Genomic DNA, 144,179 nt, shown 5'->3' with positions numbered 1-144,179 from the left:
ACTTGGAAGTCACCTATACAACATGGCAACCAGCACAATGTCCCCCATGCAATATGGCTGACTTGGACGTCACATATGCAATACAACCAGCACAATGTCCCCCATGCAATATGGCTGACTTGGAAGTCACCTATACAACACAACCAGCACAATGTCCCCCATGCAATATGGCTGACTTGGAAGTCACCTATACAACACAACCAGCACAATGTCCCCCATGCAATATGGCTGACTTGGAAGTCACCTATAGAACATGGCAACCAGCACAATGTCCCCCAAGCAATATGGCTGACTTGGAAATCACCTATACAACATGGCCAAAAGCACAATGTCCCCCAAGCAATATGGTTCACTTGGAAGTCACCTATACAATACAACCAGCACAATGTCCCCCATGCAATATGGCTGACTTGGAAGTCACCTATACAATACAACCAGCACAATGTCCCCCATGCAATATGGCTGACTTGGAAGTCACCTATACAACACAACCAGCACAATGTCCCCCATGCAATATGGCTGACTTGGAAGTCACCTATACAACATGGCAACACATGCAATATGGCTGACTTGGAAGTCACCTATACAATACAACCAGCACAATGTCCCAAATGCAATATGGCTGACTTGGAAGTCACCTATAGAACATGGCCACCAGCACAATGTCCCCCATGCAATATGGCTGACTTGGAAGTCACCTATACAACATGGCAACCAGCACAATGCCCCCCATGCAATATGGCTGACTTGGAAGTCACCTATACAATACAACCAGCACAATGTCCCCTAAGCAATATGGCTGACTTGGAAGTCACCTATACAAGACAACCAGCACAATGTCCCCCATGCAATATGGCTGACTTGGAAGTCACCTATACGACATGGCCACCAGCACAATGTCCCCCATGCAATATGGCTGACTTGGAAGTCACCTATACAATACAACCAGCACAATGTCCCCCATGCAATATGGCTGACTTGGAAGTCACCTATACAATACAACCAGCACAATGTCCCCCATGCAATATGGCTGATTTGGAAGTCACCTATACAACACAACCAGCACAATGTCCCCCATGCAATATGGCTGACTTGGAAGTCACCTATACAAGACAACCAGCACAATGTCCCCCATGCAATATGGCTGACTTGGAAGTCACCTATAGAACATGGCCACCAGCACAATGTCCCCCATGCAATATGGCAGACTTGGAAGTCACCTATACAACATGGCAACCAGCACAATGTCCCCCAAGCAATATGGCTGACTTGGAAGTCACCTATACAACATGGCAACCAGCACAATGTCCCCCAAGCAATATGGCTGACTTGGAAGTCACCTATAGAACATGGCAACCAGCACAATGTCCCCCAAGCAATATGGCTGACTTAAAAGTCACCTATACAAGACAACCAGCACAATTTCCCCCATGCAATATGGCTGAATTGTAAGTTACCTATACAACATGGCAACCAGCACAATGTCCCCCATGCAATATGGCTGACTTGGAAGTCACCTATACAACATGGCAACCAGCACTATGTCCCCCATGCAATATGGCTGACTTGGAAGTCACCTTTACAACATGGCAACCAGCACAATGTCCCCCATGCAATATGGCTGACTTGGAAGTCACCTATACAATACAACCAGCACAATGTCCCCCATGCAACACGGCTGACTTGGAAGTCACCTATACAAGACAACCAGCACAATGTCCCCCATGCAATATGGCTGACTTGGAAGTCACCTATACAAAACAACCAGCACAATGTCCCCCAAGCAATATGGCTCACTTGGAAGTCACCTATACAACATGGCAACCAGCACAATGTCCCCCATGCAATATGGCTGACTTGGAAGTCACCTATAGGACATGGCAACCAGCACAATGTCCCCCATGCAATATGGCTGACTTGGAAGTCACCTATAGAACATGGCCACCAGCACAATGTCCCCCAAGCAATATGGCTCACTTGGAAGTCACCTATACAATACAACCAGCACAATGTCCCCCATGCAATATGGCTGACTTGGAAGTCACCTATACAATACAACCAGCACAATGTCCCCATGCAATATGGCTGACTTGGAAGTCACCTATACAACACAACCAGCACAATGTCCCCCATGCAATATGGCTGACTTGGAAGTCACCTATACAACACAACCAGCACAATGTCCCCCAAGCAATATGGCTCACTTGGAAGTCACCCATAGAACGTGGCAACCGGCACAATGTCCCCCAAGCAATATGGCTGACTTGGAAGTCACCTATACAACATGGCAACCAGCACAATGTCCCCCATGCAATATGGCTGACTTGGAAGTCACCTATAGAACATGGCCACCAGCACAATGTCCCCCATGCAACACGGCTGACTTGGAAGTCACCTATACAAGACAACCAGCACAATGTCCCCCATGCCATATGGCTGACTTGGAAGTCACCTATACAACACAACCAGCACAATGTCCCCCAAGCAATATGGCTCACTTGGAAGTCACCTATACAACATGGCTACCAGCACAATGTCCCCCATGCAATATGGCTGACTTGGAAGTCACCTATACAACATGGCAACCAGCACAATGTCCCCAATGCAATATGGCTGACTTGGAAGTCACCTATACAAGACAACCAGCACAATGTCCCCCATGCAATATGGCTGACTTGGAAGTCACCTATAGGACATGACAACCAGCACAATGTCCCCCATGCAATATGGCTGACTTGGAAGTCACCTATAGGACATGGCAACCAGCACAATGTCCCCCAAGCAATATGGCTGACTTGGAAGTCACCTATACAAGACAACCAGCACAATGTCCCAAATGCAATATGGCTGACTTGGAAGTCACCTATAGAACATGGCCACCAGCACAATGTCCCCCATGCAATATGGCTGATTGGAAGTCACCTATACAACATGGCAACCAGCACAATGTCCCCCATGCAATATGGCTGATTTGGAAGTCACCTATACAATACAACCAGCACAATGTCCCCCAAGCAATATGGCTGACTTGGAAGTCACCTATACAAGACAACCAGCACAATGTCCCCCATGCAATATGGCTGACTTGGAAGTCACCTATACAATACAACCAGCTCAATGTCCCCCATGCAATATGGCTGATTTGGAAGTCACCTATACAACACAACCAGCACAATGTCCCCCATGCAATATGGATGACTTGGAAGTCACCTATACAAGACAACCAGCACAATGTCCCAAATGCAATATGGCTGACTTGGAAGTCACCTATAGAACATGGCCACCAGCACAATGTCCCCCATGCAATATGGCTGACTTGGAAGTCACCTATACAACATGGCAACCAGCAAAATGTCCCCCAAGCAATATGGCTGACTTGGAATCACCTATACAACATGGCCACCAGCACAATGTCCCTCAAGCAATATGGTTCACTTGGAAGTCACCTATACAATACAACCAGCACAATGTCCCCCATGCAATATGGCTGACTTGGAAGTCACCTATACAACATGGCAACCAGCACAATGTCCCCCATGCAATATGGCTGACTTGGACGTCACATATGCAATACAACCAGCACAATGTCCCCCATGCAATATGGCTGACTTGGAAGTCACCTATACAACACAACCAGCACAATGTCCCCCATGCAATATGGCTGACTTGGAAGTCACCTATACAACACAACCAGCACAATGTCCCCCATGCAATATGGCTGACTTGGAAGTCACCTATAGAACATGGCAACCAGCACAATGTCCCCCAAGCAATATGGCTGACTTGGAAATCAACTATACAACATGGCCACCAGCACAATGTCCCCCAAGCAATATGGTTCACTTGGAAGTCACCTATACAATACAACCAGCACAATGTCCCCCATGCAATATGGCTGACTTGGAAGTCACCTATACAATACAACCAGCACAATGTCCCCCATGCAATATGGCTGACTTGGAAGTCACCTATACAACACAACCAGCACAATGTCCCCCATGCAATATGGCTGACTTGGAAGTCACCTATACAACATGGCAACACATGCAATATGGCTGACTTGGAAGTCACCTATACAATACAACCAGCACAATGTCCCAAATGCAATATGGCTGACTTGGAAGTCACCTATAGAACATGGCCACCAGCACAATGTCCCCCATGCAATATGGCTGACTTGGAAGTCACCTATACAACATGGCAACCAGCACAATGCCCCCCATGCAATATGGCTGACTTGGAAGTCACCTATACAATACAACCAGCACAATGTCCCCTAAGCAATATGGCTGACTTGGAAGTCACCTATACAAGACAACCAGCACAATGTCCCCCATGCAATATGGCTGACTTGGAAGTCACCTATACGACATGGCCACCAGCACAATGTCCCCCATGCAATATGGCTGACTTGGAAGTCACCTATACAATACAACCAGCACAATGTCCCCCATGCAATATGGCTGACTTGGAAGTCACCTATACAATACAACCAGCACAATGTCCCCCATGCAATATGGCTGATTTGGAAGTCACCTATACAACACAACCAGCACAATGTCCCCCATGCAATATGGCTGACTTGGAAGTCACCTATACAAGACAACCAGCACAATGTCCCCCATGCAATATGGCTGACTTGGAAGTCACCTATAGAACATGGCCACCAGCACAATGTCCCCCATGCAATATGGCAGACTTGGAAGTCACCTATACAACATGGCAACCAGCACAATGTCCCCCAAGCAATATGGCTGACTTGGAAGTCACCTATACAACATGGCAACCAGCACAATGTCCCCCAAGCAATATGGCTGACTTGGAAGTCACCTATAGAACATGGCAACCAGCACAATGTCCCCCAAGCAATATGGCTGACTTAAAAGTCACCTATACAAGACAACCAGCACAATTTCCCCCATGCAATATGGCTGAATTGTAAGTCACCTATACAACATGGCAACCAGCACAATGTCCCCCATGCAATATGGCTGACTTGGAAGTCACCTATACAACATGGCAACCAGCACTATGTCCCCCATGCAATATGGCTGACTTGGAAGTCACCTTTACAACATGGCAACCAGCACAATGTCCCCCATGCAATATGGCTGACTTGGAAGTCACCTATACAATACAACCAGCACAATGTCCCCCATGCAACACGGCTGACTTGGAAGTCACCTATACAAGACAACCAGCACAATGTCCCCCATGCAATATGGCTGACTTGGAAGTCACCTATACAAAACAACCAGCACAATGTCCCCCAAGCAATATGGCTCACTTGGAAGTCACCTATACAACATGGCAACCAGCACAATGTCCCCCATGCAATATGGCTGACTTGGAAGTCACCTATAGGACATGGCAACCAGCACAATGTCCCCCATGCAATATGGCTGACTTGGAAGTCACCTATAGAACATGGCCACCAGCACAATGTCCCCCAAGCAATATGGCTCACTTGGAAGTCACCTATACAATACAACCAGCACAATGTCCCCCATGCAATATGGCTGACTTGGAAGTCACCTATACAATACAACCAGCACAATGTCCCCATGCAATATGGCTGACTTGGAAGTCACCTATACAACATGGCAACCAGCACAATGTCCCCAATGCAATATGGCTGACTTGGAAGTCACCTATACAAGACAACCAGCACAATGTCCCCCATGCAATATGGCTGACTTGGAAGTCACCTATAGGACATGACAACCAGCACAATGTCCCCCATTCAATATGGCTGACTTGGAAGTCACCTATAGGACATGGCAACCAGCACAATGTCCCCCAAGCAATATGGCTGACTTGGAAGTCACCTATACAAGACAACCAGCACAATGTCCCAAATGCAATATGGCTGACTTGGAAGTCACCTATAGAACATGGCCACCAGCACAATGTCCCCCATGCAATATGGCTGATTGGAAGTCACCTATACAACATGGCAACCAGCACAATGTCCCCCATGCAATATGGCTGATTTGGAAGTCACCTATACAATACAACCAGCACAATGTCCCCCAAGCAATATGGCTGACTTGGAAGTCACCTATACAAGACAACCAGCACAATGTCCCCCATGCAATATGGCTGACTTGGAAGTCACCTATACAATACAACCAGCTCAATGTCCCCCATGCAATATGGCTGATTTGGAAGTCACCTATACAACACAACCAGCACAATGTCCCCCATGCAATATGGATGACTTGGAAGTCACCTATACAAGACAACCAGCACAATGTCCCAAATGCAATATGGCTGACTTGGAAGTCACCTATAGAACATGGCCACCAGCACAATGTCCCCCATGCAATATGGCTGACTTGGAAGTCACCTATACAACATGGCAACCAGCAAAATGTCCCCCAAGCAATATGGCTGACTTGGAATCACCTATACAACATGGCCACCAGCACAATGTCCCTCAAGCAATATGGTTCACTTGGAAGTCACCTATACAATACAACCAGCACAATGTCCCCCATGCAATATGGCTGACTTGGAAGTCACCTATACAACATGGCAACCAGCACAATGTCCCCCATGCAATATGGCTGACTTGGACGTCACATATGCAATACAACCAGCACAATGTCCCCCATGCAATATGGCTGACTTGGAAGTCACCTATACAACACAACCAGCACAATGTCCCCCATGCAATATGGCTGACTTGGAAGTCACCTATACAACACAACCAGCACAATGTCCCCCATGCAATATGGCTGACTTGGAAGTCACCTATAGAACATGGCAACCAGCACAATGTCCCCCAAGCAATATGGCTGACTTGGAAATCACCTATACAACATGGCCACCAGCACAATGTCCCCCAAGCAATATGGTTCACTTGGAAGTCACCTATACAATACAAACAGCACAATGTCCCCCATGCAATATGGCTGACTTGGAAGTCACCTATACAATACAACCAGCACAATGTCCCCCATGCAATATGGCTGACTTGGAAGTCACCTATACAACACAACCAGCACAATGTCCCCCATGCAATATGGCTGACTTGGAAGTCACCTATACAACATGGCAACACATGCAATATGGCTGACTTGGAAGTCACCTATACAATACAACCAGCACAATGTCCCAAATGCAATATGGCTGACTTGGAAGTCACCTATAGAACATGGCCACCAGCACAATGTCCCCCATGCAATATGGCTGACTTGGAAGTCACCTATACAACATGGCAACCAGCACAATGCCCCCCATGCAATATGGCTGACTTGGAAGTCACCTATACAATACAACCAGCACAATGTCCCCTAAGCAATATGGCTGACTTGGAAGTCACCTATACAAGACAACCAGCACAATGTCCCCCATGCAATATGGCTGACTTGGAAGTCACCTATACGACATGGCCACCAGCACAATGTCCCCCATGCAATATGGCTGACTTGGAAGTCACCTATACAATACAACCAGCACAATGTCCCCCATGCAATATGGCTGACTTGGAAGTCACCTATACAATACAACCAGCACAATGTCCCCCATGCAATATGTCTGATTTGGAAGTCACCTATACAACACAACCAGCACAATGTCCCCCATGCAATATGGCTGACTTGGAAGTCACCTATACAAGACAACCAGCACAATGTCCCCCATGCAATATGGCTGACTTGGAAGTCACCTATAGAACATGGCCACCAGCACAATGTCCCCCATGCAATATGGCAGACTTGGAAGTCACCTATACAACATGGCAACCAGCACAATGTCCCCCAAGCAATATGGCTGACTTGGAAGTCACCTATACAACATGGCAACCAGCACAATGTCCCCCAAGCAATATGGCTGACTTGGAAGTCACCTATAGAACATGGCAACCAGCACAATGTCCCCCAAGCAATATGGCTGACTTAAAAGTCACCTATACAAGACAACCAGCACAATTTCCCCCATGCAATATGGCTGAATTGTAAGTCACCTATACAACATGGCAACCAGCACAATGTCCCCCATGCAATATGGCTGACTTGGAAGTCACCTATACAACATGGCAACCAGCACTATGTCCCCCATGCAATATGGCTGACTTGGAAGTCACCTTTACAACATGGCAACCAGCACAATGTCCCCCATGCAATATGGCTGACTTGGAAGTCACCTATACAATACAACCAGCACAATGTCCCCCATGCAACACGGCTGACTTGGAAGTCACCTATACAAGACAACCAGCACAATGTCCCCCATGCAATATGGCTGACTTGGAAGTCACCTATACAAAACAACCAGCACAATGTCCCCCAAGCAATATGGCTCACTTGGAAGTCACCTATACAACATGGCAACCAGCACAATGTCCCCCATGCAATATGGCTGACTTGGAAGTCACCTATAGGACATGGCAACCAGCACAATGTCCCCCATGCAATATGGCTGACTTGGAAGTCACCTATAGAACATGGCCACCAGCACAATGTCCCCCAAGCAATATGGCTCACTTGGAAGTCACCTATACAATACAACCAGCACAATGTCCCCCATGCAATATGGCTGACTTGGAAGTCACCTATACAATACAACCAGCACAATGTCCCCATGCAATATGGCTGACTTGGAAGTCACCTATACAACACAACCAGCACAATGTCCCCCATGCAATATGGCTGACTTGGAAGTCACCTATACAACACAACCAGCACAATGTCCCCCAAGCAATATGGCTCACTTGGAAGTCACCCATAGAACGTGGCAACCGGCACAATGTCCCCCAAGCAATATGGCTGACTTGGAAGTCACCTATACAACATGGCAACCAGCACAATGTCCCCCATGCAATATGGCTGACTTGGAAGTCACCTATAGAACATGGCCACCAGCACAATGTCCCCCATGCAACACGGCTGACTTGGAAGTCACCTATACAAGACAACCAGCACAATGTCCCCCATGCAATATGGCTGACTTGGAAGTCACCTATACAACACAACCAGCACAATGTCCCCCAAGCAATATGGCTCACTTGGAAGTCACCTATACAACATGGCAACCAGCACAATGTCCCCCATGCAATATGGCTGACTTGGAAGTCACCTATACAACATGGCAACCAGCACAATGTCCCCAATGCAATATGGCTGACTTGGAAGTCACCTATACAAGACAACCAGCACAATGTCCCCCATGCAATATGGCTGACTTGGAAGTCACCTATAGGACATGACAACCAGCACAATGTCCCCCAAGCAATATGGCTGACTTGGAAGTCACCTATACAAGACAACCAGCACAATGTCCCAAATGCAATATGGCTGACTTGGAAGTCAGCTATAGAACATGGCCACCAGCACAATGTCCCCTATGCAATATGGCTGACTTGGAAGTCACCAATACAACATGGCAACCAGCACAATGTCCCCCATGCAATATGGCTGACTTGGAAGTCACCTATACAATACAACCAGCACAATGTCCCCCAAGCAATATTGCTGACTTGGAAGTCACCTATACAAGACAACCAGCACAATGTCCCCCATGCAATATGGCTGACTTGGAAGTCACCTATAGGACATGGCCACCAGCACAATGTCCCCCATGCAATATGGCTGACTTGGAAGTCACCTATACAATACAACCAGCACAATGTCCCCCATGCAATATGGCTGACTTGGAAGTCACCTATACAATACAACCAGCACAATGTCCCCCATGCAATATGGCTGATTTGGAAGTCACCTATACAACACAACCAGCACAATGTCCCCCATGCAATATGGCTGACTTGGAAGTCACCTATAGAACATGGCAACCAGCTTAATGTCCCCCAAGCAATATGGCTGACTTGGAAGTCACCTATACAACATGGCCACCAGCACAATGTCCCCCAAGCAATATGGCTCACTTGGAAGTCACCTATACAAGAAACCAGCACAATGTCCCCCATGCAATGTGGCTGACTTGGAAGTCACCTATAGAACATGGCCACCAGCACAATGTCCCCCATGCGATATGGCTGACTTGGAAGTCACCTATACAACATGGCAACCAGCACAATGTCCCCCAAGCAATATGGCTCACTTGGAAGTCACCCATAGAACGTGGCAACCGGCACAATGTTTCCCAAGCAATATGGCTGACTTGGAAGTCACCTATACAACATGGCAACCAGCACAATGTCCCCCATGCAATATGGCTGACTTGGAAGTCACCTATAGAACATGGCCACCAGCACAATGTCCCCCATGCAACACGGCTGACTTGGAAGTCACCTATACAAGACAACCAGCACAATGTCCCCCATGCAATATGGCTGACTTGGAAGTCACCTATACAACACAACCAGCACAATGTCCCCCAAGCAATATGGCTCACTTGGAAGTCACCTATACAACATGGCAACCAGCACAATGTCCCCCATGCAATATGGCTGACTTGGAAGTCACCTATACAACATGGCAACCAGCACAATGTCCCCCATGCAATATGGCTGACTTGGAAGTCACCTATACAAGACAACCAGCACAATGTCCCCCATGCAATATGGCTGACTTGGAAGTCACCTATAGGACATGGCAACCAGCACAATGTCCCCCAAGCAATATGGCTGACTTGGAAGTCACCTATACAAGACAACCAGCACAATGTCCCAAATGCAATATGGCTGACTTGGAAGTCAGCTATAGAACATGGCCACCAGCACAATGTCCCCCATGCAATATGGCTGACTTGGAAGTCACCTATACAACATGGCAACCAGCACAATGTCCCCCATGCAAAATGGCTGACTTGGAAGTCACCTATACAATACAACCAGCACAATGTCCCCCAAGCAATATGGCTGACTTGGAAGTCACCTATACAAGACAACCAGCACAATGTCCCCCATGCAATATGGCTGACTTGGAAGTCACCTATAGGACATGGCCACCAGCACAATGTCCCCCATGCAATATGGCTGACTTGGAAGTCACCTATACAATACAACCAGCACAATGTCCCCCATGCAATATGGCTGACTTGGAAGTCACCTATACAATACAACCAGCACAATGTCCCCCATGCAATATGGCTGATTTGGAAGTCACCTATACAACACAACCAGCACAATGTCCCCCATGCAATATGGCTGACTTGGAAGTCACCTATAGAACATGGCAACCAGCACAATGTCCCCCAAGCAATATGGCTGACTTGGAAGTCACCTATACAACATGGCCACCAGCACAATGTCCCCCAAGCAATATGGCTCACTTCGAAGTCACATATACAGTACAACCAGCACAATGTCCCCCATGCAATATGGCTGACTTGGAAGTCACCTATACAATACAACCAGAACAATGTTCCCCATGAAATATGGCTGACTTGGAAGTCACCTATACAACACAACCAGCACAATGTCCCCCATGCAATATGGCTGACTTGGAAGTCACCTATACAACATGGCAACCAGCACAATGTCCCCCATGCAATATGGCTGACTTGGAAGTCACCTATACAACATGGCAACCAGCACAATGTCCCCCATGCAATATGGCTGACTTGGAAGTCACCTATACAAGACAACCAGCACAATGTCCCCATGCAATATGGCTGACTTGGAAGTCACCTATAGAACATGGCCACCAGCACAATGTCCCCCATGCAATATGGCTGACTTGAAAGTCACCTATACAACATGGCAACCAGCACAATGTCCCCCAAGCAATATGGCTCACTTGGAAGTCACCTATACAACATGGCAACCAGCACAATGTCCCCCATGCAATATGGCTGACTTGGAAGTCACCTATAGAACATGGCAACCAGCACAATGTCCCCCATGCAACACGGCTGACTTGGAAGTCACCTATACAAGACAACCAGCACAATGTCCCCCATGCAATATGGCTGACTTGGAAGTCACCTATACAACACAACCAGCACAATGTCCCCCAAGCAAAATGGCTCACTTGGAAGTCACCTATACAACATGGCAACCAGCACAATGTCCCCCATGCAATATGGCTGACTTGGAAGTCACCTATACAACATGGCAACCAGCACAATGTCCCCCATGCAATATGGCTGACTTGGAAGTCACCTATACAACATGGCAACCAGCACAATGTCCCCCATGCAATATGGCTGATTTGGAAGTCACCTATACAATACAACCAGCACAATGTCCCCCAGGCAATATGGCTGACTTGGAAGTCACCTATACAACATGGCAACCAGCACAATGTCCCCCAAGCAATATGGCTGACTTGAAAGTCACCTATACAACATGGCAACCAGCACAATGTCCCCCATGCAATATGGCTGACTTGGAAGTCACCTATAAAACATGGCAACCAGCACAATGTCCCCCATGCAATATGGCTCACTTGGAAGTCACCTATACAACATAGCAACCAGCACAATGTCCCCCATGCAATATGGCTGACTTGGAAGTCACCTATACAACATGGCCACCAGCACAATGTCCCCCATGCAATATGGCTGACTTGGAAGTCACCTATACAAGACAACCAGCACAATGTCCCCCATGCAATATGGCTGACTTGGAAGTCACCTATACAATACAACCAGCACAATGTCCCCCAGGCAATATGGCTGACTTGGAAGTCACCTATACAACATGGCAACCAGCACAATGTCCCCCAAGCAATATGGCTGACTTGGAAGTCACCTATACAACATGGCAACCAGCACAATGTCCCCCATGCAATATGGCTGACTTGGAAGTCACCTATAAAACATGGCAACCAGCACAATGTCCCCCATGCAATATGGCTCACTTGGAAGTCACCTATACAACATGGCAACCAGCACAATGTCCCCTATGCAATATGGCTGACTTGGAAGTCACCTATACAACATGGCCACCAGCACAATGTCCCCCATGCAATATGGCTGACTTGGAAGTCACCTATACAAGACAACCAGCACAATGTCCCCCATGCAATATGGCTGACTTGGAAGTCACCTATAGGACATGGCAACCAGCACAATGTCCCCCATGCAATATGGCTGACTTGGAAGTCACCTATACAAGACAACCAGCACAATGTCCCCCATGCAATATGGCTGACTTGGAAGTCACCTATAGGACATGGCAACCAGCACAATGTCCCCCAAGCAATATGGCTGACTTGGAAGTCACCTATACAAGACAACCAGCACAATGTCCCAAATGCAATATGGCTGACTTGGAAGTCACCTATAGAACATGGCCACCAGCACAATGTCCCCCATGCAATATGGCTGACTTGGAAGTCACCTATACAACATGGCAACCAGCACAATGTCCCCCAAGCAATATGGCTGACTTGGAAGTCACCTATAGAACATGGCCACCAGCACAATGTCCCCCAAGCAATATGGCTGACTTGGAAGTCACCTACCGAACATGGCAACCAGCACAATGTCCCCCAAGGAATATGGCTGACTTGGAAGTCACCTATACAAGACAACCAGCAAAATGTCCCCCATGCAACACGGCTGATTCGGAAGTCACCTATACAAGACAACCAGCACAATGTCCCCCATGCAATATGGCTGACTTGGAAGTCACCTATACAACACAACCAGCACAATGTCCCCCAAGCAATATGGCTCACTTGAAAGTCACCTATACAACATGGCAACCAGCACAATGTCCCCCATGCAATATGGCTGACTTGGAAGTCACCTATACAATACAACCAGCACAATGTCCCCCAAGCAATATGGCTGACTTGGAAGTCACCTATAGAACATGGCCACCAGCACAATGTCCCCCATGCAATATGGCTGACTTGGAAGTCACCTATACAAGACAACCAGCACAATGTCCCCCATGAAATATGGCTGACTTGGAAGTCACCTATAGAACATGGCCACCAGCACAATGTCCCCCATGCAATATGGCTGACTTGGAAGTCACCTATAGAACATGGCAACCAGCACAATGTCCCCCAAGCAATATGGCTGACTTGGAAGTCACCTATACAAGACAACCAGCACAATTTCCCCCATGCAATATGGCTGACTTGGAAGTCACCTATAGGACATGGCAACCAGCACAATGTCCCCCATGCAATATGGCTGACTTGGAAGTCACCTATACAATACAACCAGCACAATGTCCCCCATGCAATATGGCTGACTTGGAAGTCACCTATACAACATGGCAACCAGCACAATGTCCCCCATGCAATATGGCTGACTTGGAAGTCACCTATAGAACATGGCCACCAGCACAATGTCCCCCATGCAATATGGCTGACTTGGAAGTCACCTATACAACATGGCAACCAGCACAATGTCCCCCAAGCAACATGGCTGACTTGGAAGTCACCTATAGAACATGGCCACCAGCACAATGTCCCCCATGCAATATGGCTGACTTGGAAGTCACCTATAGAACATGGCAACCAGCACAATGTCCCCCAAGCAATATGGCTGACTTGGAAGTCACCTATACAAGACAACCAGCACAATGTCCCCCATGCAATATGGCTGACTTGGAAGTCACCTATAGGACATGGCAACCAGCACAATGTCCCCCATGCAATATGGCTGACTTGGAAATCACCTATAGAACATGGCCACCAGCACAATGTCGCCCAAGCAATATGGCTGACTTGGAAGTCACCTATACAACATGGCAACCAGCACAATGTCCCCCATGCAATATGGCTGACTTGGAAGTCACTTATACAATACAACCAGCACAATGTCCCCCAAGCAATATGGCTGACTTGGAAGTCACCTATACAAGACAACCAGCACAATGTCCCCCATGCAATATGGCTGACTTGGAAGTCACCTATACAATACAACCAGCACAATGTCCCCCATGCAATATGGCTGATTTGGAAGTCACCTATACAACACAACCAGCACAATGTCCCCCATGCAATATGGCTGACTTGGAAGTCACCTATACAAGACAACCAGCACAATGTCCCAAATGCAATATGGCTAGCTTGGAAGTCACCTATAGAACATGGCCACCAGCACAATTTCCCCCATGCAATATGGCTGACTTGGAAGTCACCTATACAACATGGCAACCAGCACAATTTCCCCCGAGCAATATGGCTGACTTGGAAGTCACCTATACAATACAACCAGCACAATGTCCCGCAAGCAATATGGCTGACTTGGAAGTCACCTATACAAGACAACCAGCACAATGTCCCCCATGCAATATGGCTGATTTGGAAGTCACCTATAGGACATGGCCACCAGCACAATGTCCCCCATGCAATATGGCTGACTTGGAAGTCACCTATACAATACAACCAGCACAATGTCCCCCATGCAATATGGCTGACTTGGAAGTCACCTATACAATACAACCAGCACAATGTCCCCCAAGCAATATGGCTGACTTGGAAGTCACCTATAGAACATGGCCACCAGCACAATGTCCCCCAAGCAATATGGCTGACTTGGAAGTCACCTATAGAACATGGCAACCAGCACAATGTCCCCCAAGCAATATGGCTGACTTGGAAGTCACCTATACAAGACAACCAGCACAATGTCCCCCATGCAATATGGCTGACTTGGAAGTCACCTATAGGACATGGCAACCAGCACAATGTCCCCCATGCAATATGGCTGACTTGGAAGTCACCTATAGAACATGGCCACCAGCACAATGTCCCCCAAGCAATATGGCTCACTTGGAAGTCACCTATACAATACAACCAGCACAATTACCGTTATCTGATCTCTTCTAGAAATCAGTATTTGGATATAAGAAAAAAAGCTGCTTTTAGCTCTGCACCACTTATTCCACATTTTTTTCATTAAAATTGTTTTTGATAATGTTAATATTTTCATTTATGACATTTTGCAGTGTTACACTTTTTTTCGGTAAAGTCTCGTCGAAAGAAATTACTACACGACTTTACCCGAAAGAACCAAAGAGTCATTCCTGCAGTCACGAAAGCTTTGAATCTATTTTGCAGTGTATTTAAAAGTTGAATAAACATGAATGTACCTGGAAATATGTCCAGTTTAAGTTGTCATGTTCTTTACTCTGGGAATGTTACAGATATGTGGATATGTCAAATTTCAATTGACACCCAACAACATTTTAACAAGTTGTATTTTGGAGCCTTGCCACTTTTAAAGGCATGTTTACCATGTGTTGATAAACAGTTCACTGGAGAATTGTAATGTGTTCACTGTTCATCATTTACAGCGTTTTGTCAACCCACTGCTTAAACGAAGGCCTCACCACACCATGTCGGTCATTCTTCACCCACTGATGTTAACTGTGGCTGGGAATTTAACTGGTTGTTTCGTCAGTTTCCTAGTGCCACCACTCTATTCAATTACATCCTGTTTAATGTGTATAATTATAAGTGGCATTCTTACTCTTTGGTTCTATTCGGTAAAGTCACGTAGGTAGAAAAATTAAAACAACAAAAATCACGACGTTTCGGCCACAACACAAGCAGCCTTCATCAGGTGAAGGGACCAACCTGTCCAGGGGGCAGCGTTGGAGTGAAGAAAGCCAAGCGCTGGTCGCCTCCCTTTAAGCTGTGAGGGGGCAAACAGCAAACGCTCTGACAAAGGAAATTAGCATGAAACGCACCACTGACAAAGCTTGGAATTAGCACAAGATGATAATACACCACCCTGGGAGTTTGGAATACCACTATGCATGTTGTTGTTGCGTTGCATGTTGTTGTTGCGTTGCAACAACAACATGCATAAATACAAACTGACAATTTCATCCTTGCAGTCACGAAAGCTTCAAATCTAGAAGTCGCATTCTATTTTTGGTGGTCATACGTTCAGTATTTTCTGCTGAACTGAGTGTTGGATTTATTCATTTTAAATGTACTTTTTGCTTGGTTACATTTTGCTCAGGTAACAGCTCGCATTTACGGTAATTGGTGCCATAAATCAATGTCTTGTCTGGCATTAGACACGTCTGTACGAACAGTGTTTTCATTAGCCTCCATTTATCAGTTAGGGAAACAACTAAGCTCGAAGGGGCAGTACGTGTCGTTCTGGTCACTCAACACGACGTGTACTGTTCACGGACCACTGAGAAAACGCGTTGCAACAACAACATGCATAAATACAAACTGACAATTTCAGCCAGTGCAGCAGCTTTATATAGCATGACCACATCGATTCAAGTTTCACAAACCTCTTATTCGTATGTGCAGACGTGTAGCAACTACAATAATGTTTATTTGAGGTGGTAGAGCCGGATGACTGCGTCAGCTGTAGCAGATTGTATCACTGTAATGCCTCCATTATGTTTGTGAATCGGGCATTGAATTGTTATATGTTCCATGGTTCTGGGTGAGCCCAGTCGCACACTGGAGAGTTTTTTCTGTTTTCCTTTTTTGTGCATCGACCGGATGTTGTTTAGGGTAGCCCGTAAGCTTTACGGAAGATCGAAGCCAGGTACCTTTTACATCGGGTCTTTCATGAGGTGTTTGTGTCTTGTGGACTTCATTCGGATTTCCAAGAATCACGTTTGAATGTTGACTTAAAGCTTTCGTGACTGCAGGAATTCACATTCTTGGGTCTTTCGGTAAAGTCACGTAGATAGGTTCAAAGAAAATAACAAAAAAACTACGACGTTTCGATCACAGCACAAGCAATCGTCATCAGGAGAGCAATCTTATTATCCCTGAGATCAGGGCTAGGCCAGCCCTGAACAAGATCCGTTTACCATTGGGAGAAGTGACAACAGCAGATGTCAGTGTGAAGGCGATCGGTATTACCTTAGTGTCGCGGCATCTCTTCAGAAATGTGAGTGACTTGATCGAGTCGACGGATTTTGTTCAGGGCTGGCCTAGCCCTGATCTCAGAGATAATAAGATTGCTCTCCTGATGACGATTGCTTGTGTTGTGATCGAAACGTTGCAGTTTTTTTTGTTATTTTTGTTATTTTCTTTGAACCTATCTACGTGACCTTACCGAAAGACCCAAGAATATCACGTTTGAAGTTACATTGTTGAAGGTTAAGCGCGTGGGTCCAAAAAGGCTTGCGCGACTCGAGTGCTGGCGAGGGACTGTATTGAGATCCGAATGGATGGGGAGACGTTCGTTTTTCCACGATTTGCTGTGCTTCCCGGACAGTTGCAGTATTGAGGCAAATGGATGGGGAAGTGATGCGTGGCAACTCGAGAAGCCAGGATTTTGGATCCTGCTTTAAGGTTCCAGTGCCACCGCATTGCATCGTTCAATTGGACATCAACAAGCCGGGTGTGTGCCGTGCTATTTATGGTCCATGCCGTTGCACAGAATACACAAGCACCATGGCTTATACCATAGCACCGGTGATAAATAAGAATTATCAAACAAGAACATGGAACAAAAGCTGAAAAGTATTTAGGAAAAAAGCGTGGAGCGGTGCATGCTGAGAGTTACTCTGGGATGGAAAGAGGAATGCAGATGTACTGACGTCGCAGACGTCGCTGTGTAATGCCGGCACTAGAGGGGCACGGTGTGCGATGTACTCACATCGTGGACACCACTTGTATGCGGGTGTCGTGCTGGCCCTAGAGGGGCTCTGTGAGCGCTGAGTCATAGCGCTGAGTGACACCACGCTCAGGTGTGCATTGCCGACCCCTACAGGATGGGGTGTGAGAGTGTCAGCCATGGAATCGGGTTACTTTAGGCCATGGCACTCGGATTGACCCCGGAGAACACGTGACTGGTAAAGTCTACACAGGGTCCCCAAGTGGGGGGGCTAGGGGTGGTCACGTGTCGGGGCGAGATCCTGCTCGTGGATTCTAGAAGGTGGTCGTGGCCAAGGGTGGGGCCAGCCACGGCCACGGAGGATATAAGCTGGGTTCCCCAGAGTTGCTGTTGTCATCCTGAAGATCTACATTCGACGTCCGTGAAGAGTCACCAACACGTGGACTTGGACCCAAGCTGGGGTCCTGTCCGTTGTAGCTACTCCCAGTGTAGTTAGTGTAGTTAGCCTGGTGGTCACGTAGCTAGTTACAGTGTAATTAGTGTAGTTAGCCTGGTGGTTACGTAGCTAGTTACGGTGTAATTAATGTAGTTAGCCTGGTGGTTACGCAGCTAGTTACGGTGTAATTAGTGTAGTTATCCTGGTGGTGACATAGCTAGTTATGGTGTAATTAGTGTAGTTAGCCTGGGGGTTACGTAGCTGGTTACGGTGTAATTAGTGTAGTTAGCCTGGTGGTTACGTAGCTAGTTACGGTGTAATTCGTGTAGTTAGCCTGGTGGTTACGGAGCTAGTTACGGTGTAATTAGTGTAGTTAGCCTGGTGGTGACGTAGCTAGTTACGGTGTAATTAGTGTAGTTAGCCTGGTGGTGACGTAGCCAGTTAGGGTGTAATTAGTGTAGTTAGCCTGGTGGTTACGTAGCTAGTTACGGTGTAATTTGTGTAGTTAGCCTGTTGGTTACGGAGCTAGTTACGGTGTAATTAGTGTAGTTAGCCTGGTGGTGACGTAGCTAGTTACGGTGTAATTAGTGTAGTTAACCTGGTGGTGACATAGCTAGTTATGGTGTAATTAGTGTAGTTAGTCTGGTGGTTACGTAGCTAGTTACGGTGTAATTGGTGTAGTTAGCCTGGTGGTTACGGAGCTAGTTATGGTGTAATTAGTGTAGTTAGCCTGGTGGTGACGTAGCTAGTTACGGTGTAATTAGTGTAGTTAGCCTGGTGGTGACGTAGCTAGTTAGGGTGTAATTAGTGTAGTTAGCCTGGTGGTTACGTAGCTAGTTACGGTGTAATTTGTGTAGTTAGCCTGTTGGTTACGGAGCTAGTTACGGTGTAATTAGTGTAGTTAGCCTGGTGGTGACGTAGCTAGTTACGGTGTAATTAGTGTAGTTAGCCTGGTGGTCACGTAGCTAGTTACGGTGTAATTAGTGTAGTTAGCCTGGCGGTCACGTAGCTAGTTACGGTGTAATTAGCGTAGTTAGCCTGGTGGTTACGTAGCTAGTTACGGTGTAGTTAGTGTAGTTAGCCTGGTGGTCACGTAGCTAGTTACGGTGTAATTAGTGTAGTTAGCCTGGTGGTTATGTAGCTAGTTATGGTGTAATTAGTGTCATTAGCCTGGTGGTCACGTAGCTAGTTACGGTGTAATTAGTGTAGTTAGCCTGGTGGTTACGTAGCTAGTTACGGTGTAATTAGTGTAGTTAGCCTGGTGGTCACGTAGCTAGTTACGGTGTAATTACTGTAGTTAGCCTGGTGGTTCCGTAGCTAGGTACGGTGTAATTAGTGTAGTTAGCCTGGTGGTTATGTAGCTAATTACGGTGTAATTAGTGTAGTTAGCCTGGTGGACACGTAGCTAGTTATGGTGTAATTAGTGTCGTGATTCATAATAAAGGTTTTTGGGTTAGATCGCGTTATTTATAAATGTGTCGTAACCCTCCACCACCCGACACGGCCAATCAGCAAAAAAAGTGTCACGTTGACAAAAGACAAAAGAGTTCACTACATCAGCCCACCGCTGTGTTGAAGGGTGAATCAACAACATTTACAGTTTGAATACGACGTTTCGCTGGTAATTACATACAGCATCATCGGGCAATTCGCCAGAATGGTAAAGCCCTCACTTGCTCCCGGTCTTAAATAGAGCAGCAGCAGGGTGACGTCTTCATTTAACTCATTCAGGTGCAGTAATTATATAATCGATTGGTGATCAGTGACAGCGACGTGACTACACGGGATGTCGCGCTTGGCCTGAGCAAAAGGCAGATGGCACAAAGAATGAAGACGCACAATGTGACACTGTGAACTTGCGAGACGATTTCGTTTTGCGCGTGCGATAATCACCGCCATTCTGCTGGGTAAAATGTGTAGTACTCTTTGGTTCTATTGGGTAAAGTCACATAGGTGAAAATAACATAACAAAAAATCACTACGTTTCGGCCACAACACAAGCGGTTTAATCAGGTGAAGGGACAAGACTGTCTGGAGGACAGCGCTGACTTTACCCAATAGAACCAAAGAGTATGGATCCTAGCAGTCACGAAAGCTTTAAATCTAGAATTATAATGTGTAGTCCAATCGCTTGGCACTAAACATTTTATTTAAATGTGAAGACCTTTGTCGATCCACTGCTGGATAAATTCCTCCACCACGATGTTTCTGCCATGGGGGTTGTTTGACCATCATTCACCACATTGGTCAGTGTGGATTGGTGAAGGACAGGTAGGTGCCCAGAATTAGTTCAGATATCACTCGCTACTGATGTCATCCGTGATCAGTAACTTGAGTCGCTGCTGGGTTCATAGTGCATTGCGCTAACAATTGCACCGCTACTACACCTTAAACATTGAATGTCATCATTGACCACGATCAATCCACAGCTGGATGAAGACCTCCCGGTGCTATCCGTGTACCTGCTTGAGTCCCGAGTGGTTGGGGTCATCTGAGTGCAAGTGGTGTGTGGTTATCCACGTCGGGTGAGTTTCCTCACCAACCTGCATTGACCAGGGTATAATGACTAACGGTCACATATCTTCCCCACAATTTTAACGCATCTTGATACATTAACCTGAATCTGAAAATTTGAAATATTCATCATTACGAGGAAATAAAACAGGAAGGAGACAGACTTCTAAACATGGATTTCTCTGTTAGATGCAGTCATTTGATGCCACTATTTGTGATATCTCAGGGAACACGATGTGACAAATCAAGCATACCAGCTTATATGGAAGAATGTCTCGATTCCAGCTCTCAAATCAACAGATAGACACGATGCTTATATAAATAACCACATTGTACAGCTTACCGACCTACCAAGGAGTTGACCCGTTCTTTCGATGTCCTCTAGTACACAGGTAACTATAGGCTACAACAGGTGTTTCGTAAAGCCAGTAGATACACCTTTCTGCGGCCCACTTTTCACTTCCCACAAAATCAGCAGCCTGCAATACAATGCAGCGATACGGTCCAATTTACACTTCAATGGCGACTAATGGGAGATGCGAATGGACCGTGGAAGACTGGCCCACAAACTTCAGTTTGAGAATGCAGAGGACTGGATGGAAAAATGCCAAGGAAATCCCGATCGGATACCCCCCCCCCCCCCCCCAATCTCTCTCTACGAAGAGTTGACGGCGGGGATTTGAGAGGCGGCAGCAGCAGCAGCAGATGGTGGCCGTACGCTTGTGGCAACGAAGCCCCGAGTAGCCGTCCCTGCAGGTGCACACGCCAGGGAGCCGCGCAGCGCCCGCCGTTGACGCAGCCATCTCGGCACAGCGCTGTTCGGGGGGCATCGCCAGAGGCGCACGGGAGGAGGAGCCTTTAGCCGTCGGCAGAATCCTTGCATCGGGTAGAGCGGCCCCAGACATCGTCGTCGTCGTCGTTGTCGTCGGCCGCTAAGTGATCGGAGTGGCGATGATGACGCATTGGCGAATGTTCGTGCGTGTGTATGTGGTCACAACGGTGACTTCCTGGGCCTCAATTATGTCGGCTCAGACTTAAATGAGTACCTGGTGTGCTGTGGATTACGTCAGCATTGGGGCGACAAAAGCGGCTTTGGGGCCGTCCATAAATGACGTCACGCGATTTTGGACGATTTTTGACCCCCCCCTCGTCATTGTCACAAATGTCTGACCCCCCCCAAAAAAAAAGATAAAACATGCTTCAAATCGCTTTAAACTATTGTCATTGTAGTGCGTATTTATTGTGCCGCTGCACTCTGATGTTGTAGGAGAAAACATTTATTAACAAGTCTATTTAATTAAGTGGAGCGTGTTGTCTATATTTATTTAAAGTTGCGCATTTTGATGTGACGTCACATTTCTCACCCCCCCCCCCTCGTCACGCATCGTCACAAATGTCTGACCCCCCCCCCCCCAGGTGCGTGACGTCATTTATGGACGACCCCTTTGGCGTGGTGTTGGCCACACCACCTACTCGATACAAGACGTACACAAGCTGAAGAATCAGACTGGCGAACGAGAGGCACAATTGAAATAAATACATCGTGACACGGTTGGCATAGATGAGGTGAGAAGGAAAGGAGAGCACCCCATACCTCTGAAGAGTGGCATAACCTTTCCTATCATAGGGGCACAGCTGACAGTAATTCTAGAGGAATGGGATTATATTATTGCTGTCTCTGAGAATCGCACATTGTGTTTGATCGCTCTCATCGGATAGGGCGACCTGAAAAACTGGCGGTGTACTTTCTCACTCTCGCTTGTGTACAATTACGGGTTACCAGAGCACAGAATGCAAGCTCACATTCACTCGGGTAAGATGGGCTGCAAGCACAGTGGCCAGATGTTAACTACCTCGCCTGGTATACAGGAGGTCATTGGTTCGATCTCGACTGATGCCTGCTGCTGTATATTTGGATGTTCTCCCCTTGATCGTGTGGCTTTTTCTCCGAGTCCTCCGGTTTTTCCCTCCCAATTCAGAAGCATGTGTTTGGAGTATTTAGCTGCTAGAAATTTTCACACGATAAGCCACTTCGTTGAGCTATCATTTGTGGCCAGGTCGCTTCTAAAAAAAAGAGCTTTACAGCTCAGTGGGCCCTGGTAAAATAAAAAAGTTTTAATTTAGTATGAGAGGGCAACATTCTCGTCGGTAATGGCATAAGACAGGAGGCGGCAGTGTATACGTGGTGCATCTGCGTTTGAGGCTTAGCCAATTTTCACAGCCTCAGATCAATCCACTGCTGGATGATGCCTTTCCCCATATTATATGGGTTACTTGACCATACTGCACCACACTGGTCAATGCGGTTTGTTTGAAGGGGTCCAGATATCACTTTCAATTCATGTTATAGTCATTCCCTGTAATCGAACTTACAGTGAGGGAAAAAAGTATTTGATCCCCTGCTGATTTTGTACGTTTGCCCACTGACAAAGAAATGATCAGTCTATAATTTTCATGGTAGGTTTATTTGAACAGTGAGAGACAGAATAACAACAACAAAAATCCAGAAAAACGCATGTCAAAAATTTCATAAATTGATTTGCATTTTAATGAGGGAAATAAGTATTTGACCCCTCTGCAAAACATGACTTAGTACTTGGTGGCAAAACCCAGGAGTGTCCCACTTTTGTAGAGGAAACCTTTACAGCAAAATCATCAAACACCCACCACCCCCACCCCACTACCGTTCCCAAAGTCCGCCGAGTGGAAGGTCATGGCAACGCAAGAAAGTCGACTGATCTTTCACGAGGCCAGGACTCCCCACGCCCATGTCTGAGGGTTCTAAGGTCAACTGTAGTTTAGATTAAAAAAATATCTGAATGCAACTGCAACTCACAAAATAACAAAATTAACCCAGAATGCACCAAATCTCGTCAGATCTTTGAAGCTCAACCGGGGAAGAGCCTGGGTTGAGTGCTTAATTTGAAGACTGTCTGGGAAAAGCAGACGTTTTAGGCCTTGCGCTGCAAGTTGGCCAACAGATGTCGGTGTACGGTGACGCTTTTTATATTCTTGGTTCTTTCGGTAAAGTCACGTAGCAGGGAAACAATAAAATAATAAAAATATAAAACATCTATGCAGTTGTCGAGTGTTACCCCCCCCCCACCACCTTTCGTATGCACAGGTAATCTCCGAGTTACTCCGGTTTCCTCTCACGAGCCAAACAAGCTACAAAGGAATTGGTCGAACATCTGAACGCTGGAACTTCATGAATACAAAATCTCAGAAACAGTCAGGATTTCCTGAGTAAATGAACGGGAAACAAATATTCTGACAGTACTATTATTATTATTATCACCCACGGATGCGCATGTGAACGCCGTTTTGTCAACAGCGCTGGATGCAGCAACAATACGTTCCTAACCTGAAGCCACGAAAAACCTCCCCTATGCATTAAGTGCCTGGCATGAGCAATTCACATTTTTCAGATTCCGTATTCAAAGATCGCACGTGTCCAAAACCAACGGCGCCACGTTCAAGTTGAAACCGGTTCCTTGCGAAGCCTCGGGAGGTACCGGTGGGGCGAGTGGGAGGACGTGTCTCACGGTGGGCCCCCCCCCACCCCAAACTCCCCCTTCTCTCTCCTCGCCGTCCGTCTCGATCTCCACCGCGGTTCTAGTTTCTGTACCGTGCCGCAACATCGGACCACAGCCTCTGCATGTCCTCCAGGCCCCTGGTCCAGAGCTCGCGTAGCTTCACCCAGCCGGTGCGCGCCGTTATCAGCAGGTAGTCGGCGTTCTGCGGGTATCGCAGGATCGTGTAGCGGGCCATGACCAGCGACTGGCAGAACCTGCGGGGAAAAGTAGACCATGTTGTTGTTGTCGCCGTTGCTGTCGTGACGGTTAATATCGTTTGTTATTCAAGAGGGTTTTTGCTGCCGACTTGTTGATCGGCTGGGATTTTAGCGTCCAGGAATCGCAGCCATAGTTGGATCAAGTCTCGTGGTCAGCAGCAGAAGTGCCAGCAGAAGGAAAGTCGCCGTCTTCATCTTCCTCGTCTCCAGCAGCAGCAGCAGCAGCGTGATCAGCAACATGATCGTAAACAACATTGCTATGAGTGTCTTTTCTATAATCATCATCACCGTCATCAGCAGCATCCGTAGAAGTGCTGTTAGCAACATCATGGTAATCAGCATTATTATGTCTAAACTGTTACTGATCCCCCCCGTTCACCAATACACATTAACCAGCATGGTGAAGTATGGTCAACCACCGCGACGATCGACATGGCATTGGCAAGACCTTCATTCATCATTGGTCTGATGAAGAGCTTTAAATAAATAATAAAGCACGTGTTTTTTTTTTTTTTTGCCGCACAATCATCGAGTTTATCGGATTCTCGCCAGACCTGGATTAATTCTCGTTACGCAACCGCCACAGGTTTTTGAAGCCAACGTTTCCCGATGCGGCCAACGGCGATCCGGGCAGACCCGACCCGACCTGCCCCGGCCCCCCTCCCCACCTCCGCTCTCACCTGCACGCCACCAGGAAGTAAACGGCCCTCCTCTCGTCCTCGGTGAGGGCCTGCACGCTCTCGTAGCGGCCAGGACGTGACCCCCGGCCTCCATCGCCTCTCCGCTCTCCACCATCATGTACATGATGGCCATGGCCAGGTCGTACACGTGGTAGCCGAACATCATCGAGTTGAGGTCCACAATGCCGGAGACGCGGTGCCGCGGCGCTCCCTCCGCCGACTTGGGCCCCTGCTGCTGCTGCTGCTCGCTTCCCGCGGCCACCTCCTGCACCAGGATGTTGTCGTCATTGAAGTCACCGTGGATTATGCCTGCGGCGAGGGGGAAACGTCGAATTTGATTTCGTCCGTTGTCTTTTATTGTTGACCGTCCTCCCCTCGTCGCCGTCGTCATCGTTCGTGCCCGTGCCGTTTTTATTCCGGCCGCACGATTGGTGTTGCGCAAGCCGCGTGTGCGAGTCTAAGAACGGCCCCCGCAGAGTCTCAGTGAATCACCGACTTCTTCTCCTGCCTTCAAAGGCACAGAATTACAATAACCCACCAGCGTCGTACAACCCTGCACGGGGGCAAGATATGGAGCGGTGTGTAGTGGTATGCACACCGCATCACGAGCCCTTGATTCCCGGCCATGGAGAACATCACTGATATCTGAACCAGTCCTGGGATCCTACCTACCTCCTCACCGACCAGCATGGTGAAGGAGGCAAAACAACCCCCATGACCCTACACAGCCTGGGAATGCCTTCGTCCAGATAGTGCATTGACAAAGGGCTGTACATTATTATTATTATGAGGATATGTGTAACAAAAACTGTTGAACACGATTTAGCATCCATTGAAAAATGATTTGGTAGAAATTACAATTATGATTTATATACAGTAGCGTCTGAATGTAATAACCCTGTCATTTGATTTCACCTGTGATCAGTGTCTGTGCGAGTGTCCCCCATTACATGCATGCCTTGTAATGCATCTGTGTATGCTGGGTAAAAGTAATCACGTAAAGCACATTGCAAAGAAAATGCTTGCCACAAATGAATCACAATACCTTGCTGATCTCGTCAAGCAGCATAAACCATCACGCGAATTCGGGTGATCCTCGCAGCGGCTTTTGGCTAACCATCGAACAAACAAAGACGGTCACCGCATCGCGCGCTTTCAGATGCACTTCTGCGGCCGTCTGAAAAGCTCTTCTTTCCGATATTAGGAAGCACTGGAGCTATGCACTTTTAAACCTAGATTGAACACTAATTTATTTTTGAACTGATTTTTTGTGTTTAGTTTGTTGTCCTTCCCCCGCACCTCCGATTAGCACGGTTGGCTATGTACGGTGCGAAAGAAGTTCAACGTACACACGTACGCGGCACCCGTCGTGGCTTCAAGGCCTCGTCGGTGGCCTGAAGCGCCCCTCGCCCCCTGAGGCATGGAGCTACGTCCCGGGTGAAGCTGCGAGGCGAGCGTACATCTGGTAAACTTGTGCAGGTTGGGTTGGATCTCCTCGCGGAACTTGGCGATGACCTCCCTGACCAGACCCTGGTTGGGGTCGCCGTCCAGAGTGAAGAGGTAGGGCTCGAGCAGGTGGGTGTTTGACAGGTTCCAGATGAAATCGTCTAGTTGCAGGGAGTGCAGGAACGGGTGCTCAAACTATGCAGATGTTTAAAAACGAAGGCGGTAAGATGACAAAAAATGCAATACGAGATTAACATCGCATTGGCCAGTTGAGTACACATGTAAGTTAAAGGCAGCAAAACGTCAAGCTAGCAAAGGATAGTCTTCGTTTCAAAAAAGATGTTCTCCTTGACTTATTATTTTCTCTTTGTTTTTTTTTCCGGTAAAGTCACGTAGGTAAAACTATAAAATAAAAGAATAAATGAAAAAACAACTACATTTTTAAAAATTCTATCATTTTATAGTTTTACCTACGTGACTTTACCGAAAAAACCAAAGAGTATGAATCCTTGCAGTCACGAAAGCTAAAAATCTAGACTTATTATGCAGCTGAGGGTGGGGCTGCCCAAGTCCTGCGTGCGGCTGGCAAATGTTTGATTGGTATTTGTGAGTAACAGGACACTTGAATGGATCTGAGAAGTAGTTTTGTGAGATCACCTTCTGCGGGCCATTCTCTAACCAGAGGTGATGCACAGAATGAGATGTTTTTTTCCATCTCATGACATGGCACCAATTAGCACAACTCATACAGCCCTTATCAAGGCACTGCCGTATTCAGTGTTGGTCATGTAGGGTGTTTGACCATACTTCGCCAAACTGGTCAGTGTAGGTTGGTGAAGGATAGAGGACAAGGGGGGGTGGGCAGGACTGGTTCAGATATCACTTGCCACGAATGTTAGGCGTGGCCGGAAATAAAACTCAGGTGGCCGGGTTCGTAGCGCAGTGTGCGCACAACTGCGCCACCGCTCCACCCCGACGCTTGGAATAAAATTTGGGGGGGGGGGAAACAAAAATACGTTGCTTGAAAACCAGCCATTCGATCACTTGAAAGGACTCTCACATTGCTAATTATGAACAGCTGCGTACGTTCTGAGCGAGTGGGCTCGTTACGTCACATTACACTTGCTTACCGAGAGAAAAGGCTCGCCGAGACTCAAGACTTTTTTTTTAAGATTGTCGCAGTAAGGGGTTGGGGAAACTATCGCTCCGCATTTCCCAATGAAGTAATTTGCGAGTTATTTATTTTTTGCCTCTTTACTTTGTCGAATATTCTCATATTCTTGTTTCTTTCGGTAAAGTCACGTAGAAGGGAAACAATAAAATAATAAAAATATAAAACAATAGAATTTTCACGACGTTTCGACTGCAACACAAGCAATCATCATCAGGTGTGAAAACCACAACAAGAATTTTTTTTTTATTTCCTTGTTGTGGTTTTCACACCTCATGATGATTGCTTGTGTTGCAGTCGAAACGTCGTGAGAATGTTATTGTTTTATATTTTTTATTATTTTATTGTTTCCCTTCTACGTGGTGACTTTACCGAAAGCAACAAGAATATGAATCCCTGCAGTCTCACGTCACCTGTCAAGAGGCGCTCGTGCGCTCGTACCTGCTGCAGGGCTTGGTGGATGCTCGCTGCCAGCTTGCCCACCTGGTAGTACAGGCTGCCATCCGCCAGCACCCTGGACAGCGGCACGCCGGGCAGGTACGTGAGCAGCCGCACGTTGAACTCCTTCTCTCCTTCGCCGCAGTCTGAGAATTCACAGCAGGAGTCGCCACCGAGGTCAAGAGGTCACCACGGTTAGTGAAATCTCACCGTCGCTTCCTTTTGCTGGAACATAAAAAGCTGTTTGGAAGCTGATATCGGAACCTTCAAGGTCTGGCCAAAGTGTCAACTCACCACTTTGCGCCCTGTGTTCATTACCCACGTGCTATACTACACAGGGTCTCTGATGAATTGCTCAACTGATAGCCAAGGCTACTATTCTTTTTTTAGGAAATTAAGCGACAATTTGCTGCTCAGCATTAAATGGTTAATAACAATAATGAACGTGCTAAGTCCCATATATAACGCACATAAAATTCGTGTAGTCTTTAAAACGCCAATCTCTCAAGCAACTTGAATCGAGTATTTCTGTTCCCCCCCCCCCAACAATAGTAAATTGGAGTGATTTTTTCCTCATGACTTTCTTTCACGATACTATTAACGCAGAAATTAATAACAAGAACGCATTCCGAAATTCGCATTCCTATATGGCCTTGTTGTCTAAACCGCTGTAGCTAAATAAAGCATTTGAGAGGAATAATACCTCACCACACCCATGCGTAAGGCATCCGCCAAAGTTGCAACGTGGCACGCAACCCTCACGCCTTAGCGCACGCTGGCCAGAACCGGGGGCAATTCGCCCAGGTTCGGGCCAGAATGGATACGTCAGCACCACGAGTCTAGCTGAATTCCCTGGGTTCAGCTTGAGCAAATTACTTAGGAGCAGGGTGAATGGGGGCCCCATCTGCATCAGGAGGCGACTTTTATCGCTCGTTCCATCACGTAAATATAAGGGTCAGCGGCATTCCGTGATCTTCGCATTCCAAACACGGCGTTGGGCGGCGATGTCAGCTCATGCGATGAACCCCGAGCCTGGGTTTAAAAGAGCGCTGCTAGCCCAGGCATTATAATCAGAATATGTACTTTTACTGGAGGAATCCGATGAGCTATGAAGCACTTTGCTTTACAAATGTTTAGCAGCCCAGTGTTGTCCCAACTACAGCCCGTGGGCCAAGCCCGAACCACCAAAATTAATTCATTCTGGTCTACAGGACAACTATCCCGCCACGCCTTACAAGAACTAATTAAGTACATGTCTCAGTCAGCAATACTCACTTGAAATTACACACGACAACCGTCGCCCCCGCGCCCTCCCCCCAACTGAAAAGTTTGACAAGACCCTCCCGATACTCAGTGAGGCTCTGCTGTGAAAACAAGTGTAACGATGATGATTACAATAATAATATTAATAGAAGTGATGCGATGCAGGAGGCCGGAGTGGGTGTGGGGGAGAGATAAGCTCTGTATCGACATGTTTGCATTTCTCTAAATCTCTCCTCTTGCGGATAGATCTTTCTCCTATCTCTTCCATATAAATATCATATTTCTGATTAAATCTCTCTCTGAATGAGTTAAATGATGACATCACCCTGCTGCTCTATTTAAGACCGGGAGCAAGTGAGGGCTTCACCATTCTGGCGAATTGCCCGATGATGCTGGATGTAATTACCAGCGAAACGTCGTATTCAAATATTGTAAATGTTGTGGATTCACTCTTCATCACACCGGTGGGCTAAAGTAGTGAACTATTTTATGTGTTGTCAACGTGACACATTTTTTACTGTTTGGCTGTGTCGGGTGGTGGAGGGTTATGACACATTTATAAATAACGTTATCTCACCCAAAAACCTTTATCATGAATAAATCTCTCTCATATCTCTACAATATATCACTTGTGACATATCTTTCCCGTCTATGCTTGTTCATGTAATACATGGTTTTGGTTTGACGTGTTCCCCTTGTCAGCCAATCCGGAACTCGATGCAAAGAGTTTGACGTTTGCTTCTCAGGGTCTCGTGGGAAGATAAGCAGAAACAAAAATTACGATTTAGGTTTTGTAAGTATGTTGAAATTCTTTCGCACCATACGTACGTAGCCAACCGTGCTCATCGGAGGTGTGGGGAGGTGGAACACACTGTGCAGTTGGCGAATGGCGGCGTCGGTGAACTGTACAAACATTATATCTACCAACTTGCAGGTCAGTAGATGAGAAAACAGCAAGTGTGCTTCTGATCTCTCACCACAGATGTTATCGTCTCGTCCGTGTGGCTTTGCTGTGAGCAGTCATTCCAGTTTCATCCCACACACCAAACATTGTTTTTTTTTATATATATATATGAAGAATTTACAAAATATCACAATGTGGACCTTGGGCCAGTACCAACAAGCAGTGCGTTACATCCACCAACCTCACAAAAACTAAAAAGTACGATCCTTTTACATCACTTATCGTCAGTGGAGTGAGACCCAGTATTATACCACCGCCTCATGCTCGGATATTGATCGTTGTCTTTGCAAGTATAAACCAATGCTGTGTTCGTATGATTACTATCAGCCTATGACTAAATCACCTGGAATGTGCCCTATCATAAGATCTGAAAGCTAAGCAGGTTGAGCCTGGATTAGGGCTTCTATGGGTTACAATCGTGCATTAAACAGGCATCACAGGCTGCTGCGTGGTGCTATGTTGTGGGGGCCAGAGTTCAGTTGCAGCAAAATAAATTGTACTGCACTGTACATCTATTAAACTTGATTTGTCACTTTCGTGACTGCAGGAATGACTCTTTGGTTTTTTCGGTAAAGTCACGTAGAAATAAGAAATAATAATAAAATTACATAATAGCATACGACGTTTCGATTGCAACGCAAGCAATCATCATCAGGCATAGAAGAGCTAAATTTAAGAGAGAGGAAACACAGAACCGCAGATATATATACAGACACCTAAGTAGAAGGGAGTTCACACAGAGACACAAAGAGAGACACAACGTACGGAGGACAGAGAGATAGGGTCTCTGTGCCGAGGCCTTAGCATGTAGGGGGAGACAAAGGGAGATGGAGACGCACATCAAGTAGAACAAGATTTAGTATTACGTACATCTCTTCTCCAATGTCTCTGCTCCCGGGACCCACGCGGGCGCAGCTCACCGATGTTCTCGAGCGACATGATCTTCCCGCTGACGTTGTCCACCACCTCCTGCATGGGGAAGCCCCTCTCCCGCAGGAAACTCATCATGGCCATCTGCACCTCGAGCATCTGCGGCCGCTGGCTGTCCCGCGTGTTGGTGACCTTGAGCACGAACTGGCGACCGTCGCGCGCCAGCACACGGTAGTTCTGGTCGACGTAGCTCGCCAGCGGGCTCACCCCCGCCACGCTCACCCCGTAGAGGCGCTCCACCAGCTCCGCCGCGCGGGACTCGCTGAGGCACGGCTTCTCGTGCTCGCTGCCATCGTCCTGCGGCGCGGCTTGCATCGTCTTCAACGGACAAAACGAGGGCAATCAAAAAGCTTTTGGGTTTTGCAAGTGCACGTTGGCGTCCGCTCCATTCGTGCAGCGCAAGGCGCCTCCGATGAGCACGGTTGGCTACGTACGGTGCGAAACAAGCTCAGCGTACACACGAGGCTACACCCTGGAGGCGCTACGCTTCACGGACAGCCCACAGTAGTTGTCGTATTTACAGAATTGTGCCGACACACGTGGCATACTACTGATTTAAATTACATCTCCGAGATCTTTAGCATCCGACTGTGAAGCAGACATCAATAAACAAGTCTCTTTGCTCGCATCACATTTAATAGCAACACATTTCACCGAACAGAAAAGCACCACTTAAACATGTCAGATATAAGATTCGTAATAACAGAGAATTATCCTTGTGTATTTCAGTGGAAATACAGCCAGTGCCTGATAAAGTAGCATTACTGTAACTGGAATTATAACAAGAACCGTGGGTTTATGCAGCATTGGGGAGCTGCAGCTATGGCCCACCGAGTAAACACCTTGTCCCGTAAGCACGAAATCACGTGTTCAAATTCCACTGGATGTGTAATTGTGTGAATAATAATCAGGGCTTAATCTGTCACTGAATATTTTCCGGGTCGCTGGTGCGGAGTGGAGTGGGCAGCACAGCCCCGGTAGCCACGGCGATAGCGAAAGGTACACACTGGACGTGGTGTGCCGGGTGTCAGCAGATTTTTCAGAGTCGCTGACACAGAGCAGCCCTGGCCGAAATTATCTCCATACATATGTAAAAGGCAAAGTTGTGATTATGTGTGTCTATTCAAAATGTTTAGCGTACTTCCCGACATGCAACAAACTTGAAATTTGCCATGTGGGTACTTTCCAGACTGTACACCACGCAAAAAATATTAAAATACACTTTTGTGTTTTTTTCTGGGGGGAGGAGGGGGGGAGCTCAATAATGCATTTTTTTTGCACGGCAAGTGAGCTGTGACGTCAAATCTGTCACGTGACCCACGCATGTGGAAGCTTAACGCATTGTAGTGTAGTGGTTAGCGCACTGCGCTACGAACCCGGCAACCCGAGTTCAATTTCCGCTCACGGCCACCACCGGTGACGATTATTTCAACCGCTCCTGGGCCTCCCCTAGATCGACTCAGCCTCAAACGAGTAATTGCTGTGGTGTGTGAACATCGCCACTGGGGACACAAAGGCGGCCGGGCGTGGTGCTGTCACCCACCCCTTCGTCTGTATATATAAAAGCGAAATTTGTGAATATGTGTGTCTGTTCGAAATGTTTAGCATACTTCCCGACATGCAACAAACTTGAAATTTGCCATGTGGGTAGCTTCCAGACTGTAAACAATGCAAAAAGTATAAAATATACTCTTTGGTTCTATTGGGTAAAGTCACGTAGGTGAAAATAAAATAACAAAAAATCACGACGTTTCGGCCACAACACAAGCGGCCTTCATCAGGTGAAGGGACGAGACTGTCTGGAGGACAGCGCTGGAGTGTGAGAAGCCACGCTCAGATCACGACCTTTAAGCTGTGTGAGAAGAAAAACACAAAGCGCCTTGACAAAGGAATTAGCATATAATTTAGCATTGAAATGGCTCATTGAAATAGCTAAGTTAAAGTATACACATCCGCAGAGGTACCCTTTGACAAAGGAATTAGCATAGAATACAATTTTATAAAACAATAAAATTGTATTGTTTTATAAAACTACAATTGTATTGTTTTATATTTTATTATTTTACTAGCGGTAAGTACCCGGCGTTGCCCGGGCGAAAAAGATAGACTCACACATCAACTTACACACAGACATCGACCCACACACGTAGAAACACATCGACTTACACGCGCACACACATACACATATAGACTCACACAGACAGACATCGACTTACACACACACACATATGAACTTACACACACATAGACATCCACTTTAGATACACCCACATGGAGTTACACACATACAGCGACTCACACACACATCGATTCACACACAGACAAAGGTGAACTCACACACACATTGACGTAAAAACACGTCATTACACACACACACATATCGAGTAAGACACACACACACACGGACGTATATATACACACACATGGACCCACGCACACACATTGACTTACACACACACACATAGACTCGCACACACATAAATAGACTGACACACACATTGCCCCACACACATATGGACTCTAATTTAGATACACACACATGGAGTTACACACACATATCAACTCACACACATGGACTTACACACACACACATGTATGGACTTACACACACACATGTGGACTAACATAGAGACATGGACTGACACACATACACATGGACGTACACACACACATCGACTGACACACATAGACACACAAACGCACATTGACTTACACACTGACATGGAGCCATGCACACACATTGACTAACACACACACAAACACATCGACTAACACACACACAGCGACTGACACGCACACATGGACTGACACGCACCCTTGGACTGACACACACACACAAACACATCGACCTACACACACACACAGCGACTGATGCACACACATGGACTGACACGCACCCTTGGACTGACACACACACACACATCGACCTACACACACACACATCGACTGATACACACACATGGACTGACACGCACCCTTGGACTGACACACACACACACACATCGACCTACACACACACACATCGGGGGTTGTCCGTTAGAAAAAGACAGACACACGCATGGTCCTACACGCACACACGTATGGACTCAAACACACACATCAAATCACAAACAAAGATCCCCCATATAGCCTTAACAGACTGTAGGGGCAAGTGCTGTTAGCGAGCACCTATGAAGGCCGGAACGGTACACCAGGGGGTGAGTGGCCAGCACCACGCCCGACCGCCTTTGTCTCCCTAGTGCCGATGTTTACACACCGCACCAGGTACTCATTTAAAGGCTGAGTCGACCTAGGGGAGGCCCGGGACCGGTTCAGATAATCGTCACTGGTGTTGGCTGTGAGCGGGAATCGAACCCAGGTCGCCAGGTTCATAGCGCAGTGCGCTAACCGCTACACTATCGCTCCCCACATCAAATCACACACACACATCGACGTGCACAGCAATCCCCGATGATGGCACAGCTATGAGCATCGCAGTACTACGTATCAGCAAATAGTGTGACGTGAGCAATCGAAATAGTAGAAATGCATAGAAGAAATCAGCTGAAATAAGTGTACATGAATGAGCATCAGTATGCACAGGTAAGTTGAGAAGCAGGCTACAGTCTAGATTATAGAGTGGCAGTATGTCGACTCAATGACATAAGCATAGCTACAGTCGACATAAAAAGCTGGCAATATGGGCAGCAGCTGAAAAATCAGGATACAGTCGACATGAAAGGCTGGCAGTACACTGAGTGAGGTAAAGAAGCAGGCAACAGATTATAGACTGGCATACACTCATAATGGGCAAAAGCTAAATTAGCAGTGTGTATAATAGCGGCGGTGCACTGGCGTGAATTAATCAGCAGGCAACAAGCCACATCACAGACTGGCAGTGCACGGTCTCAGCGTCATAAAAACACAGCTCAAAAAGGAAACATGTAGCAACCTAAGAATTTAAAAAGTATTTTTCTGCACACAAAGAAAGTGATTGTAATATCTGCCACCTTCTTTGTTTCATAATAGTAAACAATGAACCCGAGTTATTATCTGCACACAAACATTATTATTATTGTAATATCAGACAACTTATTTGTTTGGGAATAGTAAACAATGAACCCGAGTTATTATCTGTGCACGAACATTATCATTGTAATATTTGGCAACTTATTTGTTTGATAATAGTGTAGGGAAGGGCGTGTATGGGCTATGTGTAGCGACGGTATGTGTACAACTTACCTGTAAGGACTGACATAGTCCAGTAGGGGCAGTCGCAATATCCCTTGCCCCGTAGCAGGAGGGGGCTGTTGGGTGTCCTGGGATCCGCCGGGGTCCCTCCTGGGGGGAGGCGGCTGCCGGGTGTTCTGTTAAACACGTGAAATAAAATGTCCGGTGTGAGCTCCACTGAACGCACAACACTTGGCGCGGTCCACCGCCCCCTTCCCCCCCCCAAGCAATTGGCGTGAGTTGGTACGGTCAATGTCGCGCAGTAAATAAATTCATATAGCGAAATCCCACGAAATCGCTGTGACTAATTTAAAGGTGACGGACATGAAAAAGGAAGAGCCTATTCCCACCGTGGGGCTTAGGGCGTGCTGGCTGGCACATTTTTTTCGATGTCAACCCCACGGTTCGAGAGGCAAATCCCTCGCAAGCGCACGCGCGCGGAGACGTTTATAGATAAGATATTTACATACGATAATTATGCCTTTTATTTCATAATACGAACGCCCGCTGGCAGAAGGTCAAGGGACAGACCCAGGTGCCACGGGTCGACTGACTGAGATGACTGGCTGATGCACCACCTGTGCCCCCTCCTGTGCCAACCTGTTGTGCTTTAGCCACCCGGCGTTCCGCTCGTTGTTGTGAGCGTCGCTCCTCCGCCCTCCGTTGTTGTTGGAGGGTGACTGCCTCCAACTGCCCAGTAGCAGCGTCCTTCACGAGCCTCCTCCACAGAGGCCGATCTTGACACCGCTGGTACCAGTCATCGGCAAGTCCACTCAGCTCCACGTCCTCCTGTACCACATCACTCCATCTCTTCTCTAGCCCGTGCCGCGCACAGACAAAGATACCCCGTATAGCCTTTACAGACTGTAGGGGCAAGTGCTGTTAGCGAGCGCCTTTAAAGGCCAGCACGGCACACGAGGGGGTGGGTGGCCAGCACCATGCCCGGCCGCCTTTGTCTCCCTAGCGGCGATGTTTACACATCGCTCCAGGTACTCATTTGAGGCTGAGTCGACCTACACACACACAGACACATTTCCTTGTGCGTGGTCTCACCTGGTCGTCGTCCTCACGGTCAGTGAGCAGCGTGAGGAGTGAGCGCAGCGTCCCAGCCGCCCTCACCACCCCCACCGCCCACTTCTCGGGTTACTCGCAACCACCACCAACACCACCAGCACCACCACCAACACCACGGCCACCACCCCCACCAACGCCACCACCACCACCACCGCCACCACCGCAACCACCACCACCAACACCACCACCACCAACACCACCCCCACCAACACCACCACCACCAACACCACGGCCACCACCCCCACCAACGCCACCACCACCACCACCGCCACCACCGCAACCACCACCACCAACACCACCACTACCAACACCACCCCCACCACCACCAACAACAACAACAACCGCCATTCGCCACTAAGTGGCGGTGACGTCACCACGACGCTTGTGCCAGGCTATGTGCACCCTGAGGCCACGTGAAGTGTCGAACGCCCGCTGGCAGGAGGTCACGGGGCAGACCCAGGTGCCACGGGTCGACTGACTGAGATGACTGGCTGATGCACCACCTGTGCCCCCTACTGTGCCAACCTGCTGTGCTTTAGCCACCCGGCGCTCCGCTCGCTGTTGTGAGCGTCGCTCCTCCGCCCTCCGTTGTTGTTGGAGGGCGACTGCCTCCAACTGCTCAGTAGCATCCTTCACGAGCCTCCTCCACAGAGGCCGATCTTGACACCGCTGGTACCAGTCATCGGCAAGTCCACTCAGCTCCACGTCCTCCTGTACCACATCACTCCATCTCTTCTCTAGCCCGTGCCGCGCCCGCTTAGCCCCCTCAATCCGGCCAAACAACAACACCACCACCACCAACACCACCGCCACCACCACCACCACCGCCACCACCACCAACACCACCCCCACCACCACCAACACTACGGCCACCACCCCCACCAACGCCACCACCACCAACACCACCACTACCCCCACCACCACCAACCACCACCACCAACACCACCACCTCCACCACCACCGACAACACCACCACCACCAACACCACCACCACCCCCACCAACACCACCAACACCACCCCCACCACCACCAACACCACAGCCAGCGGCGGTGGTGTTGGTGGTGCAGCAGCAGCAGCGTCTGAGAGCGCCCAGGAAGCCGAGCCACCAGCGGCACAGCGGGGAGCCAAGCGGCAGTGCGGCAGCAGCAGGAGCAGCAGCAGGGACAGCAGCAGCAGGGACAGCAGCAGCAGGGACAGCAGCAGCAGGGACAGCAGGGACAGCAGCAGCAGGGACAGCAGGGGCAGTAGGGACAGCAGCAGGGACAGCAGCAGGGACAGCAGCAGCAGGTACAGCAGCAGGGACAGCAGAGGCAGCAACAGCAGCAGGGGCAGCAGCAGCAGGGACAGCAGCAGGGGCAGCAGGGACAGCAGCAGGGACAGCAGCAGGGGCAGCATCAGGGACAGGGCGCGGAGCGTGAGACAGGAAGGCCGTGTTGGCCATGGTGGTGACAAAGTCCCTCGTCCTGGGGGGGAGGGAGGGGGAGTGGGGGAGTGGTGAGTGTACTAGTGGTGAGTAGTGGTGAGTGTACTAGTGGTGAGTGGTGAGTGTACTAGTGGTGAGTGTACTAGTGGTGAGTGTACTAGTGGTGAGTAGTGGTGAGTAGTGGTGAGTGGTGAGCAGTGGTGAGTGTACCAGTGGTGAGTGTACTAGTGGTGACTGGTGGTGAGTGGTGAGTAGTGGTGAGTGTACTAGTGGTGAGTGGTGAGTAGTGGTGAGTGTACTAGTGGTGAGTAGTGGTGAGTGTACTAGTGGTGAGTGGTGAGTGTACTAGTGGTGAGTAGTGGTGAGTGTACTAGTGGTGAGTAGTGGTGAGTGTACTAGGGGTGAGTAGTGGTGAGTGGTGAGTAGTGGTGAGTGTACTAGTGGTGAGTGTACTAGTGGTGAGTAGTGGTGAGTGTACTAGTGGTGAGTGTACTAGTGGTGAGTAGTGGTGAGTGTACTAGTGGTGAGTGTACTAGTGGTGAGTGGTGAGTGTACTAGTGGTGAGTAGTGGTGAGTGTACTAGTGGTGAGTGTACTAGTGGTGAGTGGTGAGTAGTGGTGAGTAGTGGTGAGTGTACTAGTGGTGAGTAGTGGTGAGTGTTGAGTGTAAACTCACCAGGCAATGCTGAACCCCCCGGACCCGGATCCAACTCCACACGACGAACCGGTTCCAAACACAAGTCGACAAGGAATTGATTCAGACCCTAAGTCGATTCCTCATGCAATTCAATGAGCAATCGATTTCTAACACAACTCTACAATCCGATTCCCCGTGCAAGTCAATGGGAGTCGATTCTTAATGCGATTAAAAAGGAGTCGACTCCTCACGAAACAATGTTGAGAATTTGTACGGTGGAGTCACGGAGGAAAAATAAAATAAAACAAAAGAAAACAATTAAATCACGACGTTTAGGAGGCAACACAAGTCTCCTTCTTCAGGTGGTGTCAAGTGGACAGCTCAGTGACACAGAATTAGTAAAGTTGGACTACATGTTTATTTCTCGAAAGCATTTTGGCTGTAGACCAGTGTAACAAGTCAAAAATTTAACTGGAGGCTTTATTTCTTCCAGCACAAGACGCATGATATGGTAGCTGCAGTAATCCACCCACCGCCGACACACACACACCCACGTGTATTTGTGGATGCACTAAGTCCGACACACACACCTGTACTTGTGGATGCACTAAGTCCGACACACACACCTGTACTTGTGAATGCACTAAGTCCGACACACACACACACACCTGTACTTGTGGATGCACTAAGTCCGACACACACACACCTGTACTTGTGGATGCACTAAGCCGACACACACACACCTGTACTTGTGGATGCACTAAGCCAACACACACACACCCACCTGTACTTGTGGATGCACTAAGTCCGACACACACACACACACCTGTACTTGTGGATGCGTTAAGTCCGACACACACACACCGACCCATCTGTACTGGTGGATGAACTAAGTCCGACACACACACACACCGACCCACCTGTACTTGTGGATGCACTAAGTCCGACACACACACACCTGTACTTGTGGATGCACTAAGTCCGACACACACACACCTGTACTTGTGGATGGACTAAGTCCGACACACACACCTGTACTTGTGGATGCACTAAGTCCGACACACACACACACACACCGACCCACTGTACTGGTGGATGCACTAAGTCCGACACACACACCGACCCACTGTACTGGTGGATGCACTAAGTCCGACACACACACACACCTGTACTTGTGGGTGCACTAAGTCCGACACACACACACACCTGTACTTGTGGATGCACTAAGTCCGACACACACACACACCTGTACTTGTGGATGCACTAAGTCCGACACACACACCTGTACTTGTGGATGCACTAAGTCCGACACACTCACACACCGACCCACCTGTACTTGTGGATGCACTAAGTCCGACACACATCCACCTGTACTTGTGGATGCGTTAAGTCCGACACACACACACACCGACCCACCTGTACTGGTGGATGTCCTCGAAGGACTTGGAGTTGTTGATGGCGAAGACGCAGAGGAAGCGCTGGCGGTCGGAGACTGAAATGGTGGCGGCTGAGGAGCTTGTTCACTAGCTCACTCCTTGTTTAAAAAATGTTGCTTTGAAGGTCTCGCTCTCAAAATAACGCTCCCAAATAATCAACAGATATTGGTAGTGTGCTGCTATCGACCGCCTAGTGGGAAGGATGTTGAAGCTGCGTCTGCACTGAGAGAGCTTTTTGGGCACCTCCCTAAAGGTGAAATAGTTTTAGTGGGTGATCTAAATTGGAATTGGCTAAACCCGCCGGCCGTGGCCACACATTTTGCAGATGAATTTAATCTGTTTCAATTAATAAATGTCCCCACAAGACCCAACCTAAAATATTCGGGACAGTCAACTCTGCTTGACGTCCTATTGACATATGCCCCTCACAATTTCACACTGACTGGTGTTCTGGGTAATAACCTTAGTGATCACTCCTTCATTTTTGGAGTGAGATCATCAGCCAGACCCAAAGCCCCCCTAAATTGGTTGAGAAGCACTCTATGAGACACTTCAGCACTCAGGCATTTGCTAATGATGTGCTTCACTCGGATATTGACAAGGTCTGTGATATCCCCAACCTGATTACGGCTTGGGAGACTTTCAGGTACACATTTCTCCAAATTCTTAACAAACATGCTCCGTTGGTTAGATTTAAAACTAAATGCAACCGCCCACCATGGTTTGATCATTTGATTACAAAGCTAATGAAAACTAGGGACAAGGCTTGGGCATGTGCTGAGAAAAGTAATTTGGTCAATGACTGGCTAGAATACAGGATTTTAAGGAATAGATACGTCAAAAAAATACGGCATGCAAAAAATGCCTACTTTTCCTCCACTCTCCTGGAATCACATGGAAATGCCAGGATTTTCTTGAAAACAAATATATCGAAAAGTCATCCAAAACAGACAATCTGCCCGTTGAGCTTAACCGAAATGGGGAATATTTTTCAGATCCCAAAAAAATAGTTGACAATTTTAACCTTCATTTTTCTGAAGCTGGTAATCTTTTTTTATAATGTATTGGGAGTCACCTCTGCTCATGCAAATTCCTACACCCCTGTCCAAACATTAAACGAATTTAGTTTCCAGACAATCCACGAAAGTAATGTTCTGAAACAACTGTCTTACCTCAAAGGGTCTTCCTCTTCCGGAGCAGATAGTATTCCCGTCTTTGCTCTACTAACTGTTGGTCACCTAATATACAAACATATAGCCCATATTTTCAACCTGTCCATCAAAGAAGCATCAGTTCCTCTAGAATGGAAACATTCCTATGTCCGTCCACTTCACAAAGGGGGCCCTAAAGATGATCCAAATAACTACTGACCTATCTCAATTTTGTCCCCGTTGATGAAAATTTTTGAAAAATTATTGACCTACCAAATTAGCAGTTTCCTGTCCACCAACTATCTACTACATCTGAAACAATCTGGGTTCGGAAAAAAATACAGCACCACATCTGCTGCATTAGACTCTCTGAATCACATTTACAGTAGCCTTGATAATAAGCAGTACTGTACCTGTCTTTTTCTAGACCTGTCCAAAGCTTTTGATACAGTAGACCACAACACCCTGCTTAGTAAATTAAGTTGCCTCGGTTTTTCCGAAAACACAGTAAAATGGTTACAAAATTACCTCTTTTCTCGCACCCAAACTGTATTCACAGATGGTTGGAGGTCAAACAGTGTTAAGATAACAAAAGGGGTTCCACAGGGTTCCATCCTCGGCCCCCTTTTCTTCTCTCTTTATGTCAATGACTTGGGCACTGACCTGGATCATTCCAGGGTAAATCTTTTTGCAGATGACACAATAGTGATTACTGCTGGCCGCTCTCCGGATGACGTGATTGCTAAGCTACAGGGTGATTTCAACAAACTACAACATCAGCTAGTTGCTCTTAAACTAGTCCTGAATACCTACAAAACCAAGGTGCTATGCTTCTCACCAGGACTGAAGCAGGAAGTCATGTTTCCCCAATTACATTCCTTAAATAATTATAAAATAGAGCAAGTCAAGATCTATAAGTATCTTGGGGTCATCCTGGATTCAAAACTGAATTTTGAAGATCACATTGATTATATTGGTAAAAAGACAAAAATAAAAATTGGTTTTCTGTATCGACACAAGCACTGCTTCCCCCCAATGTTCCGTTTGGAATTGATAAAAGCTACCATACTGCCTCTACTTGACTACTGTGACATCGTGTATAAATCAGCCCCAAGTACTGTACTGAAGAAGTTTGATTCCATCTATCACTCGGCCTTAAAATTTACATTGAACTGCACATATAGGACTCACCACTGTGATCTCTACATTGGGTCAAACTTAACGTCTCTTAATGTTCGACGGCTTGTGCACCAGATCTTATTTATTCACGATGTACTTACAAAAAAATCCACAGACTACCTGCTGGATCTCCACTCTATTTCAAATAACAAATTTGACCTCAGGTCTTCGCTCATTTACCAGCTTCACATTCCCTATTGCCGTAGGAAGGGCCTTTGCTATTGATGCCCCCAGCGTCTGGAATGCTATTGCCAATAAACTGCAACTTGAATCGCTACCAATGAGATCTTCTCTCAAAACTGCTCTCGAGGAGTTGTACACCCCTAGCTGCCACTGCTATTCATTGGCGTAACATAAAATAAAATGTTTCGCTCCGGATGACGCTGCAAAGTATTATCTGTATTTTGATTTAGCGTGCTGATCTTAAAGGTACATTGAGTAATTTGATACTCAGACCGATGCATCTGTTGTTGTGGAGTAACTCATGCAGCCAACTATGGCTCTAGGATTTGGTGTTACATGTTATTTATGTAGTTAATTGTAAAAATTCGGTCACAGTCCCTGTGATCACTGTTACGCTGCAATTATGGCTTTATTTTTTGGTGATTTGGAAAACGTTTTTAGGTTTGGACATGTTTGTTTTGTTGTAGTACGGAGTTAAACTGATGGCCTTAATCTAAGTTTTTGTGGTTGTTGTTTGACTTGCATCCCACTGGGATTTTTTGCACACAGCGTTGGTGTACGGCTACTTTTTTCAGGAATATTTTGCTGTTTTTTTCATGGATTTTCTGTTTGCACAGTCACATAGTCACTTTAAGATGTTTTTCTTGTTCGTGTTTTTGTTTTTTTTGTTTGTTGTGGTTGCACCCGATTCAAGAGCCGAATCGCTCACAGGGCTAAAATAAACTGAAAACTGAACTGGGCCTTCAAACCGTCACGGAGAGACGTGGGTGGAGGAGGGGCGGGGTTTGAAGGGGGCGTGGTGGAAGGAGGCGGGGCGGGGTGGAAGAGGGCGGGGCGGTGCAAGGGGGCGGGGTGTAAGGGGGCGGGGTGGGGGTGTAAGGGGCGGGGTGGACGGGGGGCAGGGTGGGTGGGGTGGGGAATTGCCCCTCGGTTTAAAAAAACGCCGCGTATTTCTATTGGTCGAGAGGCATGCACGTGACCCACTTTATATTTCATGCAGTTCACATTCCTGGTTCTTTCGGTAAAGTCACGTAGATAGAAAATAAAAATTAAATAAAAAATGACTAAAATGAAACACAAAGCAAAAAACCCACGACGTTGAGCGGAAGAGAAACAAATCCCCCTCCCCCCACAATCCCGCCCACTTGGCGCTACCCAGAGTGCATTGCAGTGCCAGTGGCGTGTCCGTGAACACGTGGGGGCCACGCGGTGGGTTGTTGCCATCATCATCATCACCACCATCATCATCAACACCATCATCATCAACACCATCATCATCAACACCATCATCATCATCAACACCACCATCATCATCAACACCATCATCATCATAAACACCACCATCATTAACACCATCAACAACACCACCATCATCATCAACACCATCAACATCACCATCAACAACACCATCATCATCATAAACACCACCATCATCAACACCACCATCATCATCACCATCATCATCAACACCACCACCATCATCAACATCACCATCATCACCATCATCAACACCACCATCATCAACACCACCATCATCAACACCATCATCAACAACACCACCAACACCACCACCATCATCAACACCACCACCATCAACACCACCAACACCACCACCATCATCATCGTCGTCGTCTCACGATCCGGGCCAAGTTCCCCCCTCCCCCCCCCTCCTCCTGCCCGGCCCCACCAAGGCGGCCCCACCAGCCCCTCTCGTCGCCCGTAGCCAGAGCCGGCGACCATGGCCACTTGGGCGGCCTGCATGGGCGTCAGGATGAGCTTGCTCTCCATGGCGGGCATCCGCTACGAGGGCATCCTCTGTGACATCAACACGGACGACTCCACCGTCGTCTTGGCGAAAGGTTACGCACTGGGGGGTGGGTGGTTCACGGGATGACTGTGGACACCCCGAAGCTGCGGGTTAAGGGTTTAATGAAGCCGCTTGAGTCGTCCTAACAGGCGACTCGCTCGGGCAGCAGCAGCAGCAGCAGGAGGAGGCCTTGGGGCTGGGGAAAGTTTGCCAGGAGGAGGTGAACGTGTCGGCGACGTTGTCGCCTTCTGGACAGATTGGTGTGGGTGTCGTGGGGTCAATGTGTGGGGGGGTATTAAGGAGGGGTTTGACCCTTTTCAGGGCAATCAAACAGGAGGTGTTAAGATGCTCAAACGACAAGATAGTCTTTGGTTTTTTTCGGTAACGTCACGTAGGTTAAAAAAAATGAAAACAACTAAATTAAATCATGATTGTATTGGATTGCTGTATGTACTTTTGTGTTTTCAATTAACCTGGATTTGTAAGAGAGTCCTTAATCTCAGTGGGAATTGCCCAGAAATGTTTAAAATGACAGCCATTGATGCGTCACGTGGGGGTCAGACATTTGTGACGATGTGTGACGAGGGGCGGTGGGGAGTTGAGAAATGTGACGTCACATGAAAATTCGCAACTTTAAATATAGAGAACACGTTCTACTTATCTTCTTGGTTCTTTCGGTAAAGTCACATAGAATGGAAATAAAATAATAAAAATAAAGCAATAACATTTTATTGTTAAGAAAATTGTATAATGTTTTATTATTTTTTTTTAATAAAATAAAATGTTATTTTATTATGTTTTATTTTTATTATTTTATTTCCATTCTACGTGACTTTACCGAAAGAGCCAATAAGATGAATCCCTGCAGTCACGAAAGCTTTAAATCGAAACGTTCTACTTAATCAAATAGACTTGTTAATAAATGTTTTCACCTTCAACATCGGAGTGCAGCGCCACATTAAATACGCACTACAATGATAATAGTTTAAAGAGATTTGAAGCGTGTTTTATATTTTTTTTTGGGGGGGGGGGGGGTGGCAAAAAATCGTCCAAAATCACGCGACGTCATTTATGGCCGGCGCCTCTAGCTGTGCTGGGGCAAAGTTCTTCAACTCGTCACCCGCTTAATCACGAATGTTCTGAGGTTGTTCTTGCTGATTCTGGGTCGCAGTGGTTTCAAGTATTTTTCAACGAAGGTTATTGGGTGCACAGCCGTTTCAATACGGGCACACATTGTTTCGTCCGTCTGTTTGCGTTTCTCCCTTGCGACGGGACCTCGTTGTCTAAACGTTGATATTTATAAGGGCAGGGGGTGACCAATAAGGGTTTGAATCGATCTGTAACAATCTAGGGGCACTGATAAGGGGTTGACAGCTATGCCAACACGAACGCGCGATTAACCCCGTTGACCTGAACAAGTTCGTGGTTTCGGTGCGTGCGCGTGTTCAAGTTTCATTTATTAGGTATAGTCCTGTGAGCCATGCGAGCATCTTAAGTCGGGGTGCAACCGCAACAAACAAAATTTGAACACAGAACATCTTAAAGCGACGACGCGTAACAGAAACATTCTGGAATAAACCAGCAAATAATTCCACACAAAAACAACGTATTAAAACGCTGCGCGCAAAAATCAAGTGTTGAAGCCGGGTCGGTAGTCACAGGGCAATGAGATGCGGCTGGTCATAGACGGCGCGTGACCCCGGCCAAAAAGCCCGGCAGGGTGCCGCTTAAGGGGCCGTCCATAAATGACGTCACGCGATTCTGAACGATTTTTTTGACCCCCCCCCCGCCCTCAAATATGACGTCACAAAGCTCTGCCCCCTCCCCCCCGCCAAAATAAAACACACTTCAAATCGCTTTAAACTATTGTTGTCATTGTAGTGCGTATTTAATGTGCCGCTGCACTCTGATCTTGTAGGAGAAAACATTAAAAAGTCTAATTAAGTGGAACGTGTTGTCTATATTTAAAGTTGTGCATTTTGATGTGACGTCACATTTATCAAACTCCCCCCCCCCCCCAGTCGTCACACGTCGTCACAAATGTCTGACCCCCCCCCCCCAGGTGCGTGACGTCATTTCTGGACGGCCCCAAAACACTCCAGCGCTGTCCTACCAGACAGTCTCGACCCCTTCACCTGATGAAGGCCACTTGTGTTGTGGCCGAAACGTCGTGAGAATATTATTGTGTTATTTTATTTTATCAATTTATTATTTTATTCTAATTCTACGTGGTGACTTTACCGAAAGAACCAAAGAAGAGGCCCCAAAACAGTTAATTTGGAAATGTTCCAGATTCATTTTTGCCTTCGTTCACAGATCTGGGCCAACGGCACCTGTCTGGATTAAATTGGCACAATGGAGAACTTCTTTGCGACGGTGATGATAGGGATTTGTGATGTTGATACCCATAAACATTCAATACCTGCAGGCATATGGCTTATGGATGACAGGCTATTGGTTGGTTTTAATACAGCTAAGACATAATAAAATAAAATACATATAAAATAAATTTCATTTATATTTTATTTAAATAAAAATAAAATAAATTTCATTTTTATTTTATGTTTTATTTTTATTATTTCCGTTCTACGTGACTTTACCGAAAGAAACAAGAATATTTAATACAGCTTCTGGCAGGAAATAAATGAATCTCAATTTTTGGCTTGCAGAGTTGAGAAATGTGTGCAGCTCGGAACCCCGCGAGCTAGATTTGATTCCTGGCTACAGACAACGTCGTCGGTGGTGGCCTTGTATCCCAACTCATTCTGGTTTTCGTGTAGGTAGACTGCCTTCAAGTGAAGTTACCTGGTGCGGTGTGTTAGTAAAAAAGATGATTAAATCAGCACTGGGGAGGATGAAGGTAGCTGAACCAGCTAGAAACTATTTTAAACAATTGTTTAGGTTGCGGGTAAGGCCCACTTACTATACTGCTCTTTCAGAAGCGACCTCCCCACAAATGGTAGGTAACGCAACGAAGTGGCTTATCGAAGGACCTGGAGGGGGGGGGGGGAAATCCACTCGACCCATGGGAAGAGAAAACCTCGCTGACTCCAAATATACAGCAGGTGTTGTCAGGGTTGGGATGAAACGCATGACCTTCGATATATACCAGGCGAGGTAGTTAACTTCTCACCACAGTGGCGCCCAAAACCCACAACCACGCACCTGCTCCGACCTGCATAGGTGCTCTCGACCGTAACAACGCTTGACCAAACGGGTACGTGGAGGTCTGTACCAGCGGCGGGCGTCTTTGTGTGCGCGCAGTGCGCTTGCGCGGGACGGAGGGGCGCCCCGCCGACCGTCCCATCGCCCCTCGTGAGGAGGTCTTCGAATACATCGTCTTTCGCGTCAGCGAGATCAAGGACTTGACCCCGTGCGAGTACATGCTGTCCGCTCTGCACCACGACGTGGCCATGGTGCAGGTGAGAGGTGCAGCCGCTCTTTACCATTAAACTATTTATTGTACCATGTGAGGCCCACCGAGCTACTTGACTCTCTTTTCAGAAGCGACCTGGCCACAAATGATTTGCTCAACGAAGCGGCTTATCGCGTGGACATTTCCAGCAGCCAAATACTCCAAATGCACGTCGGTTCTAAAACGTGGAGGTAGAAACTGGATGACCCAGAGAAATCCACGTGACCACGGGGGAGGACGTTGAAAACTCCAAAAATATGCAGGCGTCGGGGGTCTGGATCAAACCCCACGACCTATTGTACTCCAGGCGAGGTAGTTAACATCTTGCCACTGCAGCAGTGCCATGGTTTAGGGGAGCGGTGGCACAGTGGTTGATGCGCTGCACCACAAACCCGCCTACGACCCACCGGGGTTTGATTCCCACTTACGGCCAACGCCAGGTGACGATTATCTGAAACGGTCCCGGGCTTTTCCTGAGGTCTATCCAATGAGCACCTGGTGCGATGTATAAACATCGCCACTGGGGAGAAGACGGTCGGGCGTGGGTCTGGCTTCCCCACCTCCTCCGTGTGCTTTGCCGGCCTCGTAGTTGCTCGCACTGCACTTGCCCCGAACGTCCGTTAAGCCTTTAAGGGACATCTTTGGCAACATGTTGACAAAATGTGGAAAAAAAAGTCAACGCTGATCGGCCGCATTTCGGGCAAATTTTCCCTTCATGGCACTGGAATCGAGGAAGCCAGAGATGGTGGAGAATACGAGGTTGGAGACTGCACTTCACACTTGGGGGGCTTGATGAAAGTTGCATTTGAGAGTTACAATAGTTAGCTAACAGTGGTAGCTGTGGAGGGTTTTTACAGGTTGAGGAGGAGGAGATGGAAGAGGCTACCAAGATCCGAGCCCGGGTGCCAGCGTGCCAGTGGCTGAATTGCGCAACCCTTGGCACCTGATTGGCTCTCGGGTGATGACATCGCAATTATCCCTCCTAAGACCGAAACGGGAGAATCTCTCATGGTAGCCTGATGGCTTGCAGAGGTTCTCTGTAAGCCATCTGGCTACCATGAGAGATTCGTTTATGAGGCTATCCACATATACAAACACAGAGACAATTTCAACCGAGAGGAAGGAATTCTGGCTTAGCAATCATTGGAAGGATTTGATAAACCATTCCGGGTCTTAATTGATTGTTCACGCTTACGGTGGCTTTCAGACCGCATCCATCATTTTCGTCTCCCCCCTCTTTTCCGAACATAGATGGACTTGTCCATCTGAATAACTGCCAAATCGCTCTCCGTGGTGCTAACGTTAAAAAAAACCCGCCACTTTTTAAAAAAAAATGTCTTGCTGTGGTTTTTACACCTGATGATGATTGCTTGTCTTGCAGTCGAAACGTCGTGAGAATTTTAAAGTTTTATATTTTTATTATTTTATTGTTTCCCTTCTACGTGGTGGTGACTTTACCGAAAGAACCAAGAAGGTGCATAAGAAGTTTGACATGCGTACGTCGTCCGTCGTGATTTGTTCTAATCGCTGCCTAACCCACCCTCACCCCCCGTCCAGTCCTCGCCGGGCACCCCGGGGGGGGCCGCCGCTCGCTGCCACACGTGCGGTATCGGAGCGGCGGCGAGCTGCCACTCCGCGCCGGGCACGCCGACCGGACCCCCCCGCGGTGCCACGGGCGGCCACCCGGGCCACGCGCGGCACGACGCCTGGGCCACAGCGGTCGGGCACCGTCCCTTCGTGCAGCCTGCGTACGGAGGAGCTGCGGGTACGGGAGGGGGGGGGTGCGGTGTGCGGTAAACATCGGCACTGCAGGGCTGCACCTTTGCCCTCTTAATGCCACGTGGTTTCCGTTGCCCAGTGGCCTTGCCTCGGGTCGTTTTCGCCTTTTGCTCGTTTAGAGGCAACTGCGTGATTTCAATGCGATCTTAATTGAACGCAGTTGAGTTGCAGCTATCTTCATGGAATTATTTCCGTAAGCGCATGCTACTGTTGCTGCCCTCTGCTGCTGCTGCCCTCTGTACTGCTGCCCTCTGTTGCTACTGCTGCCCTCTGCTTCTGCTGCCCTCTGCTACTGCTGCTGCCCTCTGTGCTGCTGCTGCCGCCGGTGCCCGCGGGTTGCATTGAGCTTCGCGTGCGAGCCGAAGGGCGACGCGAAGTGGCGCTTCTACGGAGAGGAACAGCAGCAGCAGGAGCACAGCGCCCTCGACTGGCAGGTGCGGTGGTGGCGGCCTGGGGTCGTGTTAGTGGTGGCTATGGTGGTGGTTGTGGTGGTGGTTGTAGTGGTTGTGGTGGTGGTGTTTGTGGTTGTGGTAGTGGTGGTTGTGGTGGTGCTTGTAGTGGTGGTGGTTGTGGTGGCTATGGTGGTGGTTGTGGTAGTGGTGGTTGTAGTGGTTGTGGTGGCTATGGTGGTGGTTGTGGTGGCTGTGGTGGTGGCTGTGGTTGTGGTGGTTGTAGTGGTGGTGGTTGTGGAGGCTATGGTGGTGGTTGTGGTGGTTGTGGTGGTGGTGGCTGTGGTGGTGGTGGTTGTGGCTCTGGTGGTGGCTGTGGTGGTGGTTGTGGTGGCTGTGGTGGTGGCTGTGGTGGTGGTTGTGGTGGCTGTGGTGGTGGTGGTTGTGGCTCTGGTTGTGGTGGTGGTAGCTGTGGTGGTGGTGGCTGTGTTGGTGGCTGTGGTGGTGGCTGTGGTGGTGGTTGTGGTGGTGGCTGTGGTGGTGGTTGTGGTGGTGGCTGTGGTGGTGGCTGTGGTAGTGGTGGTTGTGGTGGCTGTGGTGGTGGCTGTGGTGGTGGTGGTTGTGGTGGTGGCTGTGGTGGTGGCTGTGGTGGTGGTGGCTCTGGTTGTGGTGGTTGTGGTGGTGGTGGCTGTGGTGGTGGTGGTTGCGGCTCTGGTTGTGGTGGTGGCTGTGTAATTGGTTGACAATATTTTGTATTTCTCTCAATTTCAATAGATTTTATCATTAGTATTGGCCAGTATTAAGACTAAAATAACACCAAAGAAATATGTTGATGTTTGTGTAAAACGAATTATTATTGACCACGACTATTTAGATCATCTGTTGAAATTGAGAGAAATAAAAAAAACTATTTCACCGTTCTGACAGCTGCAGGCTCAGTGCTGCTGGGAGCGTATTGTTTAGTAATACATTTAACGCATGCTTATATCCAGGTTATCCAGGTTAACTCGTCCGTCTTCAGGCCAAAGCCGGGGTCTGCTTCTGATAAGATCGACCGCGTGACGCTGTGCGGGCAACGGGGAGCGCTGCAGAACACGTCGATGATGCGCGTGCGCGACACCAAGATATTCTTGGTGTCGGCGTACCACGACCAGCGCGAGGCCGGTCAGAGCACACGCATCATCGGCATCGCCAACCGGTATGAGCCGGACGTGCTCTCCTGCCACTTCTGCTGCCGAGGGCACTCGGAGATCCTGACGGTCACCGCCAGCGCCTACGTCCACTCGAATCACTTTGACTTCCCGTACGGCACGGCCGACTTCCTGTGCACGGAGCCGCTGGACTGCGAGCCGGGACACGTGTCCGTCCAGCGCATGCGCACAATACCGGACGAGGAGGAGGCCGAGTGGGTCTTCATGCCCGTGCGAAATCGGCTCTACATGCCCCCCACCTTCACACAGGAATTCAGCGTCTGCATCTCCATGCTCTTCGGGAACTACGGCAACGTCCTGCAGTTCGTGCAGGCGATCGAAATGTACCGCATCTTGGGTGCGGGCCGCGTGACGGTATACAACACAAGCTGCAGCTCTGAGCTGAACAAAGTGCTCCTCTACTACATCAAGACCGGCCTCGTCGAGGTCGTTCAGTGGCCCATCACGGACTACGTGCGGGTGTCCAGAGGGTGGCACTACCCCGAGCACCCAGGCGAGCTGCACTACTATGGCCAGATAGCGGCGCTGAACGACTGCGTGTCTCGGCACATGTACAGCACGCGCTACCTGGTCCTCACGGACATCGACGAAGTGATCATCCCTTTGAAGCACACAAAATGGAAGGACCTCATGCGGTACTTGAACGACAAGTACGGCGCCGACATTTACACATTCGAAAACCACTTGTTTCCCTACACGGTATCGGAAGAGTTTCGGTCGAAGTTCCAGGCGTGGAACGCCATCCCGGGCGTCAACATCATGCGCCACATTAGACGCGAGCCAAACCTGCCGGAGGTCTTCAACCCGACCAAGATGATCCTGAACCCACGCGCGGTGCTGCAGACGTCGGTGCACAGTACGCTCAACGCGCTGGGCATCTCGCAGACGGTGCCCGGAGACATCGCGATCATGCACCACTACCGATCGCCCAAGCAGCCCGACCTGCCGCTCGACTCGCTGGTCGTGGACCTCACGCTGTGGAGATACAATGCCACTCTGATCAGAAATGTCAACAAGGTCCTCAACAGGGTCTTCTGGAATGAGTAGGCACAACGGGCGGCGGTGGCGGCGGTGGCGTTGATTGTCATCTTGCGTTTTTTGCGGTCTTGCAATTTGAGTTAAACACCGGTGTTTGTGAGTTTTCCGTTTGCGAATGTGGTCAATGTATGGGACATATTTATTTGCTAATCTTATGATTGCGTTTACAGTTAAAATTTGTTATCTTCATGTTTTTCTGCATTTGAATCCACCAGGGCACAATAGGGGTTGTATTGGTATATCTTATGGAAGCTAGGGAAGTTAACATTGGTTTATTTTAAACCAATCCTAATTATTTCTATTGCTTTTGGGAGTACCACTCGAAATGTTTCCAGGTTAAAACATTTAAAATGTGGCACAAATTGATTTAAATAAATGTTCAGTGTGCATGTTCTACCAGTCTCTAATGAGCTTATTGTTTTCATGACTCGTGTCCACGGAGGATAGTCAAATCCCAGAGGATGGTGGCAGGATTTTAAAAAGTAAATCCTGTGGTGATAAAAAAATGTACATACGATATTAAACTTTTAATTTGAGTGATAATTTGAATGACAGGTGTGTTTTGGGCCAAATGAGCTAGTAAAGACTCACATTAAACATAATAGATTCAGTAGGAATATATTTATACATCCAAATGTATATAGTTGTGTATTTGAATATGTATCAACACCAGCTGTTGATACATACAACTCATTTTAAATTATAAAGCCATGTTAATGTATTCCTAAACAATACATGGAGTTGACATTTCTGAATTGTTGCATTAGATAGTTTCGCGATGGATTATTCAGCAGAAATCATCATTATCACGTATTATCAATCTTGCAAACCAGTTTTAAACATATACAGCAAAATGCTATTACCATTCTTTATCTACATATATAATATCACAGATCTGTCCTGTCATTCTGTGACTGTGATTAACGCCCCCGGATTGGTTTAAGTGCGTCACGTGATCCCGAGCAAGCAGCCAACCAGAGGTGCGCCCCCCCCCCCCAAACATGTACGCCCCCGGATTGGTTTAAGTGTGTCACGTGACCGCGAGCAACCATCCAAGCAGAGATGAGCCCCTCCCAAACATGTACGCCCCCCGATGCTGCCCTGAGGCAGAGCCGTGCTCGGGCCGCTGCTGCCCTGAGGGAGATGGGTGAGGAGACAGGTAACAGGAGAAGGGTGAGTGAGAGTGAGGAGAAGGGTGAGAGTGAGTGAGGAGAAGGGTGATTGAGAATGGTGAGAGTGAGGAGAAGGGTGAGTGAGAGTGAGAAGGGTGAGTGAGAGTGAGAAGGGTGACAGTGAGAATGGTGAGAGTGAGGAGAAGGGTGAGTGACAGGAGAAAAGTGACAGGAGAAGGGTGAGTGAGCGTGAGAAGGGTGAGTGACAGGAGGATGGTGAGGAGAAGAGTGAGTGAGAGTGGAGAATATATGTAATTTGTACGTGTTTATCTTAGGGATGATTCTTTGGTAGAATACGTCAATACAAAACTTCCATAAATCGTTAACAAGTTTATATGCTTAACCCAGATATCATGGCACTTATGTATTTGTAATGAGAGTGCACCACCTACAGGACGACCGGGGGGTTATTGCAGACACGTGCTATGTTGTCTCACATCCAATCAGTAAGGGGGATCCCATCTGGGTGAAAGGTAAATGGGTAGAGCTAGCGGGAAGCCTCGAGAGCCCTCTAAAATGTTCCGAGAGGGGCGTGGCTAGAGGCGGAGCTTAGCACCGCCGAGAGGGATATAAGCAGAAGCAGCAGAGGACTCTGGGTCGTCGGTGTGAAGAGCCTGGGTCCGAACGTCGTCACCACCTGCGCTACCACCCATCGGCCACGTGGCGGGCTCCACCAGCTGAGCCTCCCCTCTCTCCGACACGCCGTCAGCCAGCGGCGAGGCGGAGAAGGAGTGAGTGCCACGGCGGCGGGAGGCAAAGCGTGCGCCGCCGTCCCGGGAGCAAGAGAGAAGCCAGCCGCGCAGGGAGACACGTGCTGTACTGCAACTTGAGAATAAATACAACTGAAGTTTAACCCATGTCGGAGACGCTGATTACATATTGATAAGTGGATGTTAATAAAACATGCAACTAGTCGTAGTCAAAACCTTCTGAAATGTATCCGTTCACAAAAGTTAACATTTAAAATCGTGACGTTTAACAATATTCACATGCAGCGGTTGGCAATTTTACGTTTCAACTTTCCAGGCACTCGGGTTTGTTAATTCAGAGAGTGAAACAGCAAGGGACATTCTCGTCTCTTTGTCCTGTGTTTGCCCTCGGGTGCAGTGAGTTTATGGTGTTTTGCCATGGGTCCTCCCTTGCTCTCTCAGAAATTCCCTGAGTCACTCCTTGGAAGAGTTATTCCTTTATGGCCTTTCATTAACGTTTCACCTTTTGCTACATGAGTTAGGTTTATTCCTGAGAAGCGAAATATTCGACGGCTTTAAGGCCATCCTCAGCTCTGGTTATTCTCATCATGCCCATCTGATCAATGTCTCTTGTATTATGTTTACCCGTTTCTCATAGTGCTGTTTTGGCTTCGTCATCTGGTTTTCCCAAGCTTCAGCATGCAGGGAACGTATATTTGTGTCCAAGGAGCCATGATATAAAAAATAGACAATATTACACTAACAGTTTTTTGGAAGAGGCATATATACAACAGGTGTGGGAGCATGGCGCTGAGGTTTAGCAAACTGTAAGTCCCAGGCTTCTATGGTCTGGCCTTCCCATAAACAAAACACGAGGAATGGTAATGGTGGTTGCTTACGCCTCCACCGACTATTAACACCAGTGGAGGGATGGAGGCAAGGCCGGTGAGTCAGATGCCTTCTATGACCTGTCACAAGTACTAGCTAAAGTCGCCCCTTGGGATGGAGTCATCCTGTCGGGTGACTTTAATGCCTGAGTGGGTCATGACACTGGCACCTGGGCCAGAGTGATTGGAAGGCATCGGCCAGAACAGCTCAATAACAATGGTAGGAGGCTGCTAGACTTCTATGCAGCACATTGGGCTTACCAACACGCTGTTCCGGCATCGGCGCATCCACACAGCATCATGGATGCACACTGGGTCCAAGCAGGGACATCTGCTGGACTATATAGTAACAGAACACCGAATGCAAGCCCATGTCCTTGACACCAGGACCTACCGTTGAGGTGATCTGCCCGTTGACCATATGCTTGACATCTGTAAGATTTTCCACTCCGGTGGTGGGTGTCCATCTAGGACACCATTCAAAGCCACATTGGCCTGGTCTCAGCTAGCTGATGAACGTTGCAAGTTAGAATGTCATCATCTCTTGCAGGAGAATACAAGTTAGGAAGCATTAAAGTCAGAACACAGATCAGAACATTTAATTAAATGACTGCGTGTTGTCTTGGTGTGGTCTGGGACTGTTTTGTTGGTGTTTTACTGCCTTGCCCTAGCTTGCGTTCGGTATTGATACATCGGCAGGCATGTATGTACTCATTTAATTTGTACTTAGATACTATATTTATAGTCGTACATTTTTAGTGACTTGCATTACTTTTTTCTATTTTGTACTCCTAACAAAATTGTATTGCTTGTTGTAACTTGATCCGCCCCTGCTGGACATTTGTGAAAAAGACCAGAAACCTTCACATTACAGGCATTGCAGAGTCCAATTCCAGTTGTTTCCAGACACTCACACCGCCACACGCAAGCCCGCACTTTGTTGAAGGAACTGGTTCCCAGAGAGTTGGCTGCAACAATCCAATGCAACCAATTTAACGGGGTTCAGGAGTTACATGAGGTGCATCCGAAAACGCTACATATTGACAGAAATAATTGAATCACGCTCTATTGGGGGCAGAGTGGTGCACCAGAATGTGTCTGGGATCGATTCCAGACTCGTGTGCTTTTTTGGGTGGGGTTGGCGTGTACTCCCCTTGTTCTGCATGAGGGTGAGTGAGCGTGTGAGTGAGTGGAGTTGGAATGTACTCCCCTTGTTCTGCATGAGGGTGAGTGAGCATGAGTGAGTGGAGTAGGAATGTACTCCCCTTGTTCTGCATGAGGGTGAGTGAGCATGTGAGTGGAGTTGGAATGTACTCCCCTTGTTCTGCATGAGGGTGAGTGAGCGTGTGAGTGAGTGGAGTTGGAATGTACTCCCCTTGTTCTGCATGAGGGTGAGTGAGCGTGTGAGTGGAGTTGGAATGTACTCCCCTTGTTCTGCATGAGGGTGAGTGAGCGTGTGAGTGAGTGGAGTTGGAATGTACTCCCCTTGTTCTGCATGAGGGTGAGTGAGCGTGTGAGTGGAGTTGGAATGTACTCCCCTTGTTCTGCATGAGGGTGAGTGAGCGTGTGAGTGAGTGGAGTTGGAATGTACTCCCCTTGTTCTGCATGAGGGTGAGTGAGCGTGTGAGTGGAGTTGGAATGTACTCCCCTTGTTCTACATGAGGGTGAGTGAGCATGTGAGTGAGTGGATTTGAAATGTACCGTGGCGAGGCCCTAATCCGCTGTGTACCAATGCTAATGATAACGAAAACGGGATGGCTGCGGCAGGACTCTGGGTGCACGCCTCGCCGCTAAGGCTGTTTTTACTATGCACACGCTGTGTAAGTGCGCGCGAGTGCCAGCAAGTGGGCCCCACGCTGAAACCCTGCAGCCCCGCGCACACCCTCTCATGCACACCGTCTCCCCACAAAAATCACAGACTCCACGCCGAGGCTCTACCCACACACACAGAAATGAACTAAAGTTTATTAACGGCACAAAAACCCGCTACCTGGAGGGGGAATATTTCGTGAGGAGAGCCTAGCCTAACTCTGCCTATGACCCCAGTTACACAAACGTCCTACCATGTACCTCGTAGCTGTTCTCACGGCTTCGCACAGACGCTATGAGAGTCAGAGGGAGAAGGACGAGCGAAACCCTTGCCTATCGCTGCCTCATAGCAGCACTCGCTGGCATCACATGGACGCTGCGAGCAGCTCGAGGAGGCAGGACGGCAGGCAGTGGGTCTGGATTGCCCGGAGGTTGAAGACAACTGCCCTAATCGTCCCGGGGCTCCCACCTTCATTCTCTAAACTTAAAAGGCCCAGGGTGGAATTGTACCGCGCGGCCAATCGCGCGCTTAACCTGCGCTGTCTAAATGGAGGGCCACGGGGTCTGCTGCCGCTCACCCATTGTCCTCCCGTGCTCATTAATTCTAACTCACTGGTCTGCTCTTCTGGCCAATTACTCCACACTCCGCCTATCCCAAGGTCGTGAGTAACTCATCGCGGTTGGTCCAGTGAACCTTTCTCTTCTGCGCCCATAAAATCTTCAGCCAATTTAGGGGCACCGCAGTGTAACCTGTCCTGTGGGGGGTCGGCCAATCTCCTGGCACCGGGAAACCGTGGGACTCTCCCTCTAGGCGCCCTTTAGATTAAAACCCGATGTGCCAGGAAACCCCCCGTCAGGACACTACTAGGGGGTGCGCTGTGTGCGGGTTGCGCGCTTAGTCGGGGGCCGGGAGGGGATTGTGGTGTTTGCGGAGTTGCTCCGTGGTCGTGGCACCACAACTGAGATGACTGGCCAATGCACCACCTGTGCCCCCACACAGTTTGTACACACACAGTGTGTACACACACACAGTTGTACACACACACAGTTTGTACACACACACACACAGTGTACACACACACAGTTTGTACACACACACACAGTGTACACACACAGTTTGTACACACACACACAGTGTACACACACACAGTTTGCACACACACACAGTGTGTACACACACACAGTTGTACACACACACAGAGTGTACACACACAGTTTGTACACACACACACAGTGTACACACAGTTTGTACACACACACAGTGTACACACACACAGTTTGTGTACACACATAGTGTGTACACACACAGTTTGTACACACACACAGTGTACACACACACAGTTTGTACACACACACAGAGTGTACACACAGTTTGTACACACACACAGTGTACACACACAGTTTGTACACACACACAGTGTACACACACACATACAGTTTGTACACACACACAGTGTACACACACACAGTTTGTACACACACACATACAGTGTACACACACAGTTTGTACACACACACAGTTTGTGCACACACACAGTTTGTACATACAGTGTACACACACACAGTGTACACACACACAGTTTGTACACAGTTTGAACACAGTTTGTACACATACACAGTTTGTACACACAGTGTACACACACACAGTTTGTACACAGTGTACACACACACACAGTTTGAACACACAGTGTACACACACAGTTTGTACACACACAGTGTATACACACACACAGTTTGTACACACACAGTTTGTACACACACACAGTGTACACACATACAGTTTGTACACATACAGTGTACACACACAGTTTGTACACACACACAGTGTACACACACACAGTTTGTACACACACAGTGTACACACATACAGTTTGTACACACACAGTGCACACACACACAGTTTGTACACACACACAGTTTGTACACACACACAGTTTGTACACACACAGTTTGTACACACGCACACAGTGTACACACAGTTTGTACACACACACACACAGTGTACACACAGTTTGTACACACACAGTGCACACATACACAGTTTGTACACACACAGTGTACACACACATTGTACACACACACACAGTGTACACACACACACAGTTTGTACACACAGTTTGTACACACACACAGTTTGTACACACACACAGTGTACACACACAGTGTATACACAGTTTGTACACCCATAAACAGTGTACACACACACAGTGCACACATACACAGTTTCTACACACACTGTACACACGACACACACAGTTTGTACACACACACAGTTTGTACACATACACAGTGTACACACACAGTTTGTACACACACACAGTTTGTACACACACACAGTGTACACACAATAATATCCACGTTTTTGTTGAGCTTACGCACCCAAGGGGTCTCTGTTGAAGAGAGGGAGCAATGGAAAATTAATCTAAATCAACTTAAACTCGAACTCCGCTCTGTGACGTCACCACTCAGCAATATCTCATCGGCGTGAAACGCCAGGCGGCGGTGTCCTTCGCTAGTGACTTCATGTCACCGAGGTATTCGGTGCGCTCTTGAGCGTGACGTCACCTCCGCTTGGTCACTGCAGAAATCTGTTCCGGTACAATCCTTATTTAGGTAAAGCTACGCCCAGTGACTGGCGGAACATTAACATCCTCGACAAATGGACCAAACTAATTAACATAATTTATTCATATTCTTAGTTTTTTCGGTAAAGTCACGTTGAAGAGAAACAACAAAATAACAAAATATATAAAACAATAAAAAATTCTCACGACGTTTCGACCATAACTCAAACGGTCATCATCAGGTGTGTCGGTTTGCATAAATTTATTTTTAAAACGGTACATTTATTTATTTATAAAAAAACGTTGGCGTCACGCGCAGCGATTTGGCAGTTTGCCCAGGACTAGTCCATCTATTTTTTTTTAAAAGAGGAGGGGGGAGACGAAATTTTTTATAATGTATGCTGTCTGAAAGCCACTGTAAGCGTGAACAATCAATCAAGAACTGAAATGATTTATCAAATCTTTCCAATGATTGCTAAGATAGAATCCATCTTCTCGGTTGAAATTGTCTCTGTGCTTGTATATGTGGATAGCCTCATGAACGAATCTCTCATGGAAGCCAGATGGCTTACAAAGAACCTCCGTCTTGGAAAAGTCAATGGCATGTGAGCCTACTGAATTAGAACAATGATCTGCTACGGCCGAGGTGTTAGTCCTACCGTGTTTAAGGTCTGCTTTATGTTCACGAATGCGGTCCGAGACATGGCGTTTGGTTTCTCCAATGTAACTACTACCACAGAGGCAACTTAGTTTGTAGACACCAGGGTATTGTATGTCCGGAATCACATCTTTTACAGACGGAACCAGATCACGGATTTTATGTAATGTGTTGAAACGGACCTGGATCTTGTGTTTATTCAAGATTTTGGAGATCTTTTTTGTGATCCCAGCAATGTAGGGTAAAGTGATGGTTTTGAAAGGCTCCTCAAGAGGGTTCTTCTTCATGGTTTGAGTGATAGCTTTGCGGATTGTATAGTCGGAGTAACCATTAGCCCTAAGAGCTTGGTGTACGTGCTTGAGTTCACTGCTTATGTGTTCCTGGTCGGATATGCATTGGGCTCTATGATACAGAGTCTTGATGAGAGAATTCTTCTGTGATGGATGGTGGTGGGAATCCGGTTTCAGATAAGCATCCGTATGGGTAGCTTTCCTGTAGACAGAGTGGCTCATTGAACCATCAGGTCTCTTTTTAATTAGGACATCCAAAAAAGGTATCTTGCCATCTATTTCGACTTCCATGGTAAATCTGATGGCTGGGTGTATGGAATTGATGTGGTCGAAGAATTGGTCTAGAGCAGGCCGGCCATGTGGCCAGATGACAAAAGTGTCATCCATGTACCTCTTCCATAAGGTTGGGCGCAGAGTGGCAGTCTGGATGGCGTCAGTCTCAAATTTCTCCATGAAAATGTTAGCTATAACTGGAGAAAGGGGGGAGCCCATTGGGGTGCCCTCAGTTTGTTTGTAGAAAGTTCCATTCCAAGTGAAGTATGTATTGGTTAAACAGTGTCTCACCAGGGGGGGTACCTCAGTGTTTAGTCCTTGATGAACCAAGTCTTCAATGATTGCAATGGTGTCAGGTACAGGAACCTTGGTGAATAAGGAAACTACATCAAAACTGACAAGCAGGTCGTCTGGGGACAGGGAAATACCCTTGATTGTTGATACCAGGTGAGTAGAATTTTGTACCGCAGAGGTGGTCTTTCCAGTGAAAGGACGCAGGATTTCAGACAAAAAACGAGCTAGTTTGTAGGTGGGGGAGCTGATAGTAGAGACTATGGGACGAAGAGGTGTATCAACTTTATGTATTTTTGGTAAGCCGTATAATCTTGGTGGCCTGGCAGCAGAAGGTTTCAACGAAAACTGTTTAGATTGATCAATTAATGCGGTTGAATCAGAAATTATTTTGTTGGTTTGTGTGACGAGGCTGTTGGTGGGATCTCTTTTTATTTTTGTATAACTACCATCGTCGAGTAATTCTTTAATTTTGTTGTTGTATTCTATTTTATCCATGATGACAGTAGCATTGCCTTTGTCAGCTGAGAGAACTACAATATCATTCCTCTTTTTTAATTTATATAATTCAAAACGCTCATCTTTGCTGAGGTTGCTAGCTGGCATCTTAGCGTTTTTGAGGGTTGTAGCGATTTCAGATCTTGCTACGTCTGCAGCGATGTGACCCAGAGAGCAATACGCACAGAACTAGATCAGTTAGACAAGACACTCTACAAATCACACTTATCATTGACGGCAATAATGTCCACATCGGATTGGGAACATGTAGACAATATGACTGCCTCTTCAGCTGCTACTATGTCGACCAAATGTAAGGAAAACCTGATTTCCAAATTTAACCTCCTCTTCAACAAAAGACCGGACCCACACACCAAAAAGTTAGACGTTAATAAAGTCGTAATTAATCGCAGTAACAGTTCTATTTCCGATGGTCTGAAATCCGTTTTAGCTAAAGGTCTAAACTTTGCAGTCACACCTAAACACATACCAGTTAATGATATAATTGCCCAAGTAGACGTTGCTCTCAGGGGCCTGGGTCACATCGCTGCAGACGTAGCAAGATCTGAAATCGCTGCAACCCTCAAAAACGCTAAGATGCCAGCTAGCAACCTCAGCAAAGATGAGCGTTTTGAATTATATAAATTAAAAAAGAGGAATGATATTGTAGTTCTCTCACCGTTAACACCGCGGTGCACGCACAGACACTAGTGACACTCGCTCGTGTCTCACCGTTAACACTGCGGTGCACGCACAGACACTAGTGACACTCGCTCGTGTCTCACCGTTAACACTGCGGTGCATGCACAGACACTAGTGACACTCGCTCGTGTCTCACCGTTAACACTGCGGTGCAGACACAGACACTAGTGACACTCGCTCGTGTCTCACCGTTAACACTGCGGTGCAGACACAGACACTAGTGACACTCGTGTGTCTCACCGTTAACACCGCGGTGCACACACAGACACTAGTGACACTCGCGCGTGTCTCACCATTAACACCGCGGTGCACGCACAGACACTAGTGACACTCGTGCGTGTCTCACCGTTAACACTGTGGTGCAGACACAGACACTAGTGACACTCGTGTGTGTCTCACCGTTAACACCGCGGTGCACACACAGACACTAGTGACACTCACGTGTGTCTCACCGTTAACACCGCGGTGCACACAGACACTAGTGACACTCGTGTGTGTCTCACCGTTAACACCGTTGGTGCACGCACAGACACTAGTGACACTCGTGTGTGTCTCACCGTTAACACCGTGGTGCACGCACAGACACGCGCCGGCGCGGGCCACCGTTGGTATTTTAATATGCGCGTGCGACACACCCACACTGAATTTTGATTTAAAGCTTTCGTGACTGCAGTAATTCATATTCTTAGTTCTTTCGGTAAAGTCACGTGACTTTACCGAAAGAACTAAGATTATACACCCACACTGATTTATAGTCACCCACACACCGTCGTACGCCGATCGCTGTCCCACCGCTCTTCACACGCACACATGCACCACGCGTCACAACGTCAGTCTGTGCTAAGATTTATTTCCGAATAGGGACACCCGTTTATGGCCCCCTCCAGCCAGCACCCTTCGGACAGCGCCTAACCTCCTGTCACCTGGCCGTCGCAGAGTGCGTCTATCCCCCAAGCTCGAGCTGACTGAATTGGCCCCCCTCCCCGTACCCACTCACCTCTTCGGCTGCCCCATGGGGGCTGGGGAAGATGCTCACCTTGGGGACTTTTTCTGTCCGACCGTTTCCAGCTCCACCCTGCATTGGTCGAACAGACGCTGAGGACGGCTGGTCTCCTCCGCCGCTCCAGAAGGACTCTGATTCAATCCGCCCCTCCGGCCCCCTTATGTCTCCAAAGCCCCCCTTAACCCCTGGGTCACATGACGTCATCCTGCGCATCCAATCGAATCCTCTTTACGGACGTTTTGAGCGCTCTGGCCGTTGGGAGGGTGGGGGGGTCGCGTCATTCCCCCCCTTCCCATTGTCTCTGTGCCTGCGTTCCTCGCCGTTGACTCATCGATAATCCCCTTGCTCCCTCCAACTTGAGTCAACTCTTATCTGCCTAGGGGCTTTTCCCTCCCACCCCACTGTTTACCCTGCCACTGGGTGCTGGCCTTGAGGTCCCCCCCCCCGTGTTGTGTATGCTTCATCAACACCCTTTGCTATGTCAGCTGAATTTAGCTTTTATAAATATTCCTTTTGTAGCCAGACAGCTGAAATTGTGTGCTCGGAGTTTTGGGTGAACATTCATTTTGAAGATACGAGGGCTTCCAGGCATGTTTATAACCATTTGCCCTCTCATTGAGTGCCACAACAGCCCGTGTGATGAATTTTTGAAATTTTTTCACGATATCATGAATATATGAATAATAAACACGTGTAAGTCGCGTGTGACTGTATATTTGCATTCCTCTGTGCCTCGATACTGACGTGTAGATGGTGTGGATATTCTTTTTTTCTGTCTGCAGCTGATGCTGGTCTGATGGAGCAAAGGCAGTCAGCACAGCAGCTTGGTACAACAAGCCAACAATGCAACCAGCGTGCATACAGCACGGATCGGACTGTAAATTTTACACAGCACCAGATAACTCGCACAGGAGAGAAACCCTTCAAGTGCAGTGTGTGTGGGAAGGCATTTTCATGCTCATCTGCTCTTGTAACACACCAGAGAACACACACAGGAGAGAAACCCTTCAAGTGCAGTGTGTGTGTGAAGGCATTTTCAGATTCGTCTAATCTTAAAACACACCAGAGAACACACACGGGAGAGAAACCCTTCAAGTGCAGTGTGTGTGGGAAGGCATTTTCACGGTCATCTGCTCTTAAAACACACCAGAGAACACACACGGGAGAGAAACCCCTCAAGTGCACTGTGTGTGGGAAGGCATTTTCACGGTCATCTGCTCTTAAAATACACCAGAGAACACACACGGGAGAGAAACCCTTCAAGTGCACTGTGTGTGGGAAGGCATTTTCAGATTCATCTGATCTTATAAAACACCAGCGAACACACACAGGAGAGAAGCCCTTCAAGTGCACTCTGTGTGAGAAGGCATTTGCACAGTCAGCAGTTCTTCAAAGACACCAGAGAACACATACAGGAGAGAAACCCTTCAAGTGCAGTGTGTGTGTGAAGGCATTTTCAGATTCGTCTAATCTTAAAACACACCAGAGAACACACACAGGAGAGAAACCCTTCAAGTGCAGTGTATGTGGGAAGGCATTTTCACGGTCATCTGCTCTTAAAACACACCAGAGAAGTCACACAGGCATCAGAAAATCCACAAGGAGCGGAGTCGGAGTCTGAAATCATCTTGTGAAAGTCAAAGTGCTGTAATGAGCCCATCCCTCATGAAACAAAAACCAGAATAAAATCCCAGCTTGGACACTTTTAAAGGTATCGAGGTGAAATATGAAGGGGTGAAGGTGAAATGTGGTGAAGTGATGGGGAAGAGCGAAAAAGTGACGTAAAATGTGAAGATGAAGATTCACCGCCAAAATGGGACCTTCACATCGATGGAGGCAACATAAAGCAGGAGGAGAATTCTGACCGTGAGAGCGAGGCAACTCCCAGCAGTTTGTGGAAGTGGAGGTGTGGGTGGACTTCTTCGACAATATGAAGTCAAATGGAGACCAGTTAGTCGATGTGTAAGCTTGAGACAATGAAGCTCCAATAGATTTACCTTTGTCAACCTGCAGAGTAAGAGCGGCCAGTATTTGTGGACCTGTGGGTTGGCTAGATCTCTAACCCGGAGAGAGAGTCAATAAGCTCCCAAGCATTCACGATGTTATAATATTTGCATTTATACGGTGCTTGCTTAATTGCCTCAGCAATTCGGAGTTTTGTATCATATCGCATCTCAAACACTCGAAGAGCATCCCCAAGTAGCAGCTGCCCCTGTGTGGCACAATGTGGTGGCCCTGCACCAGCCTGCATGTGGACAAGAGCCTGTCAGTAGGGGGCGATGATTGATGTGTCATCTCAGTTGTGTAGTTTGTAGGTAATGTTTTGAATTTGCAAAATTTTGACTCAGACGCCAGCATGCAATGGCCTACTCATTTTGAATGACACAATAGTATGTTTTACATACACTGTGAAGCAGATGGTGTATTTTTTTTAAAATACCTTCTTGTTAATATGATGTATCGTGATGCAGTATATTTCGCTGCAGTAATTCAATGTTAATATTCCCGTCAATAATTTAGAATGAATACTTGTCTGGTTTTGTGCATACTTGTAACATTTGATCTGTAAGGGTCAAACATTGAATAAGTGATGTTAGGACAAAGTGTGTGTGTGTTTTGGAAGTAACCTGTACAGATAACTCAGGTGAGACCCGTTGTTCTTGTGATACAGGTCAAAGGGCACTTTTGTGTTTCACGAAGTGTCTGCCTCTGGAGCAACTCATTGTCTTTGAAATAGGGAGCACGCTCGGATCATTCATCAGTTACAAGGCATACCACTTGAAAGTTACACGTATAGGAGGAGGTACATTCTCTACAACACGAATTGTAGTTTTGTCTTATGTGTTGACGTAGATTTTTTCTAACTGGGACTAGAAGTGCTCCTTGCTGATTGACGTCTGGATGTTCGTTACCTATCGGTTGAAGCAAACCCCACTGCTGTTGTTGAGACGCTGTCACAACATTTGCACACGAAGGACACATTCACGCAAGTACCCCATGCTCCGTTTTGAAGTTTTAAAATGAAACATCTTTGAATTGTGTTGTGTTTTGAATTAGATGATTTTATTTCTTCATTAAAAGTTAATTTTACATCTGGAAGACTTAGTTGAAAAGGACATTTCGTGTGAATTTTCTCTCGTCGTTAAGTAGACAATGGCCTTGCCGGGGGTTCGGTTCGATGCGGACTTTCACCTGGTAGGGGATTGCGGGATCGAGATAAGGCGACACGGAGCTGCTGGCCGTCTGCAGATCGATTCCAACGTAATGGAGCGTCTGTCCCTGTGCCTCTGTCGTTCGCATGCAGGGGGCGCGTGTAGGTTTACAGCGCCCCCTGCATGAAAACGACAAAGTGCAGCATTCATCACAAAGTTGTGCGTTTGTATTTTAAATGTTATTCTTTTATAAGGTGATGTTAATATCGAAAACTGACACATAGCTGGCATGCCATAAATAGGAAATTAACTCTGCTTATTCGTATCAATGTATTCATATATGTTGATGAACTGTTTTCAAGCAGATTTTGTGTCTCTAACAGCGACTACAGGGACCACGTGATTGTTTAAAAATGTCTTTGATTATAACTATAATTGCCTACAATTCGTCATGTGTAGCTTATTTAGACTATAATTTATTCACTACTCAAAATGTATTTACTTGAAAACATGGAGCTGATATTTATTCTTGGTTCTTTCGGTAAAGTCACGTAGAAGGGAAACAATAACAAAAATATAAAACAATTAAATTCTCACGACGTTTCGACTGCAACACAAGCAATCATCATCAGGTGTCACACAGGCACACACACAGAGACACAGGCACACACAGATACAGGCACACAGTGTGTACACACACTGTACACACACACACTGTACACACACACTGTACACAGTCTGTACACACAGTGTACACACGTACAGTGTGAACACAGAAACAGTGTGTACGTACACACACAGTGTGTACACACACACAGTCTGTACACACAGTGTACACACAGAAACAGTGTGTACACACAGAAACAGTGTATACACACAGAAAGTGTGTACACACTACAGAAAGTGTGTACACACTGTTTCTGTGTGTACACACACACACACGGTGTATACACAATAATGTCCACGTTGTTGCTGAGTTCACGCACCCAAGGGGTCTCTGTTGAAGAGATGGAGCAATGGAAAATTAATCTAAATCAACTTAAACTCCATCCCCGCTCTGTGACGTCACCACTCAGCATGACCTCGTCGGTGTGAAACGCCAGGGGGAGGTGTGCCTCGTTAGTGACGTCATGTCACCAAGGTATTCACCCCACCCCCGTCCACCGCGCCCTTGAGCGTGACGTCACCTCTGCCTGGTCACTGCCGATATCTGTTCCGGTACAATCCTTATTTGGGCAAAGCTACGCCCAGTGACTGGCGGCTCATTAACATAATTTGTCCGTTAAAGCCGTCGCGAGTTTATTGGGACGGGTTCAGCACACACAACCCCATCCCTCGACATATGGCCCGGGCTCATTAACATAATTTTATTCATAGAAATAGGTTTTACCCTTTTAACTGGCACAAAAAACTGACACCTTTATTCAAGGCATCATGTTTGCCAGTTAAAAGGGTAAAACCTATTTCTATATCTTGTTTCTGGCAAAAGAGGTCTCATAATATAATTTTATTCAGTTACGGAGCCGCTCGTGGGAGGGGAGTGTCTTGTACCCGGAAGTGACGTCATGTCACCTGCTGCTGCCGCGTGACGTCTTGAGGTAACAGGAAGCGATCGCTTCGCTCTTGCACTGAAATCCGAGGTGAGAAATTATTATCGTGTTGGTGTTCGTGGTTGTTGTGGTGGTGGTGGTTGTTGTTGTTTACCAAGGTAGAGCCTCTCTCTCGTAGGGATGTCAGTTGAGTAGCAGCGAGCATGGGAATCGATGTCCAGGTTGGAACTTTACAATGCGGGGCCTAGCCACGCGGGGCCTTGCCTCCTGCCCTCGCCTGATTGCATTTACTTTAATTATCTCTCTTAAGTTTAATTTGTCTTCACCCGGCTCGCCACTTTGTAACTTTGTTTTATTGTCAATATTCACGCAGTTTTTATTTTCTTTTGTTAGCAGGCCAAGCCCGCTTGAGCTGCTATACCGCTCTTGTTATCAGAAGCGACCTGCCCACAACAACACAAGGTGAGGCTTTGTCAACGTGTGTGAATGTTTTGACTTAAAACTTTGGTGACTGCAGGAATTAATATTCTTGGTTCTTTCGGTAAAGTCACGTACATAGAATATAAAATAACAGATAATAAATTTAATGAAAACTAAAAAAATTTTAAATGAAGCAAAAAACCCACGACGTTTCGATCGCAACACAAGTGGTCTTTATCTTATTAAATTTAATCTGTTATTTTTATTTTCTATCTACGTGACTTTACTGAAAGAACCAACAATACGTGCGTCCATGTCTATCGGTCAAAGACGCTAAGCGCGTGCCGCTGTTGACTCTGAATGTGTGGAGGGGAACACCTTCACCACGGGGAGAGAGAGACAGAGACACGGATAGCCTCGGCTATGTTGATTGATCCTTGATTCATTACTTGGTGGAGTGAGGAAGAATTAATGCTGAGCAGATGAAGGTGGCCAGGCATGGTGCTGGTCATACCGCCACCTGTTTACTCATGGCAGTGTGTGACAGTGTCAAGTTTGTTTGCAGTAAAGTCTATTAACTCTGTTGAACACGGAAGTTATATCAAGACAATAGTTTATTTTTGTTTTCCTCTGGAATGCTTTGTAAGAATGGAAACAGGAGGTGAACACAGCACACACATGCAGCTGAATTCGGAACTGTTCATCCCAGCATTCAAGGACATCTGAGCCTGGATTCACACCTCTAAGTTGCGATTGAACATTAAGTCATGCATTTCTGCAAAACACAAATAGTATTGTTTTCAACACCCTTTGCTATGTCAGCTGAATTTAGCTTTCATAAATATTCCTTTTGTAGTCAGACAGCCAAATTTGTGTGCTTAGAGTTTTGGGTTAACATTCATCTTGGAAGATATGAAGGCTTCCAGGCATATTAATGACATCTGCCCTCTCATTGTGTGCCCTAACAGCCCGTGGAGAGAAACCCTTCAGGTGCACTCTGTGCGTGAAGGCGTTTGCACGTTCATCAAATCTGATGAATTTGAGAAACTTTTCACTACATCATGAATATATTAATAAGTATAGACGTGTAAGTCACGTGTGCATTCCTCTGTGCCTGACGTGTAGATGGTGTGGATATTCTTTTTTTATGTCTGCAGCTGACGCTTCCTCTGCAGAATTGGTCTGATGGAGCAAAGGCACTCAGCGCAGCTCGGTACGACAAGTCAACAATGCGACCAGCGTGCATACAGCACGGACCGGACTGGAAATCTGACACGGCACCAGAGGAGTCACACAGGAGAGAAACCCTTCAAATGTACTGTGTGTAACAAGGCATTTGCATGGCCATCAGTTCTTCAGACCCACCAGAGAACACACACGGGAGAGAAACCCTTCAGGTGCAGTGTGTGTGGCAAGGCGTTTGCACAGTCATGTAATCTTGTAAAACACCAAAGAACACACACGGGAGAGAAACCCTTCAAGTGCAGTGTTTGTGGGAAGGCATTTGCACAGTCATCTGATCTTGTAAAACACCAGAGAACACACACAGGAGAGAAACCCTTCAAGTGTGCTCTGTGCGGGAAGCCATTTGCAGATTCATCAACTCTTCGAAGACACCAGAGAACAAAAAGGCATCACAAGGAGCGGAGTCGGAGTCTGAAATCAGCTTGTGAAAGTCAAAGTGCCGCAATGAGCCCATCCCTCATGAAACAAGAACCAGACGAAAATCCCAGCTTGGACACTTTTAAAGGTATCAAGGTCAAATATTAAGAGGTGATGGTGAAATGTGAAGAAGTGATAAGCGAAGAAGTGAAGGTAAAATGTGAAGATGAAGATTCATCTCCAGAATGGGACCTTTACATTGATGAAGGCAACGTGAAGCAGGAGGAGAATTCTGACTGATGCAGAGTGAGGCAACTCCCAGCAGTTTGTGGAAATGGAGGTGTGGGTGGACTTGCTCCTAGACAATACAAAGTCAAGTGGAGACCCGGTAGATGTGTAAGCCAGAGACGATGTCGCTACAATAGATGCACCTTTGTCACAGGCCTTTAATGACAGTAATGTGAAGGCTTATTAAATAGGCTTATTAATTAGGCTTATTAAATAGGTTTATTAAATAGACGTATTAAATAGGCTTATTAAATAGGCTCAATAAATAGGCTCATTAAATAGGCTCAATAAATAGGCTTATTAAATAGGCTCAATAAATAGGTTTATTAAATAGGCTCATTAAATACTTATTAAATAGGCTTATTAAATAGACTTATTAAATAGACTTATTAAATAGGCTTATTAAATAGGCTTATTAAATAGGCTTATTAAAAAGGCTTATTAAATAGGCTTATTAAATAGGCTCATTAAATACGTATTAAATAGGCTCAATAAATAGGCTTATTAAATAGGCTCAATAAATAGGCTTATTAAACAGGCTCATTAAATACTTATTAAATAGGCTTATTAAATAGACTTATTAAATAGACTTATTAAAAAGGCTTATTAAATAGACTTATTAAATAGGCTTATTAAAAAGGCTTATTAAATAGCCTTATTTCAGCAACTTAGACTTATTAAATAGGCTTATTTCAGCAACTTAGGCTTATTAAATAGGCTTATTCAGCAACTTAGGCTTATCAAATAGGCTTATTAAATAGGCTTATTTCAGCAACTTAGGCTTATTAAATAGGCTTATTCAGCAACTTAGGCTTATTATATAGGCTCATTCAATACTTATTAAATAGGCTTATTAAACAGGCTTATTAAATAGACTCATTAAATAGGCTCAATAAATAGGCTTATTAAATAGGCTTATTAATTAGGCTTATTAAATAGGTTTATTAAATAGACTTATTAAATAGGCTTATTAAATAGGCTCAATAAATAGGCTCATTAAATAGGCTCAATAAATAGGCTTATTAAATAGGCTCAATAAATAGGCTTATTAAATAGGCTCATTAAATACGTATTAAATAGGCTTATTAAATAGACTTATTAAATAGACTTATTAAATAGGCTTATTAAATAGGCTTATTAAATAGGCTTATTAAAAAGGCTTATTAAATAGGCTTATTAAATAGGCTCATTAAATACTTATTAAATAGGTTTATTAAATAGGCGTATTAAATAGGCTTATTAAAAAGGCTTATTAAATAGGCTTATTAAATAGACTTATTAAATTGCCTCATTAAATAGGCTTATTTTAGCAACTTAGGCTTATTAAATAGGCTTATTTCAGCAACTTAGGCTTATTAAATAGCGTTATTTCAGCAACTTAGACTTATTAAATAGGCTTATTCAGCAACTTAGGCTTATTAAATAGCCTTATTAAATAGGCTTATTTCAGCAACTTAGGCTTATTAAATAGGCTTATTTCAGCAACTTAAACTTATTAAAAAGGCTTATTTCAGCAACTTAGGCTTATTAAATAGGCTTATTCAGCAACTTAGGCGTATTAAATAGGCTTATTTCAGCAACTTAGACTTATTAAATAGGCCTATTAAATAGGCTTATTAAATAGACTTATTAAATAGGCTCATTAAATACTTATTAAGTAGGCTTATTAACTAGACTTATTAAATAGACCTATTAAATAGGCTTATTAAATAGACTTATTAAATAGGCTTATTAAAAATGCTCATTAAATACTTATTAAATGTGTTTATTAAATAGGCGTATTAAATAGGTATATTAAATAGGCTTATTAAATAGGCTTATTAAATAGGCGTATTAAATAGGCTCAATAAATAGGCTTATTAAATAGGCTCAATAAATAGGCTTATTAAATAGGCTCAATAAATAGGCTTATTAAATAGGCTCAATAAATAGGCTTATTAAATAGGCTCATTAAATACTTATTAAATAGGCTTATCAAATAGACTTATTAAATAGCCTTATTAAATAGGCTTATTAAATAGACTTATTAAATAGGCTTATTAAAAAGGCTTATTAAATAGACTTATTAAAAAGGCTCATTAAATACTTATTAAATATGTTTATTAAATAGGCGTATTAAATAGGCTTATTAAATAGGCTTATTAAATAGGCTTATTAAATAGACTTATTAAATAGCCTCATTAAATAGGCTTATTTTAGCAACTTAGGCTTATTAAATAGGTTTACTTCAGCAACTTAGACTTATTAAATAGCCTTATTAAATAGGCTTATTAAACAGGCTTATTAAATAGACTCATTAAATAGGCTCAATAAATAGGCTTATTAAATAGGCTTATTAATTAGGCTTATTAAATAGGTTTATTAAATAGACTTATTAAATAGGCTTATTAAATAGGCTCAATAAATAGGCTCATTAAATAGGCTCAATAAATAGGCTTATGAAATAGGCTCAATAAATAGGTTTATTAAATAGGCTCATTAAATACTTATTAAATAGGCTTATTAAATAGACTTATTAAATAGACTTATTAAATAGGCTTATTAAATAGGCTTATTAAATAGGCTTATTAAAAAGGCTTATTAAATAGGCTTATTAAATAGGCTCATTAAATACGTATTAAATAGGCTCAATAAATAGGCTTATTAAATAGGCTCAATAAATAGGCTTATTAAATAGGCTCATTAAATACTTATTAAATAGGCTTATTAAATAGACTTATTAAATAGACTTATTAAAAAGGCTTATTAAATAGACTTATTAAATAGGCTTATTAAAAAGGCTTATTAAATAGCCTTATTTCAGCAACTTAGACTTATTAAATAGGCTTATTTCAGCAACTTAGGCTTATTAAATAGGCTTATTCAGCAACTTAGGCTTATCAAATAGGCTTATTAAATAGGCTTATTTCAGCAACTTAGGCTTATTAAATAGGCTTATTCAGCAACTTAGGCTTATTAAATAGGCTCATTCAATACTTATTAAATAGGCTTATTAAACAGGCTTATTAAATAGACTCATTAAATAGGCTTATTAAATAGGCTTATTAATTAGGCTTATTAAATAGGTTTATTAAATAGACTTATTAAATAGGCTTATTAAATAGGCTCAATAAATAGGCTCATTAAATAGGCTCAATAAATAGGCTTATTAAATAGGCTCAATAAATAGGCTTATTAAATAGGCTCATTAAATACGTATTAAATAGGCTTATTAAATAGACTTATTAAATAGGCTTATTAAATAGGCTTATTAAAAAGGCTTATTAAATAGGCTTATTAAATAGGCTCATTAAATACTTATTAAATAGGTTTATTAAATAGGCGTATTAAATAGGCTTATTAAAAAGGCTTATTAAATAGGCTTATTAAATAGACTTATTAAATTGCCTCATTAAATAGGCTTATTTTAGCAACTTAGGCTTATTAAATAGGCTTATTTCAGCAACTTAGGCTTATTAAATAGCGTTATTTCAGCAACTTAGACTTATTAAATAGGCTTATTCAGCAACTTAGGCTTATTAAATAGCCTTATTAAATATGCTTATTTCAGCAACTTAGGCTTATTAAATAGGCTTATTTCAGCAACTTAGACTTATTAAAAAGGCTTATTTCAGCAACTTAGGCTTATTAAATAGGCTTATTCAGCAACTTAGGCTTATTAAATAGCGTTATTTCAGCAACTTAGACTTATTAAATAGGCCTATTAAATAGGCTTATTAAATAGACTTATTAAATAGGCTCATTAAATACTTATTAAGTAGGCTTATTAACTAGACTTATTAAATAGACCTATTAAATAGGCTTATTAAATAGACTTATTAAATAGGCTTATTAAAAATGCTCATTAAATACTTATTAAATGTGTTTATTAAATAGGCGTATTAAATAGGCTTACTAAATAGGCTTATTAAATAGGCTTATTAAATAGGCTCAATAAATAGGCTTATTAAATAGGCTCAATAAATAGGCTTATTAAATAGGCTCAATAAATAGGCTTATTAAATAGGCTCAATAAATAGGCTTATTAAATAGGCTCATTAAATACTTATTAAATAGGCTTATCAAATAGACTTATTAAATAGCCTTATTAAATAGGCTTATTAAATAGACTTATTAAATAGGCTTATTAAAAAGGCTTATTAAATAGACTTATTAAAAAGGCTCATTAAATACTTATTAAATATGTTTATTAAATAGGCGTATTAAATAGGCTTATTAAATAGGCTTATTAAATAGGCTTATTAAATAGGCTTATTAAATAGACTTATTAAATAGCCTCATTAAATAGGCTTATTTTAGCAACTTAGGCTTATTAAATATTTTTATTTCAGCAACTTAGACTTATTAAATAGCCTTATTAAATAGGCTTATTTCAGCAACTTAGGCTTATTAAATAAGCTTATTTCAGCAACTTATGCTTATTAAATAGCCTTATTAAACAGGTTTATTTCAGCAACTTAGGCGTATTAAATAGCATTTTTAAATCAGCAACTTAGGCTCATTATATAGCCTTATTAAATAGGCTTATTTCAGCAACTTAGGCTTATTAAATAGGCTTATTTCAGCAACTTAAACTTATTAAATAGCCTTATTTCAGCAACTTAGGCTTATTAAATAGCCTTATTTCAGCAACTTAGACTTATTAAATAGGCTTATTCAGCAACTTAGGCTTATTAAATAGCCTTATTAAATAGGCTTATTTCAGCAACTTAGACTTATTAAATAGGTTTATTCAGCAACTTAGGCTTATTAAATAGGCTTATTCAGCAACTTAGGCTTATTAAATAGGCTTATTTCAGCAACTTAGGCTTATTAAATAGGCTCATTCAGCAACTTAGGCTTATTAAATAGGCTTATTTCAGCAACTTAGACTTATTAAATAGGCCTATTATATAGGCTTATTAAATAGGCTTATTTCAGCAACTTAGACTTATTTAATAGGCCTATTAAATAGGCTTATTAAATAGGCTTATTTCAGCAACTTAGGCTTATTAAACAGGCTTATTAAATAGGCTTATTTCAGCAACTTAGGCTTATTAAATAGGCTTATTTCAGCAACTTAGGCTTATTAAATAGCGTTATTTCAGCAACTTAGACTTATTAAATAGGCTTATTCAGCAACTTAGGCTTATTAAATAGCCTTATTAAATATGCTTATTTCAGCAACTTAGGCTTATTAAATAGGCTTATTTCAGCAACTTAGACTTATTAAAAAGGCTTATTTCAGCAACTTAGGCTTATTAAATAGGCTTATTCAGCAACTTAGGCTTATTAAATAGCGTTATTTCAGCAACTTAGACTTATTAAATAGGCCTATTAAATAGGCTTATTAAATAGACTTATTAAATAGGCTCATTAAATACTTATTAAGTAGGCTTATTAACTAGACTTATTAAATAGACCTATTAAATAGGCTTATTAAATAGACTTATTAAATAGGCTTATTAAAAATGCTCATTAAATACTTATTAAATGTGTTTATTAAATAGGCGTATTAAATAGGCTTACTAAATAGGCTTATTAAATAGGCTTATTAAATAGGCTCAATAAATAGGCTTATTAAATAGGCTCAATAAATAGGCTTATTAAATAGGCTCAATAAATAGGCTTATTAAATAGGCTCAATAAATAGGCTTATTAAATAGGCTCATTAAATACTTATTAAATAGGCTTATCAAATAGACTTATTAAATAGCCTTATTAAATAGGCTTATTAAATAGACTTATTAAATAGGCTTATTAAAAAGGCTTATTAAATAGACTTATTAAAAAGGCTCATTAAATACTTATTAAATATGTTTATTAAATAGGCGTATTAAATAGGCTTATTAAATAGGCTTATTAAATAGGCTTATTAAATAGGCTTATTAAATAGACTTATTAAATAGCCTCATTAAATAGGCTTATTTTAGCAACTTAGGCTTATTAAATATTTTTATTTCAGCAACTTAGACTTATTAAATAGCCTTATTAAATAGGCTTATTTCAGCAACTTAGGCTTATTAAATAAGCTTATTTCAGCAACTTATGCTTATTAAATAGCCTTATTAAACAGGTTTATTTCAGCAACTTAGGCGTATTAAATAGCATTTTTAAATCAGCAACTTAGGCTCATTATATAGCCTTATTAAATAGGCTTATTTCAGCAACTTAGGCTTATTAAATAGGCTTATTTCAGCAACTTAAACTTATTAAATAGCCTTATTTCAGCAACTTAGGCTTATTAAATAGCCTTATTTCAGCAACTTAGACTTATTAAATAGGCTTATTCAGCAACTTAGGCTTATTAAATAGCCTTATTAAATAGGCTTATTTCAGCAACTTAGACTTATTAAATAGGTTTATTCAGCAACTTAGGCTTATTAAATAGGCTTATTCAGCAACTTAGGCTTATTAAATAGGCTTATTTCAGCAACTTAGGCTTATTAAATAGGCTCATTCAGCAACTTAGGCTTATTAAATAGGCTTATTTCAGCAACTTAGACTTATTAAATAGGCCTATTATATAGGCTTATTAAATAGGCTTATTTCAGCAACTTAGACTTATTTAATAGGCCTATTAAATAGGCTTATTAAATAGGCTTATTTCAGCAACTTAGGCTTATTAAACAGGCTTATTAAATAGGCTTATTTCAGCAACTTAGGCTTATTAAATAGGCTTATTTCAGCAACTTAGGCTTATTAAATAGGCTTATTTCAGCAACTTAGACTTATTAAATAGGCCTATTATATAGGCTTATTAAATAGGCTTATTTCAGCAACTTAGACTTATTTAATAGGCCTATTAAATAGGCTTATTAAATAGGCTTATTTCAGCAACTTAGGCTTATTAAACAGGCTTATTAAATAGGCTTATTTCAGCAACTTAGGCTTATTAAATAGGCTTATTTCAGCAACTTAGACTTATTAAATAGCCTTATTTCAGCAACTTACACTTATTAAATAGGCTTATTTCAGCAACTTAGGCTTATTAAATAGCCTAATTAAGTAGGCTTATTTCAGCAACTTGGGCTTATTAAATAGGCTTATTTCAGCAACTTACGCTGATTAAAAACGCTTATTTCAGCAACTTAGACTTATTAAATAGCCTTATTTCAGCAACTTAGACTTATTAAATAGGCTTATTTCAGCAACTTATTCTTATTAAATATACTTATTTCAGCAACTTAGGCTTATTAAATAGGCTTATTTCAGCAACTTGGACTTATTAAATAGCCTTATTTCAGCAACTTAGGCTTATTAAATAGGCTTATTTCAGCAACTTAGGCTTATTAAATAGGCTTATTCAGCAACTTAGGCTTATCAAATAGGCTTATTAAATAGGCTTATTTCAGCAACTTAGGCTTATTAAATAGGCATATTCAGCAACTTAGGCTTATTAAATAGGCTCATTCAATACTTATTAAATAGGCTTATTAAACAGGCTTATTAAATAGACTCATTAAATAGGCTCAATAAATAGGCTTATTAAATAGGCTTATTAATTCGGCTTATTAAATAGGTTTATTAAATAGACTTATTAAATAGGCTTATTAAATAGGCTCAATAAATAGGCTCATTAAATAGGCTCAATAAATAGGCTTATTAAATAGGCTCAATAAATAGGTTTATTAAATAGGCTCATTAAATACTTATTAAATAGGCTTATTAAATAGACTTATTAAATAGACTTATTAAATAGGCTTATTAAATAGGCTTATTAAATAGGCTTATTAAAAAGGCTTATTAAATAGGCTTATTAAATAGGCTCATTAAATACTTATTAAATAGGTTTATTAAATAGGCGTATTAAATAGGCTTATTAAATAGGCTTATTAAATAGGCTTATTAAATAGACTTATTAAATAGCCTCATTAAATAGGCTTATTTTAGCAACTTAGGCTTATTAAATAGGCTTATTTCAGCAACTTAGGCTTATTAAATAGCGTTATTTCAGCAACTTAGACTTATTAAATAGGCTTATTCAGCAACTTAGGCTTATTAAACAGCCTTATTAAATAGGCTTATTTCAGCAACTTAGGCTTATTAAATAGGCTTATTTCCGCAACTTAGACTTATTAAATAGGCCTATTAAATAGGCTTATTAAATAGACTTATTAAATAGGCTCATTAAATACTTATTAAGTAGGCTTATTAACTAGACTTATTAAATAGACTTATTAAATAGGCTTATTAAATAGACTTATTAAATAGGCTTATTAAAAATGCTCATTAAATACTTATTAAATGTGTTTATTAAATAGGCGTATTAAAAAGGCTTATTAAATAGGCTTATTAAATAGGCTTATTAAATAGACTTATTAAATAGGCTTATTAAATAGGCTTATTTTAGCAACTTGGGCTTATTAAATAGGTTTATTTCAGCAACTTAGACTTATTAAAGAGCCTTATAAAATAGGCTTATTTCAGCAACTTAGGCTTATTAAATAAGCTTATTTCAGCAACTTATGCTTATTAAATAGCCTTATTAAACAGGTTTATTTCAGCAACTTAGGCTTATTAAATAGCATTTTTAAATAGGTTTATTTCAGCAACTTAGACTTATTAAATATACCTTTTTAAATAGGCTTAGTTCAGAAACACAGGCTTATTAAATAGTCTTATTTCAGCAACTTAGGCTCATTAAATAGCCTTATTAAATAGGCTTATTTCAGCAACTTAGGCTTATTAAATAGGCTTATTTCAGCAACTTAGACTTATTAAATAGCCTTATTTCAGCAACTTAGGCTTATTAAATAGCCTTATTAAATAGGCTTATTTCAGCAACTTAGACTTATTAAATAGGTTTATTCAGCAACTTAGGCTTATTAAATAGGCTTATTCAGCAACTTAGGCTTATTAAATAGGCTTATTTCAGCAACTTAGGCGTATTAAATAGGCTCATTCAGAAACTTAGGCTTATTAAATAGGCTTATTTCAGCAACTTAGACTTATTAAATAGGCCTATTAAATAGACTGATTAAATAGGCTCATTAAATACTTATGAAATAGGCTTATTAAATAGACTTATTAAATAGGCTCAATAAAGAGGCTTATTAAATAGGCTTATTAAATAGGCTTATTAAATAGGCTCAATAAATAGGCTTATTAAATAGGCTTATTAAATAGGCCTATTAAATAGGCCTATTAAATAGACTTATTAAATAGGCTCAATAAATAGGCTTATTAAATAGGCTTATTAAATAGGCTTATTAAATAGGCTCAATAAATAGGCTTATTAAATAGGCTCAATAAATAGGCTTATTAAATAGGCTCATTAAATACTTATTAAATAGGCTTATTAAATAGGCTTATTAAATAGGCTTATTAAATAGGCATATTAAATAGGCTTATTAAATAGGCTTATTAAATAGACTTATTAAATAGCCTCATTAAATAGGCTTATTTTAGCAACTTAGGCTTATTAAATAGGTTTATTTCAGCAACTTAGACTTATTAAATAGCCTTATTAAATAGGCTTATTTCAGCAACTCAGGCTTATTAAATAGGCTTATTTCAGCAACTTATGCTTATTAAATAGCCTCATTAAACAGGTTTATTTCAGCAGCTTAGGCTTATTAAATAGTATTTTTAAATAGGCTTAGTTCAGAAACTTAGGCTTATTAAATAGGCTTATTCAGCAACTTAGGCTTATTAAATAGGCTTATTTCAGCAACTTAGGCTTATTAAATAGGCTCATTCAGAAACTTAGGCTTATTAAATAGGCTTATTTCAGCAACTTAGACTTATTAAATAGGCCTATTAAATAGACTGATTAAATAGGCTCATTAAATACTTATGAAATAGGCTCATTAAATAGACTTATTAAATAGGCTCAATAAAGAGGCTTATTAAATAGGCTCAATAAATAGGCTTATTAAATAGGCTCAATAAATAGGCTAATTAAATAGGCTCAATAAATAGGCTTATTAAATAGGCTCATTAAATACTTATTAAATAGGCTTATTAAATAGACTTATTAAATAGACTTATTAAATAGGCTTATTAAATAGGCATATTAAATAGACTTATTAAATAGGCTCAATAAATAGGCTTATTAAATAGACTTATTAAATAGGCTCAATAAATAGGCTTATTAAATAGGCTCAATAAATAGGCTTATTAAATAGGCTCATTAAATACTTATTAAATAGGCTTATTAAATAGACTTATTAAATAGACTTATTAAATAGGCTTATTAAATAGACTTATTAAATAGGCTTATTAAAAAGGCTTATTAAATAGACTTAATACATAGGCTCATTAAATACTTATTAAATAGGTGTATTAAATAGGCGTATTAAATAGGCTTATTAAATAGGCTTATTAAATAGACTTATTAAATAGCCTCATTAAATAGGCTTATTTCAGCAACTTATGCTTATTAAATAGCCTTATTAAACAGGTTTATTTCAGCAACTTAGGCTTATTAAATAGCATTTTTAAATAGGTTTATTTCAGCAACTTAGACTTATTAAATATACCTTTTTAAATAGGCTTAGTTCAGAAACACAGGCTTATTAAATAGTCTTATTTCAGCAACTTAGGCTCATTAAATAGCCTTATTAAATAGGCTTATTTCAGCAACTTAGGCTTATTAAATAGGCTTATTTCAGCAACTTAGACTTATTAAATAGCCTTATTTCAGCAACTTAGGCTTATTAAATAGCCTTATTAAATAGGCTTATTTCAGCAACTTAGACTTATTAAATAGGTTTATTCAGCAACTTAGGCTTATTAAATAGGCTTATTCAGCAACTTAGGCTTATTAAATAGGCTTATTTCAGCAACTTAGGCGTATTAAATAGGCTCATTCAGAAACTTAGGCTTATTACATAGGCTTATTTCAGCAACTTAGACTTATTAAATAGGCCTATTAAATAGACTGATTAAATAGGCTCATTAAATACTTATGAAATAGGCTTATTAAATAGACTTATTAAATAGGCTCAATAAAGAGGCTTATTAAATAGGCTTATTAAATAGGCTTATTAAATAGGCTCAATAAATAGGCTTATTAAATAGGCTTATTAAATAGGCCTATTAAATAGGCCTATTAAATAGACTTATTAAATAGGCTCAATAAATAGGCTCATTAAATAGGCTTATTAAATAGGCTTATTAAATAGGCTTATTAAATAGGCTCAATAAATAGGCTTATTAAATAGGCTCAATAAATAGGCTTATTAAATAGGCTCATTAAATACTTATTAAATAGGCTTATTAAATAGGCTTATTAAATAGGCTTATTAAATAGGCATATTAAATAGGCTTATTAAATAGGCTTATTAAATAGACTTATTAAATAGCCTCATTAAATAGGCTTATTTTAGCAACTTAGGCTTATTAAATAGGTTTATTTCAGCAACTTAGACTTATTAAATAGCCTTATTAAATAGGCTTATTTCAGCAACTCAGGCTTATTAAATAGGCTTATTTCAGCAACTTATGCTTATTAAATAGCCTCATTAAACATGTTTATTTCAGCAGCTTAGGCTTATTAAATAGTATTTTTAAATAGGCTTAGTTCAGAAACTTAGGCTTATTAAATAGGCTTATTCAGCAACTTAGGCTTATTAAATAGGCTTATTTCAGCAACTTAGGCTTATTAAATAGGCTCATTCAGAAACTTAGGCTTATTACATAGGCTTATTTCAGCAACTTAGACTTATTAAATAGGCCTATTAAATAGACTGATTAAATAGGCTCATTAAATACTTATTAAATAGACTTATTAAATAGGCTCAATAAAGAGGCTTATTAAATAGGCTTATTAAATAGGCTTATTAAATAGGCTCAATAAATAGGCTTATTAAATAGGCTTATTAAATAGGCCTATTAAATAGACTTATTAAATAGGCTCAATAAATAGGCTTATTAAATAGGCTTATTAAATAGGCTTATTAAATAGGCTCAATAAATAGGCTTATTAAATAGGCTCAATAAATAGGCTTATTAAATAGGCTCATTAAATACTTATTAAATAGGCTTATTAAATAGGCTTATTAAATAGGCTTATTAAATAGGCTTATTAAATAGGCATATTAAATAGGCTTATTAAATAGGCTTATTAAATAGACTTATTAAATAGACTTATTAAATAGGCTTATTAAATAGACTTATTAAATAGGCTTATTAAAAAGGCTTATTAAATAGACTTAATACATAGGCTCATTAAATACTTATTAAATAGGTGTATTAAATAGGCGTATTAAATAGGCTTATTAAATAGGCTTATTAAATAGACTTATTAAATAGCCTCATTAAATAGGCTTATTTCAGCAACTTATGCTTATTAAATAGCCTTATTAAACAGGTTTATTTCAGCAACTTAGGCTTATTAAATAGCATTTTTAAATAGGTTTATTTCAGCAACTTAGACTTATTAAATATACCTTTTTAAATAGGCTTAGTTCAGAAACACAGGCTTATTAAATAGTCTTATTTCAGCAACTTAGGCTCATTAAATAGCCTTATTAAATAGGCTTATTTCAGCAACTTAGGCTTATTAAATAGGCTTATTTCAGCAACTTAGACTTATTAAATAGCCTTATTTCAGCAACTTAGGCTTATTAAATAGCCTTATTAAATAGGCTTATTTCAGCAACTTAGACTTATTAAATAGGTTTATTCAGCAACTTAGGCTTATTAAATAGGCTTATTCAGCAACTTAGGCTTATTAAATAGGCTTATTTCAGCAACTTAGGCGTATTAAATAGGCTCATTCAGAAACTTAGGCTTATTACATAGGCTTATTTCAGCAACTTAGACTTATTAAATAGGCCTATTAAATAGACTGATTAAATAGGCTCATTAAATACTTATTAAATAGGCTTATTAAATAGGCTTATTAAATAGGCATATTAAATAGGCTTATTAAATAGGCTTATTAAATAGACTTATTAAATAGCCTCATTAAATAGGCTTATTTTAGCAACTTAGGCTTATTAAATAGGTTTATTTCAGCAACTTAGACTTATTAAATAGCCTTATTAAATAGGCTTATTTCAGCAACTCAGGCTTATTAAATAGGCTTATTTCAGCAACTTATGCTTATTAAATAGCCTCATTAAACAGGTTTATTTCAGCAGCTTAGGCTTATTAAATAGTATTTTTAAATAGGCTTAGTTCAGAAACTTAGGCTTATTAAATAGGCTTATTCAGCAACTTAGGCTTATTAAATAGGCTTATTTCAGCAACTTAGGCTTATTAAATAGGCTCATTCAGAAACTTAGGCTTATTACATAGGCTTATTTCAGCAACTTAGACTTATTAAATAGGCCTATTAAATAGACTGATTAAATAGGCTCATTAAATACTTATTAAATAGACTTATTAAATAGGCTCAATAAAGAGGCTTATTAAATAGGCTTATTAAATAGGCTTATTAAATAGGCTCAATAAATAGGCTTATTAAATAGGCTTATTAAATAGGCCTATTAAATAGACTTATTAAATAGGCTCAATAAATAGGCTTATTAAATAGGCTTATTAAATAGGCTTATTAAATAGGCTCAATAAATAGGCTTATTAAATAGGCTCAATAAATAGGCTCATTAAATACTTATTAAATAGGCTTATTAAATAGGCTTATTAAATAGGCTTATTAAATAGGCTTATTAAATAGACTTATTAAATAGACTTATTAAATAGGCTTATTAAATAGGCTTATTAAATAGACTTATTAAATAGCCTCATTAAATAGGCTTATTTCAGCAACTTATGCTTATTAAATAGCCTTATTAAACAGGTTTATTTCAGCAACTTAGGCTTATTAAATAGCATTTTTAAATAGGTTTATTTCAGCAACTTAGACTTATTAAATATACCTTTTTAAATAGGCTTAGTTCAGAAACACAGGCTTATTAAATAGTCTTATTTCAGCAACTTAGGCTCATTAAATAGCCTTATTAAATAGGCTTATTTCAGCAACTTAGGCTTATTAAATAGGCTTATTTCAGCAACTTAGACTTATTAAATAGCCTTATTTCAGCAACTTATGCTTATTAAATAGCCTTATTAAACAGGTTTATTGCAGCAACTTAGGCTTATTAAATAGCATTTTTAAATAGGTTTATTTCAGCAACTTAGACTTATTAAATATACCTTTTTAAATAGGCTTAGTTCAGAAACACAGGCTTATTAAATAGTCTTATTTCAGCAACTTAGGCTCATTAAATAGCCTTATTAAATAGGCTTATTTCAGCAACTTAGGCTTATTAAATAGGCTTATTTCAGCAACTTAGACTTATTAAATAGCCTTATTTCAGCAACTTAGGCTTATTAAATAGCCTTATTAAATAGGCTTATTTCAGCAACTTAGACTTATTAAATAGGTTTATTCAGCAACTTAGGCTTATTAAATAGGCTTATTCAGCAACTTAGGCTTATTAAATAGGCTTATTTCAGCAACTTAGGCGTATTAAATAGGCTCATTCAGAAACTTAGGCTTATTACATAGGCTTATTTCAGCAACTTAGACTTATTAAATAGGCCTATTAAATAGACTGATTAAATAGGCTCATTAAATACTTATGAAATAGGCTTATTAAATAGACTTATTAAATAGGCTCAATAAAGAGGCTTATTAAATAGGCTTATTAAATAGGCTTATTAAATAGGCTCAATAAATAGGCTTATTAAATAGGCTTATTAAATAGGCCTATTAAATAGACTTATTAAATAGGCTCAATAAATAGGCTTATTAAATAGGCTTATTAAATAGGCTTATTAAATAGGCTCAATAAATAGGCTTATTAAATAGGCTCAATAAATAGGCTTATTAAATAGGCTCATTAAATACTTATTAAATAGGCTTATTAAATAGGCTTATTAAATAGGCTTATTAAATAGGCTTATTAAATAGGCATATTAAATAGGCTTATTAAATAGGCTTATTAAATAGACTTATTAAATAGACTTATTAAATAGGCTTATTAAATAGACTTATTAAATAGGCTTATTAAAAAGGCTTATTAAATAGACTTAATACATAGGCTCATTAAATACTTATTAAATAGGTGTATTAAATAGGCGTATTAAATAGGCTTATTAAATAGGCTTATTAAATAGACTTATTAAATAGCCTCATTAAATAGGCTTATTTCAGCAACTTATGCTTATTAAATAGCCTTATTAAACAGGTTTATTTCAGCAACTTAGGCTTATTAAATAGCATTTTTAAATAGGTTTATTTCAGCAACTTAGACTTATTAAATATACCTTTTTAAATAGGCTTAGTTCAGAAACACAGGCTTATTAAATAGTCTTATTTCAGCAACTTAGGCTCATTAAATAGCCTTATTAAATAGGCTTATTTCAGCAACTTAGGCTTATTAAATAGGCTTATTTCAGCAACTTAGACTTATTAAATAGCCTTATTTCAGCAACTTAGGCTTATTAAATAGCCTTATTAAATAGGCTTATTTCAGCAACTTAGACTTATTAAATAGGTTTATTCAGCAACTTAGGCTTATTAAATAGGCTTATTCAGCAACTTAGGCTTATTAAATAGGCTTATTTCAGCAACTTAGGCGTATTAAATAGGCTCATTCAGAAACTTAGGCTTATTACATAGGCTTATTTCAGCAACTTAGACTTATTAAATAGGCCTATTAAATAGACTGATTAAATAGGCTCATTAAATACTTATTAAATAGGCTTATTAAATAGGCTTATTAAATAGGCATATTAAATAGGCTTATTAAATAGGCTTATTAAATAGACTTATTAAATAGCCTCATTAAATAGGCTTATTTTAGCAACTTAGGCTTATTAAATAGGTTTATTTCAGCAACTTAGACTTATTAAATAGCCTTATTAAATAGGCTTATTTCAGCAAATCAGGCTTATTAAATAGGCTTATTTCAGCAACTTATGCTTATTAAATAGCCTCATTAAACAGGTTTATTTCAGCAGCTTAGGCTTATTAAATAGTATTTTTAAATAGGCTTAGTTCAGAAACTTAGGCTTATTAAATAGGCTTATTCAGCAACTTAGGCTTATTAAATAGGCTTATTTCAGCAACTTAGGCTTATTAAATAGGCTCATTCAGAAACTTAGGCTTATTACATAGGCTTATTTCAGCAACTTAGACTTATTAAATAGGCCTATTAAATAGACTGATTAAATAGGCTCATTAAATACTTATTAAATAGACTTATTAAATAGGCTCAATAAAGAGGCTTATTAAATAGGCTTATTAAATAGGCTTATTAAATAGGCTCAATAAATAGGCTTATTAAATAGGCTTATTAAATAGGCCTATTAAATAGACTTATTAAATAGGCTCAATAAATAGGCTTATTAAATAGGCTTATTAAATAGGCTTATTAAATAGGCTCAATAAATAGGCTTATTAAATAGGCTCAATAAATAGGCTCATTAAATACTTATTAAATAGGCTTATTAAATAGGCTTATTAAATAGGCTTATTAAATAGGCTTATTAAATAGACTTATTAAATAGACTTATTAAATAGGCTTATTAAATAGGCTTATTAAATAGACTTATTAAATAGCCTCATTAAATAGGCTTATTTCAGCAACTTATGCTTATTAAATAGCCTTATTAAACAGGTTTATTTCAGCAACTTAGGCTTATTAAATAGCATTTTTAAATAGGTTTATTTCAGCAACTTAGACTTATTAAATATACCTTTTTAAATAGGCTTAGTTCAGAAACACAGGCTTATTAAATAGTCTTATTTCAGCAACTTAGGCTCATTAAATAGCCTTATTAAATAGGCTTATTTCAGCAACTTAGGCTTATTAAATAGGCTTATTTCAGCAACTTAGACTTATTAAATAGCCTTATTTCAGCAACTTATGCTTATTAAATAGCCTTATTAAACAGGTTTATTGCAGCAACTTAGGCTTATTAAATAGCATTTTTAAATAGGTTTATTTCAGCAACTTAGACTTATTAAATATACCTTTTTAAATAGGCTTAGTTCAGAAACACAGGCTTATTAAATAGTCTTATTTCAGCAACTTAGGCTCATTAAATAGCCTTATTAAATAGGCTTATTTCAGCAACTTAGGCTTATTAAATAGGCTTATTTCAGCAACTTAGACTTATTAAATAGCCTTATTTCAGCAACTTAGGCTTATTAAATAGCCTTATTAAATAGGCTTATTTCAGCAACTTAGACTTATTAAATAGGTTTATTCAGCAACTTAGGCTTATTAAATAGGCTTATTCAGCAACTTAGGCTTATTAAATAGGCTTATTTCAGCAACTTAGGCGTATTAAATAGGCTCATTCAGAAACTTAGGCTTATTACATAGGCTTATTTCAGCAACTTAGACTTATTAAATAGGCCTATTAAATAGACTGATTAAATAGGCTCATTAAATACTTATGAAATAGGCTTATTAAATAGACTTATTAAATAGGCTCAATAAAGAGGCTTATTAAATAGGCTTATTAAATAGGCTTATTAAATAGGCTCAATAAATAGGCTTATTAAATAGGCTTATTAAATAGGCCTATTAAATAGGCCTATTAAATAGACTTATTAAATAGGCTCAATAAATAGGCTTATTAAATAGGCTTATTAAATAGGCTTATTAAATAGGCTTATTAAATAGGCTCAATAAATAGGCTTATTAAATAGGCTCAATAAATAGGCTTATTAAATAGGCTCATTAAATACTTATTAAATAGGCTTATTAAATAGGCTTATTAAATAGGCTTATTAAATAGGCATATTAAATAGGCTTATTAAATAGGCTTATTAAATAGACTTATTAAATAGCCTCATTAAATAGGCTTATTTTAGCAACTTAGGCTTATTAAATAGGTTTATTTCAGCAACTTAGACTTATTAAATAGCCTTATTAAATAGGCTTATTTCAGCAACTCAGGCTTATTAAATAGGCTTATTTCAGCAACTTATGCGTATTAAATAGCCTCATTAAACAGGTTTATTTCAGCAGCTTAGGCTTATTAAATAGTATTTTTAAATAGGCTTAGTTCAGAAACTTAGGCTTATTAAATAGGCTTATTCAGCAACTTAGGCTTATTAAATAGGCTTATTTCAGCAACTTAGGCTTATTAAATAGGCTCATTCAGAAACTTAGGCTTATTACATAGGCTTATTTCAGCAACTTAGACTTATTAAATAGGCCTATTAAATAGACTGATTAAATAGGCTCATTAAATACTTATTAAATAGACTTATTAAATAGGCTCAATAAAGAGGCTTATTAAATAGGCTTATTAAATAGGCTTATTAAATAGGCTCAATAAATAGGCTTATTAAATAGGCTTATTAAATAGGCCTATTAAATAGACTTATTAAATAGGCTCAATAAATAGGCTTATTAAATAGGCTTATTAAATAGGCTTATTAAATAGGCTTATTAAATAGGCTCAATAAATAGGCTTATTAAATAGGCTCAATAAATAGGCTTATTAAATAGGCTCATTAAATACTTATTAAATAGGCTTATTAAATAGGCTTATTAAATAGGCTTATTAAATAGGCATATTAAATAGGCTTATTAAATAGGCTTATTAAATAGACTTATTAAATAGCCTCATTAAATAGGCTTATTTTAGCAACTTAGGCTTATTAAATAGGTTTATTTCAGCAACTTAGACTTATTAAATAGCCTTATTAAATAGGCTTATTTCAGCAACTCAGGCTTATTAAATAGGCTTATTTCAGCAACTTATGCGTATTAAATAGCCTCATTAAACAGGTTTATTTCAGCAGCTTAGGCTTATTAAATAGTATTTTTAAATAGGCTTAGTTCAGAAACTTAGGCTTATTAAATAGGCTTATTCAGCAACTTAGGCTTATTAAATAGGCTTATTTCAGCAACTTAGGCTTATTAAATAGGCTCATTCAGAAACTTAGGCTTATTACATAGGCTTATTTCAGCAACTTAGACTTATTAAATAGGCCTATTAAATAGACTGATTAAATAGGCTCATTAAATACTTATTAAATAGACTTATTAAATAGGCTCAATAAAGAGGCTTATTAAATAGGCTTATTAAATAGGCTTATTAAATAGGCTCAATAAATAGGCTTATTAAATAGGCTTATTAAATAGGCCTATTAAATAGACTTATTAAATAGGCTCAATAAATAGGCTTATTAAATAGGCTTATTAAATAGGCTTATTAAATAGGCTTATTAAATAGGCTCAATAAATAGGCTTATTAAATAGGCTCAATAAATAGGCTTATTAAATAGGCTCATTAAATACTTATTAAATAGGCTTATTAAATAGGCTTATTAAATAGGCTTATTAAATAGGCATATTAAATAGGCTTATTAAATAGGCTTATTAAATAGACTTATTAAATAGCCTCATTAAATAGGCTTATTTTAGCAACTTAGGCTTATTAAATAGGTTTATTTCAGCAACTTAGACTTATTAAATAGCCTTATTAAATAGGCTTATTTCAGCAACTCAGGCTTATTAAATAGGCTTATTTCAGCAACTTATGCTTATTAAATAGCCTCATTAAACAGGTTTATTTCAGCAGCTTAGGCTTATTAAATAGTATTTTTAAATAGGCTTAGTTCAGAAACTTAGGCTTATTAAATAGGCTTATTCAGCAACTTAGGCTTATTAAATAGGCTTATTTCAGCAACGTAGGCTTATTAAATAGGCTCATTCAGAAACTTAGGCTTATTAAATAGGCTTATTTCAGCAACTTAGACTTATTAAATAGGCCTATTAAATAGACTGATTAAATAGGCTCATTAAATACTTATGAAATAGGCTTATTAAATAGACTTATTAAATAGGCTCAATAAAGAGGCTTATTAAATACGCTTATTAAATTGGCTTATTAAATAGGCTCAATAAATAGGCTTATTAAATAGGCTTATTAAATAGGCATATTAAATAGACTTATTAAATAGGCTCAATAAATAGGCTTATTAAATAGGCTCAATAAATAGGCTTATTAAATAGGCTCATTAAATACTTATTAAATAGGCTTATTAAATAGACTTATTAAATAGACTTATTAAATAGGCTTATTAAATAGACTTATTAAATAGGCTTATTAAAAAGGCTTATTAAATAGACTTAATACATAGGCTCATTAAATACTTATTAAATAGGTGTATTAAATAGGCGTATTAAATAGGCTTATTAAATAGGCTTATTAAATAGACTTATTAAATAGCCTCATTAAATAGGCTTATTTCAGCAACTTATGCTTATTAAATAGCCTTATTAAACAGGTTTATTTCAGCAACTTAGGCTTATTAAATAGCATTTTTAAATAGGTTTATTTCAGCAACTTAGACTTATTAAATATACCTTTTTAAATAGGCTTAGTTCAGAAACACAGGCTTATTAAATAGTCTTATTTCAGCAACTTAGGCTCATTAAATAGCCTTATTAAATAGGCTTATTTCAGCAACTTAGGCTTATTAAATAGGCTTATTTCAGCAACTTAGACTTATTAAATAGCCTTATTTCAGCAACTTAGGCTTATTAAATAGCCTTATTAAATAGGCTTATTTCAGCAACTTAGACTTATTAAATAGGCTCATTCAGAAACTTAGGCTTATTACATAGGCTTATTTCAGCAACTTAGACTTATTAAATAGGCCTATTAAATAGACTGATTAAATAGGCTCATTAAATACTTATGAAATAGGCTTATTAAATAGACTTATTAAATAGGCTCAATAAAGAGGCTTATTAAATAGGCTTATTAAATAGGCTTATTAAATAGGCTCAATAAATAGGCTTATTAAATAGGCTTATTAAATAGGCCTATTAAATAGGCCTATTAAATAGACTTATTAAATAGGCTCAATAAATAGGCTTATTAAATAGGCTTATTAAATAGGCTTATTAAATAGGCTTATTAAATAGGCTCAATAAATAGGCTTATTAAATAGGCTCAATAAATAGGCTTATTAAATAGGCTCATTAAATACTTATTAAATAGGCTTATTAAATAGGCTTATTAAATAGGCGTATTAAATAGGCATATTAAATAGGCTTATTAAATAGGCTTATTAAATAGACTTATTAAATAGCCTCATTAAATAGGCTTATTTTAGCAACTTAGGCTTATTAAATAGGTTTATTTCAGCAACTTAGACTTATTAAATAGCCTTATTAAATAGGCTTATTTCAGCAACTCAGGCTTATTAAATAGGCTTATTTCAGCAACTTATGCTTATTAAATAGCCTCATTAAACAGGTTTATTTCAGCAGCTTAGGCTTATTAAATAGTATTTTTAAATAGGCTTAGTTCAGAAACTTAGGCTTATTAAATAGGCTTATTCAGCAACTTAGGCTTATTAAATAGGCTTATTTCAGCAACTTAGGCTTATTAAATAGGCTCATTCAGAAACTTAGGCTTATTACATAGGCTTATTTCAGCAACTTAGACTTATTAAATAGGCCTATTAAATAGACTGATTAAATAGGCTCATTAAATACTTATTAAATAGACTTATTAAATAGGCTCAATAAAGAGGCTTATTAAATAGGCTTATTAAATAGGCTTATTAAATAGGCTCAATAAATAGGCTTATTAAATAGGCTTATTAAATAGGCATATTAAATAGACTTATTAAATAGGCTCAATAAATAGGCTTATTAAATAGGCTTATTAAATAGGCTTATTAAATAGGCTTATTAAATAGGCTCAATAAATAGGCTTATTAAATAGGCTCAATAAATAGGCTTATTAAATAGGCTCATTAAATACTTATTAAATAGGCTTATTAAATAGGCTTATTAAATAGGCTTATTAAATAGGCATATTAAATAGGCTTATTAAATAGGCTTATTAAATAGACTTATTAAATAGACTTATTAAATAGGCTTATTAAATAGACTTATTAAATAGGCTTATTAAAAAGGCTTATTAAATAGACTTAATACATAGGCTCATTAAATACTTATTAAATAGGTGTATTAAATAGGCGTATTAAATAGGCTTATTAAATAGGCTTATTAAATAGACTTATTAAATAGCCTCATTAAATAGGCTTATTTCAGCAACTTATGCTTATTAAATAGCCTTATTAAACAGGTTTATTTCAGCAACTTAGGCTTATTAAATAGCATTTTTAAATAGGTTTATTTCAGCAACTTAGACTTATTAAATATACCTTTTTAAATAGGCTTAGTTCAGAAACACAGGCTTATTAAATAGTCTTATTTCAGCAACTTAGGCTCATTAAATAGCCTTATTAAATAGGCTTATTTCAGCAACTTAGGCTTATTAAATAGGCTTATTTCAGCAACTTAGACTTATTAAATAGCCTTATTTCAGCAACTTAGGCTTATTAAATAGCCTTATTAAATAGGCTTATTTCAGCAACTTAGACTTATTAAATAGGTTTATTCAGCAACTTAGGCTTATTAAATAGGCTTATTCAGCAACTTAGGCTTATTAAATAGGCTTATTTCAGCAACTTAGGCGTATTAAATAGGCTCATTCAGAAACTTAGGCTTATTACATAGGCTTATTTCAGCAACTTAGACTTATTAAATAGGCCTATTAAATAGACTGATTAAATAGGCTCATTAAATACTTATGAAATAGGCTTATTAAATAGACTTATTAAATAGGCTCAATAAAGAGGCTTATTAAATAGGCTTATTAAATAGGCTTATTAAATAGGCTCAATAAATAGGCTTATTAAATAGCCTTATTAAATAGGCCTATTAAATAGGCCTATTAAATAGACTTATTAAATAGGCTCAATAAATAGGCTTATTAAATAGGCTTATTAAATAGGCTTATTAAATAGGCTCAATAAATAGGCTTATTAAATAGGCTCAATAAATAGGCTTATTAAATAGGCTCATTAAATACTTATTAAATAGGCTTATTAAATAGGCTTATTAAATAGGCTTATTAAATAGGCATATTAAATAGGCTTATTAAATAGGCTTATTAAATAGACTTATTAAATAGCCTCATTAAATAGGCTTATTTTAGCAACTTAGGCTTATTAAATAGGTTTATTTCAGCAACTTAGACTTATTAAATAGCCTTATTAAATAGGCTTATTTCAGCAACTCAGGCTTATTAAATAGGCTTATTTCAGCAACTTATGCTTATTAAATAGCCTCATTAAACAGGTTTATTTCAGCTGCTTAGGCTTATTAAATAGTATTTTTAAATAGGCTTAGTTCAGAAACTTAGGCTTATTAAATAGGCTTATTCAGCAACTTAGGCTTATTAAATAGGCTTATTTCAGCAACTTAGGCTTATTAAATAGGCTCATTCAGAAACTTAGGCTTATTAAATAGGCTTATTTCAGCAACTTAGACTTATTAAATAGGCCTATTAAATAGACTGATTAAATAGGCTCATTAAATACTTATGAAATAGGCTTATTAAATAGACTTATTAAATAGGCTCAATAAAGAGGCTTATTAAATACGCTTATTAAATTGGCTTATTAAATAGGCTCAATAAATAGGCTTATTAAATAGACTTATTAAATAGGCTCAATAAATAGGCTTATTAAATAGGCTCAATAAATAGGCTTATTAAATAGGCTCATTAAATACTTATTAAATAGGCTTATTAAATAGACTTATTAAATAGACTTATTAAATAGGCTTATTAAATAGACTTATTAAATAGGCTTATTAAAAAGGCTTATTAAATAGACTTAATACATAGGCTCATTAAATACTTATTAAATAGGTGTATTAAATAGGCGTATTAAATAGGCTTATTAAATAGGCTTATTAAATAGACTTATTAAATAGCCTCATTAAATAGGCTTATTTCAGCAACTTATGCTTATTAAATAGCCTTATTAAACAGGTTTATTTCAGCAACTTAGGCTTATTAAATAGCATTTTTAAATAGGTTTATTTCAGCAACTTAGACTTATTAAATATACCTTTTTAAATAGGCTTAGTTCAGAAACACAGGCTTATTAAATAGTCTTATTTCAGCAACTTAGGCTCATTAAATAGCCTTATTAAATAGGCTTATTTCAGCAACTTAGGCTTATTAAATAGGCTTATTTCAGCAACTTAGACTTATTAAATAGCCTTATTTCAGCAACTTAGGCTTATTAAATAGCCTTATTAAATAGGCTTATTTCAGCAACTTAGACTTATTAAATAGGTTTATTCAGCAACTTAGGCTTATTAAATAGGCTTATTCAGCAACTTAGGCTTTTTAAATAGGCTTATTTCAGCAACTTAGGCGTATTAAATAGGCTCATTCAGAAACTTAGGCTTATTACATAGGCTTATTTCAGCAACTTAGACTTATTAAATAGGCCTATTAAATAGACTGATTAAATAGGCTCATTAAATACTTATGAAATAGGCTTATTAAATAGACTTATTAAATAGGCTCAATAAAGAGGCTTATTAAATAGGCTTATTAAATAGGCTTATTAAATAGGCTCAATAAATAGGCTTATTAAATAGGCTTATTAAATAGGCCTATTAAATAGGCCTATTAAATAGACTTATTAAATAGGCTCAATAAATAGGCTTATTAAATATTCTTATTAAATAGGCTTATTAAATAGGCTTATTAAATAGGCTCAATAAATAGGCTTATTAAATAGGCTCAATAAATAGGCTTATTAAATAGGCTCATTAAATACTTATTAAATAGGCTTATTAAATAGGCTTATTAAATAGGCTTATTAAATAGGCATATTAAATAGGCTTATTAAATAGGCTTATTAAATAGACTTATTAAATAGCCTCATTAAATAGGCTTATTTTAGCAACTTAGGCTTATTAAATAGGTTTATTTCAGCAACTTAGACTTATTAAATAGCCTTATTAAATAGGCTTATTTCAGCAACTCAGGCTTATTAAATAGGCTTATTTCAGCAACTTATGCTTATTAAATAGCCTCATTAAACAGGTTTATTTCAGCAGCTTAGGCTTATTAAATAGTATTTTTAAATAGGCTTAGTTCAGAAACTTAGGCTTATTAAATAGGCTTATTCAGCAACTTAGGCTTATTAAATAGGCTTATTTCAGCAACTTAGGCTTATTAAATAGGCTCATTCAGAAACTTAGGCTTATTAAATAGGCTTATTTCAGCAACTTAGACTTATTAAATAGGCCTATTAAATAGATTGATTAAATAGGCTCATTATATACTTATGAAATAGGCTTATTAAATAGACTTATTAAATAGGCTCAATAAAGAGGCTTATTAAATACGCTTATTAAATTGGCTTATTAAATAGGCTCAATAAATAGGCTTATTAAATAGGCTTATTAAATAGGCATATTAAATAGACTTATTAAATAGGCTCAATAAATAGGCTTATTAAATAGGCTCAATAAATAGGCTTATTAAATAGGCTCATTAAATACTTATTAAATAGGCTTATTAAATAGACTTATTAAATAGACTTATTAAATAGGCTTATTAAATAGACTTATTAAATAGGCTTATTAAAAAGGCTTATTAAATAGACTTAATACATAGGCTCATTAAATACTTATTAAATAGGTGTATTAAATAGGCTTATTAAATAGACTTATTAAATAGCCTCATTAAATAGGCTTATTTTAGCAACTTAGGCTTATTAAATAGGTTTATTTCAGCAACTTAGACTTATTAAATAGCCTTATTAAATAGGCTTATTTCAGCAACTCAGGCTTATTAAATAGGCTTATTTCAGCAACTTATGCTTATTAAATAGCCTCATTAAACAGGTTTATTTCAGCAACTTAGGCTTATTAAATAGTATTTTAAATAGGCTTAGTTCAGAAACTTAGGCTTATTAAATAGGCTTATTTCAGCAACTTAGGCTCATTAAATAGCCTTATTAAATAGGCTTATTTCAGCAACTTAGGCTTATTAAATAGCCTTATTTCAGCAACTTAGGCTTATTAAATAGCCTTATTCAATAGGATTATTTCAGCAACTTAGGTTTATTCAGCAACTTAGGCTTATTAAATAGGCTTATTCAGCAACTTAGGCTTATTAAATAGGCTTATTTCAGCAACTTAGGCTTATTAAATAGGCTCATTCAGAAACTTAGGCTTATTAAATAGGCTTATTTCAGCAACTTAGACTTATTAAATAGGCCTATTAAATAGACTGATTAAATAGGCTAATTAAATACTTATGAAATAGGCTTATTAAATAGACTTATTAAATAGGCTCAATAAAGAGGCTTATTAAATAGGCGTATTAAATAGGCTTATTAAATAGGCTCAATAAATAGGCTTATTAAATAGGCTTATTAAATAGGCTTATTAAATAGGCCTATTAAATAGACTTATTAAATAGGCTCAATAAATAGGCTTATTAAATAGGCTTATTAAATAGGCTCAATAAATAGGCTTATTAAATAGGCTCAATAAATAGGCTTATTAAATAGGCTCATTAAATACTTATTAAATAGGCTTATTAAATAGACGTATTAAATAGACTTATTAAATAGGCTTATTAAATAGACTTATTAAATAGGCTTATTAAATAGGCATATTAAATAGGCGTATTAAATAGGCTTATTAAATAGACTTATTAAATAGCCTCATTAAATAGGCTTATTTTAGCAACTTAGGCTTATTAAATAGGCTTATTTCAGCAACTTAGGCTTATTAAATAGGCTCATTCAGAAACTTAGGCTTATTACATAGGCTTATTTCAGCAACTTAGACTTATTAAATAGGCCTATTAAATAGACTGATTAAATAGGCTCATTAAATACTTATTAAATAGACTTATTAAATAGGCTCAATAAAGAGGCTTATTAAATAGGCTTATTAAATAGGCTTATTAAATAGGCTCAATAAATAGGCTTATTAAATAGGCTTATTAAATAGGCCTATTAAATAGACTTATTAAATAGGCTCAATAAATAGGCTTATTAAATAGGCTTATTAAATAGGCTTATTAAATAGGCTTATTAAATAGGCTCAATAAATAGGCTTATTAAATAGGCTCAATAAATAGGCTTATTAAATAGGCTCATTAAATACTTATTAAATAGGCTTATTAAATAGGCTTATTAAATAGGCTTATTAAATAGGCATATTAAATAGGCTTATTAAATAGGCTTATTAAATAGACTTATTAAATAGCCTCATTAAATAGGCTTATTTTAGCAACTTAGGCTTATTAAATAGGTTTATTTCAGCAACTTAGACTTATTAAATAGCCTTATTAAATAGGCTTATTTCAGCAACTCAGGCTTATTAAATAGGCTTATTTCAGCAACTTATGCTTATTAAATAGCCTCATTAAACAGGTTTATTTCAGCAGCTTAGGCTTATTAAATAGTATTTTTAAATAGGCTTAGTTCAGAAACTTAGGCTTATTAAATAGGCTTATTCAGCAACTTAGGCTTATTAAATAGGCTTATTTCAGCAACTTAGGCTTATTAAATAGGCTCATTCAGAAACTTAGGCTTATTAAATAGGCTTATTTCAGCAACTTAGACTTATTAAATAGGCCTATTAAATAGACTGATTAAATAGGCTCATTAAATACTTATGAAATAGGCTTATTAAATAGACTTATTAAATAGGCTCAATAAAGAGGCTTATTAAATACGCTTATTAAATTGGCTTATTAAATAGGCTCAATAAATAGGCTTATTAAATAGGCTTATTAAATAGGCATATTAAATAGACTTATTAAATAGGCTCAATAAATAGGCTTATTAAATAGGCTCAATAAATAGGCTTATTAAATAGGCTCATTAAATACTTATTAAATAGGCTTATTAAATAGACTTATTAAATAGACTTATTAAATAGGCTTATTAAATAGACTTATTAAATAGGCTTATTAAAAAGGCTTATTAAATAGACTTAATACATAGGCTCATTAAATACTTATTAAATAGGTGTATTAAATAGGCGTATTAAATAGGCTTATTAAATAGGCTTATTAAATAGACTTATTAAATAGCCTCATTAAATAGGCTTATTTCAGCAACTTATGCTTATTAAATAGCCTTATTAAACAGGTTTATTTCAGCAACTTAGGCTTATTAAATAGCATTTTTAAATAGGTTTATTTCAGCAACTTAGACTTATTAAATATACCTTTTTAAATAGGCTTAGTTCAGAAACACAGGCTTATTAAATAGTCTTATTTCAGCAACTTAGGCTCATTAAATAGCCTTATTAAATAGGCTTATTTCAGCAACTTAGGCTTATTAAATAGGCTTATTTCAGCAACTTAGACTTATTAAATAGCCTTATTTCAGCAACTTAGGCTTATTAAATAGCCTTATTAAATAGGCTTATTTCAGCAACTTAGACTTATTAAATAGGTTTATTCAGCAACTTAGGCTTATTAAATAGGCTTATTCAGCAACTTAGGCTTTTTAAATAGGCTTATTTCAGCAACTTAGGCGTATTAAATAGGCTCATTCAGAAACTTAGGCTTATTACATAGGCTTATTTCAGCAACTTAGACTTATTAAATAGGCCTATTAAATAGACTGATTAAATAGGCTCATTAAATACTTATGAAATAGGCTTATTAAATAGACTTATTAAATAGGCTCAATAAAGAGGCTTATTAAATAGGCTTATTAAATAGGCTTATTAAATAGGCTCAATAAATAGGCTTATTAAATAGGCTTATTAAATAGGCCTATTAAATAGGCCTATTAAATAGACTTATTAAATAGGCTCAATAAATAGGCTTATTAAATAGGCTTATTAAATAGGCTTATTAAATAGGCTTATTAAATAGGCTCAATAAATAGGCTTATTAAATAGGCTCAATAAATAGGCTTATTAAATAGGCTCATTAAATACTTATTAAATAGGCTTATTAAATAGGCCTATTAAATAGGCGTATTAAATAGGCATATTAAATAGGCTTATTAAATAGGCTTATTAAATAGACTTATTAAATAGCCTCATTAAATAGGCTTATTTTAGCAACTTAGGCTTATTAAATAGGTTTATTTCAGCAACTTAGACTTATTAAATAGCCTTATTAAATAGGCTTATTTCAGCAACTCAGGCTTATTAAATAGGCTTATTTCAGCAACTTATGCTTATTAAATAGCCTCATTAAACAGGTTTATTTCAGCAGCTTAGGCTTATTAAATAGTATTTTTAAATAGGCTTAGTTCAGAAACTTAGGCTTATTAAATAGGCTTATTCAGCAACTTAGGCTTATTAAATAGGCTTATTTCAGCAACTTAGGCTTATTAAATAGGCTCATTCAGAAACTTAGGCTTATTACATAGGCTTATTTCAGCAACTTAGACTTATTAAATAGGCCTATTAAATAGACTGATTAAATAGGCTCATTAAATACTTATTAAATAGACTTATTAAATAGGCTCAATAAAGAGGCTTATTAAATAGGCTTATTAAATAGGCTTATTAAATAGGCTCAATAAATAGGCTTATTAAATAGGCTTATTAAATAGGCATATTAAATAGACTTATTAAATAGGCTCAATAAATAGGCTTATTAAATAGGCTTATTAAATAGGCTTATTAAATAGGCTTATTAAATAGGCTCAATAAATAGGCTTATTAAATAGGCTCAATAAATAGGCTTATTAAATAGGCTCATTAAATACTTATTAAATAGGCTTATTAAATAGGCTTATTAAATAGGCTTATTAAATAGGCATATTAAATAGGCTTATTAAATAGGCTTATTAAATAGACTTATTAAATAGACTTATTAAATAGGCTTATTAAATAGACTTATTAAATAGGCTTATTTAAAAGGCTTATTAAATAGACTTAATACATAGGCTCATTAAATACTTATTAAATAGGTGTATTAAATAGGCGTATTAAATAGGCTTATTAAATAGGCTTATTAAATAGACTTATTAAATAGCCTCATTAAATAGGCTTATTTCAGCAACTTATGCTTATTAAATAGCCTTATTAAACAGGTTTATTTCAGCAACTTAGGCTTATTAAATAGCATTTTTAAATAGGTTTATTTCAGCAACTTAGACTTATTAAATATACCTTTTTAAATAGGCTTAGTTCAGAAACACAGGCTTATTAAATAGTCTTATTTCAGCAACTTAGGCTCATTAAATAGCCTTATTAAATAGGCTTATTTCAGCAACTTAGGCTTATTAAATAGGCTTATTTCAGCAACTTAGACTTATTAAATAGCCTTATTTCAGCAACTTAGGCTTATTAAATAGCCTTATTAAATAGGCTTATTTCAGCAACTTAGACTTATTAAATAGGTTTATTCAGCAACTTAGGCTTATTAAATAGGCTTATTCAGCAACTTAGGCTTATTAAATAGGCTTATTTCAGCAACTTAGGCGTATTAAATAGGCTCATTCAGAAACTTAGGCTTATTACATAGGCTTATTTCAGCAACTTAGACTTATTAAATAGGCCTATTAAATAGACTGATTAAATAGGCTCATTAAATACTTATGAAATAGGCTTATTAAATAGACTTATTAAATAGGCTCAATAAAGAGGCTTATTAAATAGGCTTATTAAATAGGCTTATTAAATAGGCTCAATAAATAGGCTTATTAAATAGCCTTATTAAATAGGCCTATTAAATAGGCCTATTAAATAGACTTATTAAATAGGCTCAATAAATAGGCTTATTAAATAGGCTTATTAAATAGGCTTATTAAATAGGCTCAATAAATAGGCTTATTAAATAGGCTCAATAAATAGGCTTATTAAATAGGCTCATTAAATACTTATTAAATAGGCTTATTAAATAGGCTTATTAAATAGGCTTATTAAATAGGCATATTAAATAGGCTTATTAAATAGGCTTATTAAATAGACTTATTAAATAGCCTCATTAAATAGGCTTATTTTAGCAACTTAGGCTTATTAAATAGGTTTATTTCAGCAACTTAGACTTATTAAATAGCCTTATTAAATAGGCTTATTTCAGCAACTCAGGCTTATTAAATAGGCTTATTTCAGCAACTTATGCTTATTAAATAGCCTCATTAAACAGGTTTATTTCAGCTGCTTAGGCTTATTAAATAGTATTTTTAAATAGGCTTAGTTCAGAAACTTAGGCTTATTAAATAGGCTTATTCAGCAACTTAGGCTTATTAAATAGGCTTATTTCAGCAACTTAGGCTTATTAAATAGGCTCATTCAGAAACTTAGGCTTATTAAATAGGCTTATTTCAGCAACTTAGACTTATTAAATAGGCCTATTAAATAGACTGATTAAATAGGCTCATTAAATACTTATGAAATAGGCTTATTAAATAGACTTATTAAATAGGCTCAATAAAGAGGCTTATTAAATACGCTTATTAAATTGGCTTATTAAATAGGCTCAATAAATAGGCTTATTAAATAGGCTTATTAAATAGGCTTATTAAATAGGCATATTAAATAGACTTATTAAATAGGCTCAATAAATAGGCTTATTAAATAGGCTCAATAAATAGGCTTATTAAATAGGCTCATTAAATACTTATTAAATAGGCTTATTAAATAGACTTATTAAATAGACTTATTAAATAGGCTTATTAAATAGACTTATTAAATAGGCTTATTAAAAAGGCTTATTAAATAGACTTAATACATAGGCTCATTAAATACTTATTAAATAGGTGTATTAAATAGGCGTATTAAATAGGCTTATTAAATAGGCTTATTAAATAGACTTATTAAATAGCCTCATTAAATAGGCTTATTTCAGCAACTTATGCTTATTAAATAGCCTTATTAAACAGGTTTATTTCAGCAACTTAGGCTTATTAAATAGCATTTTTAAATAGGTTTATTTCAGCAACTTAGACTTATTAAATATACCTTTTTAAATAGGCTTAGTTCAGAAACACAGGCTTATTAAATAGTCTTATTTCAGCAACTTAGGCTCATTAAATAGCCTTATTAAATAGGCTTATTTCAGCAACTTAGGCTTATTAAATAGGCTTATTTCAGCAACTTAGACTTATTAAATAGCCTTATTTCAGCAACTTAGGCTTATTAAATAGCCTTATTAAATAGGCTTATTTCAGCAACTTAGACTTATTAAATAGGTTTATTCAGCAACTTAGGCTTATTAAATAGGCTTATTCAGCAACTTAGGCTTTTTAAATAGGCTTATTTCAGCAACTTAGGCGTATTAAATAGGCTCATTCAGAAACTTAGGCTTATTACATAGGCTTATTTCAGCAACTTAGACTTATTAAATAGGCCTATTAAATAGACTGATTAAATAGGCTCATTAAATACTTATGAAATAGGCTTATTAAATAGACTTATTAAATAGGCTCAATAAAGAGGCTTATTAAATAGGCTTATTAAATAGGCTTATTAAATAGGCTCAATAAATAGGCTTATTAAATAGGCTTATTAAATAGGCCTATTAAATAGGCCTATTAAATAGACTTATTAAATAGGCTCAATAAATAGGCTTATTAAATATTCTTATTAAATAGGCTTATTAAATAGGCTTATTAAATAGGCTCAATAAATAGGCTTATTAAATAGGCTCAATAAATAGGCTTATTAAATAGGCTCATTAAATACTTATTAAATAGGCTTATTAAATAGGCTTATTAAATAGGCTTATTAAATAGGCATATTAAATAGGCTTATTAAATAGGCTTATTAAATAGACTTATTAAATAGCCTCATTAAATAGGCTTATTTTAGCAACTTAGGCTTATTAAATAGGTTTATTTCAGCAACTTAGACTTATTAAATAGCCTTATTAAATAGGCTTATTTCAGCAACTCAGGCTTATTAAATAGGCTTATTTCAGCAACTTATGCTTATTAAATAGCCTCATTAAACAGGTTTATTTCAGCAGCTTAGGCTTATTAAATAGTATTTTTAAATAGGCTTAGTTCAGAAACTTAGGCTTATTAAATAGGCTTATTCAGCAACTTAGGCTTATTAAATAGGCTTATTTCAGCAACTTAGGCTTATTAAATAGGCTCATTCAGAAACTTAGGCTTATTAAATAGGCTTATTTCAGCAACTTAGACTTATTAAATAGGCCTATTAAATAGATTGATTAAATAGGCTCATTATATACTTATGAAATAGGCTTATTAAATAGACTTATTAAATAGGCTCAATAAAGAGGCTTATTAAATACGCTTATTAAATTGGCTTATTAAATAGGCTCAATAAATAGGCTTATTAAATAGGCTTATTAAATAGGCATATTAAATAGACTTATTAAATAGGCTCAATAAATAGGCTTATTAAATAGGCTCAATAAATAGGCTTATTAAATAGGCTCATTAAATACTTATTAAATAGGCTTATTAAATAGACTTATTAAATAGACTTATTAAATAGGCTTATTAAATAGACTTATTAAATAGGCTTATTAAAAAGGCTTATTAAATAGACTTAATACATAGGCTCATTAAATACTTATTAAATAGGTGTATTAAATAGGCTTATTAAATAGACTTATTAAATAGCCTCATTAAATAGGCTTATTTTAGCAACTTAGGCTTATTAAATAGGTTTATTTCAGCAACTTAGACTTATTAAATAGCCTTATTAAATAGGCTTATTTCAGCAACTCAGGCTTATTAAATAGGCTTATTTCAGCAACTTATGCTTATTAAATAGCCTCATTAAACAGGTTTATTTCAGCAACTTAGGCTTATTAAATAGTATTTTAAATAGGCTTAGTTCAGAAACTTAGGCTTATTAAATAGGCTTATTTCAGCAACTTAGGCTCATTAAATAGCCTTATTAAATAGGCTTATTTCAGCAACTTAGGCTTATTAAATAGCCTTATTTCAGCAACTTAGGCTTATTAAATAGCCTTATTCAATAGGATTATTTCAGCAACTTAGGTTTATTCAGCAACTTAGGCTTATTAAATAGGCTTATTCAGCAACTTAGGCTTATTAAATAGGCTTATTTCAGCAACTTAGGCTTATTAAATAGGCTCATTCAGAAACTTAGGCTTATTAAATAGGCTTATTTCAGCAACTTAGACTTATTAAATAGGCCTATTAAATAGACTGATTAAATAGGCTAATTAAATACTTATGAAATAGGCTTATTAAATAGACTTATTAAATAGGCTCAATAAAGAGGCTTATTAAATAGGCGTATTAAATAGGCTTATTAAATAGGCTCAATAAATAGGCTTATTAAATAGGCTTATTAAATAGGCTTATTAAATAGGCCTATTAAATAGACTTATTAAATAGGCTCAATAAATAGGCTTATTAAATAGGCTTATTAAATAGGCTCAATAAATAGGCTTATTAAATAGGCTCAATAAATAGGCTTATTAAATAGGCTCATTAAATACTTATTAAATAGGCTTATTAAATAGACGTATTAAATAGACTTATTAAATAGGCTTATTAAATAGACTTATTAAATAGGCTTATTAAATAGGCATATTAAATAGGCGTATTAAATAGGCTTATTAAATAGACTTATTAAATAGCCTCATTAAATAGGCTTATTTTAGCAACTTAGGCTTATTAAATAGGCTTATTTCAGCAACTTAGGCTTATTAAATAGCGTTATTTCAGCAACTTAGACTTATTAAATAGGCTTATTCAGCAACTTAGGCTTATTAAACAGCCTTATTAAATAGGCTTATTTCAGCAACTTAGGCTTATTAAATAGGCTTATTTCAGCAACTTAGACTTATTAAATAGGCCTATTAAATAGGCTTATTAAATAGACTTATTAAATAGGCTCATTAAATACTTATTAAGTAGGCTTATTAACTAGACTTATTAAATAGACTTATTAAATAGGCTTATTAAATAGACTTATTAAATAGGCTTATTAAAAATGCTCATTAAATACTTATTAAATGTGTTTATTAAATAGGCGTATTAAAAAGGCTTATTAAATAGGCTTATTAAATATGCTTATTAAATAGACTTATTAAATATCCTCATTAAATAGGCTTATTTTAGCAACTTGGGCTTATTAAATAGGTTTATTTCAGCAACTTAGACTTATTAAAGAGCCTTATAAAATAGGCTTATTTCAGCAACTTAGGCTTATTAAATAGGCTCATTCAGAAACTTAGGCTTATTAAATAGGCTTATTTCAGCAACTTAGACTTATTAAATAGGCCTATTAAATAGACTGATTAAATAGGCTAATTAAATACTTATGAAATAGGCTTATTAAATAGACTTATTAAATAGGCTCAATAAAGAGGCTTATTAAATAGGCGTATTAAATAGGCTTATTAAATAGGCTCAATAAATAGGCTTATTAAATAGGCTTATTAAATAGGCTTATTAAATAGGCCTATTAAATAGACTTATTAAATAGGCTCAATAAATAGGCTTATTAAATAGGCTTATTAAATAGGCTCAATAAATAGGCTTATTAAATAGGCTCAATAAATAGGCTTATTAAATAGGCTCATTAAATACTTATTAAATAGGCTTATTAAATAGACGTATTAAATAGACTTATTAAATAGGCTTATTAAATAGACTTATTAAATAGGCTTATTAAATAGGCATATTAAATAGGCGTATTAAATAGGCTTATTAAATAGACTTATTAAATAGCCTCATTAAATAGGCTTATTTTAGCAACTTAGGCTTATTAAATAGGCTTATTTCAGCAACTTAGGCTTATTAAATAGCGTTATTTCAGCAACTTAGACTTATTAAATAGGCTTATTCAGCAACTTAGGCTTATTAAACAGCCTTATTAAATAGGCTTATTTCAGCAACTTAGGCTTATTAAATAGGCTTATTTCAGCAACTTAGACTTATTAAATAGGCCTATTAAATAGGCTTATTAAATAGACTTATTAAATAGGCTCATTAAATACTTATTAAGTAGGCTTATTAACTAGACTTATTAAATAGACTTATTAAATAGGCTTATTAAATAGACTTATTAAATAGGCTTATTAAAAATGCTCATTAAATACTTATTAAATGTGTTTATTAAATAGGCGTATTAAAAAGGCTTATTAAATAGGCTTATTAAATATGCTTATTAAATAGACTTATTAAATATCCTCATTAAATAGGCTTATTTTAGCAACTTGGGCTTATTAAATAGGTTTATTTCAGCAACTTAGACTTATTAAAGAGCCTTATAAAATAGGCTTATTTCAGCAACTTAGGCTTATTAAATAAGCTTATTTCAGCAACTTATGCTTATTAAATAGCCTTATTAAACAGATTTATTTCAGCAACTTAGGCTTATTAAATAGCATTTTTAAATAGGTTTATTTCAGCAACTTAGACTTATTAAATATACCTTTTTAAATAGGCTTAGTTCAGAAACACAGGCTTATTAAATAGTCTTATTTCAGCAACTTAGGCTCATTAAATAGCCTTATTAAATAGGCTTATTTCAGCAACTTAGGCTTATTAAATAGGCTTATTTCAGCAACTTAGACTTATTAAATAGCCTTATTTCAGCAACTTAGGCTTATTAAATAGCCTTATTAAATAGGCTTATTTCAGCAACTTAGACTTATTAAATAGGTTTATTCAGCAACTTAGGCTTATTAAATAGGCTTATTCAGCAACTTAGGCTTATTAAATAGGCTTATTTCAGCAACTTAGGCGTATTAAATAGGCTCATTCAGAAACTTAGGCTTATTAAATAGGCTTATTTCAGCAACTTAGACTTATTAAATAGGCCTATTAAATAGACTGATTAAATAGGCTCATTAAATACTTATGAAATAGGCTTATTAAATAGACGTATTAAATAGGCTCAATAAAGAGGCTTATTAAATAGGCTTATTAAATAGGCTTATTAAATAGGCTCAATAAATAGGCTTATTAAATAGGCTTATTAAATAGGCCTATTAAATAGGCCTATTAAATAGACTTATTAAATAGGCTCAATAAATAGGCTTATTAAATAGGCTTATTAAATAGGCTTATTAAATAGGCTCAATAAATAGGCTTATTAAATAGGCTCAATAAATAGGCTTATTAAATAGGCTCATTAAATACTTATTAAATAGGCTTATTAAATAGGCTTATTAAATAGGCTTATTAAATAGGCTTATTAAATAGGCATATTAAATAGGCTTATTAAATAGGCTTATTAAATAGACTTATTAAATAGCCTCATTAAATAGGCTTATTTTAGCAACTTAGGCTTATTAAATAGGTTTATTTCAGCAACTTAGACTTATTAAATAGCCTTATTAAATAGGCTTATTTCAGCAACTCAGGCTTATTAAATAGGCTTATTTCAGCAACTTATGCTTATTAAATAGCCTCATTAAACAGGTTTATTTCAGCAGCTTAGGCTTATTAAATAGTATTTTTAAATAGGCTTAGTTCAGAAACTTAGGCTTATTAAATAGGCTTATTCAGCAACTTAGGCTTATTAAATAGGCTTATTTCAGCAACTTAGGCTTATTAAATAGGCTCATTCAGAAACTTAGGCTTATTAAATAGGCTTATTTCAGCAACTTAGACTTATTAAATAGGCCTATTAAATAGACTGATTAAATAGGCTCATTAAATACTTATGAAATAGGCTTATTAAATAGACTTATTAAATAGGCTCAATAAAGAGGCTTATTAAATACGCTTATTAAATTGGCTCAATAAATAGGCTTCTTAAATAGGCTTATTAAATAGGCTTATTAAATAGGCATATTAAATAGACTTATTAAATAGGCTCAATAAATAGGCTTATTAAATAGGCTCAATAAATAGGCTTATTAAATAGGCTCATTAAATACTTATTAAATAGGCTTATTAAATAGACTTATTAAATAGACTTATTAAATAGGCTTATTAAATAGACTTATTAAATAGGCTTATTAAAAAGGCTTATTAAATAGACTTAATACATAGGCTCATTAAATACTTATTAAATAGGTGTATTAAATAGGCGTATTAAATAGGCTTATTAAATAGGCTTATTAAATAGACTTATTAAATAGGCTTATTTCAGCAACTTATGCTTATTAAATAGCCTTATTAAACAGGTTTATTTCAGCAACTTAGGCTTATTAAATAGCATTTTTAAATAGGTTTATTTCAGCAACTTAGACTTATTAAATATACCTTTTTAAATAGGCTTAGTTCAGAAACACAGGCTTATTAAATGGTCTTATTTCAGCAACTTAGGCTCATTAAATAGCCTTATTAAATAGGCTTATTTCAGCAACTCAGGCTTATTAAATAGGCTTATTTCAGCAACTTATGCTTATTAAATAGCCTCATTAAACAGGTTTATTTCAGCAACTTAGGCTTATTAAATAGTATTTTAAATAGGCTTAGTTCAGAAACTTAGGCTTATTAAATAGGCTTATTTCAGCAACTTAGGCTCATTAAATAGCCTTATTAAATAGGCTTATTTCAGCAACTTAGGCTTATTAAATAGCCTTATTTCAGCAACTTAGGCTTATTAAATAGCCTTATTCAATAGGATTATTTCAGCAACTTAGACTTATTAAATAGGTTTATTCAGCAACTTAGGCTTATTAAATAGGCTTATTCAGCAACTTAGGCTTATTAAATAGGCTTATTTCAGCAACTTAGGCTTATTAAATAGGCTCATTCAGAAACTTAGGCTTATTAAATAGGCTTATTTCAGCAACTTAGACTTATTAAATAGGCCTATTAAATAGACTGATTAAATAGGCTAATTAAATACTTATGAAATAGGCTTATTAAATAGACTTATTAAATAGGCTCAATAAAGAGGCTTATTAAATAGGCGTATTAAATAGGCTTATTAAATAGGCTCAATAAATAGGCTTATTAAATAGGCTTATTAAATAGGCTTATTAAATAGGCCTATTAAATAGACTTATTAAATAGGCTCAATAAATAGGCTTATTAAATAGGCTTATTAAATAGGCTCAATAAATAGGCTTATTAAATAGGCTCAATAAATAGGCTTATTAAATAGGCTCATTAAATACTTATTAAATAGGCTTATTAAATAGACGTATTAAATAGACTTATTAAATAGGCTTATTAAATAGACTTATTAAATAGGCTTATTAAAAAGGCTCAATAAATAGGCTTATTAAATAGGCTCATTAAATACTTATTAAATAGGCTTATTAAATAGGCTTATTAAATAGGCTTATTAAATAGGCATATTAAATAGGCGTATTAAATAGGCTTATTAAATAGACTTATTAAATAGCCTCATTAAATAGGCTTATTTTAGCAACTTAGGCTTATTAAATAGGTTTATTTCAGCAACTTAGACTTATTAAATAGCCTTATTAAATAGGCTTATTTCAGCAACTCAGGCTTATTAAATAGGCTTATTTCAGCAACTTATGCTTATTAAATAGCCTCATTAAACAGGTTTATTTCAGCAACTTAGGCTTATTAAATAGTATTTTTAAATAGGCTTAGTTCAGAAACTTAGGCTTATTAAATAGGCTTATTCAGCAACTTAGGCTTATTAAATAGGCTTATTTCAGCAACTTAGGCTTATTAAATAGGCTCATTCAGAAACTTAGGCTTATTAAATAGGCTTATTTCAGCAACTTAGACTTATTAAATAGGCCTATTAAATAGACTGAATAAATAGGCTCATTAAATACTTATGAAATAGGCTTATTAAATAGACTTATTAAATAGGCTCAATAAAGAGGCTTATTAAATAGGCTTATTAAATTGGCTTATTAAATAGGCTCAATAAATAGGCTTATTAAATAGGCTTATTAAATAGGCTTATTAAATAGGCATATTAAATAGACTTATTAAATAGGCTCAATAAATAGGCTTATTAAATAGGCTCAATAAATAGGCTTATTAAATAGGCTCATTAAATACTTATTAAATAGGCTTATTAAATAGACTTATTAAATAGGCTTATTAAAAAGGCTTATTAAATAGACTTAATACATAGGCTCATTAAATACTTATTAAATAGGTGTATTAAATAGGCGTATTAAATAGGCTTATTAAATAGGCTTATTAAATAGACGTATTAAATAGCCTCATTAAATAGGCTTATTTTAGCAACTTAGGCTTATTAAATAGGTTTATTTCAGCAACTTAGACTTATTAAATAGCCTTATTAAATAGGCTTATTTCAGCAACTCAGGCTTATTAAATAGGCTTATTTCAGCAACTTATGCTTATTAAATAGCCTCATTAAACAGGTTTATTTCAGCAACTTAGGCTTATTAAATAGTATTTTAAATAGGCTTAGTTCAGAAACTTAGGCTTATTAAATAGGCTTATTTCAGCAACTTAGGCTCATTAAATAGCCTTATTAAATAGGCTTATTTCAGCAACTTAGGCTTATTAAATAGCCTTATTTCAGCAACTTAGGCTTATTAAATAGCCTTATTCAATAGGCTTATTTCAGCAACTTAGACTTATTAAATAGGTTTATTCAGCAACTTAGGCTTATTAAATAGGCTTATTCAGCAACTTAGGCTTATTAAATAGGCTTATTTCAGCAACTTAGGCTTATTAAATAGGCTCATTCAGAAACTTAGGCTTATTAAATAGGCTTATTTCAGCAACTTAGACTTATTAAATAGGCCTATTAAATAGACTGATTAAATAGGCTAATTAAATACTTATGAAATAGGCTTATTAAATAGACTTATTAAATAGGCCCAATAAAGAGGCTTATTAAATAGGCGTATTAAATAGGCTTATTAAATAGGCTCAATAAATAGGCTTATTAAATAGGCTTATTAAATAGGCTTATTAAATAGGCCTATTAAATAGACTTATTAAATAGGCTCAATAAATAGGCTAATTAAATAGGCTTATTAAATAGGCTTATTAAATAGGCTCAATAAATAGGCTTATTAAATAGGCTCAATAAATAGGCTTATTAAATAGGCTCATTAAATACTTATTAAATAGGCTTATTAAATAGACGTATTAAATAGACTTATTAAATAGGCTTATTAAATAGACTTATTAAATAGGCTTATTAAAAAGGCTTATTAAATAGACTTAATGCATAGGCTCATTAAATACTTATTAAATAGGTGTATTAAATAGGTGTATTAAATAGGCTTATTAAATAGGCTTATTAAATAGACTTATTAAATAGCCTCATTAAATAGGCTTATTTTAGCAACTTAGGCTTATTAAATAGGTTTATTTCAGCAACTTAGACTTATTAAATAGCCTTATTAAATAGGCTTATTTCAGCAACTCAGGCTTATTAAATAGGCTTATTTCAGCAACTTATGCTTATTAAATAGCCTTATTAAACAGGTTTATTTCAGCAACTTAGGCTTATTAAATAGTATTTTTAAATAGGCTTAGTTCAGAAACTTAGGCTTATTAAATAGCCTTATTAAATAGGCTTATTTCAGCAACTTAGACTCATTAAATAGCCTTATTAAATAGGCTTTTTTCAGCAACTTAGGCTCATTAAATAGCCTTATTAAATAGGCTTATTTCAGCAACTTAGGCTTATTAAATAGCCTTATTAAATAGGCTTATTTTAGCAACTTAGACTTATTAAATCGACTTATTAAATAGACATTTCAGCAACTTAGGCTCATTAAATATGCTTATGAAATATGCTTATTTCTGCAACTTAGACTTATTAGATAGGCCTATTAAATAGGCTTATTTTAGCAACTTAGGCTTATTAAATATGCTTATTTAAGCAAATTAGGCGTATTAAATAGCATTATTAAATAGGTTTATTTCTGCAACTTAGACTTATTAAATAGCCTTATTAAATAGGCTTATTTCAGCAACTTAGGCTTATTAAATAGGCTTATTTCAGCAACTTATGCTTATTAAATAGCCTTATTAAACAGGTTTATTTCTAGAAATTTAGGCTTATTAAATAGCATTTTTAAATAGGTATTTTCAGCAACTTAGACTTATTAAATAGACCTTTTTTATATAGGCTTAGTTCACCAACGTAGGCTTATTAAATAGGCTTATTCAGCAACTTAGGCTTATTAAATAGCCTATTTAAATAGGCTTATTTCAGCAACTTAGGCTTATTAAATAGGCTTATTTCAGCAACTGAGACATATTAAAAAGGCTTATTTCAGCAACTTAGGCTTATGAAATAGGCTTATTCAGCAACTTAGGCTTATTAAATAGGCTTATTTCAGCAACTTATGCTTATTAAATAGCCTTATTAAACAGGTTTATTTCAGCAACTTAGGCTTATTAAATAGCATTTTTAAATAGGTTTATTTCAGCAACTTAGACTTATTAAATAAACCTTTTTAAATAGGCTTAGTTCAGAAACTTAGGCTTATTAAGTAGGCTTATTTCAGCAACTTAGGCTCATTAAATAGCCTTATTAAATAGGCTTATTTCAGCAACTTAAGCTTATTAAATAGGCTTATTTCAGCAACTTAAACTTATTAAATAGCCTTATTTCAGCAACTTAGGCTTATTAAATACCCTTATTTCAGCAACTTAGACTTATTAAATAGGCTTATTCAGCAACTTAGGCTTATTAAATAGCCTTATTAAATAGGCTTATTTCAGCAACTTAGACTTATTAAATAGGTTTATTCAGCAACTTAGGCTTATTAAATAGGCTTATTCAGCAACTTAGGCTTATTAAATAGGCTTATTTCAGCAACTTAGGCTTATTAAATATGCTCATTCAGCAACTTGGGCTTATTAAATAGCCTAATTAAATAGGCTTATTTCAGCAACTTAGACTTATTAAATAGGCCTATTAAATAGGCTTATTAAATAGACTTATTAAATAGGCTCATTAAATACTTATTAAGTAGGCTTATTAACTAGACATATTAAATAGACTTATTAAATAGGCTTATTAAATAGACTTTTTAAATAGGCTGATTAAAAATGATCATTAAATACTTATTAAATGTGTTTATTAAATAGGCGTATTAAATAGGCTTATTAAATAGACTTATTAAAGAGCCTTATTAAATAGGCTTATTTCAGCAACTTAGGCTTATTAAATAAGCTGATTTCAGCAACTTATGCTTATTAAATAGCCTTATTAAACAGGTTTATTTCAGCAACTTAGGCTTATTAAATAGCATTTTTAAATAGGTTTATTTCAGCAACTTAGACTTATTAAATATACCTTTTTAAATAGGCTTAGTTCAGAAACTCAGGCTTATTAAATAGTCTTATTTCAGAAACTTAGGCTCATTAAATAGCCTTATTAAATAGGCTTATTTCAGCAACTTAGGCTTATTAAATAGGCTTATTTCAGCAACTTATACTTATTAAATAATCTTATTTCAGCAACTTAGGCTTATTAAATAGCCTTATTTCAGAAACTTAGACTTATTAAATAGGCTTATTCAGCAACTTAGGCTTATTAAATAGCCTTATTAAATAGGCTTATTTCAGCAAATTAGACTTATTAAATAGGTTTATTCAGCAACTTAGGCTCATTAAATAGGCTTATTCAGCAACTTAGGCTTATTAAATAGGCTTATTTCAGCAACTTATACTTATTAAATAATCTTATTTCAGCAACTTAGGCTTATTAAATAGCCTTATTTCAGAAACTTAGACTTATTAAATAGGCTTATTCAGCAACTTAGGCTTATTAAATAGCCTTATTAAATAGGCTTATTTCAGCAAATTAGACTTATTAAATAGGTTTATTCAGCAACTTAGGCTCATTAAATAGGCTTATTCAGCAACTTAGGCTTATTTAATAGGCTTATTTCAGCAACTTAGGCTTATTAAATAGGCTCATTCAGAAACTTAGGCTTATTAAATAGGCTTATTTCAGCAACTTAGACTTATTCAATAGGCCTATTAAATAGGCTTATTAAATAGGCTTATTTCAGCAACTTAGACTTATTAAAAAGGCCTATTAAATAGGCTTATTAAATAGACTTATTAAATAGGCTCATTAAATAGGCTTATTAAATAGGCTTATTAAATAGACTTATTAAATAGGCTCAATAAATAGGCTTATTAAATAGGCTTATTAAATAGGCTTATTAAATAGACTTATTAAATCGGCTTATTAAATAGGCTTATTAAAAAGGCTTATTAAATAGACTTATTAAATAGGCTCATTAAATACTTATTAAATAGGCTTATTAAATAGACTTATTAAATATGCTTATTAAAAAGGCTTATTAAATAGACTTATTAAATAGGCTCATTAAATACTTATTAAATATGTTTATTAAATAGGCGTATTAAATAGGCTTATTAAATAGACTTATTAAATAGGCTTATTAAATAGACTTTTTAAATAGGCTTATTAAAAATGCTCATTAAATACTTATTAAATGTGTTTATTAAATAGGCGTATTAAATAGGCTTATTAAATAGGCTTATTATATAGGCTTATTAAATAGACTTATTAAAGAGCCTTATTAAATAGGCTTATTTCAGCAACTTATGCTTATTAAATAGCCTTATTAAACAGGTTTATTTCAGCAACTTAGGCTTATTAAATAGCATTTTAAATAGGTTTATTTCAGCAACTTAGACTTATTAAATATACCTTTTTAAATAGGCTTAGTTCAGAAACTCAGGCTTATTAAATAGTCTTATTTCAGCAACTTAGGCTCATTAAATAGCCTTATTAAATAGGCTTATTTCAGCAACTTAGGCTTATTAAATAGGCTTATTTCAGCAACTTAGACTTATTAAATAGCCTTATTTCAGCAACTTAGGCTTATTAAATAGCCTTATTTCAGAAACTTAGACTTATTAAATAGGCTTATTCAGCAACTTAGGCTTATTAAATAGCCTTATTAAATAGGCTTATTTCAGCAACTTAGACTTATTAAATAGGTTTATTCAGCAACTTAGGCTTATTAAATAGGCTTATTCAGCAACTTAGGCTTATTAAATAGGCTTATTTCAGCAACTTAGGCTTATTAAATAGGCTCATTCAGAAACTTAGGCTTATTAAATAGGCTTATTTCAGCAACTTAGACTTATTAAATAGGCCTATTAAATAGACTGATTAAATAGGCTCATTAAATACTTATTAAATAGGCTTATTAAATAGACTTATTAAATAGGCTCAATAAAGAGGCTTATTAAATAGGCTTATTAAATAGACTTATTAAATTGGCTCAATAAATAGGCTTATTAAATAGGCTTATTAAATACGCTCATTAAATAGGCGTATTAAATAGACTTATTAAATAGGCTCAATAAATAGGCTTATTAAATAGGCTTATTAAATAGTCTTATTAAATAGGCTCAATAAATAGGCTTATTAAATAGGCTCAATAAATAGGCTTATTAAATAGGCTCATTAAATACTTATTAAATAGGCTTATTAAAATGGCTTATTAAATAGACTTAATACATAGGCTCATTAAATACTTATTAAATAGGTGTATTAAATAGGCGTATTAAATAAGCTTATTAATAGGCATATTAAATAGGCTTATTAAATAGGCTTATTAAATATACTTATTAAATAGGCTTATTAAAAAGGCTTATTAAATAGACTTAATACATAGGCTCATTAAATACTTATTAAATAGGTGTATTAAATAGGCATATTAAATAGGCTTATTAATAGGCGTATTAAATAGGCTTATTAAATAGGCTTATCAAATAGACTTATTAAATAGCCTCATAAAATAGGCTTATTTTAGCAACTCAGGCTTATTAAATAGGCTTATTTTAGCAACTTATGCTTATTAAATAGCCTTATTAAACAGGTTTATTTCAGCAACTTAGGCTTATTAAATAGTATTTTTAAATAGGCTTAGTTCAGAAACTTAGGCTTAGTAAATAGGCTTATTTCAGCAACTTAGGCTCATTAAATAGCCTTATTAAATAGGCTTTTTTCAGCAACTTAGGCTCATTAAATAGCCTTATTAAATAGGCTTATTTCAGCAACTTAGGCTTATTAAATAGCCTTATTAAATAGGCTTATTTTAGCAACTTAGACTTATTAAACCGACTTATTAAATAGACATTTCAGCAACTTAGGCTCATTAAATATGCTTATGAAATATGCTTATTTCTGCAACTTAGACTTATTAGATAGGCCTATTAAATAGGCTTATTTTAGCAACTTAGGCTTATTAAATATGCTTATTTAAGCAAATTAGGCGTATTAAATAGCATTATTAAATAGGTTCATTTCTGCAACTTAGACTTATTAAATAGCCTTATTAAATAGGCTTATTTCAGCAACTTAGGCTTATTAAATAGGCTTATTTCAGCAACTTATGCTTATTAAATAGCCTTATTAAACAGTTTCATTTCTAGCAATTTAGGCTTATTAAATAGCATTTTTAAATAGGTTTTTTTCAGCAACTTAGACTTATTAAATAGACCTTTTTATATAGGCTTAGTTCACCAACGTAGGCTTATTAAATAGGCTTATTTCAGCAACTTAGGCTTATTAAATAGCCTTATTTCAGCAACTTAGACTTATTAAATAGGCTTATTCAGCAACTTAGGCTTATTAAATAGCCTATTTAAATAGGCTTATTTCAGCAACTTAGGCTTATTAAATAGGCTTATTTCAGCAACTGAGACATATTAAAAAGGCTTATTTCAGCAACTTAGGCTTATGAAATAGGCTTATTCAGCAACTTAGGCTTATTAAATAGGCTTATTTCAGCAACTTATGCTTATTAAATAGCCTTATTAAACAGGTTTATTTCAGCAACTTAGGCTTATTTAAATAGCATTTTTAAATAGGTTTATTTCAGCAACTTAGACTTATTAAATATACCTTTTTAAATAGGCTTAGTTCAGCAACTTAGCCTTATGAAATAGGCTTATTTCAGCAACTTAGGCTTATTAAATAGGCTTATTTCAGCAACTTATGCTTATTAAATAGCCTTATTAAACAGGTTTATTTCTAGAAATTTAGGCTTATTAAATAGCATTTTTAAATAGGTATTTTCAGCAACTTAGACTTATTAAATAGACCTTTTTTATATAGGCTTAGTTCACCAACGTAGGCTTATTAAATAGGCTTATTCAGCAACTTAGGCTTATTAAATAGCCTATTTAAATAGGCTTATTTCAGCAACTTAGGCTTATTAAATAGGCTTATTTCAGCAACTGAGACATATTAAAAAGGCTTATTTCAGCAACTTAGGCTTATGAAATAGGCTTATTCAGCAACTTAGGCTTATTAAATAGGCTTATTTCAGCAACTTATGCTTATTAAATAGCCTTATTAAACAGGTTTATTTCAGCAACTTAGGCTTATTAAATAGCATTTTTAAATAGGTTTATTTCAGCAACTTAGACTTATTAAATAAACCTTTTTAAATAGGCTTAGTTCAGAAACTTAGGCTTATTAAGTAGGCTTATTTCAGCAACTTAGGCTCATTAAATAGCCTTATTAAATAGGCTTATTTCAGCAACTTAAGCTTATTAAATAGGCTTATTTCAGCAACTTAAACTTATTAAATAGCCTTATTTCAGCAACTTAGGCTTATTAAATACCCTTATTTCAGCAACTTAGACTTATTAAATAGGCTTATTCAGCAACTTAGGCTTATTAAATAGCCTTATTAAATAGGCTTATTTCAGCAACTTAGACTTATTAAATAGGTTTATTCAGCAACTTAGGCTTATTAAATAGGCTTATTCAGCAACTTAGGCTTATTAAATAGGCTTATTTCAGCAACTTAGGCTTATTAAATATGCTCATTCAGCAACTTGGGCTTATTAAATAGCCTAATTAAATAGGCTTATTTCAGCAACTTAGACTTATTAAATAGGCCTATTAAATAGGCTTATTAAATAGACTTATTAAATAGGCTCATTAAATACTTATTAAGTAGGCTTATTAACTAGACATATTAAATAGACTTATTAAATAGGCTTATTAAATAGACTTTTTAAATAGGCTGATTAAAAATGATCATTAAATACTTATTAAATGTGTTTATTAAATAGGCGTATTAAATAGGCTTATTAAATAGACTTATTAAAGAGCCTTATTAAATAGGCTTATTTCAGCAACTTAGGCTTATTAAATAAGCTGATTTCAGCAACTTATGCTTATTAAATAGCCTTATTAAACAGGTTTATTTCAGCAACTTAGGCTTATTAAATAGCATTTTTAAATAGGTTTATTTCAGCAACTTAGACTTATTAAATATACCTTTTTAAATAGGCTTAGTTCAGAAACTCAGGCTTATTAAATAGTCTTATTTCAGAAACTTAGGCTCATTAAATAGCCTTATTAAATAGGCTTATTTCAGCAACTTAGGCTTATTAAATAGGCTTATTTCAGCAACTTATACTTATTAAATAATCTTATTTCAGCAACTTAGGCTTATTAAATAGCCTTATTTCAGAAACTTAGACTTATTAAATAGGCTTATTCAGCAACTTAGGCTTATTAAATAGCCTTATTAAATAGGCTTATTTCAGCAAATTAGACTTATTAAATAGGTTTATTCAGCAACTTAGGCTCATTAAATAGGCTTATTCAGCAACTTAGGCTTATTAAATAGGCTTATTTCAGCAACTTATACTTATTAAATAATCTTATTTCAGCAACTTAGGCTTATTAAATAGCCTTATTTCAGAAACTTAGACTTATTAAATAGGCTTATTCAGCAACTTAGGCTTATTAAATAGCCTTATTAAATAGGCTTATTTCAGCAAATTAGACTTATTAAATAGGTTTATTCAGCAACTTAGGCTCATTAAATAGGCTTATTCAGCAACTTAGGCTTATTTAATAGGCTTATTTCAGCAACTTAGGCTTATTAAATAGGCTCATTCAGAAACTTAGGCTTATTAAATAGGCTTATTTCAGCAACTTAGACTTATTCAATAGGCCTATTAAATAGGCTTATTAAATAGGCTTATTTCAGCAACTTAGACTTATTAAAAAGGCCTATTAAATAGGCTTATTAAATAGACTTATTAAATAGGCTCATTAAATAGGCTTATTAAATAGGCTTATTAAATAGACTTATTAAATAGGCTCAATAAATAGGCTTATTAAATAGGCTTATTAAATAGGCTTATTAAATAGACTTATTAAATCGGCTTATTAAATAGGCTTATTAAAAAGGCTTATTAAATAGACTTATTAAATAGGCTCATTAAATACTTATTAAATAGGCTTATTAAATAGACTTATTAAATATGCTTATTAAAAAGGCTTATTAAATAGACTTATTAAATAGGCTCATTAAATACTTATTAAATATGTTTATTAAATAGGCGTATTAAATAGGCTTATTAAATAGACTTATTAAATAGGCTTATTAAATAGACTTTTTAAATAGGCTTATTAAAAATGCTCATTAAATACTTATTAAATGTGTTTATTAAATAGGCGTATTAAATAGGCTTATTAAATAGGCTTATTATATAGGCTTATTAAATAGACTTATTAAAGAGCCTTATTAAATAGGCTTATTTCAGCAACTTATGCTTATTAAATAGCCTTATTAAACAGGTTTATTTCAGCAACTTAGGCTTATTAAATAGCATTTTAAATAGGTTTATTTCAGCAACTTAGACTTATTAAATATACCTTTTTAAATAGGCTTAGTTCAGAAACTCAGGCTTATTAAATAGTCTTATTTCAGCAACTTAGGCTCATTAAATAGCCTTATTAAATAGGCTTATTTCAGCAACTTAGGCTTATTAAATAGGCTTATTTCAGCAACTTAGACTTATTAAATAGCCTTATTTCAGCAACTTAGGCTTATTAAATAGCCTTATTTCAGAAACTTAGACTTATTAAATAGGCTTATTCAGCAACTTAGGCTTATTAAATAGCCTTATTAAATAGGCTTATTTCAGCAACTTAGACTTATTAAATAGGTTTATTCAGCAACTTAGGCTTATTAAATAGGCTTATTCAGCAACTTAGGCTTATTAAATAGGCTTATTTCAGCAACTTAGGCTTATTAAATAGGCTCATTCAGAAACTTAGGCTTATTAAATAGGCTTATTTCAGCAACTTAGACTTATTAAATAGGCCTATTAAATAGACTGATTAAATAGGCTCATTAAATACTTATTAAATAGGCTTATTAAATAGACTTATTAAATAGGCTCAATAAAGAGGCTTATTAAATAGGCTTATTAAATAGACTTATTAAATTGGCTCAATAAATAGGCTTATTAAATAGGCTTATTAAATACGCTCATTAAATAGGCGTATTAAATAGACTTATTAAATAGGCTCAATAAATAGGCTTATTAAATAGGCTTATTAAATAGTCTTATTAAATAGGCTCAATAAATAGGCTTATTAAATAGGCTCAATAAATAGGCTTATTAAATAGGCTCATTAAATACTTATTAAATAGGCTTATTAAAATGGCTTATTAAATAGACTTAATACATAGGCTCATTAAATACTTATTAAATAGGTGTATTAAATAGGCGTATTAAATAAGCTTATTAATAGGCATATTAAATAGGCTTATTAAATAGGCTTATTAAATATACTTATTAAATAGGCTTATTAAAAAGGCTTATTAAATAGACTTAATACATAGGCTCATTAAATACTTATTAAATAGGTGTATTAAATAGGCATATTAAATAGGCTTATTAATAGGCGTATTAAATAGGCTTATTAAATAGGCTTATCAAATAGACTTATTAAATAGCCTCATAAAATAGGCTTATTTTAGCAACTCAGGCTTATTAAATAGGCTTATTTTAGCAACTTATGCTTATTAAATAGCCTTATTAAACAGGTTTATTTCAGCAACTTAGGCTTATTAAATAGTATTTTTAAATAGGCTTAGTTCAGAAACTTAGGCTTAGTAAATAGGCTTATTTCAGCAACTTAGGCTCATTAAATAGCCTTATTAAATAGGCTTTTTTCAGCAACTTAGGCTCATTAAATAGCCTTATTAAATAGGCTTATTTCAGCAACTTAGGCTTATTAAATAGCCTTATTAAATAGGCTTATTTTAGCAACTTAGACTTATTAAACCGACTTATTAAATAGACATTTCAGCAACTTAGGCTCATTAAATATGCTTATGAAATATGCTTATTTCTGCAACTTAGACTTATTAGATAGGCCTATTAAATAGGCTTATTTTAGCAACTTAGGCTTATTAAATATGCTTATTTAAGCAAATTAGGCGTATTAAATAGCATTATTAAATAGGTTCATTTCTGCAACTTAGACTTATTAAATAGCCTTATTAAATAGGCTTATTTCAGCAACTTAGGCTTATTAAATAGGCTTATTTCAGCAACTTATGCTTATTAAATAGCCTTATTAAACAGTTTCATTTCTAGCAATTTAGGCTTATTAAATAGCATTTTTAAATAGTTTTTTTTCAGCAACTTAGACTTATTAAATAGACCTTTTTATATAGGCTTAGTTCACCAACGTAGGCTTATTAAATAGGCTTATTTCAGCAACTTAGGCTTATTAAATAGCCTTATTTCAGCAACTTAGACTTATTAAATAGGCTTATTCAGCAACTTAGGCTTATTAAATAGCCTATTTAAATAGGCTTATTTCAGCAACTTAGGCTTATTAAATAGGCTTATTTCAGCAACTGAGACATATTAAAAAGGCTTATTTCAGCAACTTAGGCTTATGAAATAGGCTTATTCAGCAACTTAGGCTTATTAAATAGGCTTATTTCAGCAACTTATGCTTATTAAATAGCCTTATTAAACAGGTTTATTTCAGCAACTTAGGCTTATTTAAATAGCATTTTTAAATAGGTTTATTTCAGCAACTTAGACTTATTAAATATACCTTTTTAAATAGGCTTAGTTCAGCAACTTAGGCTTATTAAATAGCCTTATTTCAGCAACTTAGACTTATTAAATAGTCTTATTTCAGCAACTTAGGCTTATTAAATAGCCTTATTAAATAGGCTTATTTCAGCAACTTAGGCTTATTAAATAGGCTTATTTCAGCAACTTAGACTTATTAAATAGTCTTATTTCAGCAACTTAGGCTTATTAAATAGCCTTATTTCAGAAACTTAGACTTATTAAATAGGCTTATTCAGCAACTTAGGCTTATTAAATAGCCTTATTAAATAGGCTTATTTCAGCAAATTAGACTTATTAAATAGGTTTATTCAGCAACTTAGGCTCATTAAATAGGCTTATTCAGCAACTTAGGCTTATTTAATAGGCTTATTTCAGCAACTTAGGCTTATTAAATAGGCTCATTCAGAAACGTAGGCTTATTAAATAGGCTTATTTCAGCAACTTAGACTTATTCAATAGGCCTATTAAATAGGCTTATTAAATAGGCTTATTTCAGCAACTTAGACTTATTAAAAAGGCCTATTAAATAGGCTTATTAAATAGACTTATTAAATAGGCTCATTAAATAGGCTTATTAAATAGGCTTATTAAATAGACTTATTAAATAGGCTCAATAAATAGGCTTATTAAATAGGCTTATTAAATAGGCTTATTAAATAGACTTATTAAATCGGCTTATTAAATAGGCTTATTAAAAAGGCTTATTAAATAGACTTATTAAATAGGCTCATTAAATACTTATTAAATAGGCTTATTAAATAGACTTATTAAATATGCTTATTAAAAAGGCTTATTAAATAGACTTATTAAATAGGCTCATTAAATACTTATTAAATATGTTTATTAAATAGGCGTATTAAATAGGCTTATTAAATAGACTTATTAAATAGGCTTATTAAATAGACTTTTTAAATAGGCTTATTAAAAATGCTCATTAAATACTTATTAAATGTGTTTATTAAATAGGCGTATTAAATAGGCTTATTAAATAGGCTTATTATATAGGCTTATTAAATAGACTTATTAAAGAGCCTTATTAAATAGGCTTATTTCAGCAACTTATGCTTATTAAATAGCCTTATTAAACAGGTTTATTTCAGCAACTTAGGCTTATTAAATAGCATTTTAAATAGGTTTATTTCAGCAACTTAGACTTATTAAATATACCTTTTTAAATAGGCTTAGTTCAGAAACTCAGGCTTATTAAATAGTCTTATTTCAGCAACTTAGGCTCATTAAATAGCCTTATTAAATAGGCTTATTTCAGCAACTTAGGCTTATTAAATAGGCTTATTTCAGCAACTTAGACTTATTAAATAGCCTTATTTCAGCAACTTAGGCTTATTAAATAGCCTTATTTCAGAAACTTAGACTTATTAAATAGGCTTATTCAGCAACTTAGGCTTATTAAATAGCCTTATTAAATAGGCTTATTTCAGCAACTTAGACTTATTAAATAGGTTTATTCAGCAACTTAGGCTTATTAAATAGGCTTATTCAGCAACTTAGGCTTATTAAATAGGCTTATTTCAGCAACTTAGGCTTATTAAATAGGCTCATTCAGAAACTTAGGCTTATTAAATAGGCTTATTCAGCAACTTAGGCTTATTAAATAGCCTTATTAAATAGGCTTATTTCAGCAACTTAGACTTATTAAATAGGTTTATTCAGCAACTTAGGCTTATTAAATAGGCTTATTCAGCAACTTAGGCTTATTAAATAGGCTTATTTCAGCAACTTAGGCTTATTAAATAGGCTCATTCAGAAACTTAGGCTTATTAAATAGGCTTATTTCAGCAACTTAGACTTATTAAATAGGCCTATTAAATAGACTGATTAAATAGGCTCATTAAATACTTATTAAATAGGCTTATTAAATAGACTTATTAAATAGGCTCAATAAAGAGGCTTATTAAATAGGCTTATTAAATAGACTTATTAAATTGGCTCAATAAATAGGCTTATTAAATAGGCTTATTAAATACGCTCATTAAATAGGCGTATTAAATAGACTTATTAAATAGGCTCAATAAATAGGCTTATTAAATAGGCTTATTAAATAGTCTTATTAAATAGGCTCAATAAATAGGCTTATTAAATAGGCTCAATAAATAGGCTTATTAAATAGGCTCATTAAATACTTATTAAATAGGCTTATTAAAATGGCTTATTAAATAGACTTAATACATAGGCTCATTAAATACTTATTAAATAGGTGTATTAAATAGGCGTATTAAATAAGCTTATTAATAGGCATATTAAATAGGCTTATTAAATAGGCTTATTAAATAGACTTATTAAATAGGCTTATTAAAAAGGCTTATTAAATAGACTTAATACATAGGCTCATTAAATACTTATTAAATAGGTGTATTAAATAGGCATATTAAATAGGCTTATTAATAGGCGTATTAAATAGGCTTATTAAATAGGCTTATCAAATAGACTTATTAAATAGCCTCATTAAATAGGCTTATTTTAGCAACTCAGGCTTATTAAATAGGCTTATTTTAGCAACTTATGCTTATTAAATAGCCTTATTAAACAGGTTTATTTCAGCAACTTAGGCTTATTAAATAGTATTTTTAAATAGGCTTAGTTCAGAAACTTAGGCTTAGTAAATAGGCTTATTTCAGCAACTTAGGCTCATTAAATAGCCTTATTAAATAGGCTTTTTTCAGCAACTTAGGCTCATTAAATAGCCTTATTAAATAGGCTTATTTCAGCAACTTAGGCTTATTAAATAGCCTTATTAAATAGGCTTATTTTAGCAACTTAGACTTATTAAACCGACTTATTAAATAGACATTTCAGCAACTTAGGCTCATTAAATATGCTTATGAAATATGCTTATTTCTGCAACTTAGACTTATTAGATAGGCCTATTAAATAGGCTTATTTTAGCAACTTAGGCTTATTAAATATGCTTATTTAAGCAAATTAGGCGTATTAAATAGCATTATTAAATAGGTTCATTTCTGCAACTTAGACTTATTAAATAGCCTTATTAAATAGGCTTATTTCAGCAACTTAGGCTTATTAAATAGGCTTATTTCAGCAACTTATGCTTATTAAATAGCCTTATTAAACAGTTTCATTTCTAGCAATTTAGGCTTATTAAATAGCATTTTTAAATAGGTTTTTTTCAGCAACTTAGACTTATTAAATAGACCTTTTTATATAGGCTTAGTTCACCAACGTAGGCTTATTAAATAGGCTTATTTCAGCAACTTAGGCTTATTAAATAGCCTTATTTCAGCAACTTAGACTTATTAAATAGGCTTATTCAGCAACTTAGGCTTATTAAATAGCCTATTTAAATAGGCTTATTTCAGCAACTTAGGCTTATTAAATAGGCTTATTTCAGCAACTGAGACATATTAAAAAGGCTTATTTCAGCAACTTAGGCTTATGAAATAGGCTTATTCAGCAACTTAGGCTTATTAAATAGGCTTATTTCAGCAACTTATGCTTATTAAATAGCCTTATTAAACAGGTTTATTTCAGCAACTTAGGCTTATTAAATAGCATTTTTAAATAGGTTTATTTCAGCAACTTAGACTTATTAAATATACCTTTTTAAATAGGCTTAGTTCAGCAACTTAGGCTTATTAAATAGCCTTATTTCAGCAACTTAGACTTATTAAATAGTCTTATTTCAGCAACTTAGGCTTATTAAATAGCCTTATTAAATAGGCTTATTTCAGCAACTTAGGCTTATTAAATAGGCTTATTTCAGCAACTTAGACTTATTAAATAGTCTTATTTCAGCAACTTAGGCTTATTAAATAGCCTTATTTCAGAAACTTAGACTTATTAAATAGGCTTATTCAGCAACTTAGGCTTATTAAATAGCCTTATTAAATAGGCTTATTTCAGCAAATTAGACTTATTAAATAGGTTTATTCAGCAACTTAGGCTCATTAAATAGGCTTATTCAGCAACTTAGGCTTATTTAATAGGCTTATTTCAGCAACTTAGGCTTATTAAATAGGCTCATTCAGAAACGTAGGCTTATTAAATAGGCTTATTTCAGCAACTTAGACTTATTCAATAGGCCTATTAAATAGGCTTATTAAATAGGCTTATTTCAGCAACTTAGACTTATTAAAAAGGCCTATTAAATAGGCTTATTAAATAGACTTATTAAATAGGCTCATTAAATAGGCTTATTAAATAGGCTTATTAAAAAGACATTAAATAAGCTCAATAAATAGGCTTATTAAATAGGCTTATTAAATAGGCTTATTAAATAGACTTATTAAATCGGCTTATTAAATAGGCTTATTAAAAAGGCTTATTAAATAGACTTATTAAATAGGCTCATTAAATACTTATTAAATAGGCTTATTAAATAGACTTATTAAATAGGCTTATTAAAAAGGCTTATTAAATAGACTTATTAAATAGGCTCATTAAATACTTATTAAATATGTTTATTAAATAGGCGTATTAAATAGGCTTATTAAATAGACTTATTAAATAGGCTTATTAAATAGACTTTTTAAATAGGCTTATTAAAAATGCTCATTAAATACTTATTAAATGTGTTTATTAAATAGGCATATTAAATAGGCTTATTAAATAGGCTTATTAAATAGGCTTATTAAATAGACTTATTAAAGAGCCTTATTAAATAGGCTTATTTCAGCAACTTATGCTTATTAAATAGCCTTATTAAACAGGTTTATTTCAGCAACTTAGGCTTATTAAATAGCATTTTAAATAGGTTTATTTCAGCAACTTAGACGTATTAAATATACCTTTTTAAATAGGCTTAGTTCAGAAACTCAGGCTTATTAAATAGTCTTATTTCAGCAACTTAGGCTCATTAAATAGCCTTATTAAATAGGCTTATTTCAGCAACTTAGGCTTATTAAATAGGCTTATTTCAGCAACTTAGACTTATTAAATAGCCTTATTTCAGCAACTTTGGCTTATTAAATAGCCTTATTTCAGAAACTTAGACTTATTAAATAGGCTTATTCAGCAACTTAGGCTTATTAAATAGCCTTATTAAATAGGCTTATTTCAGCAACTTAGACTTATTAAATAGGTTTATTCAGCAACTTAGGCTTATTAAATAGGCTTATTCAGCAACTTAGGCTTATTAAATAGGCTTATTTCAGCAACTTAGGCTTATTAAATAGGCTCATTCAGAAACTTAGGCTTATTAAATAGGCTTATTTCAGCAACTTAGACTTATTAAATAGGCCTATTAAATAGACTGATTAAATAGGCTCATTAAATACTTATTAAATAGGCTTATTAAATAGACTTATTAAATAGGCTCAATAAAGAGGCTTATTAAATAGGCTTATTAAATAGACTTATTAAATAGGCTCAATAAATAGGCTTATTAAATAGGCTTATTAAATACGCTCATTAAATAGGCGTATTAAATAGACTTATTAAATAGGCTCAATAAATAGGCTTATTAAATAGGCTTATTAAATAGTCTTATTAAATAGGCTCAATAAATAGGCTTATTAAATAGGCTCAATAAATAGGCTTATTAAATAGGCTCATTAAATACTTATTAAATAGGCTTATTAAAATGGCTTATTAAATAGACTTAATACATAGGCTCATTAAATACTTATTAAATAGGTGTATTAAATAGGCGTATTAAATAAGCTTATTAATAGGCATATTAAATAGGCTTATTAAATAGGCTTATTAAATAGACTTATTAAATAGGCTTATTAAAAAGGCTTATTAAATAGACTTAATACATAGGCTCATTAAATACTTATTAAATAGGTGTATTAAATAGGCATATTAAATAGCCTTATTAATAGGCGTATTAAATAGGCTTATTAAATAGGCTTATAGTGTATAGTGTAGTGTATAGTGTAGTGTATAGTGTAGTGTATAGTGTCGTGTATAGTGTAGTGTATAGTAGTGTAGTGTATAGTAGTGTAGTGTATAGTGTAGTGTATAGTGTAGTGTATAGTTACGGTGCTACTCACCAAGGCTGTGGTTGCCACGCAGCACCTGGGAAGGGGGGCGGAGGAGAGGTGACAATGAGACAGTGGCTAGAATATGTTGTCTACCTCACCTGCTACGGAGGCCCATCGACTCACCCAGAGACTCACACAGAGACTCACACAGAGACTCACACAGACACCCATAGACTCACACAAACACCCATAGACACACAAACACTCATAGACTCACACAGAGACTCACACAAACACCCATAGACTCACACAGAGACCCACAGACTCACACAGAGATTCACACAAACACCCATAGACTCACACAAACACCCATAGACTCACACAGAGACTCACACAAACACCCATAGACTCACACAAACACCCATAGACTCACACAGAGACTCACACAGACACCCATAGACTCACACAAACACCCATAGACTCACACAGAGACCCACAGACTCACACAGAGACTCACACAAACACCCATAGACTCACACAAACACCCATAGACTCACACAGAGACCCACAGACTCACACAGAGACTCACACAAACACCCATAGACTCACATAAACACCCATAGACTGACACAGAGACTCACACAAACACCCATAGACAAACAAACACCCATAGACTCACACATAGACTGACACAAACACCCATAGACTTACACAAACACCCATAGACTGACATAGAGAATCAAATAGACACCCATATACTCACACAAACCCCCATAGACTGACATAGAGACTCACACAGACACCCATAGACTTACACAGAGACTCACACAGACACCCATAGACTCACACAAACACCCATAGACTGACATACTCACACAGACACCTATAGACTCACACAGACACCCATAGACTGCCACAGAGACTCATGCAGACACCCATAGACTGACACAGAGACTCACACAGACACCCAGAGACTCACACAAAAAGCTCACCGAGATCCACACTCACACAGAGACCCAGAGACTCCGAGACCCATACACACTCACACACAAACACCTATACACTCACACACACATAGACACAAACATCTGCACACCTACAACTCAACAACAACATTAAGTGGCGGTGACGTCACCACGACGCTTGTGCCAGGCTATGTGCACGTTGAAGCCACGTGAAGTGTCGAACGCCCGCTGACAGGAAGTCACAGGGCAGACCCAGGTGCCACGGGTCGACTGACTGAGATGACTGGCTGATGCACCACCTGTGCCCCCTACTGTGCCAACTTGCTGTGCTTTAGCCAACCCAGCGCTCCGCTTTGTTGTGAGCGTTGTTGTTGGAGCTCATCATCCTCCTGTACCACATCAATCAATCTCTTCTCTAGCCCGTGCATCGCCCGGTTAGCCCCCTCGAACCGGACAAACAAAAGCTGTTTGGGCATGCGGTGGCTGTGCATGCAGGCTACATGACCCAGCCAACGCAGCCTTGCCTACCGGAGGAGCTCACCGATGGGGCTTTGTCCAGAAATTTCAAGGATAAGTGAGCTCCTCACACAACCCAGCCTAGTTAAACCCAGGATGGATCATAGGCAGGCCAGTCTAAATGTTTCTAACTGGCAAAGATGTTCCATTAGGGGGGACCACGTTTCGCAAGCATAGAGAAGGGAGAGAATGACCGTGGCTGAGAAGACCCGAAGCTTCGTGCGGAGCGACAGACCAGGTAGCTTCCACACAGCGTTACGCAACCTATTAAAAGATAATGCCGCTCAACTGATTTGGAGACCGCTGCTGTTTAACCGGAGCCGGTCATGAGCACACTGGTCGGGTATGGGAAACTCTCCACTCTCTCCACAACTGCCCTATCACCAATTGGGTTGTGGGGGTTGAGTGCCCGATGGTACAAAATACCCTGGCAGGTGCATAGTTTTAGTGGGGCTGATGGTAAGTCCTCACCTCTTAGTGGCAAGCTCCAGTTTCAGCAGCAGCGCCTCCAACTCCTCCGCAATTACCAGATCATCGGCATACATAACATGGTTGAGCAATAGGGAGCCACCCGGGCATCGATCAGCCTCCCATTGTATCTGTACCAGATGAAAATTCCTCCGGTATAGCTATTGAAGGCTTCGCGAATTATGTGGTCGAAATAGATGTTAAATAATGTCGAAGCCAAATGACATCCCTCTCGCACCCCAAAGTGAGCAGGGAATGGATCCGACTCCCGGCCACGTAAATTTACCCAGGCCCGCTCACTATCTTGAAGGTCCTTAATGATCGTGAGCAGCGGGTCAGGGACTCCAAAAGCACGAAGACCAACCCAGAGCCAGGCCTACTGATGGTATCATAGGCCTTGACCAGGTCAATAAAGCAGAGATGTAGGTCTTGCTGGAATTCCCTACACCTCTGCTTTAGCAGACGGAAAGAAAATATGGCATCTGTGCAGCAACGCCCTTTCCTAAAACCACATTGGAGCTCCGCAAGCCTCTCCTCAGCGTACCTGGCAAAGCGATGTTAAATCATTCTTGTCAGGACCTTTCCAGGCACACTGAGGAGTGATATGCCCCTGTCGTTGTTACAGTCTGTGCGGTCCCCTTACTACAAAGTGGGGGACCACCAGGGCATCCTTCAAATCCTGCAGAACCCATCCAGTGGTCCAGACTGTTGTTATGATGTCATGTAGGGCAGTCTATGCACAAATGCCACCATCCCTCAGCATTTTGCTTGGGAGATCATCTCTGCCCGGTGCCTTTCCTGGTCTCAGGCTCTGGATCGCCTTCAGTACTTCCTCAACAGATGGCACCTCAGCCAGCCACTCACAGGGGGTGACTTCTGCTTCCAATATTTGCGGCACCTCAGCCTCAGCAGGGTCATCCCCACTTTGTCCCATGATGTTTTCCAGGCCGAGGGATTTCACCTTCCCCAGGACCTCACAGAAATGCTCAGCAAATCTGAAAACCTGTTCCTGGGGGTTGGAGATTGGATCACCGTTTTTTTCCCCTAATGATGGTAATAGGTGTGCCGCTGCAGGTTACTTTTTGATGGAATTAAAGAGCGATTTGTGATCACGGGCCATTGAGGCAGATTCCATCTCCTCAAAAACCCACGTCCACCACCCATCCTTGCAGCGCCTCACAGTTCTCCGAACCTCCGAGAGAAGGCTGCGGCCAGCCTCCTCATTCTCTGACGTGGAATGCTGTAGACAATGAGAGGGGACCTGTCGCTTTTTCTCAGCCAGCCTGAACTTGTCCTCTGTCAGCCAGGGTCTCTGAGGAGGTGTGGACCGCGTACCCAAAGCAGCCATTGCAGCTGCATGAGTCACAGTCCTAAACCTCGCCCATTTACCCTCGACATCTGGAGGAGTGAGGGACGATGCCAACCCCAGCCGCAAGCGATGATGAAATTCTCGCTTGCAACTTTCATCAACTAGTTGAGACCAGGCCGCCTTAGGTTGAAATGGGGTCCTGGGTGTACACCCACCACCGGAGTGGAAGAATGGCAGGCGCATCTTACAGATGACAAGTCGATGGTCAGTCGGCAGATCAGCTCCACGGTAGGTCCTGGTATGAAGGACATCGGCCCGCATCCGCTGTTCTGTCACTATGTAGTCCAGCAGATGTTCTTGCTTGGACCCGGCATGCATCCATGATGTTGTGTGGATGCGCCGATGCCGGAACAGCGTGTTGGTAATTACAAGCCCATGGGCTCCACAAAAATAGCAGCCTCCTACCGTTGTTATTGAGCTGATCTGGCCCATGCCTTCCAATCACCCCAGACCAGGTGCCAGCATCATGACCAACTCGGGCATTGAAGTCACCAAACAAGACGACTCTATCCCGAGGGGCCACTTTAGCCAGCACCTGTTACAGGAGGTCATAGAAGGCATCTGACTCATCGACCTTGCCTGCATCCTCCCAAAAGATGTCCGTCTTCGGTGGGGGCTTAAGTAACCACGACCACCACTCCTCGCCTCTGGTTGATGGGAAGGCGAGCCCAAAGTAGCCTGGGGCTTACAGCTTCCCACACCACACAACAACAACCGCCATTCGCCACTAAGTGGTGGTGACATGACCACGACGCTTGTGCCAAGCTATGTGCACCCTGAGGCCATGTGAAGTGGCGAATGCCCACTGGCAGGAGGTCACGGGGCAGACCCAGGTGCCACAGGTCAACTGACTGAGATGACTGGCTGATGCACCACCTGTGCCCCCTACTGTGCCAACCTGCTGTGCTTTAGCCACCCGGCACTCCGCTCGTTGTTGTGAGCGTCGCTCCTCCGCCCTCCGTTGTTGTTGGAGGGCGACTACCTCCAACTGCCCAGTAGCATCCTTCACGAGCCTCCTCCACAGAGGCCGATCTTGACACCGCTGGTACCAGTCATCGGCAAGTCCACTCAGCTCCACGTCCTCCTGTACTACATCACTCCATCTCTTCTCTAGCCCGAGCCGCGCCCGCTTAGCCCCCTCAATCCAGCCGAACAAAAGCTGTTTCGGCATGCGTTGGCTGGGCATGCGGGCTTACATGACCCAGCAATCGCAGCCTTGCCCGCCGGAGGAGCTCACCGATGGGACTTTGTCCAGATCTTTCAAGGATTTGTGAGCTCCTCACACAATCCAGTCTGGTTAAACCCAGGATGGATCGTAGGCAGGCCAGCCTAAATGTTTCTAACCGGCGAAGATGTTCCATTAGGGGGGTCCACGAAACCACGAGTTAAACCACACCACACACACACACATACACACAAACACCTACACACCACACACACACAAACACCTACACACTCACACACCTACACACAAACACCTACACACACACACACCTACACACTCACACACCTACACACTCACACACCTACACACACACACGTGGGTGAGTGTGTGCGTCCTGACCCTCACCTCTTCCTCCTCACCCTCCTCCTCTTCCTCCTCCTCCTCCTCCTCCATTTTCTCACCAGCAACACCATCACTACCACCATCACCACCATCACCCCCACCATCATCACCACCACCACCATCACCACCAGCACCACCACCAGCACCACCACCATCACCACCATCACCCCCACCATCACCACCAGCACCACCACCAGCACCACCACTACCACCACCACCAACACCACCATCACCACCACCACTACCACCATCACCACCACTACCACCACTTCCACCACCACCACCATCACCACCACCACCACCATCACCACCACCATCACCACCAGCACCACCACCAGCACCACCATCACCACCAGCACCACAACTACCACCAGCACCACCACTACTACCATCACCACCACCAACACCACCATCACCACCACCACTACCACCATCACCACCACTACCACCACTTCCACCACCACCACCACCACCATCACCACCACCACCACCACTTCCACCATCACCACCATCACCGGCGCCAGCTCCTCTTCCACGTGCAGGCGTCTCGGCCTCCCCCGTACAGTGGCGGCAGTGGACCTGTGGGAGGCAGAGAGACGAGGGCTGGTGCCCAGCGCTCCTCAGTGTGACCACTACCGCCATCGCCACCACCATCGCCACCACCGTCACCACCATCGGCATCGCCACCACCGATATCATCACCACCATCGCCACTATCGTCACCATCACCACCACCACCACCCCGACCACCACCACCGTGGTGGGTCACACACACCCCCACACAGACACAGACACACACACAGGGTCACACACACAGGCACCAACCCACACACACCCACACACACACAGGGTCACACACACAGGCACCAACCCACACACACACACAGGGTCACACACACAGGCACCAACCCACACACACACAGGGTCACACACACAGGCACCAACCCACACACCCCCACACACACACAGTCACATACACCCACAGGGTCACAACAACCGCCATTCGCCACTAAGTGGCGGCGACATAACTTCGTGGCTACGTGACGTCACCACGACGCTTGTGCCAGGCTATGTGCACCTTGAGGCCACGTGAAGTGTCCAACGCCCGCTGGCAGGAGGTGCCGAGCCCGTTTAGCCCCCTCGATCCGGCCGAACAAAAGCTGTTTGGGCATGCGGTGGCTGGGCATGCGGCTACATGACCCAGCCAACGCAGCCTTGCCTGCCGGTGAAGCTCACAGATGGGACCTTGCCCAGATCTTTTAAAGGATTTGTGAGCTCCTAACACAATCCAGCCAGGTTAAACCCAGGATGGATCGTAGGCAGGCCAGCCTAAGTGTTTATAACCGGCGAAGATGTTCCGTTAGGGGGGTCCACGTTTCGCAAGCGTAGAGAAGGGAGGGAAAGACCGTGGCCGAGGAGACAACCCCCTACATCCTCGTGGTGCCGGACGGGCAATGCTGTCGTGGACAGTGCTGTGGGGGGAGGGCCAATTCCGATTGGCTTTTCCCCTCAAGGCGTTTGTAGCTACCACAGCGGCTAAATGGGGGCTCTGGATGGGTGCGAGGGGCTGGTAACCCCTCCACCTTCAATAAATTACCACAAAATCACGTGACAAAATATATCTAACAGACACACACACACAGGGTCAACAACAACAACAACCGCCATTCGCCACTAAGTGGCGGTGATGTCACCACGATGCTTGTGCCAGGCAGGGTCACACACACACACACCCCCACACACACACAGGGTCACACACACACAGGGTCACACACACAGGGTCACACACACAGTCACACACACCCACGCAGGGTCACAAACACACACACAGGGTCACACACACACAGACAACCACCCACACACACACACACAGGGTCACACACACGTAGTGTCACACACACCCGCACACACCCCCACACACACCCAGGGTCACAAACACACCCCCACATACACACAGGGTCACACACACACGCACACACCCCCACACACACGTAGTGTCACACACACACAGGGTCACACACACACAGGGTCACACACACACAGGGTCACACACACACACACACAGGGTCACAAACACACCCCCACATACACACAGGGTCACACACACACGCACACACCCCCACACACACGTAGTGTCACACACACACAGGGTCACACACACACAGGGTCACACACACACACAGGGTCACACACACACAGGGTCACACACACACACACACACAGGGTCACAAACACACCCCCACATACACACAGGGTCACACACACGCACACACCCCCACACACACGTAGTGTCACACACACACAGGGTCACACACACACAGGGTCACACACACACAGGGTCACACACACACACACACAGGGTCACAAACACACCCCCACATACACACAGGGTCACACACACGCACACACCCCCACACACACGTAGTGTCACACACACACAGGGTCACACACACACAGGGTCACACACACACACACAGGGTCACACACACACAGGGTAACACACACACACAGGGTCACACACACACACAGGGTCACACACACACACACACAGGGTCACACACACACACCCCACACACACACCCCCACACCTGTGGGCACGCTGCAGACGGCGTGATCTGAGTCATCGTTCTCTTCCTCCTGCCGGAGACGGAGCTGTGGACAACCAGGGTGACAGTGAGACTCAGCCACAGTGACACTCACAGTGACACTCACAGTGACACTCAGCCACAGTGACACAGTGACACTCACAGTGACACTCAGCCACAGTGACACTCACAGTGACACTCACAGTGACACTCAGCCACAGTGACACTCACAGTGACACTCACAGTGACACAGCCACAGTGACACTCAGTGACACTCACAGTGACACTCAGCCACAGTGACACTCACAGTGACACAGTGACACTCACAGTGACACTCAAAGTGACACTCACAGTGACACTCACAGTGACACTCACAGTGACACTCACAGTGACACTCAGCCACAGTGACACTCAGCCACAGTGACACTCACAGTGACACTCACAGTGACACAGCCACAGTGACACTCAGTGACACTCACAGTGACACAGTGACACTCACAGTGACACTCAGCCACAGTGACACAGTGACACTCACAGTGACACTCAGCCACAGTGACACTCAGTGACACTCAGTCACAGTGACACTCACAGTGACACAGTGACACTCACCCACAGTGACACTCACAGTAACACAGTGACACTCACAGTGACACTCACAGTGACACTCAGCCACAGTGACACTCAGCCACAGTGACACTCACCGTGACACTCACAGTGACACAGCCACAGTGACACTCAGTGACACTCACAGTGACACTCAGCCACAGTGACACTCACAGTGACACTCACAGTGACACTCACAGTAACACTCACAGTGACACTCAAAGTGACACTCACAGTGACACTCACAGTGACACTCAGCCACAGTGACACTCACAGTGACACTCACAGTGACACTCAGCCACAGTGACACTCACAGTGACACTCACAGTGACACTCAGCCACAGTGACACTCACAGTGACACTCACAGTGACACTCAGCCACAGTGACACTCACAGTGACACAGCCACAGTGACACTCAGTGACACTCACAGTGACACTCAGCCACAGTGACACTCACAGTGACACTCACAGTGACACTCACAGTGACACTCAAAGTGACACTCACAGTGACACTCACAGTGACACTCAGCCACAGTGACACTCACAGTGACACTCACAGTGACACTCAGCCACAGTGACACTCACAGTGACACTCACAGTGACACTCAGCCACAGTGACACTCAGTGACACTCAGTCACAGTGACACTCACAGTGACACTCACAGTGACACCCACAGTGACACTCACAGTGACACTCACAGTAACACTCACAGTGACACTCACAGTGACACTCACAGTGACACTCACCCACAGTGACACTCACAGTGACACTCACACACAGTGACACTCACCCACAGTGACACTCACCCACAGTGACACTCAGTGACACTCACCCACAGTGACACTCACAGTGACACCCACAGTGACACCCACAGTGACACTCACAGTGACACTCACAGTGACACTCACCCACAGTGACACTCACAGTGACACTCACAGTGACACTCAGTGACACTCATACACAGTGACACTCACCCACAGTGACACTCACTCACAGTGACACTCACAGTGACACTCACAGTGCCACTCACAGTGACACTCACCCACAGTGACACTCACAGTGACACTCACCCACAGTGACACTCACCCACAGTGACACTCACAGTGACACCCACAGTGACACCCACAGTAACACCCAAAGTGACACTCAGTGACACCCACAGTGACACTCACAGTGACACTCACCCACAGTGACACTCAGTGACACCCACAGTGACACTCACAGTGACACTCATCCACAGTGACACTCACAGTGACACTCACCCACAGTGACACTCACAGTGACACTCACAGTGACACCCACAGTGACACCCACAGTAACACCCACAGTGACACTCAGTGACACCCACAGTGACACTCACCCACAAAGACACCCAAAGTGTCATGCTGCTGACAGTTGGGCTACATTAACATAAGCTGCCCCGCTTATCCTGCTGACACCTGGGCTACATTAACATAAGCTGCCCCGCCCATGCTGCTGACACCTGGGCTACATTAACATAAGCTGCCCCGCCCATGCTGCTGACGACACTTGGGCCACGCCCATTTTCAACCTTTATAAACAGTTTGCCTTTAGAGGCTGACCCCCTTTGCCTGATGTGTGTACACACACATTCTCTGGAAAGAACCAGAGAATGTGTGTGTAAGTGTGTGTGTGTAAGTGTGTGTGTGTAAGTGTGTGTGTGTAAGTGTGTGTAAGTGTGCGTAAGTGTGTGTGTAAGTGTGTGTAAGTGTATGTGTGTGTGTGTGTTGGTGTGTGTGTGTAAGTGTGTGTAAGTGTGTGTGTAAGTGTGTGTTGGTGTGTGTACGTAAGTGTGTGTGTGTGTAAGTGTGTGTAAGTGTGCGTAAGTGTATGTAAGTGTGTGTGTAAGTGTGTGTAAGTGTGTGTGTGTAAGTGTGTGTGTGTAAGTGTGTGTGTGTAAGTGTGTGTAAGTTCGTGTGTGTAAGTGTGTGTTGGTGTGTGTACGTAAGTGTGTGTGTGTAAGTGTGTGTAAGTGTGCGTTAGTGTATGTAAGTGTGTGTGTAAGTGTGTGTAAGTGTGTGTGTAAGTGTGTGTAAGTGTGTGTGTAAGTGTGTGTGTGTAAGTGTGTGTGTGTAAGTGTGTGTAAGTTTGTGTGTGTAAGTGTGTGTTGGTGTGTGTACGTAAGTGTGTGTGTGTAAGTGTGTGTAAGTGTGCGTAAGTGTATGTAAGTGTGTGTGTAAGTGTGTGTAAGTGTGTGTAAGTGTAAGTGTGTGTAAGTGTATGTGTGTGTTGGTGTGTGTAAGTGTGTGTAAGTGTGTGTGTGTAAGTGTGTGTAAGTGTGTGTACGTAAGTGTGTGTGTGTAAGTGTGTGTAAGTGTGCGTAAGTGTATGTAAGTGTGTGTAAGTGTGTGGAAGTGTGTGGAAGTGTGTGTAAGTGTAAGTGTGTGTAAGTGTATGTGTGTAAGTGTGTGTGTTGGTGTGTGTGTGTAAGTGTGTGTAAGTGTGTGTGTGTGTGTGTAAGTGTGTGTACGTAAGTGTGTGTGTGTAAGTGTGTGTGTGTAAGTGTGTGTGTGTAAGTGTATGTAAGTGTGTCTGTAAGTGTGTGTGTAAGTGTGTGTAAGTGTGTGTAAGTGTGCGTGTGTAAGTGTGTGTGTGTTGGTGTGTGTGTGTAAGTGTGTGTAAGTGTGTGTGTGTAAGTGTGTGTTGGTGTGTGTACGTAAGTGTGTGTGTGTGTAAGTGTGTAAGTGTGTGTGTGTGTAAGTGTACCTCTGGTGTTGCCGTTTGCGCGTCTTCTCCGGCACTGTGGGGACGGAGCTGTCAGAGTCCTCGTTCAATCCGGCACCACCACGGCCACCGTCACCGCGCTCACCACCGCCGTGACCGCCACGGCACTCAACACCACCACCACCACCACCATCGTCGTCATCGTCGTCGCCAATCCTGTCCATGTCGTCGGCGCTGTTGACGTCGCCGAAGCCAAAGCCATCAACGTTGCCGATGATGTCGCCGTAGGGGACGCCGACACCGTCGCAGTCGGCGCTCCTGTCGCTGAAGGCGACGCCGCCGGAGTCGCTGCAGTCGGCGCCGTCGGAATCGCCGAAGCCGTCGACGTCGCCAAACCTCACGCGGACGAAGTCGCTGAAGGCGGCGGCGACGGCCGCGGCCGCGTCGTTCGTGGCGGCGGCTCTGACGCCGCCGCCGGACGCAGAGCGGCGGCAGGGGCACGGTCCGACGCTGCCCTCGCTCGAGGCCATCCTGCAACCTGCACACACTGCGACCACCGCCGCCGTCACCACCACCACCACCACCACACGCACCACCGTCACCACCACCATAGACTCAACACTGTACCATAGACTCAACACTACACCATAGACTCAACACTGCACCATAGACTCAACACTGCACCATAGACTCAACACTGCACCATAGACAAACACTACACCATAGACTCAACACTACCCATAGACTCAACACTACCCATAGACTCAACACTGCACCATAGACTCAACACTGCACCATAGACTCAACACTGCACCATAGACTCACACTACACCATAGACTCAACACTGAACCATAGACTCAACACTGCACCATAGACAAACACTACACCATAGACTCAACACTACCCATAGACTCAACACTACCCATAGACTCAACACTGCACCATAGACTCAACACTGCACCATAGACTCAACACTGCACCATAGACTCACACTACACCATAGACTCAACACTGAACCATAGACTCAACACTGCACCATAGACAAACACTACACCATAGACTCAACACTACCCATAGACTCAACACTACCCATAGACTCAACACTGCACCATAGACTCAACACTGCACCATAGACTCAACACTGCACCATAGACTCACACTACACCATAGACTCAACACTGAACCATAGACTCAACACTGCACCATAGACAAACACTACACCATAGACTCAACACTACCCATAGACTCAACACTACCCATAGACTCAACACTGCACCATAGACTCAACACTGCACCATAGACTCAACACTGCACCATAGACTCACACTACACCATAGACTCAACACTGAACCATAGACTCAACACTGCACCATAGACAAACACTACACCATAGACTCAACACTACCCATAGACTCAACACTACCCATAGACTCAACACTGCACCATAGACTCAACACTCCACCATAGACTCAACACTGCACCATAGACTCACACTACACCATAGACTCAACACTGAACCATAGACTCAACACTGAACCATAGACAAACACTGCACCATAGACTCAACACTGCACCATAGACTAACACTACACCATAGACTCAAGACTGTACCATAGACTCAACACTGCACCATAGACTCAACACTAAACCATAGACTCAACACTGCACCATAGACAAACACTACACCATAGACTCACACTACACTATAGACTCAATACTGCACCATAGACTCAACACTGCGCCATAGACTCAACACTGCACCATAAACTCAACACTGCACCATAGACTCAACACTACCCATAGACTCAACACTACCCATAGACTCAACACTACACCATAGACTCAACACTACACCATAGATTCAACACTGCACCATACACAATACTGTACCATAGACTCAACACTGCACTATAGACTCAACACTGCACCATAGACTCAACACTGCACCATAGACTCAACACTGCACCATAGACTCAACACTACCCATAGACTCAACACTGTACCATAGACTAACACTACACCATAGACTCACACTACACTATAGACTCAACACTACCCATAGACTAACACTGCACCATAGACTCAGCACTGCACCATAGACTCAACACTGCACCACAGACTCAACACTGCACCATAGACTAGCACTACACCATAGACTCAACACTGCACCATAGACTCAACACTGTACCATAGACTCAACACTGCACCATAGACTCAACACTACCCATAGACTCAACACTACACCATAGACTCAACACTGCACCATAGACTCAACACTGCACCATAGACTCAACACTGCCCATAGACTCAACACTGCACCATAGACTAACACTGCACCATAGACTCATCACTGAACCATAGACTCAACACTGCACCATAGACTCAACACTACACCACAGACTCAACACTGCACCATAGACTCAACACTGCACCATAGACTCAACACTGCACCATAGACCGCCCTAACAGCAGCTGTGTTTGCCATGTGGGCTCTGGGCGTGCGGGCTACACACACACAGCCACACGGCCACCACTGTGTCTACACAAAGCGTGGTGACTCTACCACACAGAGGCCTGGCGGTGTTGCTGAATGGCGGTGAGTAATGTCTACCGCTTACAACAACAACTACCACACCAGTTGTTGTTGTTGTGATACTCACAGGGTAGCAGTAGTGATAATAACAGTAGTAATACTCACAAGGTAGCAGCAGTAGATATATAAGTAGTTGTTGTGATACTCACAGGGTAGCAGCAGTGATAATACGAGTAGTAATACTCACAAGGTAGCAGCAGTAGATATATAAGTTGATGTTGTTGTGATACTCACAGGGTAGCAGTAGTGATAATAACAGTAGTAATACTCACAAGGTAGCAGCAGCAGATATATAAGTAGTTGTTGTGATACTCACAAGGTAGCAGCAGTGATAATAACAGTAGTAATACTCACAAGGTAGCAGCAGTAGATATATAAGTAGTTGCGGTTGTTGTGATACTCACAGGGTAGCAGTAGTGATAATAACAGTAGTAATACTCACAAGGTAGCAGCAGTAGATATATAAGTAGTATTAGTTGTGATTGTGATACTCACAGGGTAGCAGTAGTGATAATAACAGTAGTAATACTCACAAGGTAGCAGCAGTAAATATATAAGTAGTATTAGTTGTGATTGTGATACTCACAGGGTAGCAGTAGTGATAATAACAGTAGTAATACTCACAAGGTAGCAGCAGTAGATATATAAGTAGTATTAGTTGTGATTGTGATACTCACAGGGTAGCAGTAGTGATAATAACAGTAGTAATACTCACAAGGTAGCAGCAGTAGATATATAAGTAGTAGTTGTTGTTGTTGTGGTGATACTCACAGGGTAGCAGTAGTGATAACAGTAGTAATACTCACAAGGTAGCAACAGTAGATATATAAGTAGTATTAGTTGTGATTGTGATACTCACAGGGTAGCAGTAGTGATAATAACAGTAGTAATACTCACAAGGTAGCAGCAGTAGATATAAAAGTAGTAGTTGTTGTTGTTGCTTGGCGATGTCCGAGCGTCTCTCAACACCACGGCGACCTCAGACGCCCCCTGCTGTCGCGAGGCGCTCCACCGATTGGCTGCCGGCGTTGCTACGTCACCCCCCCCCAACCCCTCTTTTGATTGGTGGAATGAAAACCCATCACGGAAGATGGCTTCCCGTTACAGAAGGTGACTGCCCCGTGCCAGGCTAGGTGCACGAGGAGGTCACGTGGGCAGACCCAGTTGTCACGTGTTGACCTCCCTGTGCCAGGCTAGGTGCACGGGGGCTGACCTCCCCCTCCCCACTGTGTGTGTGACTGTGTGTGTGTGACTGTGTGTGTGACTGTGTGTGTGAGACTGTGTGTGTGTGACTGTGTGTGTGTGTGTGTGACTGCGTGTGTGTGACTGTGTGTGTGTGTGACTGTGTGACTGTGTTTATGACTGTGTGTGACTGTGTGTGTGTATGACTGTGTGTGTGAGACTGTGTGTGTGTGGTAGTGTAGCGGTTAGCGCGCTGCGCTATGAACCTGGCGACCCGGGTTCGATTCCCGCTCACGGCCAACACCAGTGACGATTATCTGAACCGGTCCCGGGCCTCCCCTAGGTCGACTCAGCCTCAAATGAGTACCTGGTGCGTTGTGTAAACATTGCCACTAGGGAAACAAAGGCGGTCGGGAGTGGTGCTGGCCACCCACCCCCTCGTGTACCGTTCCGGCCTTCATAGGTGCTCGCTAACAGCACTTGCCCCTACAGTCTGTTAAGGCTATATGGGGGATCTTTGTCTTTGTTGTTGTGTGACTGTGTGTGTGTGACTGTGTGTGTGTGTGACTGTGTGTGTGTGAAAGTGACTGACTGTGTGTGTGTGACTGTGTGTGTGTGACAGTGTGTGTGTATGTGTGTGACTGTGTGTGTGTGACTGTGTGTGTGACTGTGTGTGTGTGACTGTGTGTGTGTGACTGTGTGTGTGAGACTGTGTGTGTGTGACTGTGTGTGTGTGTGACTGCGTGTGTGTGACTGTGTGTGTGTGTGACTGTGTGACTGTGTTTATGACTGTGTGTGACTGTGTGTGTGTATGACTGTGTGTGTGAGACTGTGTGTGTGTGGTAGTGTAGCGGTTAGCGCGCTGCGCTATGAACCTGGCGACCCGGGTTCGATTCCCGCTCACGGCCAACACCAGTGACAATTATCTGAACCGGTCCTGGGCCTCCCCTAGGTCGACTCAGCCTCAAATGAGTACCTGGTGCGGTGTGTAAACATTGCCACTAGGGAGACAAAGGCGGTCGGGCGTGGTGCTGGCCACCCACCCCCTCGTGTACCGTTCCGGCCTTCATAGGTGCTCGCTAACAGCACTTGCCCCTACAGTCTGTTAAGGCTATACGGGGGATCTTTGTCTTTATCTTTGTGTGTGACTGTGTGTGTGTGACTGTGTGTGTGACTGTGTGTGTGTGACTGTGTGTGTGACTGTGTGTGTGACTGTGTGTGTGTGTGACTGTGTGTGTGTGAAAGTGACTGACTGTGTGTGTGTGACTGTGTGTGTGTGACAGTGTGTGTGTATGTGTGTGACTGTGTGTGTGTGACTGTGTGTGTGACTGTGTGTGTGTGACTGTGTGTGTGTGACTGTGTGTGTGTGTGTGACTGTGTGTGGGGGAGCGATGGTGTAGCGGTTAGCGCGCTGCGCTATGAACCTGG

General features: G+C 39.6%; 3 protein-coding genes across 5 annotated transcripts; 1 reads left to right on the top strand and 2 right to left on the bottom strand.

Moving 5' to 3' along the window:
• Positions 1-23,813: 23,813 nt before the first annotated feature.
• On the bottom strand, positions 23,814-37,473 carry LOC142910915 (hydroxylysine kinase-like). 2 transcript variants are annotated; one of them, XM_076060167.1, is made up of 8 exons: positions 37,315-37,473; positions 36,862-37,008; positions 36,274-36,398; positions 32,043-32,370; positions 28,899-29,041; positions 27,301-27,481; positions 25,841-26,149; positions 23,814-25,157 (listed from the first exon to the last, which is right to left on the bottom strand). In XM_076060167.1, the coding sequence occupies exons 4-8, from the start codon at positions 32,365-32,367 to the stop codon at positions 25,087-25,089; spliced, it is 1,029 nt and encodes a 342-aa protein (XP_075916282.1). In that variant the 5' UTR covers positions 32,368-32,370; positions 36,274-36,398; positions 36,862-37,008; positions 37,315-37,473; the 3' UTR covers positions 23,814-25,086. The 2 variants fall into 2 exon arrangements, with proteins under 2 accessions (XP_075916282.1, XP_075916283.1); XM_076060168.1 differs by having other exon boundaries at positions 27,301-27,447.
• Positions 37,474-44,495: 7,022 nt separating this feature from the next.
• Positions 44,496-53,377, top strand: LOC142910914 (beta-1,4-galactosyltransferase galt-1-like). 2 transcript variants are annotated; one of them, XM_076060166.1, is made up of 4 exons: positions 44,496-45,218; positions 48,416-48,573; positions 50,124-50,331; positions 51,727-53,377. In XM_076060166.1, the coding sequence occupies exon 4, from the start codon at positions 51,835-51,837 to the stop codon at positions 52,990-52,992; it is 1,158 nt and encodes a 385-aa protein (XP_075916281.1). In that variant the 5' UTR covers positions 44,496-45,218; positions 48,416-48,573; positions 50,124-50,331; positions 51,727-51,834; the 3' UTR covers positions 52,993-53,377. The 2 variants fall into 2 exon arrangements, with proteins under 2 accessions (XP_075916281.1, XP_075916280.1); XM_076060165.1 differs by having other exon boundaries at positions 44,497-45,203.
• A 1,687-nt stretch (positions 53,378-55,064) lies between these two features.
• LOC142910916 (uncharacterized) lies at positions 55,065-139,505 on the bottom strand. The gene is made up of 4 exons (XM_076060169.1): positions 139,018-139,505; positions 135,689-135,752; positions 133,274-133,679; positions 55,065-55,084 (listed from the first exon to the last, which is right to left on the bottom strand). Exons 1-4 carry the CDS (start codon positions 139,503-139,505, stop codon positions 55,065-55,067), a joined length of 978 nt encoding a protein of 325 aa, XP_075916284.1.
• Between the last annotated feature and the right edge of the window lie 4,674 nt (positions 139,506-144,179).

The sequence above is a fragment of the Petromyzon marinus genome, unplaced genomic scaffold, assembly GCF_048934315.1.
Source record: "Petromyzon marinus isolate PM22_M1 ecotype Great Lakes invasive population unplaced genomic scaffold, UKy_Petmar_22M1.pri1.0 PM_G_Scaffold_162, whole genome shotgun sequence".
Lineage (NCBI taxonomy): Eukaryota > Metazoa > Chordata > Hyperoartia > Petromyzontiformes > Petromyzontidae > Petromyzon > Petromyzon marinus.
Note: the sequence above shows the minus strand (reverse complement) of the source record. Positions and strands in the feature narration are given on the sequence as shown.

Coding starts and splice junctions, on each gene's coding strand:
- LOC142910915 (XM_076060167.1), bottom strand. CDS start 32,367: ATGCAAGCCGCGCCGCAGGACGATGGCAGCGAGCACGAGAAGCCGTGC. Junction 26,150..27,300: donor CCTGCACAAGTTTACCAGAT/GTACGCTCGCCT, acceptor CCCTCGCCGCAG/GCATAATCCACGGTGACTTC. Junction 25,158..25,840: donor TACTTCCTGGTGGCGTGCAG/GTGAGAGCGGAG, acceptor TTTTCCCCGCAG/GTTCTGCCAGTCGCTGGTCA.
- LOC142910916 (XM_076060169.1), bottom strand. CDS start 139,505: ATGGCCTCGAGCGAGGGCAGCGTCGGACCGTGCCCCTGCCGCCGCTCT. Junction 135,753..139,017: donor CGCAAACGGCAACACCAGAG/GTACACTTACAC, acceptor GGTTGTCCACAG/CTCCGTCTCCGGCAGGAGGA. Junction 133,680..135,688: donor CGTCTGCAGCGTGCCCACAG/GTGTGGGGGTGT, acceptor TGCCTCCCACAG/GTCCACTGCCGCCACTGTAC.
- LOC142910914 (XM_076060166.1), top strand. CDS start 51,835: ATGATGCGCGTGCGCGACACCAAGATATTCTTGGTGTCGGCGTACCAC.